The following is a 127008-nucleotide window of genomic DNA, read 5'->3' on the forward strand; positions in this document are numbered from 1 at the left end:
GTCACTGAGGGAAGGATGGCAACACCCAAGAATCTGAAGGCAAAGCAGCATAACATAAGGCATAACAGACAAGAGTACAAAGTGACAGGACATATAGTAAGGTTCTGTTTTCCTCCATCTTTCATCCTGAATAATTGAAGTTGGTGATTCACAGCTCATGCAAGTACTGAGCAACCATTCTCATTCCTCAGGGCAAAGAGCCTAGAAGGGCCTGGGACACCACTACTGGGAAGTAGGGGGTGAGCCTTAGGGTCTTAGTTTGTTTGGGGTTTTTTTTGGGGGGGAAAGGACAATCAAGGTTAAGTGACTCTCCCAAGATCACTGGGCTAGTAGGTATCTGAGGCTGGATTTGAACTCAGGTCTCCCTGATTTCAGGGTTGGTGCTCCATCTACTGTACCACCTAGCTGCCTTTTAAAATTTTTAATTGTTTTTTTTTTGCAGGGCAAGGAGGGTTAAGTGACTTGCCCAGGGTCACACAGCTAGTAAGTGTTAAGCGTCTGAGGCCGGATTTGAACTCACATCCTCCTGAATTGAGGGCCGGTGCTTTATCCATTGTGCCACCTAGCTGCCCCCCCTTTTTAACCATCAATATAAAAACAAAGCTTTTTCATAGCCTTCTTAAGGGATGTATATGTTTTAAATATTGACAAATTGTTTTAAATTAACAAAAAATAATATCTTGGGCAGCTAGGTGGCGCAGTGGATAGAGCACTGGTCCTGGAGTCAGGAGTACCTGAGTTCAAATCTGGCCTCAGACACTTAACACTTACTAGCTGTGTGACCCTGGGCAAGTCACTTAACCCCAATTACCTCACTAATAATAATAATAATAATAATATCTTAACCTGACTTTACCTGAACAATTCACTTATATTAAAAATATATGACACAGATATTAAAAGTATATTGTAATTATCACTAAATAACCTCATCTTTATAGCAAATGTCTGTGTTTCTCTTAATTCTGAAGGATGGCATATTGTCTGTTAATTTATTCCATCCATTGGAAAGAATGTGTAGATAAGACATTTTCATCTATTTAAGGCTGCTTTTGCTACAGAAAGATCTATCATAACTCATGATGAGAAATCAGAAAATCATATACCAGCCAGAGAAGGCAGAATAAAGTGAGAATTATAGGTTTCTTGTAGAGATAGAAATTGGGTCACTGTCCAGTCAGGAGAGGGGAAGGGGTCCTTTCCTTGGCAGGAAGGTTGAGAGAGAAAGGTCCTTGTGGTACTTGCTCTGCTGTGCCCCACCCCAGCTCCCTGATGGAGTTGAGATGTCAGGTAAGGGCTGCTTCTGTTGGAAACTATTCCCTCCCATGGTTCCAAATGAGGTCTTGTTTGGAAAGGGGAAGGCTGGCAGGAGAGGGAAAAATTTTTAATGCTGAGTGAAGTGAGAAAAACCAGGAGAACATTGTACACAGTAACAGAAACATAGTACGATGATCAACTGTGATGGACTTAGCTTTTCTCAGCAATACAATGATCCAAGACAACTCCAAAGGACTCATGATGGAAAATGTTCTCCAGGAGCAGCTAGGTGGCACAGTAGATAGAGCACCGGCCCTGGATCCAGGAGGACCCGAGTTCAAATCTGGTTCAGACACTTAACATGTACTAGCTGTGTGACCCTGGGCAAGTCACTTAACCCCAATTGCCTCACCAAAAAAAAAAGAAAAGAAAAGAAAAGAAAAGAAAAGAAAAGAAAAGAAAAGAAAAGAAAAGAAAAGAAAAGAAAAGAAAAGAAAAGAAAAGAAAATGTTCTCCATATCCAGAAAAAAGAGCCATGGATTATGAATGCAGAGTGAACCATATTGCTTCTATTTTTTTTTTTTAGGTTTTTCCCTTTTGTTCTGATTCTTCTTTCACAACATGACTAATGCAAAAATATGTTTAATGTGATTGTACATATATAACCTATATCAGATTGCTTTCTCTCTTGGGGAGGGGGGAGAGAAGGGAGGGAGGGAGAAAAATTTGGAACTAAAAATCTTATTTAAAAAGTTGAAAACCATCTTTATATGTAACTGGAAAATACTAAAATAGTTTTATGATTTTTTTTAAAGCACAAGTGAAAGAAATGTTTTTGATGTGACAGACCACTCTTCACTGGAGACTAGAGCTAAAGAGGAGAGAATGAAGAAGGATATCAAAGAGTTTTGAGGTGTGGAGTAGGGGAGAAGAGGTAGCTTTCAAGGGATAATCTCTCTGTTTTCAATAAAGTACAAGGTGAGGTCCTCTCCTGAGACAGAAGCATAAGACATATGAATGGACAGCTAGGTGGCGCAGTGGATAGAGCACTGGCCCTGGAGTCAGGAGTACCTGAGTTCAAATCCAGCCTCCGACACATAACACTTACTAGCTGTGTGACCCTGAGCAAGTCACTTAACCCCAATTGCCTCACTTAAAAAAAAAAAAAAGACATATGAAAATAGGAGGAGTTTTGGAATAGTCACTCTGGAGAGTGTGATAGAGAATCACTCAGTATTACTAAGTTGAGTAACTAATTATGGCATCCCCCTAGGCTATGTCCAAAGACAGTGACTATTACTCATAAATTCTAAGCTGGCTCATGGATATAGATCCGTACTCCTAATGCTAGAGCTCATAAGCCCCCACCAGCGAACTTCACCTTAACAGTCAGCCAGTGACCAGTGACACAAATAGCTTAAAAGCAAAGATGGCAAAGTAAAAATGGTGGCCTTAAAACATTAACTCCCTAAACCTAGGGCATATTCTTCCACAGATAGGCCCAGTTTCCATGGGGAGAATGAATATAAACTTAGAAGACCGATATAGTGAGGCACATATAAAGGGAATACATATGGCCAAGGCAACTTGTGCTTCCAGTACACCAGGGCTGCAATATCCTTTCTCTCCTTATAGAATATGTACCACAGCTCACCTCTCAAATCTCTCTTGAATCAGAGCCCAGTTCTCTTCTCTTCTTTAAGTGGATATGCTCCTTGAAGCTACTTCCTCCCTTGAGTGACTGCCTCTCTGTCTATACAAGCACACCTCATTTTATTGTGTTTCACTTTATTGTACTTTATAGATACTGTGATTTTTTGTTTTTGGGTTTTTTTTTTTTTTTGGTTCTGGTCTGGCTTTATTAGAAGTAAGGAGAGCTTAAGAACTGGGTGAGGCTGAAATGCAATAGGATAAAATGGGGCCAACTCTAGGGCAGGGGGATTCTTCAGGGGAGGAGAGGAAGAGGGAAGAAAAATGGGATAGGAGGTAGGCTGGGGGTCTGGACTCCAAGGGGAGGGGTGTATGGCAGAAAGCTAGCAGGAGAGGGCTCAGAAAGGAGCTTCCCGGGAAGTGTGAGTGGCCATCAGGGCTTGTTTCAGTTGCTCCTAGGTGACACACTAGATACTGTGGTTTTTACAAATTGAAGGTCTGTGATAACCCTGTGTCAAGCAAGTCTCGTGGGGCCATTTTTCCAACAGCCTGTGTTCATATCACATCTCTGTGTCACATTTTGGTAATTCTTGCAATATTTCAAACTTTGTCATTATTCTATCATTATGGTGATATTTGATGTTATTAAAATTATTTTAGAGTACCACAAATCCCATCCATATAAGATGGTGAACTTAATAAAAAATGTTGTGTGTATTCTGACTATTCCATTGATGGCTATTCCCCCATCTCTCTCCCTCTCCTGAGGCTTCCCTATTCCCTGAAATATAAGAATATTGAAATTAGGCCAATTAATAACCCTACAATAGCCTCTAAGTGTTAAAGTGAAAGAGTCAATCGATGCAGGCAAACTTCATTGCTGTCTTATTTTAAGAAATTGCCATAGCCATCCCAACCTTCATCAATCACTGCTGTGATCAGTTATCAACACTGAGGCAAGAACCTCCACCAGTAAAAAAGATTAGGACTAGCTGAAGGATCAGATGGTGGTTAGCATTTGTGATAGTAAAGTATTTTTAATTAAGGTATATACATTGGGTTTTTTTAAGCTCTAATACTACTGCACACTTAATAGACTACAGTATAGTATAAAGATAATTTATATGCATTGAGAAACCAAAAAATTCACGATTCACTTTTTTGCAATATTTACTTCATCACGGTGGTCTAGAAATAAACCCAGAACATCTCCAAGGTTTGCCTGGATCTTCAAAAAAGTACATAAACACACCGCTCCTTTGAAATGCACATTGCAATGTATAAATTGAAAAGTCTGTACTGATGTAGTGGAACACCTTGCTGAATTCAAATTCCTCTACATTTCTTCATCTTATCAAGTTTGTGTTTTGCGTGAAATATACTTTCAAATAAAAAAGATTAAATTTTTTAAAAGTGTATGTCTCTGTTCTACTGCTGGCTTCTGCTTGAACTTTCCTGACCTGAAGGATAGGGTGTCATCTAGTGGGCAAATAGCTCTACTACTACATATCATGGCCAGTGAAAGGGGAGGAGAGAGAAAACCCTTCCTCAAACCCTTGGCTCTCTGGTATAGGTTCATGTGCCATAATCCTCAAAACTGCTTCTGACCTGGACTCACATGAACTGACCGACTTTGGAAGTGTTTGACTATCTCTTACTAGCCACCAAGGCTCTTAAGACAAGCTCAAAGGAATTGGAAGTTGAGGGGATGCCCATCAATCAGGGAATGGCTGGACAAGTTGTGGTATATTAATATAATGGAATACTATTGTGCTGTAAGAAACGATGAGCAGGAGGAGTTCAAAGAAACCTGGAGGGTCTTGCATGGGATGATGACAAGTGAGATGAGCAGAACCAGAAGAACATTGTACACAGTATCATCAACATTGTGTGTTGATCTACTGTGATGGACTAGATTCTTTTCACCAATGCAATGGTACAGAAGAGTTCCAGGGAACTCATGATAGAAGAGGATCTCCAAATCCAGGGAAAAAAAAAAGAACTGTGGAGTATAGATGCTGATTGAAACATACTATTTCTTTTGGTTTTGGTGCTGTTGTTTTTCTATTTTGAGGTTTTTCCTCATTGCTCTGATTTTTCTCTTATAACATGACTAATGCAGAAATATGCTTAATGTTTTATATATATATATAAAAACTATATGAGATTACCTGCTGTCTAAGGGAGGGGGGAGGGAGGGGAGGGAGGGGAGGGAGGGAGAAAAATCTGAAATTGGAAAGCTTGTATAAACAAATGTTGAGAACTATCTTTACATGTAACTGAAAAAAAATAAAATAGTTTTGTCAGAAAAAAAAAAAAAGACAAGCCCAGACATTGCTTGACCAGTGATGCTGCCCCTTTCAATTTAATCAAGGAAAATGTGTTCATATTTCATAAATGGATCACTACATTGGGTCACATCTTTAAGATTAGCTTAATACCTTGTTATTGGCCCCTAATTTTCTTTTGTTTGTTTGTTTGTTTGGGGGTTTTTTTTTTTGGTGGAGCAATGGGGGTTAACTGACTTGCCTAGGGTCACACATCTAGTAAGTGTCAAGTATCTGAGGCTGGATTTGAACTCAGGTTCTCCTGAATCCAGGACTGGTGCTTTATCCACTGTGCCACCTAGCTGCCCCCAGCCCCTAACTTTCTGTGGTCAGTTCTTAGACTGAAGGATTAGTTGAAGATCAACTCTTCTGCAGTAACTTTTCTGTAATGAACTTGGTTGGAATCATTGCAATATTTTCTTCAGCACCATTCAATTGGTTTGGTAGGGGTCTGACTTGAGCTGGTTTCCCGGAAGTTTAGATGCAATATTGGAATGAAATGAGGTACTTCTAGGTCATTTGATGGTTAGCAAGAGATTATTTACTTAGCTGTATTAGAGCAAGGATATTCAATAAGGATATGCATCAGGGTCAATATTAGTTGATTCAGAAAAGTGAAGCCAAGTTATTTGGTGGTCCTCTAGCCAAGCATCAGAGTGATGCTGGAGCTCCTTGTGGCTTTTTGTACTCAGGAGACCAGGAAGGGATGTTAATGGCCTGAATCTTTGGTCCCCTGAGCCAATTAAGTCCCCAGTTCAGTTTCAATCCCTTTAAAAGAAAAATTAGCCTAATTTGTATGAGGGCAACTATGGGTTAGGCTATTGCTCCTGCAACACTCCACCCATTGGTGGTAAAGTCCTTAAGGTCTTTTAGAGGACCTTTCACCTCTTCTACGACTTTAGGAATGTTTCTGGTTGGGGCAGCTAGGTGGTGCAGTGGATAGAGCACAGGCCCTGGAGTCAGGAGGACCTAAGTTCAAATCTGGCCTCAGACAGTTAACACTTACTAGCTGTGTGACCCTGGGCAAGTCACTTAACCCCAATTGCCTCACCAACAACCCCCCCCCCAAAAAAAAGGAATGTTGCTGGTCAACCCTTACCTTGAGTATGCAGGAAGCCTGACATCCACATCACTGAAGGAGAAAAAGAAAAACAAAAGCAGAAAGACAGCAAAAGCAAGGTAAAGCAAACACTGTAGCTGTCCCCTGAAGAGGTGATTGAAGAAAGGAGAGCAAAGGCCAGAAATCTTAGGCTTTGCTCTTTCCCCCAGCTCTAGAATTACCTAATCCAAGATTTAAACAATTTGGTGCAAGTTTCTGTTTGTATATATTTGTTTGCATGTTGTCTTACTGACTAGACTGTGAGCATCTCGAGGACAGGAACTGTCTTTTGCCTCTTTTTATATCCCTGGTGCTTAGTACAGTGCCTGGCACATAGTAGGCACTTATTAAATGTCTATTGATTGTTTGATGTGGAGGTGGGAGGGAGCAAGAGCAAGAACATCAGAGCTACAAGAAGAATGATGCCTCTTCCTGAATAATCACTGATCCAAATTATGGGTCAGATTGTTGTTTGTCCTTCGCTCTCAAGAGGACCATGACATTGGTAGATGATGTCATGACTTGCAGTGAATTGGATTTAAGTGAGGGAGGAATGTGCAATGTCACCAGACTCACTCTCTCCTCCAGACCATCTGGGTTCAATGGCAAGATATACATTAGGATGACTGGAGATGGCCCCTGTGATGAAATAATAGGATTTAGCAGATACTCAAAGACCCACCTGGAGATTAATCTATTACTGATTGAATCAAGTGAGAGTGATTGACTGCTAATTAAGCCTACTTCAAGTTAATTGGATTGTAATCACACCTGGCTATCCCTTAAGAAGGTATTGTTCTCAGAAACTAGACTGTGAACTCTCAACTTGAGAACACCTTCAAAGCCAATGGATTTGGATGACACCAACCAATCACCTTGAAGCAGTGTGTAAGGACCGCCTCTGTTCCAGAACTAGAAGAGTTCTTGATTAAAGCAGGCTCCCGGTGGAGGAGGACTTGAGGAAGAACCCAACCAGGCTGGAACTCTAGGCTAGGTAGGACTTCTTTTTCTTAAATCCTTTTGAATACCTCTATGCTTTAATAAATGTTTAATACCTAAAGACTGGTGCTGAAGGTTCTGATTTAAAGGCGACCACAATTTAGATTTTAAATATCACACCCCAGATATTTGAGCCAATGGTGGTTAAGTGATTTGTCCAGGGTCACACAGTTAGTAAGTGTCAAGTGTCTGAGGCTGAATTTGAACTCAGGTCCTCCTGACTCCAGGGCAGTGCTCTATCCACTGTGCCACCTAGCTGCCCCTTATGGATCAGGTAAGATTATTGTACCACCACTTACTCTGTATTTCTTGGTCCACTAGCTAAGACATCCTCCTGGGGGACCCCAAGGGAGGAGGAAATGACAAATCTTTGCTTCTGAATGGGCCTCTGAGGGGTTGCCTCCCTTCTTGTTTGGGGACCACTTCCCCTGGTGTCCAAAATGCAAGCCATATGCCAACAATCCTACCCTGTGATCCCCCGAGCCCTTCCTAGTGAGGAGGTATGTAGTACCACTAGGTAGTAACAGTGAGGAAGGGCCAATCAATTCTAGATTACAGAAAGCAAATGGCTATGACAGGCCTCCTTTTACCACTTCATATGCCAGTGCCTGCCCTGTTGGGGCCTCATGTCTCTACTCACTCTTCTGTCTACTCTGCCATGGTTAAATTTTATCACCTATTCAGGGGCAAAATAACTGCCACTACCTATGCCTGACTCTGTCCCTCTACACTGGGGAAAAGCATTGTTGAAGGCCTGTATGGCTACTGCCCCACTTTAGAGGGATAGGAGCACTCTGGGGTCTGCTGTTGCAGACCAGAGTGTCACTGTCCTTGGCTGGTTCATCATTGTCAATAAAGTCAACAACCACCACCTAGGTTGGTCCAGGTAATTCCAGGTGATTCTGGCCAATCATGGAAGGGCTTGGATCCTTCTTCCTGTTAGTGATTATCCTCTCCAATGCAGAAAATTCCTTCTGCCACTGCTAGTCAGCCCCTAGTGAGAAACACAGGAGATCCTGACATCTTGAAATTTCAAGGCTGCCACCAACTCAAGATTTATGCCTAGGAAAGAGACACAACACCAGAGACTCCTCTAGACATAAACTTTATTTGTGTTATGGAAGGAGTTGCCATTTTTACCAGAGTAGCTATGCAGGGGATTCTCTCTCTCTCTCTCTCTCTCTCTCTCTCTCTCTCTCTCTCTCTCTCTCTCTCTCTGTTTGTGTGTGTGTGTGTGTGTGTGTGTGTGTGTGTGTGAGTGAGTGAGTGAGTGAGTGAGAGAGAGGGAGGGAGGGAGGGAGGGAGGATTGGTTGTTTGGTGTAGGAGAGAGAGAGAGATTATAGTTTAAGACTGGAAACTCTCTTTTAAAAACTTTTTAAACTGGTGCTACCCAACCTGTCCTCAGAAAAACAACTGGGGTGAAATTGGCACATTTCTCCATAACCCCATTCCAGAAAGTTATCTGGGTTTCTTGGGAGAATGAATCATCTTTCTTTTGATGCAAAAATGTTCTAAAGATTATTGATAAATATTGCTGCCAACTAAAACCTATCCACCTGAAGAGATCTGGAAAGACCAGTTTATTATATGCTTAGCTCATAGAACCATAATATTTTTTTAAAAACCTGAGGATAAAAATAGGGAAACTATACCGTGTCACCAATATCATTCAATTTTGTCTTAGACAGTTCAAAATAACTAGACAGTACACAATACCTGAGAGTATACCTGCCAAAACAGACATGGGAACTACACGAACATAATGATAAAACACTTTTTATACAAGTAAAATCAGATTTATGTAATTGGAGTAATATATGCCATTCATGGGTAGGTAAAGTCAAGGTAATAAAAAGTGACAATTTTATCTAACCAATTATTTTTTCAATGCCATCACAATTAAATTACTAAAAAAATTATCTTACTGAGTTAGAAAAAATTATAACAAAGTTCATTTGGAAGAACAAAAGTTCAGGAATGTCAAAGAAACCAGGGAAACAATTTGTAAAGGAAGGAGATTCAGCAGTATCAGACTTTAAATTATAACCTTATATTAAAATGATTAATTATTACCTTATATTAAAATATAAGGTAAGAGCATAGTTGAAGTGTAAAATGGATAATTTTAATTATTATTTTAAATGAAAATTTTCTTTTATAAATAAAAGCAATGTAGCCAAGAATAGAAGAAATACAGGAAAGTGGGAAGAAACTTTCAAAGACAACCTCTCAGTTAGGATGTGATTGTGTTGGAATATGGTGACCTGGTCGATTTAGAAAAAATGGGAAGATTTGGACTAATGAAGGAACGTGCTATCCATCTCCACAGAAAGAGATAACAAGTAGAAATATGCATGGTACGGTTTTATATATATGTACACGAGTGTATATGTGTTTGTGTGTTTTTATAGATATCTGTGTGTGTGTGTGTGTGTGTGTGTGTGTGTGTGTGTATATATATATCTCCACTATTAATTATAGCCTTCTTTGCAGTGGGGAGGGGGAGAGGGAGGAAAAAATAAAGTAAAAAGTGCACAACAGAGAACAAAAGAAAACCTAGAAGGAAGCAAAGCTTTCAAAAAAAAGTGTTGTATTTATCACATAGGCTTTCTTGAACTGGAAATTTATTATTTTATATTGAATCCACTCCTATGTTCTGCAGCATTACAAAAACCCTAGCTGATCAGACCAATAACAAGCTCTAAATGCTCTATCACAAGTCAGGTACAAGTAATCCATGTGAACATTTGGGTTGGATTCTCTAAATTTGCACATTTCATGTTTCTTTTGAGTTACTTCAATTCTGCTTTGCTCATAGAGCATAGCACCTTCTTTGATGAGGGCATGCCATGCAGGGCAATCCTGTGCCAGTGTCAACCATGTCATGCAATTGATTCCAAAATTTTCTTTTCTTTTCTTTTTTTTTTTTTTTGTGGGGCAAGTGAATTGCCCAGAGTCACACAGCTAGTGTCAAGTGTCTGAGGCCAGATTTGAACTCAGGTCCTCCTGAATTCAGTGTTTTATCTGCTGTGCCACCTAGCTGCCACCTGATTCCAAAATTATTTTTTTGATAGAATTTTATTTTCCAAAATATATGTAAAAACAAAATTTTAGCATCAATTTTAAAAAAATTTGTGTTCCAACTTCTCTTCCTCCTCCATTCCCACCTCCCACCCACTAGAACTCAAGCATTTCAAAATTAGTTATACATGAGTAGTAATGTAAAACATTCCCACATTAGCTAGGCTGTGAGAGAAAACAGTCAAAAAAAAAAAAACCAAAACTTCAGATAGAGGAATTGTCAAAGAGGAAAAAAAAATTTTTTTAAATGTGTTTCCATCTGTTTTCAGATACTACCAGTTCTTTCTCTGTAGATGGGTTGCCATTTCCATAAGTCCTTCAGGGTTATATTGGATCATTGCCTTGATGAAAATAACCACATGCTTCCCAGCAGATCTGCTGGGAAGATCTTACACTATTGCTGTTATTTTGTATACAGTACATTTCACTCTGCTTCAGTTCATGTAGGTCTTTCCATGTTTTTTCTGATAGTATCCTGTTCATCATAACCTGAATAAAGTACCTTAAACTTGACAAAGAATTTTCTTCATATTAGCCCAGCAAAGTAGGTACCATAACTTTTGCCATTATAACCAATCATCATAACTATTTCCCTCCATCCTTTTCCCTTCCCATGATATTTACTCTATTTTCTATCTTCTTTTAACCTATTCCTCCTCAAAAGTGTTTTACTTCTGACTGTCCCCTCCCCTACTCTGCACTCCCTTTTATCCCTTCCTTCCTTATCCTCTTCCCCTCATACTTTCCTGTAGGGTTAAATAGATTACTCCTCCCAACTGGGTGTGAATGTTATTCCCTCCATGAGCCCACTCTGATGAGTTTAAGGTCTTTGAGCTAATTCTGTGTTCTAAATTTTCTTCCTCCCTCCCTCCTCAACCTTCCCTATGAAATCAAGCAATTCAATATGTCATATTTGTGCAATTATACAGAACATCTTTACCTTCCTCAAAAGTGTTTTGCTTTTTACTGCTCTCTCCCCCAATCTGCCCTTCCCTTCTTCCCCTCCCCGCCCCCTTATTTCATTCCCCTCCCTCAGGGCAAGAATATAATACTATACCTACTTGAGTATGTATGTTATTCCTTCTTTGAGCCAATTCTGATGATACTAAGGTTCACTCACTCCCCAATTCCTTCCCCCTCTTTCCCTCCCTTCCATAAGCTTTTTTCTTGTTTCCTTCATGTGAACTACCTCTCCCCAGACCATCTTTCCCCTTCCCCCTCCCCCAGTCTATTTCTCCTACACCTCAACCCTATTTTAAAGATGTCATCATGGGTTAGTTAGGTAGCACAGTGGACAATGCACCAGCCCTGGACCCAGGAGGCCCCAAGCCCAAATCTGGCTCCAGACATAAGACACCTCACCCTGTCTGCCCCACAAAGAACAAAACACAAATGCTTTACAGATATCATCCCTTTGTAATCAGTTCAGATATGTGTCCTCTGTGTCTGAGGCTGGATTTGAATCCATAGCCTTCACCAATATGGCTCCCCACTGATTTTTCTAGTGTTCCTTCATATTACACCACTCCTTGCAGTCACCATTCCATTGCTGGCTTTTTCCCTATACATATCACTTGGCTTCTGATGGTATGGCTCCAACTCACCTTTCCTTTTTAGCTAGACATTTCATATTACTTCCCTTCAAATACTCTGCATTCCAACCAAATGACTCAGCATTCCATCTTCCCCATCTGTGACATTACACAGGGGGTTCCTTGTCTCCTTCACCACCACCTTGCAGAATTCCTGGCTCCCTTAAAAGCACAGACTATAATCGACCTTTCTATAATCCTCACCCTCTCCTTGTTGCTCTCTCTCTCTCTCTCTCTCTCTCTCTCTCTCTCTCTCTCTCTCTCGCTCGCTCTCGCTCTCGCTCTCGCTCTCTCGCTCTCTCGCTCTCTCACTTTAAATCATTTTACATACACCTTGTATGTGTACATATTATATTTTTCTATTAGAATCTAAGCAAAGACTGCCATTTTTGCTTTTTGCAAAAATGCTTTGCACAGATTGAAGCATACCATTTTTACTTTTGTTGTTGCTTTTTTGTTATTCTTGTTTATTTTTTCTGGCTTTTTTTCCCCTTTTTTGTTTTGACCCTTCTCTTATAGCATGACTAATGTGGAAATATGTTTAACATGATTGTAATGTATAACCTATATCAGATTGCTTGCAGGCCTCAGGAGTGGGGAGGGAAAGGAGGGTGGGAGAAAAATTTGGAACTCAAAAAATATCTTTACATGTAATTGGGGGAAAATTTTAAAATAAAAAAATATATATATTTAAATGCTTTGTACATTGACTGTTGAAATGACGAAGTGAATGAGTTTCCTTTCTCCTAGAAGGAAATACCATATGTACCAATAAAATAGAAGATGATTTGAGAAGGGAGAGAGTAGGAACTATGGGAATCAGGGAAGGCTTCCCATCAAATGTGGCACCTGAGTCAAGCCTCGATGGAAGCTAAGGATTCAGAGAGGACAAAATGATGACAAAATGCATTCTAGGAATTTGAAGTAGCTTGTAAGTGATTAAATCCTGCATTTAGGAACTGGATTGGCTAGGCTCTGCAGATCCTGTGAAGAGGAATTCTAAAATAAATCTAAAAAGGTAGACTGAAGCCACCAGCAAGATCTTCAAATGGCAACCTTAGGAGATTTTTTTTTTTAAGTCCTGGAAGCAGCAACAAGTCACTGAAGGTAAGTGAACAGTTGAGGGACAAAGTCAGACCTGCCCTTCAACATTTTTTGAAGGATGATTATAAAGACTTGCCCTATCCCTCTTAATTTCAGCCTCTTCCCTCCCTTAATTGTCTCCTATTTATCCTGTATATAGCTTGCTTTGTATATATTTGTTTGCATGTTGTCTCCTCTCTTGAGGGCAGGGATTGTCTTTTGCCTTTTTTTTTTTTTTTGGTATTCCCAGCATTTCTTGACACACAATAGGTGCTTAATAAATGTATTTTGATTGATTGATTATTGCTTAAAATAGATTGGACATAGGGAGCTTAGTTGGGAAGCTGATGCAATAATAAAGATTAGAGGGGATCAGGAACCAGGTGTCATATGAATGGGAGGAGAGAGTAGAATGGAAAAAGTGTTGTAAAGGTGGCAATGACAAGACTTGTAATGGATAGGATATAGGGGATGAAGGTTAGGGAAGAATGGAAGAGGACTCCAATGTTGCAGAGATCTCATTGAAGTAATGGGGAAGACAACATGCTAACAAATATATACAAAGCAAGCTACATAAGGGATACATACATCTTATGTATAGGAGATAATTAACAAAGGTGTAACGATTAGAATGACACCACCTGCTGGAGAGCTACTGTAGGAAAGCTCAGCCATGAGGAGAAGGTGCCTGAGGGCGAGCCATGTGGCTTTGCTTTGGCATCCTCAGGAAATGACGTTTGCTTGTGGGAGAAGAAGGAGTGAGATACTAGACCAAAGAGCACTGGCTCTGAAGTTGGGAGGACCTGAGTTCAAATTGTTGTGGCAATATAGAGGGACCCCAAGAAATCCAAAAGATTCAAACCCCCTTGGGGCCGCTAGGTGGTGCAGTGGATAAAGCATCAGCCCTGGATTCAGGAGAACCTGAGTTCAAATCCAGCCTCAGACACTTGACACTTACTAGCTGTGTGGCCCTGGGCAAGTCATTTAACCCTCATTGCCCTGCAAAAATACAAAACAAAGATTCAAACCCCCTAGGCCAAGGGGAAAACAGCTCTCTCTCCCACCTCAGGTTTGAGGTGTAGTAGAACATGACCCCAGTACACTGATTAGGGATACTGAGGTCTGCAAGAGGATATGCAGGATATGAATGGATGCTGCATATCCTGACACCCCTGTTATCAAAGATCCCCCCTTAGTTATCTAGCTCCAGTTTTTTATTTCCCCTTTTTTTGTAACTCCCTTCCTTTCCTTTGTTTTGCAAAGGTACAAAAGACCAGTCTTCTCTTACACCAGTGGGACAGTCACCATGGTGATCTGTTCCTGGCCATTATTCCTCTCTCCTAATAAATCTCTTTTTATTTTACAAGATTTGTGACAAGCCTCTAATTCTTTGGGTTAGCTAGCCCACCCCCCCCCAACCAGGTAGCAAGTCCCCCCCAATAAAATATCACTTCAGACACTTATTAGCTGTGTGCCCTCGGAAAGTCACTATACTACCCTAGTAAAAGTTTAAAAGCCAATTAATAGGGGGCAGCTAGGTGGCACAGTGGATAGAGCACTGGCCTTGGATTCAGGAGGACCTGAGTTCAAATCCAGCCTCAAACACTTGACACTTAACTAGCTGTGTGACCCTGGGCAAGTCACTTAACCCTCATTGCCCTAAAAAAAAAGCCAATTAATTCTGATTGGCTATTTGACAGTCAATCAGGGGAGCACACTGGATGCAAATTATAAACAACAGTATTAGAAAAGATCCCCAGGGGTGGCTAGGTGGCGCAGTGGATAAAGCACCAGCCCTGAATTTAGGAGTACCTAAGTTCAAATCTGGCCTCAGACACTTAACACTTACTAGCTGTGTGACCCTGGGCAAGTCACTTAACCCCAATTGCCTCACCAAAAAAAAAAAAGAAAAAAAAAAAAAGAAAAGATCCCCAGATCCTTTTCTGGAATTAGAAGGACTGACTCCAGTTAACTTCAAGTGCTTAATCCCTTTTTGAAAGTCCACCATATTTGGAGCTAATCTGAATTTATCTCTTTCTTTTAAGTTAGGCCTGCTTGTCCTAGAATCAGTAAAGAAGAGGTATGGTGTAATTTTTAGGGGTGTCAAGTAGAAAGGGAAGGCAATGAGTACATAACAGATACATAACTATCCCTTTGGGCTACATATCAACAGTTTTAAAATGTAATGTAGTCTGTGCGTTATTATATTTTTATTTTTTATGTTAAATATTTCCCAACTGTATTTCAATCTGGTTCTGCCTGCAGTGGGGATTGCTGCTCCTTTGTTGTACTGGATAGAATGCTGGATTTGGACTGGGGAAGTTGCTTGCTATCTGTCCTCAGTTTCCTCATCTGTAAAATGAAGGGGTCTGTCTTTTTGTTTTCCAACTTCTCTTCCCCTTCTAATGAATTCAGTATGCTGTTTGTGCTTCCAGGACACCTGGCGAGATATTGTCCAAATTCCCATTTCGATTGTCCCCTGTAAAGGGGAGAGGAAATATAAATCTCTGTAAACTGGAAGGGAAACAATGGACAGACCCTTTGTGCAGTAGGCACCTATGGGGGTATTTTCACTGGGACAATTTGGTTTCTCCTTTGAAGATGAAGGGATTATGGAAAGTTATGCTAATTTAGTGACCCAATTGTTCTCCGTCCTGCTTATCAGAGTTGGGGGAGGTTCTGTTGTCACCCAGTCTGCAGCTTTTGTATTACTTGTTATCCAACATGTAGCAGGTCATCTCCTACCTGTTAGGTAGCATATATCCTCTTATCTATAATCTCATTTCCTTATGATGCAGCAATTGGGGAGGAGCTCAAATGAAATGGTCATCCCCTTTTGCTGACATGGACCTAGCCAAATTGTCTTTCTCATTGCTGAAGGTTATCAATAAAAGCTAGCTCCATCCTGAATCCCTTGCTGATCTTGAGCCATCCGCCCAGCAATGTGTTGCTACTTTGATGTATTTTTTCAGTAAACTCCTTTTAATTCTCTTTTTCTTAAGTTTGGCCTCTCACTTAACTCTCATTGCCTGCCCCAACCCCACCCCCCCAAAAAAGAGTTTTGCCTCATTACTCAGGGCAAAAGCCAGAACAAAGATTTTTCCTTTTAACAGGATGACCTCCAGTTAAATCCAGTCACCAATCCCCAGGGAAGAACCTAAGTATGACATGTACCTAATTTTCAATGATTTTCCCTAGGAGTCCAGGGTGACAAGAGAGAAAGTGAAAGAAGGTATTAGAAAAGAGTCTGACTAGAGTAATCAAAGCTATCTATAGTCATATGAAAAAATACTCTAGATCATGGGATGAGTAAAATTATATGTGTGGTCGCCTTATTTATTGTCCCAAGTTTGGGGAAAATTAGCTGGGGTTTCTAATATATTTGTTACTTATAAATTAGAAGTTTTAGCACCAGTTTTGAGGCATTAAGCATTTATTAAAGTATACCAAGTATTAGTAAGAAGAGAACACCTGGGTAAGAAAGTTAAGAAAAGGCCTATCTAGCCTAGAGATCAGCCTGGCCTGCTTCTTCTCCAAGTCCTCCTCCATGAGCATGTCCCAAAGAGCAACTGAGAGTGGAAGCTTTCTCTGCCTCTGGAGGAGAGGCGGTCCTTACACACTGCTTTAGGCTAATTGGCTCGCATCACCCAAATCCATTGGTTCACTGGACTTGAGGGTGGTCCCATGTTGAGGTCAGAGTTTATATCCTCTGAGAACACACCCTCTTAAGGGCCAGGCAGGTGTGGTTTTAATTGAATTAACTTTAAGTGAGTTAATCAGCTAATTCAGTCAGTCCAATCAATCCTTTTTTTTTAGTTACCACCCAACTTTTATTTCCAAACTGGCTCCCAAACCCATCACAAGTTTGGGAGTGTAAGGTGAAAGAAGGGGAGGGAAAAAAAAAAAGACCTGAATGTTATTTTTCAGATGCCCCAAAACCTAGATATGGGCAAGGGGGCAGGGGGCACACCAGAAACATGATCAAAGGTTGGGAAAAGGTCTGACCATTATATCTCAAATGGTGGACAATGGCCAGTCACCAGGATGGGACAAGGGCAGGAAGGGGAAAGCAAGAGGCAATCTGAGACCCCAGTGAGTTCCTCTAATGCGGATCCTGGCTCATATGCCCCCATTAGGCACGGGCATGCCTGGGATGCAGGGCTCGCCCTTAGGAAAAATGGACATATAGAGGGCGGTGGGGGGGGCACAGGTGGCAGGGGTGCTGCATAGTTCTGGAGCACAGCAGCAGTCGGCAGGAGAAGGGCAGTGCCTGGGGCCAGCTCATAAGGCAATGCTTTGCCGTCTTCCCCATAGGGCAGAAGAAACCGCTTACCCTTCCGCCTTCTTCCAAGTCACAGATTTGCTGTTATCCAATCAATCTTAATATAATCCCCTTGTGGTAAAAATTATTCGTGGTAAAGATTAATATCAAAAGTTTTAGCTGAATCATTTGAGAGGGGCCACACCTGGCCCACCCTGAGATTGTGCATGCTACTGAGCTGCTTTTGAAGGACCTCCCCTTTTGGAGAGGAAAACCTGAGGAAATTCCAGAATGCCAACTCTAAAGTGATGGCAGAATGGAAGTTTGCTCTCTCTGGTGGTTGACTTAGTTGTGGTGGCGCGCAAGGGGAGTTCAGGTTGGTGGTGTCCAGGGACCTGGTGGAGCACGTGTTTCGTACTCTGTTTCGGGCAACTGCTGAGTTACTACAGTCTGACTTGGTTGGTGAGTTAATGATGGAAAACCCTAAGCTTAGTGTTAAGACTATCTATCTGCATTTCTACTTCCTTATTTCATTAATTGGTTTCACCTTTGTGGTCTAATTAATTCCCAAGCAATAAAACCTGATCCTTTATGAACTAAAGCTCAGAGGCTCCTTTTCTTATTGGTCTGGGAGGGATATATATATATATATACATATATGGGAAAGTATAAAAGGGGGAGATTAATGCTCCATATATCTAATTTTGACTCTCATATCCTCAAACTGGGGCCTTTGGACATTCCAAAACCCATTATTTTCTCACAATCACTATTGATCAGAGAAATGCAAATCAAAACAACTGTGAGGTAATACCTCACACCTATCAGAGTGGCAAATATTACAAAAAAGGAAAATATTGGATGTTGGAAGGGATATGGGAAAACTGGGACACCAATCCACTGTTGGTGAAGTTGTGAATGGATCCAACCATTCTGGAGAGCAATTTGGAACTATGTCCAAAGGACTATCAAACTGTGCATACCCAGTTTCTTTTGACTTCTTACAAGGATGAAGCAATGCACTTGGCGCACTGTTGACAACCTGAGTCCCCTGTGGTTTCTTCTTGCTCTTTTGGCAATGTTCCCTCTGTTTAGGAGAGCCTTGAGCCGCTTTTCAGTTTGCAGCTTTCAGCAAACCACTGAAAGGCAGAACCACCAGGACAGGCTGCCCAATTTTCATGATAAGTATAGCAACCCAATATTGCTAAGTGGAACCACTTTCTGTTTTGCCATTTGGGCATATGCAGCCACCCAGATTGGAATCAAATGGAACCTGTCCCCTGTTGGCAGAGTTGTCCCAAAAAATTGGAGGAGCCAGTAAAGGAGAAATTCCTTTCATCAAAGCTGGCGTCTATTCTGGATTGTTCCAAAATTAACATACGAAGTAAAGGTAGTCTGTTAATCAACTGTAACATGGCATTATTAATGTAATAAAGTGCATTTGAAATTAAAACAAAACAAAACAAAAAAACAAACTGTTCATACCCTTTGATCCACCAATACCATTGCTAGGTTTATATCCCAAAGACATCCCCAAAATGAGAAAAAGACATTTTTCTATTTGTACAAAAATATTTATAGTAGCTCTCTTTGTGGTGGCTAAGAATTAGAAATCAAAGGAATGCCCATCAATTAGGGAATGGCTAAATAAACTGTGGTATATGATGGTGATGGAATATTATTGTGCTATAAGAAATGACAAACAGGATGATGTTAGGCCTGGAAAGTCTTGTATGAACTGATGTATAGTGAAGTTAGCAGAACCAGGAGAATGTTGTTCACAGTGACAGCAATATTGTTTGATGAAGAATTGTGAATGACTTAACTATTCTCAACAATACAATGATCCAAAACAATCCCAAAGGACTAATGTGAAGCATACTAACTACCTCCAAAGAAAGAACTGATATTGATTGAACACAGATTGAAGCATGATGTTTTTTCACTTTTTAAAAATTTTATTCAAGTTTTCTTACATAAAATTACTAACATGGTAATGTTTTACATAATCGAACATGTATAACCTATATCTGATTGCTTACTGCTTTGGGCAGAGGAGGTGGGGAGGGAAGGAGGAATAAAATTTGGAACTCAAAACTGTAAATAAAAATCTTTATATTTTTTTAAGAGTCTGATGATTTAGACATAAAGGGTGATAACCATAGGTAAATTAGGAGAGTAAGGAATAGTTTACCTCTCAGATCTATAGAGAGGAGAAGAATTTATGACCAAACAAAACTTAGAAAATATTATGAAATGCAAAATGGATGATTCTGATTACATTAAATTAAAAAGTTTTGTACAAACAGAAGCAATGCAGCCAAAATTAGAAGGGAAGCAGAAATCTGGGAACAATTTTTATAGCCAGTGTTTCTGATAAAGGCTTCATTCCTAAAATATATAGGGAACTAAATCAAATTTATAGGAATTCAAGTCATTCCCCAATTGAGAAATGATCAAAGGATATGAACAGGCAGTTTTCAGATGAAAAAATCAAAGCTATCTATTGCCATATGAAAAAATGCTCTAAATAACTATTGATTAGAGAAATGCAAATTAAAACAACTCTGTGGTACCACCTTACAGCTATCAGATTGGCTAATGTGACAAAAAAGGAAAATAATAAGTGTTGGAGAAGCTGTGGAAAAATTGGAACACTAAGACACAGTATAATGCATTGTTGGTGGAGTTGTGAACTGATCCATTCTGGAGAGCAATTTGGAACTATTCCCAAAGGGCTATGGTACTGTGCATACCCTTTTTTCATGGGGAAAATGGGGTAGGGGGTTTGGGAAGGGGATAGGGGTTTGGGGTCCTTAGGAATTCCTCTTTTTTTTTTTTAACAGCAATTTTTTTTTTTTTGGTGAGGCAATTGGGGTTAAGTGACTTGCCCAGAGTCACACAGCTAGTAAGTGTCTGAGGCTGGATTTGAACTCAGGTACTCCTGAATCCAGGGCCGGTGCTTATCCACTGTGCCATCTAGCTGCCCCAGAATTCCTCTTTAAAGAATTACACCCTCTTGTACACAAAAGCAATTAAAGATCATAGTTTATTTAAAGGAAGGGGAAGGGAAGGGAAACAATGAAAGAAGTCCTTGGACTTCTCATGGGGAGAAGTCATGGCACAGAGCATGGCTCTGAGATACCAATCTCCTTGAGCAGGAGACAGGCAGGTACTTTTACAGAGGACTGATGGGGGTGACCATGACTGTGAAAAGTTCCCTTAGTGAGAGAGGACCATCCCCCACTGCTGGTGGCTGAAAGAGTTGGGTGAGGGGTGGCTGCAGATCTCTCAAGCAGTCTCTCTCCTCAGGACACAAAGGAAGCAGCCACACCTAATCTTATTGCCCCAGGGTTGAGGGAGACTAGAATGAAGGATGGGGGTCACTCAAGGAGCTAGTTCAGTCTGATCTGGTTCCACTTATCTCCCTAGGCTTGTTTGTCCTCTGGTTTAGTTTCTCAAGGAGAAGGTTCTTTGATGTGCCCCAGAGAACTTCTGGGGTGCTATGGGCCCATAACACTTTGATCCAGTAATACCACTACTAGGTCTGTATTCCAAAGAGATCATAAAAGAGGGAAAAGGATCCACATGTACAAAAATATTTATAGCAGCTCTCTTTGCGGTGGCAAAGAATTGGAAATTGACAGAATGGCTGAACAAGTTGTGGTATATGAATGTAATGGAATAGTATTGTGCTATAAGAAATGATGAGCCTTCAGATTTCAGAAAAAACTGGACTTACATGAACTGATGCTGAGTGAAGTGAGCAGAACCAGGAGAACACTGTACACAGTAACAGCAACATGGTATGATGATAGACTGTGATGGACTTAGCTCTTCTCAGTAGTACAATGACTCAAGACAACTCCAAAACACTCATAATGGAAAATGCTCTCCACATCCAGAAAAAAGAACTGTGGAATCTGGATGCAGGTTGAACCATACTGTTTCTACTTTTTTTTTGTTTTTGAGGTTTTCCCCTTTTGTTCTGATTCTTCTTTCACAACATGACTATTGCAGAAATGTGTTTAATGTGATTGTATGTACCTTATATCAGATTGCTTTCTGTCTTATCTCCCTTGGGAAGGGAGAGAGGGAAAAAAATTTGGAACTCAAAATCTTATAAAAACAAATGTTAAAAACTATCTCTACATGTAACTGGAAAATAATAAAATACAAAAGCTTAGAATCGAAAACTCTGGGAGCTGTTTGAAGAAAGTAAGGGGTGGAGGTGGGAAGTTAGTGCCCCAGGTTCTCAGACTAGAAGCAAGATCTGGTTTTTACATCTTTAAATATGTTGAGGGTGCAGAGCACCCCAGAAGCTCTCTGGGGCACACCAAGGAATCTTGCCCTTGAGAAACTAAACCAGAAGACAGATATGCCTAGAGAGATAAGGGGAAACAGATTGGACTGAGCTAGCTTTGGAACCTCCACCCTTCATTCTGATCTCCCTTACCCCTGGGGAGATAACTTTGGGTGTGGCTGTAGCCTCTGTGTCCTGAAGAGAGAGATGGCTTGAGAGATCCGTAGCTACCCCTCACCCAATTCCTCTAGCCACCACCAGTGGGGGGATGGTCCTCCCTCACTAAAGGAACTTTCCACAGGCAGATGGTCACACCCCCATCAGTCCCATATAAAAGTACCTGCTGGGCTACTACTCAAGGAGATTGGTACCTCAGAGCCACATGCTTTGTTCCATACCTATCTCCCCATGAGAGGTCCAAGGATTTCTTTCATGGTTTCCCTCCACCCCCCTTCCCTTGCCCCTAAATAAACTACGGTGGTAAAAAATGTTACAGATTGCATAACTACCTCAACCCTCTATTAGAAGTCTAAGGATATAAATGCTATGCTAAGGTTTAGTAAAAATACAGCAATTCAAACAGTTAAAGAAGAGAATCCAGCTTTCCAGACCAGAGTCCAGAATCCAGTTTTTCCAGACCAGAATCCAGACCAGAGTCCAGAATCCAGTTTTCCAGACCAGAATCCAGTTTCCTCCTGATGACATCTTACCACTTCAAGAAGACAAGAGAACTCAGAGACTTTATATGTTTTGTTAGTTTTTACTATCTCCTTTCTGTTATAATATACACTATCTGTAACATGTACTCTCTGCAGAGGCTCTCCCTTTGCAAGACTGATGTCAAAGCGTCGGTTCATGAGGAAAAAAAAAATCGCCCCTCTGGACAAAACTTTCCTCTCTTCCTTTTCTATATTGTTGTTCACATATTATTAGTTAGCAATAGTTATTATAATATTTTTACTGTTCTGTCAAGGAAATATTTTGTTTCTTGAGGAACAAAAGGGGGGAATGTGGTAAAAAGTTTTAACAGTCGGTTAGATAATGGAGAGACGCCAGTTTTTTTTTTTAGGACCACCCTTTTGGGGAGGAGACCAACAGCATGAGCTATGCACACCAGTCTGCCTGTGACGCACGCGAGATTGCCTGCTGAGCACTCGACTTCCGGGGTGTGAGCTTAAAAGGCAAGGAGAGAACGGAAGTGGGGACTTTTTCCTGCTCCACTGGTCTCCTAGCTGTGCTGCACAGACGCGGACTGGAGTTTGACTCGGCCCGGCTCTCGGTTAACAGCACCCCAAAGGTGGCCTTGGGTTTTGGTGAGTTTTATATGGAATATAGACTAAGCCTAGACTTAAGACGATTTGTATTGTATTTCTACTTTCCTATCCTTCTAATCAACATCACCTTGTGACTACCATACAATAAAAGCTCTAACTAGAAAACCAGAAGCTTCTTCCATTTACTAGTCTGGGAAATAAATTAAGGGAAAGGTTGAGTAGGGGAGATTTATGATCTAATATCCAATTTTAATCTCACACTACCATCTTATTCTAACTGTTTTTGTGTGTAAGAGGGTGTAATTCTTTTTTGTGTGTTTTTTTGTTGTTGTTGGTTTTTTTGGTGAAGCAATTGGGGTTAAGTGACTTGCCCAGGGTCACACAGCTAATAAGTGTTAAGTGTCTGAGGACGGATTTGAACTCAGGTACTCCTGACTCCAGGGCTGGTACTCTATCCACTGTGCCACCTAGCTGCCCCCCCCCACCCCGTATAATTCTTTAAAGAGGAATTCCTAAGAACCCAAACTCATACTCCATCATCTCCCCCATAACAAATACAATACAACTTTATATTTTTAAATGTAAAAACATTCTTAGTTTGCAGTCATACAAAAACTTGAAGTCAATAGATTTAGCCCACAAGTAGTAGTAAGAAGTGAAAAAGAGATCATGTAAGTAAATAACTAATATTCATTTAGTAATCTAAAGTTTGCAAAAGTAATTATTGTTATCCTGTTTTATTAATTTTTAGAGTGGATCAGGGATGTGACACACCCAGGGTCATACAATTAGTAAGTATCTGAGGTCACATTTGAACTCAGGTCCTCCTGATTCCAGGGCCACTGCTCTATGTTGTTGTTTGTCCTTTGTTCTTGAAGGAAACCAATGACATCACACATAGGTGTGTGTCTTGACTAGCTTTTGAATTGGAGTTAAGTGAGGCAGAGCTGTTATCAGCCTCACTCTCTCCTCTGGAGTCATCAGAATCCACAGGCAAGATGGTCTAGAAGACTGAAGATGGCTCGGATAAAGTGGGAGACCTTGACCTTTTAAAACCAAGGTCTTTCCCAGGTCTTGTTTTGACTGAGGCAACACCCATTCAGTGATTAAGGGCTGGGGAGGGATTGAGACAAAAGATTGGCCTAGTTTGCCATCACAAAAGAATCAATCTAGGGGGGGAAGACTCTCAGAATTTCTGGCCAGAAAAGAAAATAATTGCTGTTTACACCCACTCTGAGCTATCAAAACCCAAACTGTGAGCAAGAAAGACTTGGGCTGGGGACTATTATTGGGCATTCAGTGAGAGTCCCAATGAATTAGTTGGGTTATAGTCAAGTAACTCCATTTGAATCACAACAGGTGGAGGCTGCTAGGTGGCAGTGGGGATAGAGCACTGGCCCTGGATTCAGGACTACCTGAGTTCAAATCCGACCTCAGATACTTGACACTTACCAGCTGTGTGACCCTGGGCAAGTCACTTAACCCCCATTGCCCTGCAAAAAAAAAAAAAGAGGCAGAATGAATCACAATGGGCTTTTTCAAAGCCTGTTTTTTCAGAGCTGTATTTCAAGAAATGACAAATGAAAACTACAAAACAAAGAATTAATCATCCCATCTTTTTGGGGGGAAAAAAACCAAATAGGATTTTTTTAAATCTAGGCCAAACCCCAAGATATTTGACAAAATAGAAACAACCTGCTCCTCACTACCCATCCATGCAACTCAGAAACACCATTAAAATAGAGAGTTTCTGCATTGGAGAGGTCCAGGGATGTCCTTAAACTGATGAAATCACAGATCCAGCCCCTCCCTCTCCCAATTTTAATAATTATATCCTTTCTCAAGCCATTAAAACTTGCTAATTTTCACTTTTCTTCCCAATTTTTCCCAATATTTCAAACATAAAAGAATTCGATCTTCAAGTCAAGTCCTTGGTGTTCTTTCATTTTGCAAAATCAAAAACATAGGGGCAGCTAGGTGGCACAGTGGATAGAGCACTGGCCCTGGAGTCAGGAGGACCTGAGCTCAAATCTGGCCTCAGACACTTAACACTTACTAGCTGTGTGACCCTGGGCAAGTCACTTAACCCCAATTGCCTCACTAAAAAAAAAAAAATCAAAACCATATTTACTTCGGAAAACCTCAGTCAGCCAACAAGTATGTTTGAAGCACTTTTTATATGTTAGACACCAAATTAAGTGCTAGGGATACCAAGAAAGGCCAAAACATAAGCTCTGCCTTCAAAGAGGGCAATGAGGGAAACAATGTGCAAAAAATTATATATACTTTATATATTCAGAGTAAATGGGAGGAAATCCCAGAGGGAAGGTACTAGCAATTATGGTGGGAAGGAGAGGAGAGAGTTCTGGGAAAGACCTCCTACAGAAGATGAGATTTAAGCTGAGTCTTGAAGATAGCAAAGAAGTCCAGGCTGAAGAGGGAAAGAATTCTAGGCATGGGGACAGTCAGTGAAGAAGTATGAAATCAGAACTTCCACAGTCCAGTTCCCACTAGGCAGCAAGATGGAACTGTCATAGGGTGCAGAGCACCCCAGAAGTTCTCTAGGCGTTATCTGTCCTCTGGTTTAGTTTCTCAAGGAGAAGTTTCCTTGATGTGCTCCAGAGAACTTCTGGGGTGCTCTGCACCCCATGACAGAACAAAGAGATCTAGCTGACCCCAGATATCTCATCCACAAATGCCTATTGCTTCTTCCCATCAACTCTGGGAAATCTCTGGCTTGCATCTGGTCAGCCCCAACTCTCCAAAGCCACTCATGTCACTTTACAATCCTGACAGTGCTAACCAGCTCTCAGATAGACCTTAAGTATGCCCTGGCATGTTCTAGATCAGCATGGAAGTGACCCTGATATAGGAGGCAAAAAGGGGTTAATAGAAAAACCTAAGGTCCAAACTCTAATTCAGATATCAGCTCTAAAAAGGAGTCAGTCCCCAGTTAATGGATAACTTACAAGTCAGGATGCTAGGTTCTCTTACCCACAGTAATCAGTACCCATAACAGGAACAGAGGGAGCTAGGCTATGATGGCCTAAGAATATAACCATAAAGGAATTGGCAGGCTACAGAAACTTAGACCAGAAATAAAAGAAAAATTAATTTGTTTTGAAACTAGTCATGGGAACCAGAAAGAGACATGTGCAGAAAAGGCCAAATTTGTCCCCAGATTCACTTTATGACGTGTAAATCCCCAAAACACACCTCCACTGAAAAAGGTACCCGCCTCAGGGGCTGGCTTAGGACCCCAGGAACTCCAAATTAGGATAAGCCCTCCCCTGTAACACTCCAAGGTGGAGAATATTATAATAAGTAGGACAGTCCCTTCCTTGTACCTCCCCAAGGTGGAGATTATTATAATGAGACTGATAAATCAATTTATCTATACTATAAATGTAACTCTTTTCTTTCACTATTTGAGAGAGATACCTTTCCAATATTCTGGTTCTCTCCCTGTGGTCACTCACAGTATTGCAGTAAAACTTGGGAAACTGAGTCACTGAGTCTTGTAATTCTTTTGGGATGACTCATGATCAATTTGACCCCAAATTCTGCCCACATAAACCCTGGTTAGCTATGTCATAAACTGGCTGGCATCACCACTGTATCATTTACTTGAACATCAAGAAATCATGTCTAGGGGCAGCTAGGTGGCACAGTGGATAGAGCACCGGCCCTGGAGTCAGGAGTACCTGAGTTCAAATCTGGCCTCAGACATTTGACACGTACTAGCTGTGTGACCCTGGGCAAGTCACTTAACCCCAATTGCCTCACTTAAAAAAAATTTTTTTTTTAAATCATGTCTAGGCAAGTTCACTGTGAGTGTGAACCCTATCTTTAGTGTAAACTGAGTCTCACCTTAGATTTGAATGAACTTTGACCACTGACGTGTACAAAATATTAGAAAAGGCAAACTTTAAGGTCTCACCTCATAGCCATCAAACTGGCATGTATGACAAAAGAGGGGTAGCTATATGGCACAGTGGATAGAGCACTAGCCCTGGAGTCAAGAGGACCTGAATTCAAATCTCATCTCAGACACTTACTAGCTATGTGACCCCTGGGCAAGTCACTTAATTGCAATTGCCTTAAACATCAGGGGCCATCTCCAGTGGTCCTGATCTATATCCTGCCACTAGACCCAGATGGCTCTGGAGGAGAGAGTGAGGTTGGTGACCTTGCCCAGCCCTCCCTCACTTAAATGCAATTCAGTGCAAGTCATGAGATTACCTCCTGATGTCATGATCCTCTTCAAAAATGAAGGACAAACAACAACAATGACAAAAGGGGAAAATAACAAATGTTGGGTGTGAGGGAGGCTGTCAGAAAATGTTATGAGTTGGCCCAATGATTCTGGAAAGCAATTTGGGACAATGCTAAAAAGTTACTAAATTATTCATACCTTTTGACCCATTGATACAATTACTAGGCATAAGCCCCAAAAAGATTTTTTTTAAAGGATCTAGATGTGGATTCAGGAGGACCTGAGTTCAAATCCGGCCTCAGACATTTGACACTAGCTTTGTGACCCTGAGCAAGTCACTTAACCCTCATTGCCCCACCCCAAAAAAAAATTTTTTAAAAAAAGGATCTAGATGTACAAAAATATTTATAGCAGCTATTTTCACAATGGCTAAAAAATAAGAAATTAAGATGTCCTAATGGGAAATGGTTAAACAAATTGCAGCATATGAACCTAATGGAATTATTTTGTACCATTAAAAAAAAATAACAAGATGGACAGTAGGAAAATGAGAAGACCTCTGTGAACCGAGGGAGATCAAAGGGAGCAGAACTAAGAGAACAATTTAATAATGATATAGAAAAAAAACAACTCTGAAAGACTTTAGAACCCTCATCACTGCTATGATAAGTTAGTAGTCCAGAAGACTGAAGAGGGAATAGTACTACTCACCTTCTGCTAGATAGATGATAAATGCAGAGAGACATATATTTTGGGGTCTGCCAATGTAGGATTAGTTTAGTCGAGTTATGTATATTTATGATGAGGGTTTTCTTTTTCTTTTTTGATTGTTGTTCAAAAAGGGGTAAGGGAATGGAAAGGACAGAACATAAATGCATGTGAAAATAACTAAAACTATTTAAAAAAAAAGAAGCAGAGGAAAATCAGAAGCAAGTTGGGTAGATGAAAAATGGACAGATTATGTATTTATAGGAAGATAGAAATAAGAAATACACAGGATAAGAAGGCAATCTACATAGGTAGGAGGGAAGATCTACATCAATGTGATCAAAGACCTGGGATTACGAAGACTTTTCACTCGTATGTAAGGAGATAGTGATCATCCCTGAATATGAACTATAAGGTATGTGTATTATAGACATACATATTGGCTTTTCTTAGTAAGTGTGAAAATGATGCCAAAATTCTGCAATATGAATATGCATATCAGTACTGATTGCACATGATGCATATTTATTGAATATTCTGGTCTTTAGAGCTTCCCACATGTTCTCTCAAAAGGTTTTTCTTTCTTTTTTTTTTTTTTGAGGCAATTGGGGTTAAGTGACTTGCCCAGGGTCACACAGGTAGTGCTAAGTGTGCGTCTGAGTCTGGATTTGAACTCAGGTCCTCCTGAATCCAGGGCTGGTGCTCTATCCACTGTGCCAGCTAGCTGGCCCTATCAAAAGGTTTTTCCATCCTTCTCATTCCCTGCGTCTTTTCAGTTTTTTCCATTCAAAATGTCATTTAGTAATTTAAAGTTTGTAGGTGACTCTCTAACTTTGTGTGCAAAACATCAGTGTCTCCTTTACTATACTTGGGGTTCTAAAACTTTTTGATCTCAGAATCTCTTTACCCTCTTTTTTTTTGGGGGGGGAGGGCAATGAGGTTTAAGTGACTTGCCCAGGGTCACACAGCTAATAAATATCTGAGGCTAGATTTGAACTGAAGTCCTCCTAAATTCAGGGCAGGTACTATCCACTGCACCACTTAGCTGCCCCTCTCTTTACTCTCTCTCTCTTTTTTTTAATTTTAGCAGGGCAATGGGGGTTAAGTGACTTGCCCAGGGTCACACAGCTAGTAAGTGTCTGAGGCCAGATTTGAACTCAGGTACTCCTGAATCCAGGGCCGGTGCTTTATCCACTGCGCCACCTAGCTGCCCCCTCTTAACTCTCTTAAAAACTATTTGAGGATGTTCTCTCACAAAGAATTTTTGTTTCTATGGGAATAGGGGGTGTGTGTGTGTGTGTGTGTGTGTGTGTGTGTGTGTGTAGATTGATATTTACTGAATTAGAATATAAATGTCTTAGTATTCTCACAAAAATGGTTTTGACCTCAGAGACCCTCTGAAAGATGCTCACAGTTCCCCTGAGACTACATTTCTAGAAATACTGCCCTAAAGAGACAGGGTCCATGCAGGCTAGATGATACCCAGGGGTCTATGGACAATACTCTTGAGAACCACTGCTGTAAACAACTCCAACTTCATTTTTCTCACTTCACAGAAAATTTGTCCCTTTTCCCTGAATTTTTGATATTCAGGAGACTATTTTCTTGTTCATTGGACACTCTTTGGATAACATAAACTTTAAAAATTATCTAACCTACAGGGCAGGTAGGTGGTGCAGTGGATAGATCACCGGCCCTTCATTCAGAAGGATCTGAGTTCAAATCTAACCTCAGACACTTGACAATTACAAGCTGTGTGACCCTGGGTAAGTCACTTAACCCTCATTGCCCTGCCACCCCCTATATATATATATATATATATATATATATATGTATATATATAATCTAACCTTTGAAAAGGGCAGCTGGGTGGCACACTGGATAAAGCTCCAAACCTGGAGTCAAGAAAACCCGAGTTCAATTCCAGTTTCAGACACTTAGCTGTGTGACCCTGGGTAAGTTACTTAACCCTGTCTGCCTCAATTTCTTCATCTGTGAAATAAGCCAGAGAAGGAAACGACCAACATTCCAGTATCTTTGCCAAGAAAATCCCAAAATGTGTCATGAAGAGTGGTACATGACTGAAACTGGTAAAAAAAATAACAAAACCTTTGAAAAACATAGAAGAATCATGAGTAAAAATGTAATGTAGAATGATCCAAGACAATTCCAAAGGATTCATGCTGAAAGATGCTCTCCATATCCAGAAAAAAGAACTATGGAATCTGAATATAGATCGTTGAACCATACGATTTTTACTTTTCTGTTGTTGTTTTTTTTCTTTTTTGAGGTTTTCCCCTTTTGTTCTGATTCTTCTTTCACAACATGACTGATGTGTTTAATATGACTGTACATATATAACCTATATCAGATCACTTGTTGTCTTGGGGAGGGGGGAGGAAAGGGAGGGAGGGAGAAAAGTTTGGAACTAAAAATCTTATGAAAACAAATGTCTAAATCTATCTTTACATGTAACTGGAAACAATAAAATGCTTTTATGATTAAAAAAATAAACAAACAAAAATATAATGTAGAGAGTCTGTTGTATTCCTACAGTTTAGCACATGTTTTCTCATTATATCATATGCTAGGGATGTCTCTCCAAGAAAGCTGTAAATTTAATAAGGGCAGAGAGCATGTATAATAGATCTTTGAATCCCTCATAGGTAGGACAATGCTTCAATAGAGTCAGTGTTTAATGAAAACAGCAGTACCTCTATTCACAAAGAAGATGCATTTCAAACTCACCTTTTGTTATCTGAAACTTCATTACTAGAGGCAGAAGTAGCATTGGTTGTACATGGAATCATTCCAGGATCTGTATTCCCTTCCTTCTTTCTCCCCCATTCTACCATAGCAGGGTCTCTCTCACTCTCTCTGTATCCAGGTCCCTTTCCTTGAAAGGATCTTTGTTTCCAGAACTGGACAGCCACCTTATTATACTTGTTAACTGATTTATCCTAGTTACAAAGTGTTTTTGCCTCAATTGCTGACCTCTTTTCTCACCAAGTTTATCTAAAAATGGTCACTTTTAAAATTGTATTTTGATTAATATCTTTTTTTTTGTCTTTAATTTTATTTCTGAAACTATACCTCTCCACCTTTCCTACCCAATAAGCAATCCCTTTATACCAAAAATTTTAAAAAGAAGGAGGAAAAAACCACTTCAGCAAAACCAATCAATATATCAATCATGGAGGGCAGCTAGGTGGCACAGTGGATAAAGCACTGGCCCTGGATTCAGGAGGACCTGAGTTCAGATCCGGCCTCAGACACTTGACACTTAACTAGCTGTGTGACCCTGGGCAAGTCATTTAACCCTCATTGCCCCACAGAAAAAAAAATATATCAATCATGTATTCCATACCTATGGTCCCCAAACTCTGTCTCAACCTGGTGAAAATGGGCTCTAATCTGTGGATGGCTGGGGCCAAACAGAGCAGGCTAGAGACAGGAGAGTCAGGAATTAAATAGAAGTTTTATTTTCAGACTGAGGGAAACAGCTTGCAAGCAAGGAGAAACTATCCACACATGTGCCAGGGCCCCGCCTGTAGTAGGGGTACCTGAGGCAGTGTGCGGAGATCTCAGTACTTAGACTAGTGGCTACTCAGTGAGCTGTAGCCCTGACAATGAGGGGTAACAGCAACAATAAGAAAAGTTTGATTTATAGCAGGGCTTCATGACTGGAACATGGGTACTTTCCAAGCTTGTCTGGTGCTTGTCAAAGCTCGGAGAACAACACCTGGTACTGGTCAAAGCAAGACAATAATTATGTGATTTTGCCAGAGAGTGAGATCATCTAGAGGTTGGGCACAAAGGATTGTTGTTATTCCATGCTCAGAGATGGGTGGGCCTTAGCTCTGAAAAACAGGGGGTCTGCAATATTTTGTCATGTGCAAAGAGGAAAGAGAGGTGCATTTTCTCAGCTCTCTTCTGGGATCAGCCTTGATCATTATGATTAACACAACATGGATTTTTATTTCATTCCCTTTTTTAAAAAAAATTGTGTTTCCTTTTGTTTACATTCTTAAAATGAGCGAGAATATTAGTTTCCTGGTTCCACTTCACTCTGCATCAGCTCATATAAGTAAAAAAAAAAAATCCAGGTTCTGGCCAAAATGGCTGCCTAAACAGGTAGGAGACCACCTAACTCCAGTGGTGTGCTACAGCCAGCTCTAATTGGCTTGCTAGAATCAGTTGTTGAATTTTTAGTTACACCTCAGAAATCCACAAATGCTACAAAATGGCTTGGGTTTTTTTTTTGTTTTGTTGATTATCTAGACTTAAGAAAATGTTACTAATGCAGAATAAACTTTAAAAGTGTTTCTTGTGGGCAGCTAGGTGGCACAGTAGATAAAGTACAGGCCCTGGATTCAGGAGGACCTGAGTTCAAATCCAGACTCAGACACTTGACAATTACTAGCTATGTGACCCTGGGCAAGTAACTCTCATTGCCCCACAAAAAAAAAAGAAAGAAAGAAAAAAGTGTATCTTATGTACAATTTTTTTTTGGGGGGGGAGTGAGGCAATTGGGGTTAAGTGACTTGCCCAGGGTCACACAGCTAGTAAATGTTAAATGTCTGAGGCTGGATTTTAACTCAGGTCATTCTGAATCCAGGGCCAGTGCTCTATCCACTGAGCCATCTAGCTGCCCCCAATTATTATTATTATTTTTGCAGAGTCAGTTAAACTTTTATTAAGCACCTACAAGGACCTGTGATTTCATTGGCATAGGAAACTTAAAGGTGAGGAAACTCCCTTTCCTAATGCATAAAGGCAGCTTTCCCACAATTTATAGTCTTAGAAAGTTGTCTAGGCAGCTGAGAAGTTAAGGATTTCCCCTGAGTCACAATATAAGTATCAGAGACAGGATTTAAACCCAAGTCTTGGGTTTAAGGGTCAGCTAGGTGGTGCAGTGAATAGACAGAGCACCATGTCTAGAGTTAGGAAGATCCGAGTTCAGATTTGGCTCCAGACACTTAGTAGCTGTGTGACCCTGGGGAAGTCACTTAACCCTCTTTGTTTCACTTTCCTCATCTGCCAAATGAGCTGGAGAAGAAAATGGCAAAGCACTCCAGTATCTTTGCCAAGGAAACCACAAATGGGGTCATGAAGAGTCATACACAACTGAAAATGACTGACTCAGAGGTCTTCTCTCTATTTACTATTCTACCCAGAACTTGAGATAAAAAATCAAATCCCATTTGTTAAAGGAAAAATCCTGGTTTAGGCCTCACCATAGGCAATTAAAGGCAAAAGGAAATAAGACCAAAAGGAATTGGAGTGGGGTTCTGCCACCAAAATTGTCACTTCCTTAACTTTATTTTCCTTTTCTTTCTTAAGTTCCCTCTCCTTTCACCCATCACATTTGAAACAATTCCCCTAAATTCACTAATAGTTTTCCCACTATAGCCAGGGCAGGATTTATGAAAGTCATCACAAATGTCTGCTGCCAGTTGATTAACATAGGCTGAAACAATGACTTTTAAATCACAATCATTTTCTGGATCCACCTGAACAACTTTCTGGCTGGCAGCGCACAAAGCAATAGAGAAAACATCAGGGTGTGTACCTGAATTCTGTCTAGTGTCATGGAATTTTCTTCAGTCTATCAGTTGCTGTCCTGCCTGCTCTAGATTGTCACAGAGGGTCAACTTTGCATTATTCAATGTCCTCCAGTCCCTCTCACTGTTATAATTCCAATCCTGGCCATTCTGGGCCACATGGCTCTGTTCTGTTCATCCTCTAACTTTACAGCACAGGACAGACCTTGTGCCTTCTCATTCTTTGTGAGAAAAACATCTAATAAGCTCATAAATCAATCTCTTCTCAAGTGGGTAGTGTTACACAGAAATCTGTCCCCCACAAAAACAAGCAGAGTGAATCACAGTTATTTATAAAGACAAGCACCTATTTTTATTCTTCTCAGCAAGTGGGTTATATGCAATTAAATGGGAAATCTTTCAAGAGAATCCAATGAGATGTGGAAGAGATTCCAGTGAGATGTGTGTCATGGGGAAAATGGGGTAAGGGGTAAGGGGTAGTGATGTGGGCTGGAATTTGGGGGTCCAATTGATTGTGAGTCATCCCAAGAGAATTACAAGACTCAGTGACTCAGTTTCCCAAGTTTTATTGCAATACTGTGGGTGACCACAGGGAGAGAACCAGAATATTGGAAAGGTATCTCTCGAATAAGGAAAGGAAAGACAGTCATATTTATAGTATGGATAAATTGATCATCAGTCTCATTATAATAATCTCCACCTTGGGGAGGTACAGGGGAGGGCCTGTCCTACTCATTATAATATTCTCCACCTAGGGGTATTTCAGGGGAGGGCTTATCCTAATTTGGAATTCCTGGGGTCCTAAGCCAACCCCCAAGGCGGGTATCTTTTTCAGTGGAGGTGTGTTTTGGGGGTTTACACGTCATAAGGTGAATCTGGGGACAAATTTGGCTTTTTCTGCACATGTCTCTTTCTGATTCCCATGGCTAGTTTCAAAATAGAATCATTTTTCATTAGAATTTCTACAGGCTGTCTTTTTCCTTTATTGTTATTTTGACCTGACCCACTCTGGTCCATTATGGATGTTGATCACTATGGGTATGAGAACCTAACATAAGTTATCCATTAACTGGGATCTAACTCCCTTTTGGAGCTAATATCTGAATTAGAGCTTGGGTCTTGGGTTTTTCTATTAACCCTTTTTTGCCTCCTACATCATTCCCCCCCTTTTCATATACCCCAGGAAAAAGGACAAAGATCATCTCTTCTGTTACTGCTTCCTGCTGAGTGGGGGTGAAGTAGGGGCCCATAGGGTTTGGGAAGGAGATAGGGGTTTGGGGTCCTTAGGAATTCCTCTTTAAAGAATTACACCCTCTTGCACATAAAAGCAGTTAGAATAGTTTATTTGGGGCTGAGGAAGGGAAGGGGAAGGGAAGGGAAACCATGAAAGAAGTCCTTGGACTTCTCATGGGGAGAAAAGCATGGCACAGAGCATGGCTCTAAGATACCAATCTCCTCGAGCAGGAGACAGGCAGGTACTTTTATAGAGGACTGATGGGGGTGACCATCTGACTGTGGAAAGTTCCTTTAGTGTGGGAGGACCATCCCCCACTGGTGGTGGCTGGAGGAATTGGGTGAGGGGTGGCTGCAGATCTCTCAAGCCATCTCCTCAGGAGACAAAGGAAGCAGCCACACCTAATCTTATCGCCCCAGGGTTGATGGAGACTAGAATGAAGGGTGGGGGTCACTCAAGGAGCTAGCTCAGTCCAATCTGGCTCCACTTGTCTCTCTAGGCATGTCTGTCCTCTGGTTTAGTTTCTCAAGGAGAAGGTTCTTTGATGTGCCCCAGAGAACTTCTGGGGTGCTATGGGCCCATAACATGTGGAAGAATATTTAAGCAGTTGGAAGGGGAGGTTGTGCAGTCCTTGGATCAGCCAGGTCCAGATTAATTAACTCCTAGCTTCCTGAGTTTACAACACAATGCTTTTTTTTTTTAGTGAGGCAATTGGGGTTAAGTGACTTGCCCAGGGTCACACAGCTAGTAAGTGTTAAGTGTCTGAGGCTGGATTTGAACTCAGGTACTCCTGACTCCAGGGCCAGTGCCTTATCCACTGCACCACCTAGCTGCCCCAACACAATGCTCTTAATTCCATTTGCACAATACATATTAGTCTGATAATTCACTCCTAGAAAGCAAATGATGTGGATATTGTATGATATGATTATGGATTTGAGTCAGATTAAACTCTGAGGATGGGGTCTGGAAGGTACCCAGCCCTGCCCCAGTATAGTTCGTTTAGAAGTTTATTGCTTGTCAAATTCTCACTGTCTCCTTTAAGTTTTATCGCCAATTAACAGTATTTTTACTTCTGCTCAGTCTCCCCACTTGTCAGCTACATATTAGTTTTGTCTGCAATCCATAATGTGTCAGAACCCCAGTCCCTGTTGAGTGGGTCAGGGAGTTTGCCCACCAATTCAATACTCGGGACTCAAGAAGAAAGGACAGGGCTCGGCACAGGATGCAGCAATTAAGTTGAGACCAGATGTTAAGTGACATGTCTCTTTTTCTCAGAGCAGAATCCCCTTGGCCCTGGGGTCCCAACAATGGATTATTCTTTTCTTCCCAACATATCCGAAGATAAATTTTAACTCTGTCATCCTTCTAGAATTAACACGACTACAGAACAATGCTGAAGCACCTGAGTGACTCTTCCTGTTATTCAGGTTGAATATCTTTAGAGACAGGGGCCATGAGAGGGGAGTCAGTGGGAACTGTGAGATCTGAAACATCTGTCACTCCCCTGTTTCCTCTTCCTTTGGTTTGACCTTGTTCCCCCTCCCCTTTTCCCCCTTGTTCCTGGAACACATATACATGTCTCCAATACATTGATCACGAGCTAAACACGCACCCTGGGTGAGACAGGATTGGATGTTAGATTGTGAGCTTGCCCTAGTGTGCTTGGGGACTTCCCCTATAAAAGCTCAAGGCATGTATTAGCTAGCACGACTCAGGTATTGAGTTTGCCCATTCCTATGGGAATGTAATAAATCTGTCTCTGCTTGACTTGGTGGTCTCGAGTTATTTGGGTAAACTGAGGCAGTTTGCTCCATACAATAGCAAGCTGGAAGCCTCTGGAAATTTTTGTAGATAAGATCTATGTAACTCCCACTCCGCATTGGCTCTGGGATGTTGGGGAGCCAACACAGCTGAAGATTGTTTCCAGAAGACTCAGGAGAAGACTATTTGATTTGTGCTTCTATTGTCCTCAGGAATGTCTGATTATTTGCATATCAGCCAGTTCAGTCTGGTTATCTTGTGTGACCTTTAATTTGTTTGGCTAGGTTTTCATACAGTATCTCTGGAAAAATAAGGGAATTTTACCAAATAATTATCAGTAGCTACATGGTACAGACATTTAGTAGCTGTATGACCCTGGGCAAATCATTTAACGCTGTTTTTTACCTCAGTTTCCTCATCTGTAAAATGAGCTGGAGAAAGAAATGGCAAAACACTTTGCCAAGAAAACTGAAGCACAACACTACCATCTTTCCAAGTGGGATTATGGTTTTGACAGGGCAGCTAGGTGGTGCAGTGGATAGAGCACTGGCTCTGAAGTTGGGAGGACCTGAGTTCAAATGTCACCTCAGACACTTACTAGCTGTGTGACTATAGGAAAGTCACTTAACCCCAATTGCCTTAAACATCCAGGGCCATCTCCAATCATCCGAATATATATCTTGCCACTGGACCCAGATGGCTCTGGAGGAGAGAGTGAGGCTAGTGACTTTGCACAGCCCTCCCTCACTTAAATCCAATTCAAGACATCACCTCCTGATGTCATGGTCCTCTACAAAGGAAGGACAAACAACAACAATGGCTTCCTATAAGGTCTTAATTATCTTAATAAAGGTGACTACAGCTGGGCTAAAGGCCATATCACAATGTCTCCTGGTTTAAAGGACATGTATAGGTACTCTCCATTAATTATTCCCTGTAAAGGTGGTTCTCAAAGTTACCACATCCTTCAGCCTAATCTTCGCACCTGAGGACTATTCCCATTGCCTGTAGTCTGGCTGAGCACAGTACTCAAAAGTTGAGCAAGGTTAAAATATGGGGTTCACCATACTTTTTCTACTTTGGGGCTGTTTTTCCCTTCTTTTTTGAGGTTTTTTCCCTTATGCTCTGATTCTTCTTTCACAGCATGACTAATGCAAAAATGTGTTTAATGTGATTGTACATATACAACCTATGTCAGATTGCTCTCTGTCTTCAGGAGGGGGGAGGGAATGGAGGGAGGGAGGGAAGGAGAAAAATTTGGAACTATAAATCTTATGAAAACAAATGTTGAAAATTATCCTTACATGTAACTGGAAAATAATAAAACACTTTTACAAAATTAAAATATATATATATATATGGGTTCACTCAGACTATATTGTGTCCAGTGGCCTGACTTTGAACATGGTCTTCACAAACACACCCAACCGTTCACCCTCCAATGTACCCGTCAGTGTACCAAGAGAATTTCTAATCTATCAATCATCAAACTTTTTTAAAGTGTCTAATAGGTGCTAGAGATGCAAAGACAAAAAAAAGAGAAAGAAACAGCTGCTTTCAAGGTTTTCATGTTCAAAAGGGGTCTAAGTTTTATTGCCACTGGAATTTTTTGCATGTGTTTCTTCCTTCTCCTTACTCTTCCACCCTACCCCTTTCTTTACAAGTAAATCCAGCAGTAGAACCAACAACAGATTCCAAATTGAAATGGACCAACTCTAAAGATCACCTGGCAAACACAGCACACCTCCCCCCACCCTTTTTTTTAGTGAGGCAATTGGGGTTAAGTGACTTGCCTAGGGTCACACAGCTAGTAAGTGTCAAGTGTCTGAGGTTGGATTTGAACTCAGGTCCTCCTGAATCCAGGGTGGGTGCTTTATCCACTGCACCACCTAGCTGCCCCTCCCCCACACCCTTTTAAAGATTTTTACCCTAACTTCTTCTGCTGCCTCTCCATCTAAACATTGCTTTTAAGATTATTCACTGGGTATTATCAAGTATACAAATGTCATTTCAATCAATAAATATTTATTAAGCATCTACCACGTGCCAGGCACTGTATATTAAACACTAGGGATACATAAGGAACCAAAAGACAATTCCTATCCTCAAAATACTCACAACCTAGTGGGGAAGACAACATGCAAACAAATATATACAAAGCAAGCTATATATAGGATAAATCAGAGATTATAGAGGGAAGGCACTGGAATTAAAAGGAGTTGCAGAAAGCTTCCTGTAGGAGGTAGGGTTTTACTTGTGATTTAAAAAGGAAGCCAAGGAGGTCAGTAGGCAATATTCAGGAGGGAAAGCATCCCAGGCATGGAGAGCCAGACAAAATGCATGGAGCCTAGAGATGGAGTGTCTTGTTTGTTCAAAGTCAGGAGGCTAGTGTCAATGGATGGAAGAGTAACTCTGGGAAATAAGGAAGAATGGGACTAAGAATGGCTTTGAACATGAAAAAGAACATTTTTTATTTGATCCTGAGGCACTAGGGAGCCACAGGAGTTTTTTGGGAGGGGGTGACATAATCCAATCTTCAATTTAGGAAAATCACTTTAGTGGATGATTGGAAAATGGATTAGATTAGGGAGAGATTTGAGGTAGGCAGACTGTGAGGAAAATGACTCCTGCTCAATAATTCTCTGGAACTCAGTGGTAGTGCTGTGTCAAAGGCTCATTTATTGTCATTCTTGAGAGAATGAGCAACCCAATGTGCAGTTGGTTGGTGCAAAGAACGGGGCCCTTTTTAAATCCTAGTCCCTAAAGGCAAATGGACCCTCCCCTTTTTCTTCACTGGTCTGACTACTCAAGGGTTACAATCTATGAGCAAAAACTAGCTAACCAGAACGCAGTATTCCTAACCCTAATTTCCATAATTATTCTTTGGGTTCTTAGCTTATGTGGAGGTGATACAGGGACAATTCTTCAATCCTCCCTTATAGGAACATAGCTCAGGAGTGGACCTAATTGAGACCAGCTCAGGGTTCCCTGAACTGTGTAGTTTTGTTTGCTCCAGGGGGAGGAGGGGGAGTGGGAGGGGGAGGAAAGAAAGGAGACCTCTTTCCTCAAACAGGTCCAGAGGAGTCTAATTTGAATGGTGACTTCTATCCTTATTGAGAGGAGACCATTCCTGATTTCTTCACACAGACCTAACAGCAGGCTCCATAAAGCTTCCCCAACACAAAATGCTACATTTTTACTTGTGAAAGTAACATTTATGATTAACTGCTCTCTTTTCCATTTTTTTTTCCTCCTCACTCTGAGATAAATTCAGGGAAATGAGTTCCAATTTACCGGACAGCTAAATGTGTATAACATTTACCTGGGCTCAACAATTTAAAACCAATAAGCAGCTCCTAGGTGCCAGGCACTGGGGATTCAAAGAAAGGCAGAAATCCAGTCCCTGCTCTCAAGAAGCCCACAATTCACTGGGAGAAACATGCAAACCACTATGTACAAACAAGATCCAGACAGGATAAATTGTAAATAATCAGAAAGAAGGCACGACCATTAAGGAAGATTCCTTAAAGGCTCTTCTCTACTTCTGCTTTTTTTTTTTGGCGGGGGCAATGAGGGTTAAGTGACTTGCCCAGGGTCACACAGCTAGTGCAAAGTGTCTGAGGTTGGATTTGAACTCAGGTCCTTCTGAATCGAGGGTCCATGCTTTATCCATTGCGCCACCTAGCTGCCCCCTACTTTTGCTCTTTTAGTTGAATACAAGAACAGGGAAAATAAACACGCAATCAAAACAATGTAGCCATTATAAAGTTTTTCTCTGAAGTGCCTCCATGCATCTTACAAAATATTCTGGTGGAAATGATGCTTATTTTACAGCTGGAGATAGGGGTGCATGCAGGAAGGGTCATTCGGTCTGGGCCTCAAATATTGAAGTCAAATGTTCAGAACTAGTTGACTCATTATCCTGTCATTCTCTTTCTTTAAAAAATGATAAATATTAAATTGTGAGGTCCCAAAATTTCTACTGATTAAAGTTTATTAGTGGGTAATGTCTTGAAGAAAAGTTTAAAATGGCAGATTCGGACAATCCGTTTCTCAAAGTCGGACAGTATGTGTGTGCACAGAAATATGTTACAAAATACAAAACTCAGAAAGAGTTGAATGAATATTAATCATTCAACAAATATTTGTTGAATATATAACATATTGTTTGATTCACTGAAAAAATTCAAAGTTAAGATTTTAACCTTTGAAATATAGAGTCCTAAATGCTTTCCAGGTCAGAACAGAATTCATTTCCAAACTGACTGAAAACTTGGGAGGTTGTTAGGCTCTTCGATGCCTGTGTCAACCTGATTTGAGAGAAAAGAGCAGATATAACAAAACTCAGGTCTTTAATCAGAGTGAGTGCATCTAGAGGGGCAACATGGCAAGTGCAGGGGTACACAAGTAGAGTATGAAATTAGAGAGTAGGACTAGGCTGTAGGTGGGAGGGGTTAGGTAGAGGGAAAGGGGTTGCCAGTGGCTAGGGGGTTGAACATTCTTAGGTTTCACAAGGTTAGAAGTTTTGCATAATTACTGACAATCCAAGGAGAAATCTTGGGAATCCCTCTGGGAGTTTAGAACTTTTACAAAATAGAGACTGGAACTGATAAAGAGGAGTCAGCCGGCTGACTATGGGTCTGGGATTGGGGACAAGGTCAGATTCACTCATACAAATACATTTTTAAAAATAAAGTTTAAATATGACATTGTACACATTTCTTTTTTTTTTTCAATAAAACCTATGTCATCTGAAGAATCATGGTTACTATTATCATCATCATCATTACCTAAAGAACATTTCTTAAAATTTCTTTTTCACAAGAGTAAAATTTAGAAGCCAATGGCCTGCTGTCTTAGAAGAGATGTAGAGGCCTCTTCAGAGGAAAGACCAATTTGAAAGTCACCAGAATTTGAAAGAATGGAGTAAAGGGCAGGAGGGATTTCCTTGAAATTGAAAATGAGGGTTTTCAGCCTTCTCAAACACAAATGTAGCCCAAGATTTCTCTTCCTCTTTGCAGCCAAGATGAAAGTTGGATTTACTCCTCTCATTCTGTTTAAAGTTGTGGGTGTCTTCCAGTTCATTTAAGGTATCGCCCCTAATCCCATTGGAGAAGATAAAACGGACTCTTCCCCCACCGTAGATTGAGGCTGGGGACAGCGCAGCAGACTAAGCTGGGGAAACCTAAAGTAGAATTCATGAGTAGACATTTTCCTGGTAGAGGAGGGTTATGACACAGCAGTTAGGATATGGGAGATCCCGGAGGGAGGTGTGGGGCGAAACATCAGGAGCAGGAAGGGATAGATATCCTAGACATTTTGACCTTAAAGGAAGAATATGCAAATTAGGCATTATATCTAATGCAATATGTTCATATCTATTTTTGCGCAGGAGTAAGAAGAGATGGTCATCCTAGCTATTTTAACCTTAAACGAAGAAGACGCACATTATGCATATTTAATGCAATATATTCGTATTTATTTTTGCGCAGCTGGAGCAAGAAGGGATGGACGGCATCCTCGACATGTCGACATTAAAACGAAGAATATGTAAATCAGATTTAACATCCAATGTAATATATTCGTTTCTATTTTTGCGTCGACGCCTTGGTCATTCCCCGTCCCCCTCCCCCAAGCTGCAGCTCAGAGCTAGGGGTGAAGAGGGGTTGGGGAGTGGGTGTTACACAGTTTCCTTGTTTCCTTGTATAGACAACCACTACCGGAGGCGAAGGGACAGTAGTGATGGAGAAGTCTCTCCCATACCAGTTTTTCCTTCCTTTCAGTCAGTGGCTTCCACTGGAGGGTTCATGCGTGGGGGTTGGGAGTGTGTCTGTGCCTGCCGTCCCCTCGTGACCATGACCGTGACCGGGGTGGGGGGGGATTAGGGGATTAAAGCGATGGGAGGCTGTGGTGGGGTTGGTGATGGTAGTGGTGGGGTGGGGTGGGGGGGAGAGATACGGCTTTAAAGGCTGGGGGCGTTGCAAAGTGTGCGTCAGCGACTGGTGGAGGGGGTGAGCGGTGGGCACGGACTGCCTGACAGACAGACGGACCGACCGTGGAACTGAGCCAGCTGGGGAGTTGGGGGCGGGCGCAGTTGTGGGCGCAGCCGGGGAGTAGGACGAGGGGCTGGCGCAGTCCGGGGCCCCGGGCGCAGTGAAGCTTCGGAGCCTCGGCGTCCCAGCCGCCGCCTCCCCCGCGGCGGAGGAGGAGGAGGAAGGGGACAGCCGGGCGAGGAGCGATCGCCTCTGGCCTGGGGCGCGCCTGCCCTCAGCCACAGCCGCCACCGCCGCAGCAGCGCAGCCGCCTCCAGCTCCATTCATTCTCCGAGGCTCCGCCTCCTCCTCCCTGGATCCTCTCCTGTGAGTCCGGAGGGCGCGCCCAGCCGAGGTGAGTGAGATTCGGGGTGGCTTTCTTTCCTGGGCCCGCACCCCACCCCCTCTCCGGTCCCTTCCCTTGGCCTGGTCCTTAGTCTTGGCACTCTGAACTCCGGGAAACGTTCTCCATGTCCCGGGTGCGGCTGGCGGACAGTCAAGGCCGAGCTCCGGGAGACAGCCCCGGCGTGGGAGGTGAGGGGCAGCTGTGCGTCCGGCCCCAGGTGCGCCCAGCTCCGTGGAAGCTCCACCATTTTGTATGAGGGAATTTCTCCTTCTCCATCCCACTCCTAGTTACCTTTCTCTTGAATCTCTTCCATCTCCCCCCTCACTTCCATCGCACCCCACCCCAACCCTCCCCTAGGCTCGGTGAAGGGGTGAACATACCTGTACCCTTCGATTCTCAGTCCTTTGGGGCTGTGGGACTGGCCATGTGGTCCCTTAGGCTGCTACTCCATCAGTCACCTTTAAATGCTCTTGACTAGTCGCCCAGAGGTTCGTGAACTTCTTGGTGTTTTTTTCTTTGGGGCTCATGAACTTGTTTTTAAAAACATATTAATAAGTGTCTTGATATAATTGGCTTCCTTTGTAATCCTATGCATTTTATTTTATGTATTTAAAACCATTTTGAGGAGTCCATTACCTTCAATATACTTCGGAAAGGGACCAAGAACTCCTGGTTCAGTGGAAGGGAACTTGGGGTTCAGTGCATTTGATTGTCCCCCCCCCCATCACACCCCACACCCAAGTTGTGACTCCTTGACCATGCTTGTTTTTGTTTGTTTTTTCCTATTTGTGTGTGTGTGTGTCTCCTGCAGTGAGCACAGTGCTTGGCACGTAGTAAACGCTTCGTACGTGCTTGTTGACTGACTGGCTGGCTGCTTATTTACTGTCTAAACATGATTTATCAGGATCATCCTGTCTCTCAGGAAAGCAGTATATGGAGCTTTGAGGTCTCTAGATGGCTCTATGGACGAACTTATGAGTTAGTGTCATAGTTCTTTCTATTTTTGCCTGTGGAAAAAAAAAAAAGATAAAGTAGTCCCTCCTCAGCTGAAACAGTTAGAATACAGGAAACGGATGTAAATTGTCTTTTCTTCTTCCATTCTCCCCTTCTCCCTGTCTATCGTCCCCTTCCCCTATTCTCCCATTCTTCCCCAGACTTTTGGTCTTCTTAAAAAGAGAATCAAATGAATGTATATCTGGGTTGGTGGGGTTTGGAGGTTTGGTTTTTACCTCCAGGAGATGAGCGAGGGATTAAAATTTAACTGCTCCAAATTTAGGGACCATCACAAGGAAAAGTTTACGTATATGTCCTAGTACCTTAACACACCAAGTGCCATTTGCTTGGGTCCAGAAAATTTTGCGATTCATGTTTAGATGTAGTATTGTTTATTTACATGCTCATCCTAAATTTATTGGGCTACCACGGAGATAATAAATTATCGTTTATTTGGGCCATAATTTGGATTATATTTGATGGTGTAGGATTGGAATCGTGTGCAAGACTTTAAATTCTAGAATGTAGATTAGTGGCTGTTGCATAATGCCTGCATATCGTGTAGGTTAGTTTTATGGAAGATTCAGCAAAATGAATGTTTCAGGCCCTGGCTGTTAGCTTCTGCTATTCTACATTATTATGATTCACGGTTGACCTTTGTAAGGGATATGTATCTTGGTTTTCTGCTGGAGTATTTACATGGGGAGGATTCTTTATTGATGGGGTAGGATTTAGTGAGATATGTTTTGGTTTGGTTTTAGTGGTTGGGGGAAGTGAAAGGAGTTGGGGAAAATTCCATTGTGATGACTTCCAAATACAAAGTTAACATGCTACAATTTTCTGGTGAAAATTTGTAGCTTTATTATTAGAAGTTGCCATCTTATAAGCAACTCAGGAAATAATAAATAAACTATGAGTGGCCATATTGACCTTTCACAGGGACAGTTCTATTAGCTCTTGGGTTGTGGGTTCCTAACAGGTTTTTCTGTTGTCCAGGTTCTTACAAAATGGTATCATTTCCCAAATAAAAACTGAATAAATACTATAAATTTGAAGTAGGAATTTAGAATATTATACTCATCGTGTCTAAAAAGGGAGAACTTATTACCTTTCCCCCTAAGCCTTGCCCCTCTTGCAAATTTTACTATTATTTCCTCATGAAAGCACCATCATCCCAGGTCATAACCACAGAGTCAATCATCCTTGACTTCTTCCTCTACTTCATTCTCCCTTTCCCCCCATTTTCAAGTTGCCAAGTCTTGTTGGTTAGTATTAGCTCTTAAACATCTATCCAAAACCATACCAAATCAGGCCCTCATTCCCTCTCTAGCATGGATTGTTGGAATAGTGCCCTCATTTGTCACCTACTCCCAATCTTCCATTTGTCTTATATGAAGATGTCAAATAAGTTCTCCAAGTTAACAGGTCTGTTCTCCTACCTGATCAAAAATCCTTTCAAGGCTCTATCTAGTTAAAGCCCAGACTCTTTATGCTGGGCTGATGCCCACCACAATCTGGTTTCAGCCTTTCTTTCAAGACAAATTTCTCCATAGTCTCTCTATATCCAGTGTGTTGTAGACAGACTGGACTAATAGCTGTCAGTTCCCTCCTTCACAGCATTTGTCTCTTATACATTTCCTCCTCCCCTCAGTTTCTCCGAATTTTTATCTTTCAGGTTATCTCTGTCACAGCCTCCTTGGAGTTAACTACTCCTAGAGCAATTGTTAATGTTTTCCTCAAATTATCTTGTATTTCCCTCATGTTAAATACCTCCATAGAATACGAACTACTGGAAGGCAAAAATACCTCTGACCTGCTACCTTGTAGGTTGTAGGTGTTTAATAAATGCTTGTTGCTTGTTGAAATTAGTCTGTACAATCATAAAATGCATTTGCTGGGTGTTTTATGCTAGGAATAAAAACAAACAAAAAAAAGAAACAATCCCTGTAATTTATTAAATAAATTAACATTTTACTGGGAGAAAACACAACTTACAAATAGATGTGATAAAGTAATTTGGGGGTAGGGGGTCATCAGGAATGGCTTCCTGTGAGAGAAGATACTTGAGCTGAGCCATGAAGGAGCTAGAGAGTATTCCATGCATTGTCAAGGACAGTCTGTACAGAGGCTGGGGCAGTTTGGCTAGATCCGTTGAGTTATGTGAGTGTGGGAGTAATGTGGATTCAGTCTTAAAGATAAGTTGGGGCCAAATTGTGAGGAGCTTCAAATGCCAGATGCAGAACTTTGTATTTTTTTTTTTTTTGTAAAGGTAACAAGGAGATACTGGAGTTTCTTGAGCAAGGAAGTGACATGGTCAGACCTGTGCTTTAAGAATATTAATTTGGCAGCTGTGTGGAGAATGGATTATAGAGAGAAGAGACTGAAAGCAAACCATTTAGCTGGCTATTGAAATAGCTATAATCCGGAGAAGAGGTTCTGAGAGGTTCTTAAGTAAGGTGGTATCGAAGACAGACGGAGATGAAGTCTAGGGATCTGGAGGTAGAATGAACACTTGGCAACAGATTGGATATGGGGAACAAAGGAGAGGAAAGAGTTGAGGATGCCTCCAAATCTTTCTCTTGTAGAGGAGTTGGAAAGATGTTGGTATTTTTGAAAGAAATATGGGAATTCAGAAGGAGGGGTAGGCTTTAGAGGAGGATAACTTTTTGTTTTGAGGTTTTTTTGTTTGTTTTTTGGTGAGGCAATTGAGGTTAAGTGACTTGCCCAGGGTCACACAGCTAGTGTTAAGTGTCTGAGGCTGGATTGCCAGATTTGAACTCAGGTCCTCCTGAATCCTGGGCTGGTGCTCTATCCACTGCACCACCTAACTCTATCCACCTAGCTGCCCCCAGGACAACTTTTTGTTTTGGAGATGTCAATGGGACATCCAGTTGGAGATTTTCAGAATTCAGTTGATGATGCGGAACTGGAGTTATAGGTAGACAAAAGATATGTAGTTTAAGAATCATTTACATAGAGATAGCTTTCACAGAAACTGCTAGGTGGTGAAGTAGATAGCACTGTGCTTGGAGTCCGGAAGTTCAAATCTAGCCTCAGATATTACTACAGATACTATTCACACACACACTAGCTGTGTGACTATGGGCAAGTCACTTAACCTCTGTTCGCTCACCTGTAAAATGGGGATAATAATAATACCTACATCCCAGGGTTATTGTGAAGATAAAGTAATATTTGTAAAGCACTTAGTACAGTACCTCACATATAATCAGGTCTTTATAATCAAAGAATAGTGTCATTAAAAAAACAAACACATACCCAGGGAGTATCCTAGAGGAAGGAGTGGTCTTCAGCGTCTCACAGTGCAGAGAATTCAAGAACAGTGAGTACTAGGAAAAGATCATTGGTTTAGAGTAAAACATTGGGATTCAAAGCCAGAATGTTTAGGGGTTGAGAAGTATGGATTGAGAGAAAGTGGAACCAATGAGGGTAGATGGGTTTGTTTGGTGTTTTTTTTCCACTGGGGTACAGCTTTGGAAGGGAGAAGAGATAGGCAGAATACAGTGTAGGAATTTTAAGGTCAAGTGAAGGATTTTTTTTTTTTGAGGGGGGGACACATTGATATTTGGGCATGTTTATAAACAATTGGTAGTTAGTGGATTAAAAGAGATTGAAGGGGCAGCTAGGTGGCACAGTAGATAAAGCACTGGCCCTGGATTCAGGAATACCTGAGTTCAAATTTGGCCTCAGACACTTGACACTTAACTAGCTGTGTGACCCTGGGCAAGTCACTTAACCCCCATTGCCCCGAAAAAAAAAAAAGAGAGAGATTGAAGATTAGAGAGAGGGGATGATGGAGGGGGGATAAACTCCCAGAGGAGACAGAAAGGAATGGAACCAAAGGCACAAGTAGACATGTTGGCTTTGGCAAAGAGAAGGACCACCTCTTTGTTAGAAGCCAAAACAAAGGAGCAGGAAATTGGGAAGAAGAGGGAACTCATTATTGATACCTCAATTTTCTCTGTGCACATGAGGTGTGATATTTTGTGCTGGGAGGAAGAAGGGAAGTGATGAGGTATAGGTAGGTGTTTTGAGGAGAGGAGATTGGAACGTCTGTGGAGAATACATACAATAGGGAAGAGTAAAAAGAATTGCTCTATAGCAGTGAGGACCCAACAGTTGTTACTTCCTTCAGCAGTGGTCAGCAGCTCATATGTAGGAGCAGGGAAATAGTTCTCAATTGGGATGTGGAAAGGGATGAGTAGTGATAGGACAAGGAGGCAAAAGATGCAAGAAGACAGCATAAAGTTGATTTGATTACCTGTAGCCCTAAGATTTCTTTAAATCATTACATCATAGTCCCATCCCACACCTGTGTGGTCGGTCTGTCGGTGTTGGTTGGTTTTTGTCCTTCGTTCCTGAAGGGGACCAAAATAATATCACTCTATCAGGGTCAAGGTACAGTGTGTCCAAGTGTGACTGATCAGACCAATACAAGCTCAGAAGGCTTTACCACAGGTCGGGCACAAATAGTCCATATGCACATTTGGAGTGGGGATGTCTCTAAATTTGTACATTTCACGGTTTTTTTGAGCTACTACAATTCTGTTTTGTTCATATAGCCCAGCACCTTCTTTGATGTGGGCATGCCATGCTGGGGGGGGAAGGGGTCCTGTGCCAGTGTCTCCCATGTCTCACAATCAGTTCGAGTTCTTCAGAAAGACCTTGATATAGTGTTCATGTATTGTTTCTTCTGACCTCTTTGTGTGTTCTCTATAAAATAGTCTTAGACAAATGTAGGTTGGCATTCGAACAATGTGACCACTTCATCAGAGTTTTGCTCTCTTTAGAGTTTGAATACTTGGAAATTAGCCTGAGAAAGGACCTCAGTGTCTGGTATCTTTTTTTTTTTTTTTGGGTGAGGCAATTGGGGTTAAGTGACTTGCCCAGGGTCACACAGCTAGTAAGTGTCAAGTGTCTGAGGCCAGATTTGAACTCAGATCCTCCTGAATCTAGGGCCGGTGCTTTATCCACTGCACCACCTAGCTGCCCTTGTCTGGTGTCTTATGCTGTCAGGTAAATCTTCAGGTTCTTCCTAAAATAGTTCAAATGGAAGTGATTCTGTCTATGTATATTCTTCTTAACTGCCCATATAATGTTAAAGTTCTTAGAGTCACAAGTATCATCTTCTTTTATAGGAATGTTTTAATTGAATCCTCTGATTATTTCTTTCATGTTTACCTTTTTTTTTTTTGGGGGGGTGAGGCATTTGGGGTTAAGTGACTTGCCCAAGATCACACAGCCAGTTAAGTGTCCAGTGTCTGAGGCTGGATTTGAATTCAGGTGCTCCTGAATCCAGGGCCAGTGCTCTATCTACTGCGCCACCTAGCTGTCCCTCATGTTTACCTTTTTATGCTTCTCTTGAGTCTTCTATTTGGAATTCATATTTTCTATTTAGCTTTGGGTTTTTTCATCAAGAATACTTGAAAGTGGGGCTTCTAGGTGGCGCAGTGGATAAAGCACCGGCCCTGGAGTCAGGAGGACCAGAGTTCAAATCCGGCCTCAGACACTTGACACTTACTAGCTGTGTGACCCTGGGCAAGTCACTTACCCCCAATTGCCTCACCAAAAAAAAAAAGAAAAAGAAAAAAGAATACTTGAAAGTCCTCTATTTAACTAAATATCCATTTTTCCCCCTGAAAGATTATATTCAGTATTTCTGGGTAGGTGACTTTTGGTTCTAAGCTTAGCTCCCTTGCCCTCTCGAATATTATATTCCAAGCTCTTTGATTCTTTAATATGGCAGCTGTTAAATCTTATGTAATCCTGACTGGCTCCATAATATTTGAATTGTTTCTTTCTGGCCATTTGCAAAATTTTCTCCCTGATCTCTGGGAGCTCAGGAACTTGGCTATAATCCTGGGAGTTTTCATTTGGGGATCTCTTTCAGGAAGTGGTTGGTGGAATCTTTCTATTTCTAGTTTGCCTTCTGGTTCTAGGATATCAGAGTAGTTTTCCTTGATATTTCTTTTTTTTTCCCCAAGGGGCAATGAGGGTTAAGGGATTTGCCTAGGGTCACACAGCTAATAAGTGTCAAGTGTCTGAGGCATGATGATATTTCTTTTTTTTTTGTTTTGTTTTGTTTAGGTTTTTTTTTTTTTGTTTTAGTGAGGCAATTGGGGTTAAGTGACTTGCCCAGGGTCACACAACTAGTAAGTGTTAAGTGTCTGAGGCCGGATTTGAGCTCAGGTACTCCTGACTCCAGGGCCGGTGCTCTATCCACTGCATCACCTAGCTGCCCCACATGATGATATTTCTTGAAAGATGATGTGAAGGTTCTTTGTGTTTTTTTTAAATTATGGCTTTTAGGTAGTTCCATATTCTTAAATTTTCTCTCCTTTATTTTCCAGGTTAGTTGTTTTTTTTCCAGTGACATATTTCACATTTTCCCCTATTCGTTCTTTTCAAAGTTTCTTAATGTCTCATGGAATATTAGCTTCCCACTTGCCCAATTCTAATTTTTTTTTTTTGGGTGAAGCAATTGGGGTTAAGTGACTTGCCCAGGGTCACACAGCTAGTAAGTGTCAAGTGTCTGAGGCCGGATTTGAACTCAGGTACTCCTGAAACCAAGGCTGGTTCTTTATCTACTGCGCTATCTAGCTGCCTCTCCAATTCTAATTTTTAAGGAATTCTTTTCTTTTTTTTTTTTTTTTAAATTTTATTCCTTTTTTTTTTTTTTTTTGAGGCAATTGGGGTTAAGTGACTTGCCAAGGATCACACAGCTAGTAAGTGTCAAATGTCTGAGGCTGGATTTGAACTCAGGTACTCCTGACTCCAGGGCTGGTGCTCTATCCACTGCACCACTGAGCTGCCCCAGGGGATCTCTATCTGAATGCTGTGGACCTTGGAAGAGGAAAGGTTGCTCAAAGAAGCAGCAGAGGGAGGGGAGGGTCTGGCAGTAGAAACCAGGAGAGTTTAGTCAGATGCCTACTTCTCATCTATTGGGTTAGAGGTATGAGAGAAGGTGAAGGTACATCCAGTACTGGAGAGGGTGGTGATTAATGCAGTGTGTTTGGGGGTAAGGGAGTGGAAAAATAGGTCTGTTATTGCAGGATGATAGTTCATATGCATCCTATTCGTACAGTAGAATATAATAATGATGATGGTGCTGGTGATTATGGCATTCATATATTACTTTAAGGTTTACAAATTGCTTTACAAATATGATCACATTTCATTTTCTCCCAGGGTGCTGCAAAGAGAAAACTGAATCAGACATTAAGGGTCATGTAGTAGGTGTCTGAGACTGGATTTGGAATCAGGTCTTACAGACTTCAGATCTAGAGTTCTATCTACTCCACCTTTGAGGAATAAGAACCTCATTATTTTTGCTTTTTTTTTTTTTTTTTTAGTAAGGCAATTGGGGTTAAGTGACTTGCCCAGGGTCACACAGCTAGTAAGTGTTAAGTGTCTGAGGCTGGATTTGAACTCAGGTACTCTTGACTCCAGAGCCAGTGCTCTATTCACTGCGCCACCTAGCTGCCCCGATTTTTGCTTTTTTAATCCCCTAACTCTTAGGGTAGTTAAAAAAGCAGTCTCTCTCTCTCTCTCTCTCTCTCTCTCTCTCTCTCTCTCTCTCTCTCTCTCTCTCTCTCTCTCTTTTCAGGGCTATTCAATTAACTTTTTTGTTTGTTTTTTGCAGGGCACTGAGGGTTAAGTGACTTGGCCAGGGTCACACAGGTAGTAAGTGTTAAGTGTCTGAGGCTGGATTTGAACCCAGGTTCTCCTGAATCCAGGGCTGATGCTTTATCCACTGCACCACTTAGCTGCCCCCAAAAAGCAGTCTTTTGTACATTTGGGAAAGGGGATTTCTTTTAGATATTTCAATGTCATCAACTTCCTTTGCAATCCTATGTATTTGGCTATATGAATTTTAACATTCAGGTTTTTTTTGTTGTTTTTTTTGCAGGGCAATGGGGGTTAAGTGACTTGCCTAGGGTCACACAGCTAGTAAGTGTCAAGTGTCTGAGGCCGAATTTCAACTCAGGTCCTCCTGAATCCAGGGCTGGTGCTTTAATCCACTAAGCTACCTAGCTGCCTCCAGGGGATTTCTTTTTTTAAAAAATTATTGATTTTTTTTTTCATCACCTGCATTTTAATCCCTCCCAGACAGCCATCCCATATAGCAATGACTATTAAAAGAAAGAAAAAGAGGAAGAGCAAAAAAGCCCTAAAAAACTAGCAAAGGCCTGTCCTTAAACATAAATAACTGATATCTAGCATTTATATAATGCTTTGAGGTTTGTTTGGGCAGGAGCTCACATATGTTATCTCATGTGATTTTTAAACAGTAACAAGGGCAGCCTTAAAACTGCCCTGGCCTCCCAGGTATTCCCTGGATAAAGGCTGGCCCTGGGTTGGACCTTCTGCCTCTGTAAGCTCTTTGTTCCCACTAAATTCCATGCTTTGTTAGCTGCACCATTTCATCGTATGCCTTGTGATAGAATGGCTAACATAATGAAGTCTGTGCTACTGCATTGTCTTATGGGATCTGGAAATGGTTTTCTTCTGTCTTAGAGATTTGAGCATCATAGTAAGATACATGTATATAGCATTTCCCTCATAGAACTCTATGGGAAAGGTGAATTTAGGGCCAGAAGACACATGGAGGCCATTTGGTCAGTCAACACACCTTTATTACACATTTACTATATCCCAAGTACTGCATTTATGATACAAAGAAATGCAAAAAAAGCATGAAATTGGTGAGTTTTAGTATAATTGCTGCCTATATTAATGTAGGAAGACATGGGATGGCTAATAGGAAACAACCACAGGTCCAGCCCTTTAATATAATGTGAAATGACACTCATTAGTATTACTCTGCTATGTCCAGCTCCAGGCTGGTTTGGGCAGCTGATGGTTGGTGGGACTCTTGGAGAGTGAAGACACTTGCATTTGGGGGAATATTTGGAAGGTGACTGTTTGAGAAAGTCCTGAATCCCATCTTGGAAGCTTTAGATATAGGGGCCCTGACGTTGACATCTTTCTTTGAGGGTGCACCTCAATCTACCTTGTCACTAAAGAAACTTTCTATGGCCCTCACCTTTCTCTGTCTGCTCATCTTGCCTTTCTTTTACTTGGCTTTTAGCTCCTTAAAGTGGGGCACTATTTTCAGGCTGCAGTATCCCAAGCTTCAGAAGTCCCAGGTGGTATGATTTAAGGAGGATGGTTCTTCACTCCCCTGGCCTGTTCCCTGGTCCTAAATGACCCCAGACCAACTTGCTAATCAACCAGCTTTGTGTGTTGTGGTTGTCAGCTCTGACAAGCCTGTGCCCCTCCCCCACCTGGGCCACTGCTACTCAAGCCTACCTCCTGGTTCTCAGCAGGGGTGTAAAATCCAAGTTCTGCCTCAGAACCAGCATAGACCCCTGTAGTCTTCCCCCTGCCCAGGGCTCAGCCCTCTCACCAGACTGTGAGCTTAGTTCCAGATGATACTGGTGCTTCAGCTGATTCAGAGGCTCTGGGGGTCTCCTTCTCTGGTGAGGCCTTCCTGGGACTGGATCTGTGTCAGGGTGACTGTGGGGTTGGGCTCAACTCCTGTATCAGCACAGCAGCTCCCTCCTTCTGACCTTTGAAGCTGTTCTTGGTTAGAAGATGATTTCAGCACATTTTTCTGTGGGTTTTGCTGCTCCAGGCATTGTCCTACGGCATTATTTGGATGTTTTTTGGAGTGATTATGTCATGAGTTTGAGAGCTCACTGCCTTTCCTCCACCATCTTGCCTGAATCCCATCTTTAAGGAAACTTAGAAAGTGTACTCTATTGGGCAGCTAGGTGACACAGTGGATAAAATATCGGCCCTGGATTCAGAAGGACCTGAGTTCAAATCTGGCCTTAGACTCTTGACACTTACTAGCTGTGTGACCCTGGGCAAGTCACTTTACCCTCATTGCTCTGCAAAAACAAAGAAACAAAGAAACAAAAACAAAAAAAGAAGAGAATAAAGTGTATTCTATTAAATCTTAAAACTATTAACTATTTCCAAGTTTGGGAAGTAAGTAGGCCATACTTCAGTTATGATCCAGCTGGTGCTATGGATAAATTGTTGGATTTGGAGTCAGACAATCTGGAGTTCAAATCTTGCCTCAAGAGACTCACTATGTAGTTGTATGATTCTGGGCAAATCACTTTTTCTCTCCAGCTTAAGGTCTTCATCTGTAAAATAATTGGACCTTTCCTAATAGGATTATTGTGGGGATCAAAGGAAGCACTTTACAAACCTTAAAAGTTCTGTATAAATGCTAGTTGTGTTCTCCCCATCCCCTCCCCACCCCAAGTTAAAGAACTCAAAATTAGAGGTGAATAGCCAATCTTAGCAAACAAACTCTTTCAGCAATGGTCTCTGGAGTCATTTGGACTCGTAAAAATTATTGAGGACTCCCCAAAGGGTTTTTGTTCATATGAATTACATTCATTGATATCTACCACATTACAAATGAAAAATCTTAGTAACATCTTTTTTTTTTTTTTTTTAGTGAGGCAATTGGGGTTAAGTGACTTGCCCAGGGTCACACAGCTAGTAAGTGTGTGTTAAGTGTCTGAGGCTGGATTTGAACTCAGGTACTCCTGACTCCAGGGCCGGTGCTCTATCCACTGCACCACCTAGCTGCCCCAGTAACATCTTTTTGATACTGTGGATTCCCTATGCATCACTGGACCACACTTTGAGAACCACTGTAATACAGTATTGGTATATTTATATTTGTAAGTTTTTCAAAATGTAGGCTGATTGGCTTTTAGAATTGTTACTCTAGAATGAAACATCTGACATCTGGTGAAGTTTATTTTTGGATATTTTGATTGAGTAGCTTGCCTATAGCAGAATTCCTAAAGAAAAAAATCCCGTAGTGTTTTGTTGCACCAATGTCTTTTTTTTTTTTTTTGCGGGGCAATGGGGGTTAAGTGACTTGCCCAGGGTCACACAGCTAGTAAGTGTCAAGTGTCTGAGGCCGGCTTTGAACTCAGGTACTCCTGAATCCAGGGCCAGTGCTTTAACCACTGCGCCATCTAGCTGCCCTGCACCAATGTCTTTTAACTGGCAAGTTCACAGAATTTGGTCAGGTTTGTTTTGCTTCCCTTGAGTGTGTTTGACATAGTAGGATAATGATGGCTTCTTAAAAGATAGTGAAAACTTTTATATCGAAGCAGGGCCCCCAAACTGTGTAACCTTCAAATTTTCATTTTATCGTTTTTGGAAATAGCACTTTCTTGAATATCATTTGAAATTTTACATTATACAAATTTTGTGGGAATTATGACTATTTTTGGATATTGAACTCAAGACAACACTGTATTTTCAAAATCATGAAAAAAATGTGTAAATTAAATTAACTGATCATTCTGTTCCAACTAAGAACTGAGATTTTATTTCAAGTGATTTTTATTCTATATTTGCTGTTTTAAGAAGACATTGCTAATTTGGAATGATGTCTTTTTTTATATTTGGGTAATTATCATGAATTGTAAAGCATTTAGAGACTTTGGGGGGGGCAGGGCAATGAGTGTTAAGTGACTTGCCCAAGGTCACACAGCTAGTAAGTGTCAAGTGTCTGAGGCTGGATTTGAACTCAGGTCTTCTTGAATCTAGGGCCAGTGCTTTATCCACTGTGCCACCTAGCTGCCCCCAGACACTCTCTTTGTTAAAATAATTTGGCAGACGCCCAGGGGCCCCACCTGATTGATTTAGTATTGTTTGAATTGGGTGAGAGAGAATGAGAAACTAATACCTACATAAGGATGATTGGATGGAGGCCACACCTGGTTGGCCCTGAGTGACATATTGGTGTACTACTGATGTCAGCAAGAGACCACTCTCAACCAACCAGCTTGAAGGACCTCCCCTTTGGGGGAGGGAGAGAGGAACTAGGAAGTAGATGCTCGTTCATAGAAGGACTCTTTCTTTGGTGAGGACGAAGGAGCGAGACGGCAGATGGAGAACGGGGCCCCTCTTAGTTGTTAGGACACCAGCTTGGTGGTGAGAGATTTCATGTGGGCTGCTAGGAAAGGAAATTGATTTCTTTCCGGCTATACCGAATTAGATCTGAGCTAGGATTTCCATGCTATAAGGAATCTGTTCTCAATCTCTCTCTCTTCACTAACTTGTAAGATATAGATATATCTATATCTATATGATATATTTTAATAAGTCTTTAAAAGCCTCAACTCCTGCTGAATTTATCAGTGATCTTAGCCAGCTTCCCCCCCCTCCCCAAGACTCGGGGTGGGGCAGATTAGAACTCACAATTTAGATTTTAAACAACACAACACTTAGGTTTAGAAATCATCTCAACCATTGCCCAACCTCTATTTAAAGCTGTCAGTTCCCTACCCCTTTATCAACTCTATGTGCTTGAGTAAGTAACATGTATATTATTTTTATTTTTTTAATTATTTTTTTGGTGGGGCAATGGGGGTTAAGTGACTTGCCCAGGATCACAGAGTTAGCAAGTGTCAAGTGTTTGAGGCCAGATTTGAACTCAGGTCCTCCTGAATCTAAGGCCAGTGCTATATCCACTGTGCCACCTAGCTGCCCCTGTAATATGTATATTATTATTATTATCTACAAATTTTATTTTAGCTGTAGTAATATGATATCCAAAATTTAATGGCTTGCCTACCAAACCAAATGGGCATGCCCTTTAAGAAACCCCTGATCTATAAAATGCAAACTCCCTTAACAGGAGGGACCTTGACTTCAGTTTTGTTTTCTCATCTATCACATAGTGCATTGTTCTGTACATAGTAGGCATTTGATAAATGTTTAACCCGGAAGTAGTTAAACTCCGACTGTGAACCAGTCTGCCACCCCCAACTATATTACAGTGTTTGGAACTCAGAATGCTTTTGCTATTGAAAAAGGTTTTCAAATAGAATTCTGATTTTTTTGTTTTTACTATAATTAATACATATCAGTGACATAGATGGCTTCATTATACAAAGGAAAATGTGGTGTAGTGAATGGCTTAATGGATCTAAGAGTTAAGGACAACCGGGTTTTAGCCCTGCCTTAGATAATTATAAGCTGGGTGACTCTGGGCCAAGTCACTCAGCGTTATCTTGGCCTCCATTTCCTCATGTATAAAATGAGAGAATTGGATTCAATGACATCTAATGTACCTTTCAGCCCTAAATCTATGGTTCTAGTTTAAAACATTACTGAAATCAGGACTTGTTCCATGTCCTAAATGGAGTTGTGTTCTCAAAAATGTGCCACTAGATTGGTTTCTTCCGCTTCTTCTAGTACATGCCAAGGTCACTGTTTAAGAGAGGGAGCAAGTAGGCAGTGAGAAAGGGGGCTGATTAGTTTTGGGGCAAGTCTTACTAAATCTCAGCTGTTTTCCAGGATTGAGTAGAGGAGAACCCAGCCCAGTGAAGAGACATAGATATGTTCTTTGCTGGAGTGGAGACCACCTGTTTTACTCATGAAGATGGAGGAAGTAGGGAAATCTGATTTGTAATATGGACTTTTTGTTTACAACCAACTTGTCTAGACTGTACATTGAGAAAATTAAGTTTTTCCTTTAATTGCTCAGCCTTGGGAAAGGATTTCTTTAATTTTCTTTTCTTTCTTTCTTTCTTTCTTCTTTTTTTTTTTTTGGTGGGGCAATGAGGGTTAAGTAACTTGCCCAGGGTCACACAGCAAGTGTCAAGTGTCTGAGGTCAAATTTGAACTCAGGTCCTCCTGAATCCAGGACCAGTGCTTTATCCACTGTGCCACTTAGCTGCCCCCAGGGAAAGGATTTCTTTTCCTTCTAATTACTTTGAAAAGGTTTTGAATGAATAAGATACAGAGGTCATGATTTCATAAAACATTGCTTGAATTTTCATGATTTAAACATCATGAGTGAGATGAGCAGAACCAGAAGAACATTATACACAATATCATCAACACTGTGTGTTGATCAACTGTGATGGACTGGATTCTTCTCACCAATACAATGATACAAGAGAGTTCTAGGGGACTCATGATGGAAAAGGCTTTCCAAATCCAGAAAAAAAAAAGAACTGTGGAATATGGATGCTGATTGAACCATACTATTTCTTTTGTTTTTGGTTGTGTGTGTGTGTGTGTGTATATATATATATATATATATATATATATATATATATATAAAACCTATATCGTATTGCTTGCTGTCTGGGGAAGGGGGTAGGGAGGGAGAAAAATTTGAAATTGGAAATCGTATGTAAACAAATGCTGAGTGCTATCTCTACATGTAACTGGAAAATAACAAAATACTTATTTTTTTTAAAAATTACACTTCTGAAAAACAAATAAATAAACATCATCATGCTATAGCTCACCCTTGCAAACTGAAAGAAAAAATCCATTTGAGTTAAAATTCCTTCTTTTCCATTCTTTCCCCCCAAATATTTAGGAAGTGAAATAATCTAACATGATTTATTTTACTTGCCCAAGGCAAGCTCTTATTTGAGTGTTTTGTGAGAGTTAAGATTCATTTTTCAAGTAAAACGAAAAGTCACCAACAGTTTTGATTAAGTGTTAACGTATCTAGCCAGCACTAATAATCCAATCCAATAAACATTTATTTAATGTCTATTAGGAGCAACCAGGTGGGTAGCCCCAGAGTCAGGTACACCAGAGTTCAAATTTGGCCCCAGACACTTCCTAGCACTGTGACCCAGGGCAAGTCACTTAACCCTATGAGCCTCAGTTTCCTCATCTGGTAAATGAGCTAGAGAAGGAAATGGTAAACCACTCCAGTGTCTTTGCCAAGAAAACCCCAAATGGAGTCTAGTTGGACTGAAACAGCAACAAACTCCTAATTGGGAAGCACTCTGCTAAGCTCTGAAGATATATTTAATAAAAAGACATATAGTTGCTGCCCTCAAGGAGTTTAACAGTCTTTAGTGGGGAGAAAACATACAAAAGGAGGCAGAGGGGGCGGCTAGGTGGCGCAGTGGATAGAGCACTGGCCCTGGATTCAGGAGGACCTGAGTTCAAATGCGGCCTCAGACACTTGACACTTACTAGCTGTGTGACCCTGGGCAAGTCACCCCCACTGCCCCGCAAAAAAAAAAAACCCAAAAACAAAAGAAGGCAGATTAGGAGTTGGGGGGTAAGGGTGGAACAGTTGAATGCTTGGCATTAGGTTCATAGATTATAACTGGAAAAGATCTTAAACTCATCTAGTTAAGTCCTCATTTTACAGATGAGGAAAGCGAAGCCCAGAGAAGTATAAGTGATTTTTGATAGTGGTCATAGGGAAAATGGAGGCAGAGCTGGGATTAGAAGCCTAGTCCTCTTTCTAACTCCATTTTACACATGAAAGCAGTTAGGAAGTAGTACAGTATGGGGCAAAGAACACTGGGTCTGGAGTCAGTCCTGGGTTCAAATCCCACTTCTGACCTTGTACTAATCACTTAATTGCTTGGGTCTCAATTTTCTCTGTAACATGAAGGTGTTGGACTAGGTGGCTACTAAAGTGGAGTCCAGCTCTAGGCCTGCCCTTCTGAATTACAGAATCCAAGATAATATTATAATTAAGTGTTAAATCCTGTGGTTCAGACTTCACAGTGTGGTTCCAACCTGTCTTTTCAGATTAATTTCACATTATTCCCCCATGAGCACTCTACTGCCTGGCCAAATTGGCCTGCTTGGTGTGGCATATATGACATTCCTGCTTCTCTCTGATATTTTTTTAATGCCTTAATCCAGGCTACATTTCTTTGGGCTTTTGTCTTTTAAAACTTATAGTACATTTGTGTATTTTTACATGCATTTATAATTTTCCCATCTGACTACGCTCCCCCGCCCCAAGAACTCAAAGAATCCCCTCAAACAACTCATGAATAGTCCAGCAATTCCCACATTGCCCTTGCCTGAAAATAATGTCTCCATTTTAAGTCTGTCTGCCCCTCTGATGGGAGGTGAGCAGCATGTGTTTGATTTTCAATTCTCTAGACTCCTTGATTTGTCATTGTATTGATGAGAATTCTAGAGTCTTTAAAAGTTATTTTTCTCTGCAATGTTGTCATTATGGAAATTATTTTCCTAGTTCTGATCACTTTGCATGAGTTCATTTTACCCTATACATTTAAAAAAATTTATTAAGTATTTACATTCATTAAAATTTTGAGTTCCAAATTTTCTCCCTCCCCTATCCAGTAAGAAGGCAAATAATATCACTTATATACATGAAGTCGTGCAAAACATTTCCATATTAGCCACATTGCAAAAAACCCAAGACAAAACAAATGGAAAAAAGCAAAAAAAAAAATAAGTGGGGAAAAAAGTATGCTTCAGTCTACATTCAGTTCATTAGTTCTCTGTCTGGAGGTAGATAGTATTTTTTGGGTCCTTTGGAATCATCTTAGATCATTGTCTTGATCAGAGTAGCTAAGTCACAGTTGATCATTGTTTACAATGTTGCTGTTATGGTGTATTATGTTCTCCTGGTTCTGCTCATTTCACTTTGCATCAGTTCATACATATTTTCCCAGGCTTTATTTATTTATTTTTAGTGAGGCATTGGGGGTTAAGAGACTTGCCCAAGGTCACACACAGCTAGTAAGTGTTAAGTGTCTGAGGCCCTGGATTCAGGAGGACCTGAGTTCAAATGCGGCCTCAGGCACTTAACACTTACTAGCTGTGTGTGTCCTTGGGCAAGTCACTTAACCCTCAGTGCCCCACCAAAAAAAAAATTAAATTATGTATTTTTAAAAATTACTAAAACTCCCCCAGAAGTATTCTTCTTCTTCCTCCTCCCAGAGAGCCATACCATATAACATTTTTTAAAATAAAAAAAGGAAAAGAAGAGGAAAAGAAACTGGACAAAACTGGCTTAGTACATCAAAAAAAGTCTGAAAATATGTGCAATACATCACCCACAGACCTCTTACCTCTTAAAGGGGTGGGTACAGGATGTCTTCTGTTTCTTCTTTGGAGATATATGTGTTCTTTGAAATTTTGCAACATTTGCTTTTGATTTTTTTGGTAGTGCTTCCATATACATTGTTTTATTTGTGTATATTGTTTCTTGTTTCAATTCACTCTCCACTGGTTCTTATAGATCTGTCCATGCTTCTCTTGTTTCTTTGTTGTTCAGTAGTATCTGATTGTGACCTCATTTGGGATTTTCTTCACAAAGATACTTGAATGGTTTGCCATTCCTTCTCTCACTCATTTTACAAATGAGGAAACTGAAGCAAATAGGGTTAAGTGACTTGTCTAGGGTCACACAGCTAGGAAGTATCTGAGGCCAGATTTGACCTTAGGGAGATTGGTCTTCCTTACTCCAGTCCTGACACTATCCACTGCTCCATATGCTTCTCTGTATTGTAATTATCCTGTTTTATGACACATTAATATATACAATTACATTCATACATCATAATTTATTTGGCTAGTCCCCAATTGATGGATATCTACTTTGTTTTCAGTTCTTTGCTATTATAAAAAATGCTGTAATAAATATTTTGGTGTTTATGGTGGATATATTTATTTTTATCAGTGGTCTCCTAGGCGTATAAGACATTACAGAAAAACAACCCTAACCATGTCTACTTCTGGCAATGTATGTCCTTTGTACTTTTCCCCCCATAGTAATAATATTTTTTTCAACTATATATAAATATAGTTTTCAACATTTTGTGTTGCTTTGCCATGCCCCCATAGTCTGCTGCTGCTTTGATGAGAAAAGGGGCTGTTTTATTATTGCATTTATTTTACACCAGTTTACAACAATTCTTGTTCTTCAGACCCATTATAGGTTTTTCAGTTCTTTGGAATTTAGCTTCCTTTTGTTTTGGGGGGGGTTGTCTTTTTTTTCTTTTTCTTTTTTTCTTTCAGGGCAATGAGGGTTAAGTGACTTGCCCAGTGTCACACAGCTAGTTAGTATCAAGTGTCTGAGGCCAGATTTGAACTCAGGTCCTCCTGACTCCAGGGCTGGTGCTTTATCCACTACACCACCTAGCTACTCCTGAATTTGGCTTCCTTTTACTCACTGATCTTTTCATTTTCATAGTTGGGAATCATACTGGATATTATTGTTTCTGGTTCTGCTTATTTTACTCTACATCATTCATGTTTCTCTGAATTCATTTGTCATTCCTGCATATATCTCATTGCATATATATACTATGTCATATTCAACCATTCTCTAATTGATGGGTACTTTGTTTCCAGAGTTGCTACCACTCAAAAAAAAGTGCTGCTATGAATGTTTTGGTATATATTGGAACATTCTGTCTTTTACCTCCTATGGCTATATACCCATTAGTGAAATCATTGGGTCAAAGGTTATACTTTGCCCTTTTTGAGAGCTGTTGGTTCAAAACCTTTGACCATCTGTTGTGGATTGGCTATTATTAGACATATTTATTAAATGTTTATATATCTCCTATATCAAATCCTTATCAGAAAAATTTAATGCAAAGATTTTTTTCCTATTTGACCTCTTTGTTTCTTCCTTGAAGCATTAATGTTGTCTGTGTAGAAACTTTTCAGTTTTAGGTTCAGTATTATATTCTTTTAGTCACTTTATTAAGTAAATTAGTGGATGGCAGCCAGGTGGGGCAGTGGCTAGAGCCTTGGATCTGGAGTAAGGAAGACTTGTCTTTGTGAATTCAAATCCAGCCGCAGACACTCACTACTAGCTGTGTGACCCTGGGCAAGTCACTTCAGCCTGTTGCTTCAGTTTCCTCATTTGATAAAATGGAGAAAGAAATGACAAACCACTCCACTGTCTTTGCCAAAAAAAAAAAACCACCAAACCCAGATGGGGTCACAGTGAGTCAGACCCTGAGAAACAGTTGAATAACAAAAGTTACTTTAATCTTTTTTTTCTTTTTCTTTTCTTTTTTTAAGGTTTTTTTTTTTTTTTTTAGTGAGGCAATTGGGGTTAAGTGACTTGCCCAGGGTCACACAGCTAGTAAGTGTTAAGTGTCTGAGGCTGAATTTGAACTCAGGTCCTCCTGACTCCAGGGCCGGTGCTCTATCCACTGCGCCACCTAGCTGCCCTTTTTTTTTTCTTTTTAAAGGTGGTGCTCTCTTCCCCTCACCCCATCCCCTCTTCTCATTTGATATTTCCCCTTTCTTTTTTTTAAATTGAGGCAATTGGGGTTAAATGACTTGCCCAGGGTCACACAGCTAGTAAGTATTAAGTGTCTGAGGCCGGATTTGACCTCAGGTCCTCCTGAATCCAGGGCCGGTGCTCTATCCGCTGCACTACCTAGCTGCCCCTAAAGCGAAGGTTATTTCTTTTCTTTCTTCTTTCTTTTTTGTGGGCGATGAGGATTAAGTGACTTACCCAGGGTCACACAGTTAATAAGTGTCAAGTTTCTGAGGCCAGATTTGAACTCAGGTCCTCCTGAATCCAGGGCCAGTGCTTTATCCACTGTGCCACCTAGCTGCCCCTCCCCTTTCTTTTAGCCAATCTGGTTCCTTAGTTTTACAATTTCATTTCTTTGTGCCTCTTGTCAAAAAGGATTTCTTTTCCTCTTAATTATCTACCTCCTTATTATTCATTCTCTGATCTGTCACCCCTAAAATGATCTCTGTATTCTTCATGCAATCAGAGTTTCCAAGGTATTCATTATAGAATTTCCCCTCTTTCTGCCACTGTCCAGTGGGGTTTACTCCAAGTATTCCCCTTTTCCATTGGGCCCCACTCATAGAATAATGCACATTGTAAATGTCATAGAAGACCCTGTTCCTGATAGGGCCCCTCCCCCACCACATCCCTTATTACTCAGTCCACCTGTGATCCATATCTGTTCTTGTTGACCTTTTTTTTCTACATTTGTCTGAAAATCTCCTGGTGTCTGTGTTCTCCCACTTCTCCAGCTGCTTGTGTTGCAAGGAGTTTCAACTTTCTATTCCCCCTCCACCCCTCCCCAGAACCAGTAGACTTTTCAAGCACCTCATCCCCCAGGCCTCATCAGGTGTAAGGGCCTCATCCCTCTTCACCTGTAGGACCATTCATCAATGGAATCACCTCTCACCTCCAAAGTAAGGCCTACTTCCTTTCCTCCCCTTTTCAACCCCCCCCCCCCATCTCTTAGACCACAGAGGTCACTTTCCCTTCATTTTAAGCCCTGATTTGACCCCCACAAATTACTCATCTTCCTGCTAACCCTACCTTCCTGTATATACCTTTCTCATGTTGTAATGTAGTCCCACAAAGGAAGCTTTCACTTCTAGACAAGATGTCTCTGTGTTCTGTCCATAATGCCCCCTCTCTGCCTCTTCACTGTCATCTCTACCAGATTTCCACTTTCACCCCTGTCTCATATAGAAACAGGTCTCTCACTGGTCTTTCTTTTCTCACTGTTGCTGTCATTGCCTGCTGAATTCATTATTCACTGCTGTTATTTCTGTTCTTTGGGGTGTTTGAAAGGTAAATCATCTCTTCAGTTCTGGTTTTCTTTCTAAAAAGGTTCCAGATTCTTCCTTATTATTTAACGTCCATCTTTTGTCCTGTGTGGTTAAGCCGAGATTTTCAGAATAGGTCACCCTGGGCTGTATCCTGAGTGAGCTCTGTTGCTTTTTGTAACACATTATTAAATTAACCTTCCTTTTTCTAGTGGGTACAGAATGGTTTTACATTATTTGAAGTACTATGTATTGTTGTTTTTTTAAGTGAGGCAATTGGGGTTAAGTGACTTGCCCAGGGTCACACAGCTAGTAAGTGTTAAGTGTCTGAGGCTGGATTTGAACTCAGGTCCTCCTGACTCCAGGGCCAGTGCTCTATCCACTGTGCCACCTAGCTTCCCCTATGTGTTTTTTAATTTGTAGTCTTGTTGTTGTTGTAGGTTTTCTGGAGATTTGTGAATTCTTTTAATTAGAATTTCACTTTATATGTTTAGAAGATCTAGGCAGTTCCTTTCTTTTACTTCCTTCATAATGGTGTTAAACTTTTTTGTCCTGTCCTTTTAGGAGATGTATAATCTTTAAGTCATCTCTGCACATCCTGTCTTTGAGTTTACTATGTTTTGCATAAATGAGCATATTATCTTTTAATGTTACTGTTTTTTGCTTCTCTTCTGGGTTGCCCATCACATCTGTGTTTGCCTTCTCACTCTATTATTCTCTCATTCATTTCTTTGCTGAAGCTTTTCATTGCAGATTCAAGTTTTTCTAGTTCATTATTTTTGCTGGGTAGGACATGAATTCCGCTCTCATAATTCTCATTTCTCTTTTAAACCATTCAGGAATAGCATGTTATGTTTCCCTGGTCTTCTCAAATTCCACAGTGTCCTGTTTCATGGAGTGTTGGATCATTTTCCTCTATTATGCATTATTTATTAATAGGTGCCTGAACTCATTTACTAGATCTGGAGGCCATATTTCCTTCTCTTGTTGCTGTTTTTCCCAATGATTTATCTGTTTATGTTCAAGGTCTTTGAATTTTCTTGACTTTTGAGTGGTCAGAACTGCCCCCATCTGGGTGCTGCATTCTTTCTCTTAGCCTTGATGGAGTGCTGCATAGTTCCCTAGATGCATGGCAATCTGTCATAGTGACCTATCCCATTCTTTCTGTTTCTCAGTTCTCTGGCTGATCAGAGTCTTACAGCACTGGTGCTTCTGGGTTGTGGCCCCAGGCAGGTGCTTGATCCTGAATGACTTTGGCCAAGCAGGCTTTTTAAGGCCAGAGCAAACTTCTGGGGCCTGAAGCCAGTGTCTCCATGGCATTGGAGACCAGGAAGGGGGACTGGGTTGAAGGGGTGGGTTTTGACCTAAGCCTGTGGCTTGTCTTTGGATATGCTACTGCAGTCTCACTAATGTGGGGGAGGGGTGCTGAGTGAGCTCAGGGTCAATGAACATCAGTTCCTGGATTTCGGGTTTGTTTTTTAACTCTTTTGGATTATGGGTGTTCTAGACCAGGGAGACACGACACCTGAAGTTAATTTAACTTTTCGGATATAATTTCAATTTTTGAGAGGTTGTAGCGATCTGGGGAAAATGTCTAGTCCTCTGTTTTGATGTTCATATGATCTGGTGGGTCAAAGGTCACAAATAGTTTAGTCACTTGTCTTGTACAACTGCAATTTTTTTTTAATGAGGCAATTGGGGGTTAAGTGACTTGCCCAGGGTCACACAGCTAGTAAATGTTAAGTGTCTAAGATCAGTTTTGAACTCAGGTCCTCCTGAATCCAGGGCTGGTGCTCTATCCACTGCGCCACCTAGCTGCCCACAACTGCAAATTTTTATCCAGAGTTGTTAGGCAAATTCATAGCCTTACCACCTGTATTAGTGTGCCTGCCTTACCATAATCCATCCACTGAGTGTTGTTCTCCCCACCCTTTTTTGTTTATCTTTGTTAATTTCTGTGATAGGAGGTGGTAGCTTTGCTACTTTGCACAATAGTGCAAATGTATGTCAAATACTGTTTTGCTTGACTTATTTGCTAACTTCTATTGCACTGTTTTTTTTGTTTTTTGTTTGTTTTTTGTTTTTGTTTTTTTAGTGAGGCAATTGGGGTTAAGCGACTTGCCCAGGGTCACACAGCTAGTAAGTGTTAAATGTCTGAGGCCAGATTTGAACTCAGGTCCTCCTGCCTCCAAGGCTGGTACTCTATCCACTGTGCCACCTAGCTGCCCCCCACTGTTTTTGATACATTAAAAAATTAGCCTTATTTTCCACTTTTAAAAAAGCATTTTAGGCTGAAGAAAAATATTTTTTGTGCTTTTCTAGCTAGGGTTATGTTTTGCAGTTAGGTGGTACAGTAGGTAGAACACTGGCCTTGAAGTTGGAAGGACCTGAGTTCAATTGTGACCTCAGATACTTTACTAGCTGTACCTGTGTGACCCTGGGCAAGTCACTTAACTGCAATTGCCTTAAACATCTGGGACCATCTCTAGTTGCCCTGATCTGTATATTGCCACTGGACTCAGATGGCTCTGGAGGAGAGAGTGAGGTTGGTGACCTTGCACAGCCCACCCTCACATCCAATTCAGTGCAAATCATAGCATCAGCTCTCGATATCATGGTCCTTTTTGAGAATGAAGGAAAAACAACAACAACAATGTTTTGTTCCTGCGTCTCTTTATCATTTGATGTCATAGGCACATGTCCAGGTTTTATCCTCCTATGAGGGACACTTGGTGTAATTTGGTATGCATAATTGGCTGGAGTTACAGGTGGGCAGGTCTCATTATATTCCTTATCATTTTTCTCCTGGTGTCCAGAAGAAGCCCCTCCTTAGTGAGAGAAGTTGGAAAGGAAGCTGGGATTAGCTGGGGAAGTACAGGCAAGTTCACATGATGGTGATGAGTGAGAATCACTATGAAAGCTGATGGGGGTGGTGGGGCTGGAAGGAGGAGGTAAGCACAGCTGAAGCAGGAGGAAGGAAAACTAGATGGCCTTACAAAAGGCAGCCTCAGACACTTCCTAACTGTGTGACCTTGGGCAAGTCACTTCACCCTGTTTTCCTCAGTTTCCTCATCTGTTAAATGAGCTGGAGAAGGAAATGGCAAACCACTCCAGTGTCTTGACCAAGAAAACCCCTAACAGGGTCATGAAGTGTGAGACACAACTGAAACTACTGATCATGGATGGGCCAAAAGATGGCAGTGGGTAGATAGACATCTGAATAATGACTTTAATCTTAGAGTACTTTGTGAAACCTGATGTAGGAGGTAAAAAAAAAAAGGGTTAACAGAAAAACCTAAGACCCAAGCTTTAACTCAGATATTAGCTCAAAAAGGGAGTCAGATCCCAGTTAATGGATAACTTATAAGTCAGGATGCTGGGTTCTCTTGCCCACATCAGTACCTATAACAGGAACAGAGGTACTTGGGCCAAGGAAACCCGAAGACTACAACAGTAAAGGAATTGACAGCCTATAGAAATTCAGACCAGAAATAAAAGAAAAATGATTATGTTTTGAAACTAGTCATGGGAACCAGAAAGAGACATGTGCAGAAAAGGCTAAATTTGTCCCCAGATTCACTTTATGACATATAAACCCCCAAAACACACCTCCACTGATAAAGGTACCCGCTTCGGGGGCTGGCTTAGGACCCCAGGAGCTCCAAATTAGGATAGGCCCTCCCCTGTAACACCCCAAGGTGGAGAATATTATAATGAGACTGATAATCAGTTTATCCATACTATAAATATAACTGTCTCTCCTTTTCCTTATTTGAAAGATACCTTTCCACTTTTCTGGTTCTCTCCCTGTGATTACTCACAGCATTGCAATAAAACTTGGTAAACTGAGTCACTGAGTCTTGTAATTCTTTCGGGATGACTCATGATCAATTTGACCCCAAATTTCTTGCCCACATCAAAACCCAGTACAGAATATTCAGGGGGTGAAATTCCTCTTTATCTTGGCTCGAGCTAGGCTTTCTGTTGTAAAATAGTTCAGCACTGATTTTCTTTGCATTTCAGTTAAGGATTTGATTTTCTTGAATCCCTGTGATCTTGTGTTGAAAATGTTTATAAACAATGCATTTACTGTTTAAACTCTTTAATTTTTAAAATGACCCTAAAATTATCCAAGGTTGCTAAACATGCACAACTCCTCCTTACTTTGAGAGAGAAAGCACTGTAGAATCAGAAACACTGTATATATCTTAAAAGTCTGGGTGTCCTTGGAACTAGGAGAAGGAGATAATTTTAGATTAATTATATAATGTTGAACAGCCCTGGGTAAAAGGGAAGGATGGGGTTGCAGGGGCTGTTGGGTTTAGTTGTTTTGATTTGGCTTTTCTGAGCTGTTGTAAGCTGCTTCCAAGTGATTACATAAATAATATGCAGCAATCTAGGTCATGCAGTAGTTGCTGACAATGAAGGGTGTTATTTTCATTTCCATAATATCACGCGTACAAGGGTATAAATGCATGGCTGTCCAGGTATAAAGTGAATTTCTCTTATTGTTATGCATATTATCTCATCAATATTATGCATATTCACCATATCTAATATCTACCGGTATTCATTGCTATAACCATGTTGGTTTGACTACAATAGTGTTGGTTTGATTCTGTATATCCTGCTAATTGTTTATATTCAGTAAGATAAGAATCTAGCCAGGCATCCATGCCTGAGTATGGCAGGCTGTGGAATTGTCATAGTTATGAAACTAATCAATCAGGGAATCATGTCTTGGAATGAAATCTTTAGATAATCCAAATCAGATTCTGTTAGTTTGTTCACCCCAGTAAAATAGAAGCTCCCTGTGGGCAGAACTTGGGCTTTATTTTGCCTTTTTGTATCCTCCGTGCCTTGTGCCCAGAAGCCACTTGTCTTCATAGTGTAGTCAACAGTGAAGAGTGCACAGAGCCCTCCCTTGGAGTCAGTCAGGAGAAATACAGGTTGGAATTCCACCTCTGAGAGTTACTAGTTGGGCCTCAGTTTTTTCATCTATGTATGGGGATAATATCTGTAATACTTAGGGTGGCTGTAAGGAACAAATGAGATCATATAGTTAAAAGGCTTTGTAAATCTTAAAAGGCACAATTCTATAAATCCCAGTTATCAAAGCAGCTAGGTAGTGGCGTGTGGATGCACCACTGGGCTTGGAGATACAAAGACATAAGTTCAAATGTGACCTCAGATACTTACTTACTAGCTGTATGATCCTGGTCAAGCCTCTCTGTCTGCTTCAGTTTTGTCATCTGTGAAATGGGGATAGTTAGAGCACCTACCTCTCATGGGTGTTGTGAGGATCAAATGAAATAATATTAATAAAGTGCTTGGCACAGTGCCAAGCACCATAATAGGTGCTTATTTAAAACTTATTCACTTCTCTTTATCTCCGCCCCCCCCCCCCCCATTACTTTTAAAATGATTTAATAGTCCTGTGATGGCCAAAATCTAACTTCTACTGACTTGTAAGAGAAGATAAACCTGGTGGGAAGGGGAGTAGTTTTTTGTTTGATTTGTGTTTGATTTTTTTGGGGGGGGGTGCCACTGTATCCTGTCTTAGCAGCGCTGACAGGATATGAACCCTGATCTCGGGGACAGCATATCTGATATTGGGGGCTGTGGAGCAAGGGTATCTTACAGACTTCATCTTCCCAGCCCTTCTCAAGAAGCCAACGGCATTCATTGGCCGATTCTCAAGTGGCTCAGAATGATATGACATCAGTACCGAGTTTCAATCCCAGGCACTGCTTTTTAGGAAAGACTGTCTATAGCTGTGTGACCCTGGGCAAGTCTCTTAACCCCAATTGCCTCACTTTAAAAAAAAAAAAAAGGAAAGACTGTCTAAAAGATAGGGATCGGAAGGATGAGAGGACTAGAGAATATTCTGACACAATTGGTTGAAAGAACTGGGGGAAAGGGGGTGGAGAAGCAGCTTCATGAGGTATTCAGCTAGGAGAAAAGATTTTGTGTACACAGGCACAACAACTGTCTTTTGAAGGTCTTATCTTTTCCTTAGGGGCCTAGGGTCTGATATCTATATTGGATCCTTTAAAACCTTGAAAGCTGGTTGTTAAATTTTCATTGTGAGTATTTACACCTTAAAAAAAATCTATATCAAGTGTTAAAAATCAGGGCTGGATTTATTGTTTTGCTGATTGTCTAGACTTAAACTGGTAGGAAAAAAAATGTTAATACTGCAGATTAAATTTAAAAGTGTGCCACAGGCATATTATTTCCCTCTGGAGAGCCAGTTGTTAAACATTTGCTAGCATACCCCTGCTTATGCTAATACTTTCCATGTTGTAAATGACATTTATTTGTAAAATGTCATTTGATGTACATTTTTTTTTGGCTAACTTTGATAGAATGTCATTTGTCTATGTCAATGACTTGAGTATCCTTAAGGTTTATGTTACATACCCTTTTTTTTTTTTTTTTTTTTTTTAGGCAATTGGGGTTAAGTGACTTACCCAGGGTCACACAGCTAGTAAGTAATCAGTGTCAGAGGCTGGATTTGAACTACATGCCTTCTTGATAAATGAGACTTTACTGTGCTAATAAGATATGTAGGATTAACAAAAAACAAACAACCCAACAAAACCTTATTGTCCAGTTGTAACCTGGTGGAATTGAGCACTAGACTTGGTGATAGAAGATCCTGCTTTAATGCCTGTCTCTCTAGTCCTTTTCAGTTGTGCAAGTGACTTAACCTTCCCCACTTTTTGCTCATCTTTAGAATAGTTATTATCCTCCCTCATAGGTCTCTTGCAAAGCAAGGTTCTATGATTATAAACTCTTATTATCTAAAGATTTTGGCATTCTTTGTTTTAGTCCACTTGTGTCATTTTGCATTCTCTCATACAAGAATTTAAAAGTTGGAAAGGACCTCAGAGGTGGTCCTCTGTTACGTTCCCCAGTTGTCTCCGCCTTGGTCTCCTGAAGCCCTCCAGAGATGGGGAACTCACTCCCTTCTCCCTTTTCTAGGTAGTCCCTTCTACTTTCAAACAGTTTCTATTTTGTAGGAATTTTTTCTTTATATTGTACCTAAATCTGCATCCCTGCACCAGTCACCTAGGATTCCTTTTTCTTTCTTTTCTTTTCTTTTTTCTTTTTTCTTTTTTTTTTTTGGTGGGGCAATGAGGGTTAAGTGACTTGCCTAGAGTCACACAGCTAGTAAGTGTCAAGTGTCTGAGGTTGGATTTGAACTCAGGTCCCCCTGAATCCAGGGCCAGTGCTTTATCCACTGTGCCTCCTAGCTGCCCCCTCACCTAGGATTCCTAGTTCTGCCTGTAAACCAAGCAGAACAAATCTTAGTCTCCCTGTACCAGGGCTCTTCAACTGCCTGAGAGCATCCATCATGCCCTTGTTAAAGTTTTCTCTTCTCCAGCTTGAACATTCCCAGCTCTTTCAACTAATCTTTCTTCATGTAGTGTTCTCTAGTCCTTCTGTCATTCTGATCATCGCCCTCTTTTTTTTTTTTTTTTGTGGGGCATTGAGGGTTGTGACTTGCCTAGGGGCACACAGCTAGTAAGTGTCAAATGTCTGAGGCCGAATTTGAACTCAGGTCCTCCTGAATCCAGGGCTGATACTTTATCCACTGCACCACCTAGATGCCCCTGATCATCCTTTTTTTTTTTTTTTTTGATCATTCTTTTTAAGAATGCATTTTAGCTTGTCTTTCCTAAAATTCGATGCACCCTACAGAATGTAGTGCTCTAGAAGTGATTAGGGCAGAATAGAGGGGGAATTTATGGTTATAATGCAGTCCAGCCCAAGCTTTTGTCTGTTCTGTCACTACCGACTCTTTGAGCTTGTAGTTCAATGAAACCCTGAGGCCTTTTTCATGGGAATTATCATCTTGTTGTTTGGTTGAGTCCCACTTTTGGTGACCCCATGGACCATAGCACTCTAGTACAATACATGGAATTTTCTTGATAAAGATACTACAGAGGCCTGCCATTTCTTTCTCCAGTAAGTGCCTGAAGGTGGATTTGAACTCGGGTCTTCCTGACTCGAGGTCCAGTGCTCTATCCACTGAGTCCTTCTAGCTCCCTTCATCAATATCATCAGGAAAAACATTTTATAAGGTTTTTTTTTATAATTATGAATATGCTAGCTGGATCCAAGATCAGGTTTTTAGTAACACCTAATTTTTGTAACAAAACTGTTTCATAATTATTGTTAAGCATCTACATCCAAACATTTTCCAGGTGAATATCATTATATAATACAGGGAGTCCCAAAAGTCTTAATGCAGTTTTAAGCTTATTAAGTTTAGGACTTTGGGGATACCCTCTGTATTTGACTTAACTAAACTTATAGTAGCACTTTCATAACTGTTAGCTCTCTATCAGGTCATATATACTGCTTTCTCTTCAGGCTTGCTTCAATCTGTTTCTTTTGGTTAAGGAATGAGAATTTACTTTTGGGGCCTGCTGAATAGAAAAAATGAAATGAATTTTTTTTTTTTTTAGTGAGGCAATTGGGGTTAAGTGACTTGCCCAGGGTCACACAGCTAGTTAAGTATTAAGTGTCTGAGGCCGGATTTGAACTCAGGTACTCCTGACTCCAGGGCCGGTGCTCTATCCACTGTGCCATCTAGCTGCCCCTAAATGAATTATTAAACAGGTGATGTCTATAAATTTCTAGATACTGCCTTTTTTTTTTTTTTTTTTAGGCACTTGTGGTCACAAGTAAGTGGCAAGTGTCTAAAGCCTCATTTGAACTCAGGTCCTCCTGACTCCAGTGCCAGTGCTCTAACCAGTACCAGCTAGCTTCCCCAATTTCCATATATTGCTAAAAAGCATTTCAGGATTTGGGAAAAGTAGAATGCCTGTAAAAATAATAAACCTTGCAACTTTTCAAATCACTCTAACATGGTACAGGACAGTTCAGTAGAGGATCTTACTTTACTGCTAAAATAGAGGCTACCTGTCCAGAGCAAGAGAGGCAGCTAGGTGGATAGAATGTAGGGCCTGGTGTCAGAAGGACCAATCTTCCTGAATTCAAATCTGGCCTCAAACACTTCCTAGCTTTGTGACCCTGGGCAAGTGACTTAACCCTGTTTGCCTCAATTTTCCTCATTTGTTAAATAAACTGGAGAAGGAAATGGCAAACCACTCCAGGATCTTTGCCAAGAAAACCCCAAATAGGGTTGCAAAGAGGTGGACAGAGTGAAATGACTGGGGGCAGGTGCTCTTGGAGCTTGCTTGACCATGAAATCACATGAACATGAGTTGTAGTCCAAGATAGGCTGGAAGAAAATAATATCTGGAAAGGAAAGGCCCACAGGACTTCCTCAAAGCTGGTCCTGTAACTTGTGTAACCTGCTAAGTTCACATATACTTACCCCACCCCCATGAGGGTTAAAAGTAACATTGTCCTTGCTGCCTTTTCAAGCTCTAGGACAATGTGATGAGTAATTTGGGGGCTATTCCTTTTTTTGTATTTATTTATTTTGTTTTCCATTTACATGTAAGGGTAGTTTTCAACACTCATTTTCATAAGATTTAGAGTTCCAAATTTTTCTCCCTCCCTCCCTCCCTCCCTCCTCCACAAGATCACAATCAGGTTATATATGTACAATCCACAAGTGTTCTTTTTATCAGTTCTTTCTATAGGGGTGCATAGTAAGCTTCCTCATTAGTTCCTTTGGATTGTCTTGGATCATTGCACTGCTGAGAGTAGTTAAGTCATTCACAATTGCTCCTTGAACAATACTGCTGTCACTACACACAGTGTCCTCTCAGCTCTGCTCACTTCACTATACATCAGTGTTCATTGGTCTTTCAAGGTTTTTCGGGAATCATCCTGTTTGTCATTTCCTGTAGCACAAGTCCATTCCACTACAATCATAACACAGCTTTTTCCATCATTCCTCAATTGATGGACATTCCTCCAATTCTCAATTCTTAGCTTCCACCAAGGGTTGCTATAAATATTTTTTTGTACATTTTCCCCCCTTTTCTCTTTTTCATGATTACTAATTAACTGTTTCCCTTCCATCCTATTCCCTTTCCCATCATATTTATTCTATTATCCATCTTCTTTCATCCTATCACTCTTCAAAAGGGATTTGTATTTGGGGGCTATTCCTGCCTTTTTTTTTTTTAAAGGGATTTGGTTTTAAATTGATAGGGTCCTACCCTGATAGCAACAGAAAACTACTCTCCAAATTCTGGTTCCTGGGTGGAGCTGAGGTGGGATGGCATTTTCCAGGGTATTAGATATGATGCCCCTCATCAGTGAGGTCAGTGGGGTGGCATTCAGTGGTTCCAGTATAAGGGGCCTCTTAGCATATCAGGTTTCCTGATTTCAGGTCAGTTATTAGTTCTATTATTTATTTATTTATTTTTTACTGAGGCAATTGGGGTTAAGTGACTTGCCCAGGGTCACACAGCTAGTAAGTGTTAAGTGTCTGAGGCCAGCTTTGAACTCAGGTCCTCCTGACTCCAGGGCCAGTGCTCTATCCACTGCGCCACCTAGCTGCCCCTAAATATAAGATAATTTTTTGTTTTGTTTTTTTGCAGGGCAATTGGGGTTAAGTGACTTTCCCAGGGTCACACAACTAAGTAAGTGTCAAATGTCTGAGGCTGGATTTGAACTGAGGTACTCCTGAATCCAGGGCCAGTGCTTTATCCACTGCGCCACCTAGCTGCCCCCAGTTATTAGTTCTAAATCCTGCTGCCTTTCTTGTTTCTCAATTTCATGACTGACCACTAAGTGTAAAGTTCAACAGAGAAACAGTAAAACTAAATGAAACTTGGGACAATTTTATAAAGTCGATGTGCAAAACAAGTCTCTTTCCTAATGTGTAATCCACTCCTGCCTTTTAATACAATTTAAATCTAAAAAATAAATATATTTAAAAACCCTTTCTATCTTTATTTCCAAATGTGTTCCCACTAGTCTTTACAGCAAAGAACAAAGAGGAGGGAAAAGCAGCCCTGCAAAACTAACTCATCCACAATTTTCTCCAACTGTTGTTTTGTTTTTTGGGTTTTTTTGTGAGGCAATGAGGGTTAAGTGATTTGCCCAGGGTCACATAGCTAGTAAGCGTCAAGTGTCTGAGGCCGTATTTCAGCTCAGGTCCTTCTGAATCCAGGGCTGGTGCTTTATCCACTGAGCCACCTAGCTGCCCTTGTATTCTTTCATGATAGCTTCAGACCATCTTGTTGTTTAGTCATTTTTAGTCATGTCCAACTTCTTCGTGGCCCCATTTGGGGTTTTCTTTGCAAAGACACTGGAGTAGTTTGCTGTTTCCTTCTCCAGCTCATTTTTGGCAGATGAGGAAACTGAGGCAAACAGGGTTAAGTGACATGTCCAGGGTCACACAGCCAGTGTCTGAGGTCAGATTGTCAGGGAGAAGAGACCTACTCTCATCCTTATCTGCCCCCACCCTTTGGCTCTACCCTTGGGATGTTGGACTTTGAAAGTATGTTTCTGCTTTATTTTGCTTGCAAACAGCTCTCCACACCACTTTCCTACCTATCCCTACACCAAGGCTTCTCCCCAACTCCCTTTTCTTAGCTGCTAAGTCTCTTGTCTCTGTCTTCCCCCATTAGAATGCAGTCTTCTTTAGGGCTAGGAGTGGTTTACTTGCTTTAAAGCAAATATATAATAAAGATTTTATTTGTCTATCTGGCTGGGCTTTCAAATTATCATTTAAGTTCTTTTCCTTTTTTTTTGTTCTTTCCATTTATATTGTTGTAGTTACTTTCATGTATTATGTTTTTTCCTGCATCTGCTTACTTCACCCTGCATTGATTAATGTTTTTACAGGCATTTCTGTGTTTTTATTCATTGTTTGCAGCAAATACTCTTACATTCATAACTCGCTAGTTGCTTAGCCTTTCCCCAATCAATGGAGCATCTACTTTGTTTCCTGTTTGCATTGCTAAAAATATTTGGGTGTATGTGGGACCTTTCTGTCTTTGACATCTCTGGGAGTTTTAATTTCCATCTCCCTGTGTACCTTCTGTGGTGCAAGTACCCAAGAAGGGAATTAATTTTTTTCTTACTGTGTTTTCTAGGGAAATGGATGAAAGGCAAAGGCTGATTTGTATGTATATACTAAAGCTAGTAAGCATCTTAATGCTCTTATGTAAGAGGTCTTGCATTGCATTTTTAGCAGATTCAGATTTGTTCTAATGAGTTTTCCACTTGCTTAAAAATTAATTTGGACATTCTTTTACACTTCACTGGTCATTCCATATAAATACTTTGGATGAGTTAATTTGCCTAAGGCTACAGTGAGCTTTTGTCATTCAATATGAATTTAGTTGGGTCAGTTGGTTTTATCTCTTGAACAGTACAAAAAAACAATACATGACAAGCATTTGACCTGACAGATTTGCAGTCATGCAACACAGAAGCTTAAATATATAAAAGAAAGCAGAATGAGCAGTGAGTTTTATTATGGTAACATATATTTGCTCTGCAGATCAACTCCCTTACCCTCTCCCCTATTTTCCCCCCTACTCCAAATGAGGTGTGAGGAGTGTGCCTGCTTTAGCCATCATCTTTAACCGATACCTCATTGCCTTATGGTATTGGGTGCATAATATTTCACACTTCTTCTCCCCCCACCCCAGTGTTTCTGCCTGAATTAGGGGCAGCTGTAGATCAAGGTGGCTGCTTTCGTTTGTTAACAAGGCCAGGTGATTTTCATTTGATCAGTACTTTAAAAGAGGATAACCATTTCACTGGTCCCTTATATCTTAGCTTAGAATGCAGACTCCAAGGTATGACCTGAGACCCGGGTATAGAGCTTCAATAAGTTCTTAATATAATTATAAAGTAATTAAAATACATGTGACTTAATGATCAGAGAGAGTACTTAGTACTTAAGGAAACTCAGATCTTTTGCCTAATTCTCACACCTTGAGCTCTGTCCCTTATCTTTTGGCTTTGGGGGAAAGGTGAGCAGGAGACTGCCCCCCCCCTTTCCATGATGATGATGATAAAGCCATAATAATAAACAACTAGCACTTATTTATCCATCTTGTCTATCTTGTTAGTAGTATTTAACACCTTAAGGTTTGCAACGTGCATATGCTATCTTATTTGTATTCTTTCTGCATGTTTTAGGGCTGGCAGGCCTTTGTGACTTCATATCAATAGTCTAGGTAGGCTTATTAAGTTAAGAGTAAATTTTATCTTATTTGTAGGAATGCTTACATATGTCCATCTTTAGGGTTGCTGTTAAGAATTCTATGCTTGATTTGTAGGGTGTCCCAATTTATGGACTGCACTAAGACTTTTGGGACACCCTGTAGAGAGTGTTTTTTTGCTTTTTTGGATGGATTCGCTTGTTTTTAGTGGACTAGAAGTTCCCTGAAAGTCCATCCTTTATTTTCCCCCCCTTTTTTGTGTGTTTTTGTTTTTTTGCGGGGCATGAGGGTTAAGTGACTTGCCCAGGGTCACACAGCTAGTACTTAAGTGTCAAGTGTCTGAGGTCGGATTTGAACTCAGGTCCTCCAGAATCCAGGGCCAGTGCTCTATCCACTGCGCCACCTAGCTGCCCAAAGTCCATCCTTTAAATATTTCTTTCCTTTACTTGAACCACATAGCCTGTTTTCTTCAGTGGTAATATATCTAGCCTAGATTTCTATTTTAGGATCCTAGAATTGAGCTCTTGAGGTTACAGAGACAAGAACAAAATGGCTCCGCCTTCAAAGAGCTTACTTTCTTTCTTTTTTTTTTTTTTTTTTATGGGGCAATGGGGGTTAAGTAACTTGCCCAGGGTCACACAGCTAGTAAGTGTCAAATGTCTGAGGCCAGATTTGAACTCAGGTACTCCTGAATCCAGGGTCAGTGCTTTATCCACTGCGCCACCTAGCTGCCCCCAGAGCTTACTTTCTAAAGTGATACAACCTTTACATAAGTCTAAGCCCAAATCACTTTGGCCTTCATTAAGGGGCCAAAAATAGACCACCCCCTTCCATCTCCCCCCCAAAAAAAACCCCCAACTTTCTGTGGCTTTGTTGACATCTTAGAATGAATATAAATTGAAATTGAGAATCTTCCTTTGATTCATGTTTTTGTGATGGTAAATGGCTTGTCTTCTCTCATTTCTCAGCTAGCCCTTAGTCATTGAATGGGGTTGTCTCCAACTGAGACCTGGGAAAGACCTTAATTTAGAAAGGCCAAGGTCACCCACTACCTCCGTGGCCATCTCCAGTGGTCTTGACTTTCCCTAGAGGGGAGAGATGATAAATCTCGAATTGGTCATGTTGAGTTTGAGGGTACCAGAAAATATCCAGTGAAGAGTTGGCAGTGTGGAATTGGCATTCAGGAGTTGGCTTTGGATCCAGGTTTATTATAGGTATAGAAATCCTGTGTTTTAAAAAATAACTATTGCTAAATCAGTCTTGGGTAAGCATATATTAATTTTATTAATATTATACCAGTAAAGGAATGATCACGTCTCCCTAACTTCTCATGGTCTCAGGCCTTGAGGCAAAGAAAGCAGGGAGAGAACTTCAGCATGGTTATTAGCCCAAGCAGGAGAAAAGCTCTCAAAGACCCTGAAGACCTAGAAGCCAGAGAGCTAAGAGAGTCTCTAAAACCCAAAGGGCTCTAAAGGCCTCTTTTGATAGAAGAGGGTCATTAACATTGATCAAAGCTAATTGGGTAGCATCATTCAAGCATTCATCATTGGATGACTTGATTTGAAGGTAGTCCACGTTAAAATGAACTCTACCTCCAGACATCTGGGGAAAATATGAAAAAGATGCTCACTGAAGTTGCTCAAGGCAAAGTCTGTTATGTATGGTTTGATCCCATTAGTCTTTCACTGAGCTAGACAAAAGTATGTCTCCATTTCTTTTGTTCCCTTGGGTTTGTCTCAGATGAGATCTGAACTTTCTTTCTCTCTCTCTCTTTTTTTTTAGTGAGGCAGTTGGGGTTGAGTGACTTGCCCAGGGTCACACAGCTAGTAAGTGTCAAGTGTCTGAGGCAGTATTTGAACTCAGGTCCTCCTGACTCCAGGGCCGGTGCTCTATCCATTGCGCCACCTAGCTGCCCCTGAGATCTGAGCTTTCTCAAGTGGTGGGAGAAAGGACTGAGAAACTGCTCTCTGGGTCCCCCCAAGAAATCCATTATTAATAATTATTTTCTCACACCTGGGAGATGGTTATCATCAAGGGAGAGAAGAGAGTGTAGAGGTTCAAGAACCCCATCCTAAGGGGACAGAAGAAGATGGATGATTCCAAGAAAAGATTACTGAGAGCCAAGAGAAAGTAGTGTCTTGGATGCCATGGGGAGAAATGGCATCTGAGAAGAACGGGATGGTTGGCAGCATCAAAAGCTACAGAGAATTTAAGGAAGATGAGGACTGTGATGGGATCATTGAATCTAGCAGTGAGATTGTTGATAATTTGGAAAAAGAGCTGTGGAATGCTGGGACTGGACTAGATTAGATTACCATGGGTAGGAGATGGGGGTGGGAGAAGAAATGGAAGCAGTGAATATAGGAGTGTCATAAAATGTGAAGAGAGGACAGGCTTCTAGCTTGAGCGGATGACTAGGTGATGTGAAGTCCTTCTTTAAAAGACATCAGGGAGGGAACCCACAAATAGGGAAAGGTTGAGGATGGAGAGAGGTGGGGAGGAAGAGGATGGAAATATTGGTCCAAAGTTCCCAGAGGAGATGAGAAGTGACAGAATTGAGGGGAAGATCAATTATAGCCTTCATAGTTCTGTCACCTTAGGCAAGGATTTTTGTTGAGTAGGGAAGAGAGTGACATTGGGGCACTGAAGAGGGCAGAAGTTTGGGGCAGAATAAAAACCACTGTGCAGCCTTGAGAACCCAGATAATGTGCATTTGTAGTGTATAGACAGCAGTATTGCATGACTTCAGCAGCAACACATGATGGGAGCAAAGAACACATGCATAAAGGTGATAGAGGAGTGAGAATTGACAGGCCAAGAGAGAAAAGGAAGCAGGGTAAGGAACAGTTCAGTTGAATGTTTTAGTGTCAAAACTGTAAAGGAGGAAAGTGAAGTCATAATAGGGATAATGAAAGAAGGAATGAAGATACTGGAGGTCACTGTGAGGCCTAAGGGATGGAAAGCAAAGGAGATTATGATTAGAGGAAGGAATATGAAAGTCATTGTTTCTGGAAATACAGAACCATAAGTCTCTACCCATAAAAAATTTACCTTCTATGGAAGAAAATAACATGCACAGATAAATCAGTAGAAAATATATGCAAATGAATACTATCGATCCTTTTGAAATATTATTGATCATAATAACTTGCAGGTGGCACAGTGGATAAAGCACTGGCCCTGAATTCAGGAGGACCTGAGTTCAAATGTGACCTCAGACACTTGACACTTTATTAGCTGCGTGACCCTGGCCAAGTCACTTAACCCTCATTGCCCCACCTAAAATAATAATAATAATAACTTGCATTTACATATCACCTTAAGGTTTGCAAAACACAAACATAATATATTTTTCTTCACAACAGTTTACAACAATTACATTTTAGAGATGAGGATACTGAGGCTGAGGGGTTTAGTGACTTGCCCCAGGTTTACATAACCAGTCAACACCTGGTTCAGCTCTAATCCGTTGATCCACCTTGAGGGAAGCTAGGGATTTTAAAATGTTGAAGTTGAGAGGGCATTCCAAACTGAGGGGGACATAGCATGGGCAACAAATAAAAGAGGAGATGGAATGTCATGCGGGGAACAATAGCCTGTAGATCAGTTTGGTTAGAATGTGGAAAGCCTGCCTGAGGGGAAAGCATTGTGAAATTATTCTGGAAAAATTGGTTTCCAAAGGTTGTAAAGGATCGGAAATGCTGATTTCAAGAGGAATTTATAATCTAGCCTAGAGGAAATCAGGAGGCACTGAAGCGCCTTCTTTATTCTTCCAGAGGCATGAAGGCACAGGTGTATCCTCTTTATTTCTTTGGAGGGTCCAGCTCCATCTTGTAAGAGCAGAGCCTCACCTTAGTTACCTAGCTCCATTGGTTCATTGCTTCTAGTCTGCCCAGGCTTCTCTGTGTCATTAGCTATAGTATAAATTAAATTTACAAAAATTAGTTCCCAAGTAGCTCTCCTAGATCTTAGCACCACGGCTGGCAACAGAGTAAGCACTTAATACAGGTTTATTGATTGATTAAACTGCATGACTTACTTTAAAGAGGTCCTCTGACTCGGTAGCCCAAGTTTTCAGCATAGATCTTCTCGTTTGTCATTGATTTTGTCTATTTTTAGAATTGGATCTTATTTTTATTTATACCGTCTGTTTTTCTGTCACATTTGTCTTGAGTAGATCATCCCCCACTTCCCTAACCAGTGAACCATCTTTTGCTATAAACTCCTTATTGATTTTAAAAAAATTAGAGCAAAAATGTGCTAACTCCTTTTCTTCCTACTTTTTAAGGACACCCCACAATTTATAATTAAGTTTGGTGCTTTTATAAATTTTAATCTGTTATTTTTCTTTTTAAGGGGATGGCATTTCCTGTGGACATGCTGAATAACTGTAGTCATGAAGAATTAGAAAGTTCTGCTGAAGATTACTTGTTAGATCTCAGGTGTGGGGACCCAGAGAACCCAGAACATTTTCCTTTTCTCAATAATCTGGTATGGTGTTCTAGTCATAATTTTTATTTAATAATGAATGATTTTAGAAGTGAAACCCTGTTTTCAATAAGTGTCCCCTAGGAGGTGTTGGATTGGTTAGTTTACTGTTTTAAAATGCTGATTGTAAAGTCTTTGATACTTTAACCAGAAGTTTAATTCTTTTTATTTATTTAATTCCTTAGATATTTGTGAGTTCTGAGGTTGATGGGGGTTTTTTTTGGGGGGGGGGAGGCGGAATGAGGGTTAAATGACTTGCCCAGGCTCACATAGCTAGTAAGTATCAAGTGTCTGAGGCTGTATTTGAACTCAGGTCCTCCTGAATCCAAGACTGGTGCTTTATCCACTTCACCACCTAGCTGCCCCTGAGGTTGATGGTTTTTAAAAGAAAACAAACTCAGCTTTTGAATTTTGGGTGTTTAATAAAATACACATGTTCATAATTTTTTTTTTTTGGTGAGGCAATTGGGGTTAAGTGACTTGCCCAGGGTCACACAGCTAGTAAGTGTTAAGTGTCTGAAGCCAGATTTGAACTCAGGTCCTCCTGAATCCAGGGCTGCTACCTAGCTGCCCCTCGATGTTTATAATTTTTACAAAGTGTTTACCTCATTAGAGAAACAAAGCAAAGAAGTAATTAGCACATGGCTGTGTGTTATAAAAGCTGCTAGGTGGCACAGTGGATAGAGTGCTGGGTCTGGAGTTAGACTCATCTTCCTGAATTCAAATCTGACATCAGACACTCACTAGCTGTGTAACCCTGCACAAGTCCCTTAACCCTGCTTACCTCAGTTTCCTCACCTGTTAAATGAGCTGGAGAATGAAATGGCAAACCACTCTATAGTATCTTTGCCAAGAAAACCCCAAATGGGGTCATGGAGAGTGAGACACGACTGAAAAAAATGACTGAACTAAATGTACCAGGCACAACAACAATGTGACGAAGTAGAAAAAGACAACAAAACAAAGCACTAAAAATTGGTACAGCAGGAATGGTGGCTAGGGGAGCTAAAATTTATTTAGTATCATGTAGTGGAGATGGTTATAACTAATGATTTTCTATTTTCAAGACCCTAGACTCTGAAGGTTGAGTTAACCTTCTCTATCTGACCTGCCCCAGCCTGATAAGGAATCTGGAGTCTAAGGTGAATTCCATTTAATAGAACTTGGTGGAGATGGACACTTTACATACTTTAGATCATTTGATCTATAAGGTTCTTCCAAGTAGGCAAGACAAGTATTTTGAAATAGTTTCAGACAAGTTAAGTAAGTGACTTGGTCTGGGTCACACTGGATGTGGCAAAGCTGGGACTTGCTCAGGCTTAACATCTAGCCATGTGCTTTTTCCATAAACTAAAAGTAGATTCAGGGGCAGCTAGGTGGCGCAGTAGATAGAGCACTGGCCTTGGATTTAGGAGGACCTGAGTTCAAATGCAGCCTCACTTAACCCCAACTGTCTCACCAAAAAAAAGAGTAGATTTAGTGGGGACATCAATCAAATTGATCAACTTTTATTAAGCACCTACTGTGTGTCAAGCAGTGTACAAAGAGAATGGGAATACAAAAGGAAGCTGAAAAGGATTGGAGGAGGGAGGGAAGGAGAGAGAGAGAGAGAGAGTGTGTGTGTGTGTGTGTGTGTGTGTGTGTGTGTTTTGGGGGGAAGAGATGTTCTTGGAGAGTTCCAGTGAAGTCCAAAAGTATTCCAGTGGGAAATGAATAGAAAAACTATGTTGAGCCCTTCTTTAAGGACTCGTTCTTAGTCTTCACATAATTGAAGGGTTGACTCATAAAGAAAGCTTGTTTTGCTTGAGACTCAAAATTCTCAAGACAGATTTTGGTCAAGGTATAGAAAAACTTCCTGACAATTTAGAATCGCTGAAGTGGATTGGCCACCTTAGGAGATGGAGTCCCTTGTCACTGGAAGTTCAAGGTAGAGGTTGTCAGGGATGCTTCAGAGGGACCTGGGATCTAAGCTGCAGCTAGTGATGTATTCAGTGACCCCCTAAGGGTGTGCTTCAGTGATTTGAATCCTCTGGCAATATTTTCTGTGACTAGAGAATTTTTCTTTGGATAAAGGAAGAGATGCCAAGCTGATAAACAATACTCATTATACTGAAAAAGGAATAGTCATTGATTTAATCATGCTGTTGATTTAAAAAAAATCCTTTCCATCCCTAAATTGTTGACAAACTATAATTATTTATGAACTGGTGTATTTCTTATACATCTTTCTCCCCAATTTTGCACTTTTTCAAAGATCTGTGACAATTAAAATAATGAGACAAATTATCTGAGCAATTTAATCATTTTATTAATATTGATGGAGGAGGCTAAAAAGGGTTAACAAGACAACTTAAGGCCTGAGCTCTGAGACTGGAACTATAATTATCTGTAGCTAAAATGGGCTAACAGATAACCTAAAACCTAAGCTCTAACTTAAGGCCTGAGCTCTAATCAATAGTAGCTAAAAGGGTTAACTGAGAAACTAAGGTTTGAGATCTTATCAACAGTACTGTACCCAGAGGGTTCAAGTCCCTATCAACCCACACTATCAGCAGAAGCCTAAGGAGACAGTAACCTGGGACCTTTAACCATTAATAGCCATTAATATTCCCAGATGACAGGAAACAAACTGCACTTAGAAACCAGATCTTAAAGTAAAGAGATATCCTAAACAGAGAGACCCTTGGGGTCTGACAACTTTAAACATGTCTTTAGGAACGTGCACAGAAAGACAAAATGTGTCCTTAGGTTCACCTTGTGACGATTAAACCCCAAAACACACCCCTAAGGAAAAAGGTACCCACCTTGGAGGACATCTTAGGACCCCAAGAAGTCCAAAATAGGATATGAACTTCCCACAAGAAGGAGATTAGGATAATGAGGAGATAACCTATTTTGTTCATTATAAATATAGCCATTTTCCCTCTCCCTATTTGAGACATCTATCTCCTTTGGGTGATTCTCCCTTTGGCCTCACAGTATTTTAATAAAACTTGGGAAACTAAGTCACTGAGTCTTGTAATTCTTTGGGACACCTCATGATCAATTTGATCAATTAAATCCATTCCCACTTCAATATGACCCATGGGTTATTGATAAAATGCACTCTATGGCATGAGTTCTCTCTCGGACCAAAGACCCCTGGTATCTTAGTTTATATACCCTTCTAACTGTTGGAGCTCCATCACATGACAATCAAATCCAGTTAATTAGTATCATTTGGAGGTGGGTTATATTAAAATGAAATTGGGGGATATTAGACTCAAAGGGAGAAATGTAGAGGGAACCCCCCCCCCCCCCCAGCTGACTCAATGGTTCCCACCCAGAACTGGTTCATACTGGCCAAATCTCTAAAGTCCTTCAGCTTATCTAGACAAAAGTATCTCCACCTAAGGCTCCTTTTGTTTTGGGTTGGGTTGGGTTGGGTTTGAACTAGATGAGATTCGATGAAATCTCTCCAGGAGGCTTTGTCTTTGGGTGTCTGGAAGAGAGGGCTAAAAAGGGGAGATCTCTGGGTGCTCCTAGATATTAGTAATTATTTCTCACAGATTTTGTATAATTGGAATGAATGTGAGAAAAATGTTTATTAACATTGAGTAGATAGCTTCTTTGTAATAATTGTATTTTGTAGAGTATTTTAAAGTTTACAAAGCACTTTACCAATGTTAAGTGATTTGATCCTCACATTTACCCTGTGAGGAGGGGCAGCTAGGTGGCGCAGTGGATAGAGAGCACCGGCCCTGGAGTCAGGAGGACCTGAGTTCAAATTTGGCCTCAAGACACTTAACACTTACCAGCTGTGTGAACCTGGGCAAGTCACTTAACCCCAATTGCCTCACTAAAAAAACAAGAAAATAAAAAAAACAAAACAAAACAAAACATTTACCCAGTGAGGTAGGTGCTATTATTAATCCCCATTTTACAGATAAGGAAACCGAGGCAGGTAGTGGTCGGAGTGATTTGTCCATGATTAACTCAATCTGAAACAGAATTTGAACTCAGGTCTCCAAGTTCTTTGCTCCATCCACACAGCGCCTCCTATCTGCCTCATCGTAAACAAATGTTCACAGATATAGTAAATATAGCTAGCTACTGTGGCTTCAGGATTCTTCTGGTTTTATTGCATTTTCACCATAGTTCCTCATGATAAAACATTGTTATTCCTTTCAGGTTCCAATCAGCCTGTCAACTGTTGGCTTCATCCCTCTTTATGGTGGTGATCAGACACACAAAATTCTTGCTCTTTTTGCACCAGAAGACTCACTCACAGGTACATTTCTTGCTTTATTTATTTATTTTTAAATAAAACTAATGGATTTTCCTCCATACTTTAAAACTAGTTACATATATATTAGTAACAGTATATTTCTTTTTTTAAGTAAAAAATTTATTTATTTTAGTTTTCAACATTTGTTTACATAAGATTTCCAATTTCAAATTTTTCTCCTTCCCTCTATAATTTAGAGAAATCTTCACTTGCCTTCTATTCCTTTTCTGGTTACTACTTTATCCATTACTCCAGGGTATGGAATTATTTTCCTAACTGATTAGATCTGGGCAGGAAGGCTTTGTTTTTACCTAATGTGAGAATAAGCCAATTTGAGGATATTGACTTCCAAAGACAATATTCACAGAACTAATTTCTTTAATACCACTAAATAGTGACAGTAAATTCAATAAATAGCACCCAGGATTTAATGATTAATTATACTCTTTTTCTTCATTCCTTTATGTTTCCTCTGAAGCTGTGGCTCTGTACCTTGCTGATCAGTGGTGGGCTGTTGATGATATTGTGAAAACATCAATCCCTTCTAGAGAAGGGCTTCAGCAGGTAACAAGACTTTTAGGTTTTCTAGTTACCGTTGCTTTATTAATACAGTGTTTTGATGTAGACTAATTACCTTCTGTGGTCTTTATCTGCTCTGCCCAGCTCAATCAGAATAGACTCTTGGGAGATCTTTACAAAGAATTGAAGACTGCCTCTAGGCAACTTAAACCCATTGAGCCTCATTTTGCCTTCTGGACCCAAGCAGTGCATGTCTACCTGTTATTTGTGACTGCTATTCCCCATTTTGTTTCCCATCCCCATCTCCCACACCAAGGGCATAATATTGAGGACCTTCACTTTCTTGCCTTCTTCCCTCACTTTTGTTTTTTTTTCGCAGGGCAATGAGGGTTAAGTGACTTGCTCAGGGTCACACAGGGTCACACATAAGTGTCAAGTGTCTGAGGCCAGGCTTGAACTCAGCTCCTCCTGAATCCAGGGCTGGTGCTTTATCCACTGTACCACCTAGCTGCCCCCTTTCCTTTATTTTTTAAAAATTAAATTTATTTTCTTCCCCATATTCCCTATTATGAATCAAAGGAAAAGGGAAAAAATATTCATTACAAATTTTCCTAGTCAAACAAAGCAGATTCCAACGATTTTGTTGTTATGTTAAGGGACAGCTGTTTGCCCTTTGTTCTCTAAAAGGACTAGGTCACGACTAGGGCTGTGCAAAGTCACCAGGCTCACTCTCTCCTCCAGAGTCATCTGGGTCCAGTGTGTGTGAGGCAATCTGGGCTAAGTGAGTTGCCATGGGTGACACAGCTGGTAAGTGTCAAGTGCCTGAGGCGAATTTGAACTCACATCCTCCTGACTCTAGGGCTAGTACTCTATCCATTGTGCCACCTAGTAAGGGCAGCTATGGTTAGAGTGCTGGGCCTGGAGTCAGGAAGACTCATTTTCCTGAGTTGGCATCTGGCCTCAGACACTTACTAGCTATGTGACCCTGGGCAACTCACTTAACCCAATTTGCCTCAGTTTCCTTATCTGTAAAATAAGCCAGAGAAGGAACTGGCAAAACACTCTAGTGTCTCTGCCAAGAAAACTTCAAATGGGGTCACTTAGAGTCTGATATGACTGAACAATAATAAAAACTCAAGCAAAGTAGATTCTAAACATAGCTATGTAGCTATGTCTAAAAATGTGTATCTCATTCTTTTTCCCTTTTTTTTTTATTTGAGGCAATTGGGGTTTAAGTGACTTGTACAGGCATTACATCAATCAAAATTCTTAAATCTTTCAAAGTCATTTTTGAATGATAGTATTGTATAAATTTTTCTGCTTTTGCTCACTTCACTCTTGCAAATCTTCTTAGCTTTCCCTACAACCATCTATTTCATTGCTTATTATGGTGCAATGATGTTGCATTACATTAGTATATCATAATTTGTTTAGCTATTTCCCAGGGAGCTCACTTAGTCTCTGCCCAGCCCCCCCCCCCTTTTTTTTTTGCTACTACAGAAAGACATTTTTGTCCGTATAAGTCTATTTCTTTTTGTCTCTTTGTAGTATAGACCTAGTGGCCATATTACTGTCAAAGGAAATGTATAGTTTAATGACTTTCGGGGCATAGTTTCAAATTGCTTTCAGGAAGGGCTAAATCAATTCATAGCTCTAGCAATAGTGCATTAATGTGTCTGTTTTCCTTCAGAGCCTCTAACAATTTGTCATTTTCATTTTATTGTTAATCTGATGGATATGAAGCTGAACCTCAGGGTTTGCTATAATTTGCATTTTTCTAATTATTAGTAATTTGGTGCATTTTTTCATATGGTTTTGATAGCTTGAATTTCTCAGAAAACTTCTTGTTCATACCTTTCTTATCATGCCTTTGTCTAAGTGGTTCTCACATAGAAGAAAACATTCTACTTAGATCTGTCAAAAGACTTTAGAAAAAAGGTCTGACCAGCAGAGTTGTTTTGACTAAATCAGAAGAAAAAACCACAAACTTTCTTCCCCCATCCTCACAAAGTTGTTAGTTCTCAAATCACATTTTGTGGCAATTGAGAAACAAAAGATGAAACTTTACCGGAACTGTAAAGCAAAAGTACAGTTTTCTTTAGAGTTTTGAGAATGACTAAACAAAGAGACTAAACATCTATCTGTACACCGCTTTGGAGAAGGTCTCATGCCAAAATTGATTCATTTAATTTGTGTATATGTTATATATATTTACATATGTTATATGTAAAACCTTTCAGAACACAGTAAAAAAATTTTTTAAAAATTCATTTACTGGGCTGCTAGGTGGCACAGTGGATAAAGCACTGGGCCTGGATTCAGGAGGACCTGAGTTCAAATCCAGTCTCAGGCACTTGACACTTACCAGCTGTGTGACCCTGGGCAAGTCACTTAACCCTCATTGCTTTGCCCCCCCCCCCAAAAAAAAAAAGAAATGAAAGAAAGAAAAACTAGCCACTAATTTTTTTAAAATGAGGACAGCATTTTCCTCTCCCATTCTCCAGGATCTTTGAAAGGTCATACAGTATCTCAGCCAATCACACCTGCCAGATCTTTTAGTACTCTGGTAGGTAGTATGTCTGGAACTGGTAAGCAGATCTCAAGGGCAGCAAGTTGGACTCTTAAGTGTATTATTTTATTTTTTTTTTTTTTGGTGGGGCAATGGGGGTTAAGTGACAGCTAAGTAAGTGTCAAGTGTCTGAGGTTGGATTTGAACTCAGGTACTCCTGAATCCAGGGCCAGTGCTTTAACCACTGCGCCACCTAGCTGCCCCCTCTTAACTGTATTCTTACTTGTCTTGGCTTTCAAATCAAGCCTAGAGAGCAGCTCCTTGCTAAGCTTGGGATGCTGTCAGGAAGAGTAGTCAACAAATGAAAGAGGGATTCCCTCCAAATGGTGAGGTTCTCCATATATTTCTTTTTGTATATACACATTGTGTTGACTTCATTGTGACCCTAGAACATTATAGGTCTTTTTCAATGAGATCCATGATAAGTACTATTGAGTAACCTAACAATCTAGAGAAGAAAGGATGGTAAAAAAAAATGCATCTTGTCCTAGGACGAGACACAATTGAATGGTAGGTTGATCGAGTCAGCATCTGTGCCTGGGACACATATTACAAATAGTCAGTGAGCTGGGCCCAGAATTGAATAGGGAGAAGAAATCAAACTTTTTTAATTTTTTAAATTTTTTTTTAATTTTTAGTGAGGCAGTTGGGTTTAAGTGACTTGCCCAGAGTCACATAGCTAGTAAGTGTTAAGTGTCTGAGGCCGGATTTGAACTCAGGTACTCCTGAATCCAGGGCTGGTGCTCTATCCACTGTGCCACCTAGCTGCCCCAGAAATCAAACTTTTATACTTGAGAAGTGCTGCAAGCTACTCCCCATGTAATCCCCCCATATCTATAAAACCCAATGTTCTCCCAGTAATGTCTGTGTTTATGAATCTTGTAAGAAAGCTTGAGAAAGTATCAAAGCTCTGGATGCTCCAGAGGTCAGTGGTGGTAGTGTATAAGATGACTAAATTATCCATGGCCTCCTAATTAATAGGGGCTGCTACTACAATTGCATATAACATTGATCCAGGGATACCCTAAACTGCCTCCCTTCCATACTGGACCACTCCAAACCCCTTCCCATCATTATTAGACTTTAACTTCCTGAGATTATGTGTATAAGCTAAAAGATAGAATGGGAAGACTGGGCACCTTTTGTGGAAATAAAGGAAAGTGAGAGGCAGGTAAATAGGACAGACCCAGAGAAAATGTCTAAGAACACATCTACACTATCAGGTGATGTGTCTTTGTGACAAGTACTTCCTCTGTAAAACGACTCAGTATAATAGCTTAAAAACCAAATGAAAAGAGGGCAAAGCAGTTTTGAGGATCATTATGACTCCACGCTATCAGGGAGAATGACAATTTCCTAAAAATGATGTAAAGAAACAGAATTTAGGGGGCAGCTAGATAGTGCAGTGGATAAAGCATCAGCCCTGGATTCAGGAGGATCTGAGTTTAAATCTGGCCTCAGACACTTGACGTGTACTAGCTGTGTGACCCTAGTCAAGTCACTTAACCTTCATTGCCCCCCCTCCCCCCCAAAAAAAAGGAAAGAAAAGAAAGAAAAAGTGTTTAAAAGTAGAAATAAGGAAGAAAAAGGATCTAAATCAGCAGAAGGGAATCCTACCTGTGGCAAGAAGTTGGAGGTTTGAAGAACTTGACATGATAGAGAGAACAACCAAAAGAACCTGGAGCTAAGTAGTAGAAAGGGTCTACTTAAACACCACCAGCATTGATCTCTTGGGGATCCACAACTTTGATCCTTTCTCAGGCTTTCTTACAAAATTCATAACTACAACCATGGTGCCAAGAATGGTAGGAGGAGTATAGGGTGAAATGGAGACATTGCTTGTAGGACAGGAGTGTCACTCTCTGAGTTGGGAAGTCTTGTAGTTTTTTTCAACAAGTATTTATTAAGCACCTACTATATGCCATGCACTGTGGATAGAAGTACAAAGAATAAAAGAATCCTAATCGGCAAAGCACTTATCTTTTAGTAGGGGAGAGGCTTTTTAAGTGTTACTTTGTTAGGGTAGGTGACAGTGACTACTTTATTCATCTGCACTTCAGCCAGGATTTCTTTTTATTTATTTCTTTTTTTTTTTTAGTGAGGCAATTGGGGTTAAGTGACTTGCCCAGGGTCACACAGCTAGTAAGTGTTAAGTATCTGAGGCCAGATTTGAACTCAGGTACTCCTGACTCCAGGGCCAGTGCTCTATCCACTTTGCCACCTAGCTGCCCTTCTCAGCCAGGATTTCTAATGAAATCTCTCGTCCTCTGCAGAAAGTTGAGCTGGACTGTTTGGATATAGCCATTTGGCATGTCTGTAGGAAATGTTATGTGTGGAGCAAAAGCACGTTTGCTTTCTGCACTACATAGACATGGATTAGATGTTTGTTACGTGGTATGCATTGACAAGTAGTACGAGGTCTGCTTTTTGCAAAAGTGCACATTACCAGGCTGCCCTCCATGGTGCCACCTTCATGTGAACTGAATTTACTACTTTTAGAAACATTTCTTTGGATTAGATGTTAAGGGTGGTAGTAATTGCCTTTTACAACCCCTGTGATGTAAATGGGGAAAGCAAGCAGCTTCACCTGTTCACAGTAGGACATTATGCTGACCTGAATTAATTTGTAATAAGTTCTTACTTTGGTAAGACAGCAGAGATCCATGCCTTCATGGAATGGCACACAAAATTTTTGTTTGAATGGGGAACTTGGAGCAGTGGTGGAAGATATTTGAGAGCAATCAAGGACAGCTAGTCTACACAGCCAGGGAGGTAGGTAGATGAAGACCTTTGACTACTAAAGAGGAAGGTGGGCATACTTACGACAAATTATTTTCTTGGAACTTGTCTCTAAATGTGACTGGTACCTGGTATCAGCCTGTCAATATAGGTGGTATTTAGAATGGATGGATATTATGTATTTATTATAGTCTAGTGAAATGTAATGAGTATTTAAAAAGCAAGTTGTTAATATCTTTTGAAATGTATCATAATCATTTTTGGATACGTCCTCAACATCATTCCTTGGAATTTAACCCTTCCTTATAACAGTTAACAATTGACATAGTGACTACCCCTGACAATGTAACATTCATTTGTGGACCCTTACTTAATTTATTAGAACTGAATGTGAATTCCAGGGAGTGGGAGCCAGGAGTGGGGTGAGTAGCAGCACTCTTGATCTAACTATTAGAATTGGTGCTTGACTCTTCTTTTTAGGTGAGTACTCTTGGGGAGAGAGTGGTGTTGTATGTCTTGAATCGAATTATTTATAGAAAACGGGAAATGGAAAGAAATGAGGTCCCATTCCTATGCCATAGCAGTACGGATTATGCTAAGATTTTGTGGAAGAAAGGTGAAGCCATTGGATTTTATTCAGTTAAACCTACAGGTGAGTGTTTTAAAGTATTGTTTATGTCTACCAAAACAGGTTATTCTATTAATACAAATGTGATTTTTATTAAATTATTCACTTGGATTCTGAATGAAGTTATTTAATACTTGCTAAGGGCATATTGGTTGGGGTTTTTTGTTTGTTGGTTTGTTTTTGGTTTTTTTGGTTTTTTTTTTTTTTTGGTGGGGCAGTGAGGGTTAAGTGACTTGCTCAGGATCACACAGCTAGTGTCAAGTGTCTGAGGCTGGATTTGAACTCAGGTTCTCCTGAATCCAGGGCCGGTGCTTTACCCACTGCGCCACCTAGCTGCCCTGGGGTTTTTGTTGTTGTTTTTTTTTTTTTAAAGAATCCACAGAATTAAGAATAAGGAATCCTAATTTCACCAGCAAGTTTTTAAAAACCATCCTATTCATCTCATTTAGTTTATTTTTTAGTGAGGCAATTGGGGTTAAGTGACTTGCCCAGAGTCACACAGCCAGTTTTAAGTGTCTGAGGCTGGATTTGAACTCAGGTACTCCTGACTCCAGGGCCAGTGCTCTATCCACTGTGCCATCTAGCTGCCCCGTCTCATTTAGTTTGTTGTTCACTTTCTGAATTTCAATTAGGAACAATAACATCAACAGTATTTGGTTAGAATTCCATACTCTGTTAACTAGAAACTTTTCCCAACACTCTATTATGCCCTTTAAAAAAAATTGTGATGTTTAAAATCTAATGTGTGTGTCCTTACCTGCCCCGCAGTGTGGGAGGAAACTAGTTAGGATTTACTTACAAATTCAGCAACAGTTTAGGCTTTTAAGCATTTATTAAAGTATATTAGAAGTTGGGGCAGCTAGGTGGCACAGTGGATAGAGCACTGGCCCTGGAGTCAGGAGTACCTCCGGCCTCAGACACTTAACACTTACAAGCTGTGTGACCCTGGGCAAGTCACTTAACCCCAATTGCCTCACTAAAAAAAAAAAAAGTATATTAGAAGTTAGGAGAGAGAGAGAGAGCGAGCGAGGGCTTGTGAGTGAGCGCATATGCCTCTGAAAGAATGGAGAAAACCCTATCTCATATCTATGCCTGGAGAGAAAGAAAGAAACAGCTCCTTCACCTAGCTGCCCCTGCTTCCAAAGAGAGTCTCAGTCAGTTCAACCTGAAGCCCCCTGTGGAACTGGAAGAGGGGAAATCCCCACACACACAGCTCCAAGCTAATTGGCTGGTCGAATTCAAATCCATTGATTGACATGACTTAAAGGCAGTCTATGAATAGAGGCAACTTCCAAGTGAATCTGCCCTTAGAAACCTCAGAAAGGTCACCTCATGTCTTTCTCAGCAGGGGGCGGGGCCCCTGGTTCTCCCAATTGTAAGCTGTATTTACCAAATATTTGCTTCCTTTTGAAACAAAAGCAAATGGGGTGAGTGAGGAAATATGAAAAAATTCATTTGTGGCTGGGAAGGTAAATATTTTCTATACTTGTAACCATTTTGAAGCCATAAAAGATACTCTAAATAATTTATCATGTCTTTCAAAATATCTTGATTTTAGGTGGTAAGTTTAGACAAATGTTTGTGTTACATTACTGTAGAGCAATTACTGTAGAAATTGAAAGGTTGGTTGTGTTATAAGGAGCTAGCACAACAAACTTACAAAAGATGAGTACAAGGCTCTACCCAGGGTTCAAGTCTCTCCTCTTTCTTTTCCTTCTCTCAAGAAAAAACAAAACAAAACATTTTTCTAGTTAATTATGGGAATGATTTTCTCCTTACAATGTCTTTAGTCATTGGCCGCATGGATCAGGAGAATTCCTATCTCCATTTTTCTTTGGACTCCATCAATTTCTTGGTCCTACAGCCTCAGAAACCCTCTTCCATGACCTTCTCATTGCCTCTGTTCCTACCCTCTTATGAAAACAGCTCTTTCCATACCTATCTATTACAACTCATGAGCTTTGGATATTGTCTCCTATTTCATGTTGGATACAACTAGGTTCAGGGTTGAAAACTACTTTGTAGCCATCATGTACCTAAATAGTTCCTTAATTCTGGCAGATTATGCCCTTTAGTAAAGAAAGTCCAGTGTAATAATCATTATATAGCAAAAGTGCCAAATAGCCTTGCTCAGTTTTCTGATTCTTTGGGGTTAAATTAAAAACCTCTTTGTTGTGATTGCATTCCATAAATATATATTGTGTTTGTGTGGAGTGTGTGTGTGTGTGTGTGTGTGTGGAGTGTATGTGTATGTGTGTATATACGTATATTTTTTACTTTTAATAAACATTTTTATTTAACGTTTTGAGTTCCAAATGCCATCCCTTCTTCTCTTCCTCCCCTCCTCCCTCCCTTAGGCAGTAAACAATCAGATATAGGTTATACATGTGCAGTTATGTAAATAATATTACCACATTAGTCTAAATGTGTGTGTGTGTATATATATATATGTATATGTATGTGTATATATATATATATATTACACTGGTAAAAAATATAGTGATAAATTGGTTTCCATTCTCATGATTGCAGGAAGCTTGTGTACTTCCTATCTTACTCAAAGTTACCAGCTTCCTGTGCTTGACACAATGTTTGTAAGAAAGAAATATCGTGGAAAAGATTTGGGGCTACTGATGCTGGAAGACTTTGTTGATTCCTTTACAGAAGACAAACTTGGTCTACGGTTTCCACTCTCTTCTTTTATGCATACAGGTAAATGAAAAAAAAAAATTGGGGGGGCAGGGCAATGAGGGTTAAGTGACTTGCCCAGGGTCACACAGCTAGTATGTGTCAAGTGTCTGAGGCTGGACTTGAACTCAGGTCCTCCTGAATCCAGGCCCAGTGCTTTATCCACTGTGCCACCTAGCTGCCCAGTAAATGAATTTTTAAAAAAAATTTTTACTGTGTTCTGAAAGGTTTTATACACTAAGAAGCTTCTTTTAATCTCATTTTAACATTTAACATTCCTTGGAGAGTCAGAAAGCTTAATTTATTTCCCATATCATTTTCATTTTTTAAAGCAGTCTTTTAGGGTTCACTAGCATTCTAGTAAGATTATTTGTAAAGCAGAGTCTATATAGATGAGACATTTTTTCATTGACTTCCCACTATAATGTCAGAAATGTACTCCCACTGAAAATATTTTTATCCTAAGGCAGTTCATCTGTTTGCTGTTAAGAAGGACCAGGCACTACTTTGGCTGGCAGCTGAGGGATCAAGTTTGGAATGTCCATCCCAAACTCTGTTGACCTTTGGGATGGCATCTGGAGCTCTGGAGAGCAACAGGTTCTCTAAACTTCTTCCTACAGTGATTCACGACCCTTCCCTACCCCCAGTCCCCCAAACCCTGGCCAAATACTGACCATTTGGGAGAGAATTTTGTGTCCCCTCACCTTCCCTCACCCCCTGCCTTCTTGCTCAGCTCCTAACCATCCTAATCTTGACTCCTTGAGGAGTGTAATAATTCATAAATTGAGGGATCCTAATAGATAATGAATCATAAGTTGAATAAAGTTGGTTTGTAAGTTGCTGTCTTTTACTTTTTAAATATTTTCAATTGCATGTAAAAACAATTTTAACATTTGTTTTTAAAGATTTTGAATTCCAAATTCTCTTTGATATATTTGCAGTCATGCAGAACACATCTCCGTACTAGTCATGCTATGAAAGAAAACACGGGCCAAAAAACCCCCCATGAAAAAATAAAGTGAAAAATAGTATGCATCAATCTGCATTCAGATTCTATCAGTTCTCTGGGGGTAGATAGCATTTTTCATCATGAGTCATGAGTCCTTTGGAATTGTCCTAGATCATTGTTTTTGTTTAATTGTTTTTCCTTGTTAGAAGAGAATTCTCATGGGATGGTGGATAATCTGGTAATGTTGGTAATCTTTTTTTTTTGGTGGGCAATGAGGGTTATGTGACTTGCCCAGCGTTACACAGTTGATTATCAAATGATACTGCCAGTACAGTATTCAGTGTTCTGGTTCTGCTCACTTCATTTTACACCAGTTCTCATAAGTCTTGCCAGATTTTTCTGAAACTATTCTGTTAGTCATTTCTTAGAGTACAATAGTATTCCATCAGTCTCATATAGCACAGCTTGTTCAGTCATTCCCCAATTGATAGATATTCCTTCAATTTCCAATTATTTGCCACCGCAAAAAGAGGTGATACAAATATTTTTGTACAAATAGGTCCTTTCCCCCCTTTTGTGGGGGTTGGATCAGTTCATAACTCCACCAGCAGTGCATTAAGGTCACAGTTTTCCCACATCTCCCCAATATTTGTCATTTTCCTTTTTTGTCATCTGATAGGTGTGAGGTAATACCTCAAGAGTTTTTAAAAATTGCATTCCCTCAGGCTAGCAGATTTCCCTGAGGCAAGAATAGAATAGGGAATAGCAAGAGAAGTGGTTTAGTTTAGAAATTCAGCTGGTCTGTAATGAGCTGAATTTTTGAACTAAGTTCTGAGACAAAGAACTATTGACTTGGCAGTTACAGGACAGAATAAATTAACTGTAAGTAGGAACAATAAAAATGATGTTTAATCTGGTTATGTAATTTTATATAATCTGGTTTAATAATGGCTTTAATTAAACCAATTTAATCTCAGTATATATTAAAAGTAAAAATTGAAACAATAGCATAACCACTTGCAATTCTAGTTCCTTTGCTCTTTCTACTCTGGCATATTTTCACTTGCATTTGACTACCTTTTGTTGAAACCATTAATCATTCAAGGGTAATCATTCACCTTTTTAACTTAAATTGAATTGATTTTTCTTATTTTCATCAGCACATACTCTCACAGATGATGCTTTTAAATGTACGGATTTTAACAAAAGAAAAGAAAAACCATTATACATGTGTTTTGTAGCTTGTAGACAGTATTTTGAGAAGTACCCAGGGGATCATGATCTTCTTTGGGAGGTTGAAGGAACTGGACAGTGGCATCAGAGAATACCCATCACCAGTGCATTACAGAGAGAAGCATTCAGACGTCCAGGTAAGAATTGTTATAAGTTGATTACAATCCCACTCAAATTAGAAAAGCAAATGTCCACTGGTAATAATACAGTGTGTTCAACAGCAGATAGATACTACAAAGGTATTCTAAAGTTTGACTGTTCTTGTATATTAACTTTTAGGCTGCTAATGATCATCTGAGTGGTTCCAAGGGCTCTGCTCATCTTTTTAAGGAACTACTCAATATGCTAATTAAGGATTGGTTAGAAAAAGGAGATAGGGTGCTGAACAAAAGACAAGCATGAAGCACAGCCTCAGTGGAATTCACAAATTCACGAATTCTGCTGGAATTCTCAAAGGGCAAAATAGTTACTTAAGAATACTTGTGGACATTCTTTCTTTTACTTTGAATAAAAGGATTCTTGAGGATTGGGTGGTTGTTATAACCAAATATTTTTTGTAACATTAAAACTGTTATAATGGTGATATGATAACCAAATATGTTAAGTGGGCTTGCTTTTCTTTTTAAAAATTCTTCTAAGCACAGAGGTTTCTCAAAATGAAGTGAGAAAACTTACCTTTGAAGAATGTGACTCTAGACCTAGTCCCGAATATGAAATAGGACGTGGAGAAAACCAGCCTAATGAAATGCAGGTAATTGTAGGTGCACACATATTTTTTCTGAGAGTAACATTTTGTGTGTGTGTGTGTGTGTGTGTGTGTAAGAAAAAAATTCAGTCCAGTTTATGGTTGTGAATATTGTAGTATATTCAGCGAATACTTCTTGTACCTTCTGTGAAAATGGTTATTTGGAGGAAAACAATTATCAGTGATCATTGCTAAGTTGTTTAGAAATGATAGTGAGCTTACATCTTATTCTGATAAACATTCTTTGCTTTAAGAAAAGTGATTATGGGTAAACCTGAATTGACATACTATACAAAATAAGAGGGATTAATTTGCATTTTGCATTTGGAATGGGTGCCCCTGAGTGGGTATAGTCACCTCCTTTTCTTTAAAGGTTTTGAAAGCCAAGACTTAGCAGAAAAGTTGAAGGGTTGATTTTTGTTTTGATATGCGTTGGACTTGATAGCCTTTGGAAAAGGTTCCTTCTGTCTTCTGAGATTCTCTGAATTTATCCATTTTTCTTATTTGACCCTTGTAAGAAACGTTAAATTCCTTGATTTACATCACTTGTAGATTATTTTTTTTTCGGTCTGTGCTCTGAATTGCTCCATAACCAAAATACAAGCTTAAAGTAATTATTTTTTAAAAATATCATATGAGACTATTAGGTACTTAGAGTTACCATGGCTTTGACACCAAGTTAAACATGCTGTTTTAGCTTATGAATATAGAAGCTCCTTTGGAAACATTACTTAAATTTTTATATTAAATTTTTGAGTAGGGTAGACTTAGTTTTCCTAGTCATTTTGTGCTTAATTTGAAAGAAAGAAAATAGAGTCCCTTGTAGCTTTTTGAAATCTTATACCAATCCAATTCTGGATTCTTGGAAGTGAGGGGGTGTACATACATACATGTGTATGTTGTAAGGAGAAAAAGACTTGCAGAGCACAATGACTTGATAAAGTGTTTATTAAAAGTCAATACACCATATGAAAAAATGCTCTAAATCTCTAATGATTAGAGAGATGCAAATTAAAACAACTCTGAGGTACCACCTGACACCTATCAGATTGGCTAAAATGACAAAAAAAGGAAGATAATAAATGTTGGAGAGGCTGTGGGAAAATTGGAACACTAATGCATTGTTGGTGGAGCTGTGAGCTGATCCAACCATTCTGGAGAGCAATTTGGAATTATGCCCAAAGGGCGATAAAGCTGTGCATACCCTTTGACCCAGCAATCCCACTTTTAGGTCTTTTGCCCAAAGAAATCATGGAAGGGGGAAAGGGACCCACATGTACAAAAATATTTATAGCTGCTCTTTACGTGGTAGCAAGGAATTGGAAGTTGAGGGGGTGCCCATCAATTGGGGAATGGCTGGACAAGATGTGGTATATGAATACAATGGAATACTATTGTGCTGTAAGAAATGATGAGCAAGAAGAGTTCAGAGAAACCTGGAGAGTCTTACATGAGCTGATGATGAGTGAGATGAGCAGAACCAGAAGAACATTGTACACAGTATCATCAACATTGAGTGTTGACCTACTGTGATGGACTATATTCTTCTCACCAATGCAATGGTACAGAAGAGTTCCAGGGAACTCATGATGGAAGAGGATCTCCAAATCCAAGAAAAAAAAAGAAAGAAAGAACTGTAGAGTATAGATGCTGATTGAACCACATTATTTCTTTTGTTTTGGGTGCTGTTTTTTTTTTTCTATTTTGAGGTTTTGCATCACTGCTCTGATTCTTTCTCTTGTAACAGGATTAATGCAGAAATAGGATTAATGTTATTATGTGTATATATATGTGTATATCTATATCTATATCTATATCTATATCTATATCTATATCTATATCTATATGTATAGAGATATATAGATATAACCTATATCAGATTACCTGCTGTCTAGGGGAGGGGGGAGGGAGGGGAGGGAGGGAGAAAAATCTGAAATTGTATAGCATGTATAAACAAAAGTTGAGAACATGTAACGGAAAAAATAAAATACCTCATACATTAAAAAAAAAAAAGTGAGGGCTAGAATAAAAAAAAAAAGTAAAAGCCAAGCCCTACTGTCCATACAAAAAAAAAAGTCAATACAATATCACAAGCATTTAAATTTATATATGTCTCAGAACAACCCAAACAGCTGTGCAATTGTACTGAATCATAAAGGTACAGATAATTCTGGTTGTCAATTGTTTTCTAATATTAACTTTCAAGTTGAAGCTCACATTCCTCAAAGAAGGAAAATCTAGGTAAAAGACTGAAATCTAATCTATAACTCTGCTTTAGGTTGATCCTGTAAAAGGAAAAGGTACCTCAGATAACAATGCAAGTACATCTGAAGGTAAGTGATGTGACTGGTCGATCAGTTGCCAAGTGTTTGAGAACCTCCTTTGTTCTTAGCATCTCTTCATCTCTCCTAGAACATGGAAGTTCTTTCATTCTGTCTCTACCACTAAGCTAGTAAATGTGAATTTGGGTCATTCAGCTAATGCTCCTGAATGTCTGCTTCCTTCTTTGTAAAACAGATGCTCAAGTCTGCCCTATTCTTCTCCCTGACTTGGGGATACCAGCTAATGAAATGAGCTTTAAAAATATATTAGTTGTTTTGCAACCTCCACGTTCAAGTTACATAAATCCATATGGGGTCATGACCCACAGTTTAAGAAGCTTTGGTTTAGACTTTAGAGGTTCTTGGGGACAGGGATTGTTTGTCTTTGTAATCTCAGCACCTTCCACAAAGCTTAGCACATGGCAAGCATTTAATAAAGACTTGTTGAATTGAACTTTATAAAAAATCTCCAACATATTGGTTATCAACCAGTTGTTGCTAATCTTTCTTTCTTAAAAAAAAAATATAACTTGTCCCATGGAATGCCTCTCTGAGAGGAGGAGAAAGGATATTTGGGATACTTAGGGTTATGTAAGAAACAAAAAAACCTAAACCATTAAAATCTGATTTTTAAAAAAATCATGAAAAGCATTAAAGTTACTGATATAATTGTCTTTGTTACTTTTGAATAACTAACTGGGCATAAATGAGTAAGGAATATGAGAAATGTAGAGTCAGTATATTGACAAAATTTACTTCCTGTGTTTCAGTGTATGCTGGGGGTGCATAATCCTAGATATCTACTTTAGGAAAGGCTTGTTGTCTTTTAGGACTTGATAAAACACCTATTAACACTCAAACAAGAAGTGTTCATTTGAAGCGGCCAAAGATTGGAAAGAGGTTTCATGATTCAGAAATTAACCCTCTTCAAGATGTGGATGAAAACATTCCCCAGGCTTCATCTGTGGCTCCTGTAAACAGGTAAAGGACTGACCACATACTTTTTTATAGTATGGAGCAGAGTAGATGGCCTCATGAAGTCTTGGATGTGACTCCTACCTCTTGACAGATTCTAGCTGAGTAACTTCATCTCTCAAGTGTCTAGGTTTTCTAAGACATTAACTTTCCAAGCAGATGCTGTTCAGCCGCGGCAAGGGGAATTCCTCACTAGTAACTCTGTTTGATAAAGAATTTGCAGGTTTAAAAATATTTTCTTAAATGCTGCTCTTCAGTCAATAAACATTTAAGATCCTATTGTGTGCCAAGCACTATGCAATACAAAAAGAAACAAAATGCAATCCCTGTCCTCAGCAAGCTCACAATCTAATGGGGGAAATACTAAAAGAAATATCCTATGTAAGACCCAAATCCACCTCTCAATAAATTGTCAAAGGATATGGTTCTCACAAGGATTATAAACTATTAGTTTTGATTTGTGTTTCTCTTGGTGGTAGTATATTTGGTGCATCAAACACACTACTACTAAGAGAAATGCAAATCCAAATTGGAAAGTTGTATCCAGGAAATTGGCATAGATGGCAAAAATGGCAACAGTGGTTGATCACGTGTGGAACAATGGGCAAATTGTGAAATCACAGCTAAGAGTCGTAAATTGGTCCAACCATCCTGGAAAGTAGTTCAGAATTTGGTGAAGAAAGTCTCTTAAATGTCCACCCAGCAGTTGTATTTGTGTATATATGCCCAAGGAAGTCAATAAATGAGAAGAAAGGCTCCATATATATAAAAATACTTATAGCAGCACTTGTGGTAGTAACAAAGTAAAAACAATGTAGGTTGAAAAATGCTTCAACAAGTTAAGGGACATGAATATAACGGACTGTTACTGTGCTTGAAGAAATGATGAGGGGACAGCTAGGTGGCACAGTGGATAGAGTACGGTCCTTGGATTCAGGAGGACCTAAGTTCAAATCCGAACTCAGACACTTAACACTTATTAGCTGTGTGACCTTGGGCAAATCACTTAACCCCAATTGCCTCACAAAAAAAAAAGAAAGAAAGAAAGAAAGAAAGAAATGATGAACATGTTGAATATGGAGAAGGTTGATATGAACTGATATACAAGTGAAGTTACCAGAATCAGGAAAACACCATACAAAGAATTACTACAACAATATAAATGTAAAGAACAATAATGAACAAAGCATTGCGATTTAAAGCTTCAAAATTATAATGGCCAAGGGGCAGGTAGGTGGCAGAGTGAATTGAGTACCAGTCCTGAACTCAGGAGGACTTGAGTTAAAATTTGTCTTCATACACTTGACTGTGTGACCCTGGGCAAGTCACTTAACTACAATTGCTTCTCTTCCTCCTCTTCCCCCCTCCCCCCCTGCCAATTATGATTGCCAGGCTTTTATAAAGAGATATGAGAACACATTTCTTTCATTTGAATCTATATCTCTCCTTATTCTCTACCCAGTAAACCATCCCTTGTAATTTAAGAAGCAACAGAAAAACAGGAGTTCGACAAAATTAATATTACCCAAATCTGATAGTCTATGTATTTAGTGTTCTACTCCCATAGTCAGTCCTGTTTCTCCCACTTCACCCTAGCCTCTACAAAGAAGAAGATGAAATAATATTTTCTCATTTCTTCTTTTGGGAGTAAACTTCTCGGTCATTATAATTTCATAGAATTCATTTTGAGTTTGTTTTTGTTTTGTTCTTTCAGTTTACACTTTTGTCATTTTAATTGGTTTCCTGATTTTCTACTTAACTTTGCATCACTTCATATGGTGTTCTTTCTTTTTTTTTTTTTTGTCAGGGCAATACGGGTTAAGTGACTTGCCCAGGGTCACACAGCTAGTAAGTGTCCAGTGCCCTATTTGAACTCAGGTCCTCCTGAATCCAGGGCTGGTGCTTTATCCACTGCGCCACCTAGCTGCCTTCCATATGGTGTTCTTATAAGTCTTTCATGCTTCTGAATTTTTTCATTCTTTCTTTCTTTCTTTCTTTTTTTTTTTTTGCGGGGCAATGGAGGTTAAGTGACTTGCCCAGGGTCACACAGCTAGTAAGTGTCAAGTGTCTGAGGCCGGATTTGAACTCAGGTACTCCTGAATCCAGGGCCAGTGCTTTATCCACTGAGCCACCTAGCCGCCCCCCATTATTTCTTACTGCACAATAATATTATATTAAGCTCATCCACCACAATTTATCTACTCCTTAATATGTTAACTACCTTGTTCTTGTTTCTTTGCTCCCATAAAAGTGTTACTTTGACTGATGGAAAAGAAAACTGGCTATTTTTATGTTGATTTCCGTTTTATCCTCTGGCTCTTGATTATGGGCCTGTTTTTCTACTTCAGTGAATCACTACTGTAGGAGCCCTTTTAATTCTTGAGATCCTCTAGTTTATTTATGATACCATTCAGATTTTTAAAAGATATTTCTGTACTTTATTTTACTTTTGGTGGAGCAATGAGGGTTAAGTGACTTGCCCTGGGTCACACAGCTAGTAAGTATCAAGTGTCTGAGGCCTATTTGAACTCAGGTCCTCCTGAATCCAGGGCCGGTGCTTCATCCATTGCATCCCCTGGCTGCCCCCATTTCTGTACTTTATTATGAAAACAGTCAATAGTGGTGTGTGTATATGTGTAAAAGTATAAGTTACATCATTGAACTTTGTAGTTCATTGGGTCACCAATGTTGTATCCAGTCTTAAGAAACTTATGAGATTTTGGGCTGAGCTGTTGATGTGTGTGTGTGTGTGTGTGTGTGTGTGTGTCCAGAATGAGGACAGGCACAGCTCCAGAGAACTATGCCCTGACCTCATCTAGAGTATTGTATCCAGTATTGGTCATCATGTTTTAGTAAGTCATTGGCATAATATAGCAGGTCAGAAAGCAGAAAAGCAAACTATTAAGAGGATTTATTCTCTTAGGCCGATTCATCATATTTATTTTGTCTTTTATGAAGAACCTCGGATTTATTGGTTAAGAGCACCATATACCAACACATGTTGCTATGTATGTTGGGGAGTTATGGCAACAACCCATGTTCTTCAGAATGAGTGGGTGGGCCAATAGTGGTCAAGATTATTAACAAATGACTAAGAATTCTTGCTTTTTATGGCATTTCCCCCTCTGAATCTACTAGGTCCTATTCCTTCCATCAAAATTGGCACACAATTGAAGACAGACAGTGCCTGCTGGGCAGTATATGTATTCCAAGAATTTTTTTATTAAGCAGTAGGGATTACTGAAGGATGTCTCTTGAATGAATTGTGACTTGAAATCAAGCCATCTCAAAGATCAGTTGAGGGAAATTGGGGAATTTTTGCCTGGAGGGAAGGGAGAACACTGTAAAAACATAACTGTTATCCTCTAATATTTGAGGGATTATCATGTCAAGGGGGAAGCACTTGTGGGGGGTGGGGATGGTGTGTTTATTGATAGCTTTTGTTTTCATAATAATTTGCTGATTTGGGGATCCCCCACTACACATAACTTCCACGCACATTGAACCCTCCCTTTTAACACAGAAAAGCCATTTAAGCAAAATCTATCAGTACAGCCCAAGTCTGGCACATGTATAAAATTCTGCATCCATAATATTTTTCCTCCTCTTCCTCTCCCTTGTATCTGTCAGAACAAAGGGAGTATGTTTTGCCATCTCATTTGAGGGATGTAGGTAAATTGGTCATTAGTTACTTACAATACTCTATTGTTTTCATTTTTGTTATCTTAGACATAGCACATGCTATTCTGCTTTTACTTCATTTAGCACCAGTTCCAATAGGGTATCCCCATGTTTCTTATAGTAATATTCCAATATACTCAGATTATTTTTGTCCAGTTATTTCCCCGTTGGTGAATATCTACTTCGTTTTCCTGTTTTGTTACCTGTTGCTATGAGTAATTTGGCATATAAGAAGCAGCCTTTCTAAGGAATTAGTTGTTTTGCTGTAGGTGGTGAGTCCCCTATTGCTAGAAGTTTATAAGCAGCAATTGAATGATTGCTTTATGGGAAGAGGATGCATCCATACCTGGGGAGGGTGGAGGTAGAACTACTTGACTTCTCACCCATTTCCAGATCTTAAGATCTCTCTATTCTATCACCCTTTCTAAGAAAACAAAACAAAAAACAACTTTCTTTCCCAGACTGGAATCTACTGCATATACATCTGAGAGCTCAGAAGAGTTAGTTGAAGATGAACCAGATGAGAGTGTGGTTGATTCTGAGCAGGAAAAAAAAGATAAAGAACAACACATCCTAGAAACAGAAGGGTTGAGTAAATCAGTCCTGGAGAAGAAAGATAACGAAGAGGTATGAGACCACAACATAAAAGTCAAAATTATTTTGCGTCCTCTTAATAAAAGACAGTGAAGAAATAAACTTAAGGTTTACTGTTTGGAATTATTTATCGATATACTAAAATTATATATCCATATGATGTTATAGATAAATAATTATGATTATATACACAAAATATTAATACACCTTAAGGGGGAATAGAGGTTCCTTCATTTGGAGCAAAAAAAGAAAATACAGCACCTTACCATGTGAAAATTTGAATGAAATCAAAAGATAAAATGGGGGGGAGGATTAACACAACTTATAATAAGATTTGCCATAGGATTTATTTGGATAGTGAGATTCCCCAAATGCATTTAAAGTCTAAGTTAGTTTATAAAATTTGATCTATATCAGAATAATGTAGAGGTATATGTGTATGCACATATTCATGTCAAATAACAGTGGATATTGTTGCAAATGGAAGCCCTTTCTCCAGAAGAAGTTTTCATGTTTTAGGCTGATAACCAAATAGATCTTCATGGGGCCTTAAATCAGACCAATATACAGGAAAATTAACTTTGAGATATGACTCAGAAGTAATTTCTCCCATTCTTATCATTGCCTAAGAGTTCTTTTGAACTCCACTATTATGTGACCATGAAATATTGTTTTATCATTCACTAGTTATCAAAATATATTGGTATTTAGCAAATAGACAAGACCCTGTTTCTAAACTGCTTTTAAAAGTCATGCATTTTCATGCAAATAACTTTTATGTGGAATACAGATACTAGCCATCAGACACTTTGAGCCCGCATTGTGTTCTTATTTTGGTGGAAGGAATAGGACATAATTAAACGAGGGGTAAAGTAATATAAAAAGGAAAAATCATTGACCACTTTTCTAGCATGACCTCCCTTCATTACCCTCATCTTTGCTTGTTATCATCTACATCTTTTCATTGTCTCTTCACTCTTACTTTCCATACCCCATCTGCCCTCACTTCTGGCAGGCTTAGAGGAAGGAGGTGTTAATCAGTCAATCTTAATTGCTTACTCTTCTACTCTATTCCTTGGACACTGGGTGTGAGGGAATGTTTCAGTCTTTCTTTTCCCCTATACCAGCCCTTTCTTCTTTAACATCTTTCTCTTCCTCTTCACCACATGCTCAAGGCTCCATTATCTTGGAAGAGTTTTTTTTTTTTTTAACCTGATTAAGTTGTCTTTTTTCTTTGATATCCTGTTTCTCCATGTGTTCATTACCAGGCTTCTAGACAAGTGGTTTATGGTTTCCGTCTTTCACTTTTCCCCATCTTTTTCCTCCTTGAAATCCTGCTTCCATTCCTACTACTCCACAGGAATTATATCAGACTTCCATCTTGCTAAAGTTAGACTCTAGTCAGTTTTAAGTTTTCAAATGTGGGCCATCCACTTCTTTACCTTGGCTACCTCATTCTTTTAGGTGTCACCTCTTTACTGTTCTATAACTATGGACATTTTCCAAGGTACAGTATCTTTTTTTTTTTTCTTTGTGAAAATGTCTCTTCTTCTCGCTTCACCTCAGCTCTATGTAAATAGCTTCCAAATCTTTGTCTCCAATCCTGACCTCTGTTCCAATCCCAAACCATAGGATGATAGGATTTAGATCTGGAAAGGGACTTGCTTCATTTTGCAAATAAGTGAGGTCTAAGAAAGTTAAATGAGCAGAAGTTAGGCCCCTTGATTCTGAATCAGGCACTCCTCCCACTTTCCTGTTGGCTACCTCATGGACATTCTATGTCCTGAAGTTAAACTTCTCGTTTCTGCCTAGGTGTCTTCAGCTTCCACAATTCCTTAACCAGGCTCAAAACTGGGCTATAAGGTTTCGATTCATGTTCTCCCCCTTTTCATCATTTGCTGAATCCTGTTATGACTTTTACTTTCAAAAATAGAATTCATTTCTGTTCCTACTGCTGCTTTGTTCTAGGATCTTATCACTTGACAGTTGGTTTACTATAATATCCTACCTGATCTTTTAATCTGAAAGCAATGTGCAGAATGGATTACTTTTTCTAAAACTCAAATTTTATCATTACTATTACCCTCAAAGACATTGTCACCATAAAGACAAGGTTACATTTGCACTGAATCATTTTTGAGGCCCCATTTTGGAGTCTTCAGATTTTCAAAGTGCCTTCTCATTTTAAAAATGGGTATAAAATTTCCCCCAGTTGCCTTATAAGAACATCTTGTGGATTAGTAACAGTAGATGTAACAAGAACAGTTTATTTTAAACTGAATTACTAGGATGGTCCTTCCATGTGTTTAGGAAGATAGACTGTAATTGTGTATACTTTCACTTAAAAAAAAATTAATAATGCCACAGGAATCTGAATTAGAACCCCTGAATGGTGAGGTAATGGAAGATGCCATAAAGACCTCACTAAAACCTGATGAGGACACTGCTCAGGATGCTTTGGATGGAAAGTCAAAATGGCCATCCGGTCATTCCAGTGAAGAATGTGGAACTCCCTTTGTTCCCCCCACGGTTGAATCTACAAAGACTCCTGAGGATGCTGCACGAGATAAGGTAGGGGAAACACCTAACTTTACTTTCCTAACAAAGAAGTGAGGGTATAACCATCATGTGATTTTAGGGAGGGGTGTGGCAATGAGAATTAAGTGACTTGCCCAGGGTCACGCAGCTAGTAAATATCAAGTGTCTAAGGCTGGATTTCAACTCAGGTCTTCCTGCATCCAGGGCCAGTGTTTTATCCACTGCACCACCTAGCTGCCACAACCATCATGTGTTTCTGAGGCTGTTGATTCAGTTGATTCAGAATTTGTGTTAACTTTTTTAAAGCATCACTTGGCCAAGAAAAATAGATTGGCAGGTGTTTTGACATTTCCAGAACCCACAGAGAATAATGGATATCCCCTTTCAGTGACAAGCCTTCTCAATTCTTTCTCCACAACATCTCTTCCTTCTTCAACATCTTCCCACTTCCTTTGGAACTGCGGAGTTAAGACCGTATCACCTCTTACCTGGGCTACTATAATAGCCCATAGTCAGTCTCCCTACTTTTAGTCTCTCCCCTTTAATCAGTCCTTCGTGCAGCTTTCAGAATAATATTTCTAAGAAATGGAGCCAATGATGTCATTGTCCTAATCAGAAACCCTGAAAGGCTCTTAATTTGCTTTAATTAGCCTGGTGCTTATTGTGGTGATTTTTGTTGTTTTTGTTGTTGTTGTTTTTTGTTTGGCTAGCCTGGTGCTTAAAGCTCTCCACAATCTAGCTCCCACTTGCCCTTTTCTCATTCCTTCTTTTTGGTGAGTTCTATGAATTCTTTTCAGTTCAATTGGCTCTTAAAAGACACCTATTATTTGTACTAGGTTCTAGGAGATACAAAGTTTAAAAGTCTTTACATAGCCTACAAATTCTGCTGGCATTTGAGCAGCTTTTTTTGTTTTGTATTGTTTTTGTGGGGCAATGAGGGTTAAGTGACTTGTCCAGGGTCACACAGCTACTAATCAATATAAGTTTACACATGTGTAGTCATGCAAAACATTTCCACATTAGGTTGTGAAAGAAAGCAGACTTCAGAAAAAGGAACTAACAAAAAAATTATGCTTCAATCTGTATTCAGATACCATCAGTTCTTTCTCTGTAAATGGACTGCATTTTTCCTAAGTCCTTCAGAGTTGTCTTGGATCACTGAAGTTGTTCACAGCAGACCATCTTACAATATTGCTGTTATTTTGTATATAGTACATTTCACTTTGCATCAGCTCATGTAAGTTTTTCCAGATTTTTCTGATAGCATCCTGCTTATCATTTTTTTTATAGTAAACTACATTTATGTAGTACTTTAAAGAGAGATTTCCTTACAATAAACCCATGAGGTGTTGATTAACTGTTTTTTAACAGCTAGAATCCACATAGTACTTTGGGGGGGGGGGAGTGTAATGAGGATTCAGTGACTTGCCCAGGGTCACACAGCTGGTGTCAAGTGTCTGAGGCCCGATTTGAACTCAGGTCCTCCTGAATCCAGGGCCAGTGCTTTTCTACTCTGCCACTTAGCTGCCCCCGACATAGTACTTTACCTACAGGGGGGTCCCAAAAGTCTCAGTGCTATTTTGTGCTTTAATAGCTCATAAAAATGAAGGTTTAATAGCTTAATGTCACTCAAACTTCTGGGATGCCCTCTATATTATTTCATCTATCCTCATAACAACACTATAAATGTGCTAGAGATACAGTTATTATCCTCATTTGTGTAGAGGAGGAAACTAAGGGGGTGAAATGAACTGCCAGGATTTTTAGGATTTTTTCATACTACTACCCTTTATGGACTCTGCTTTCTGGCCAAACTGTACCACTAGCCATTCCCCAGACTAAACACTCTATTTTCCACCTCCAAGCATCCTCACAACCATTCACCTTGTCTAAAGTGTACTCTCTTCTCAACTCTTGTCTCCAAGAAACCTGTTCTTTCCTTATAACTCAATTTGGTTCAGCCCCACTTTGAGTGCTCATTCCAATTCTCCACTTATTCGCATTCTCTCCCACTTTAGTTTTCCTCATGCTTATTTTTGTACATGTTGAATCCTCCCAATAGAATGTAAGCTCCTTGAGGGCAAAGATTGTTAGTTTTTACGTTTGCACCCCCAGCACTATAATACCTAGACTTGATCAATTTGGATTAGTAATAATAATAATAACTAACATTTATATAGTGCTTCCTATGTTCTAGGAAGTGTGCTAAGTGCTTTATAATTATTAGCTCATTTGATCTTCACAACAATCCTGGGAGGTAGGTGTTATTATTTCCATTTTACAGATGAAGAAACTGAGGCAAACAGGAGTTAAGTGACTTGCTCACTATCACACAGTAAGTGTCTGAGGCTGGATTTGAACTTAGGTCTTCCTAGGTCCAGGACCAGCATTATATCTATTGTGGCACCTAGCTCCCCCTGTAAAAGGTCCTTACAGAAAACTGAATCAAGTTGAAATAGTACTTGGGAATACTTATGACAGGTCTCAGGAGAAACCCTCGAGACGAGATTTTCAAAGATTAGGGAGGAAAAATTATTTTTTAAATGGTATTCCTCCTCTGAATATAAATAGATGCTTAAAAATTTTGTCAATTTTTTACAAAATTTATTTTATTCTCAATTTAAGAAACAAAACAAGCATTTCAGAATAGGGAAAAAATGATTGCCCTTGAAACTGCAAATCTGATATGTACAACTTGCTATACCTTTTAGATATATAATAAAATTAACATGTAACTTTTTTCCTTTTTTTCTTCCCATATCCCTTCCCAGACTTCTTCCCTCCTCCCCCCATGGATTCCATTAGACTCTGTGTGTGTGTGTGTGTGTGTGTGTGTGTGTGTGTGTGTGTGTGTGAGAGAGAGAGAGAGAGAGAGAGAGAGAGAGAGAGAGATCATTTTATATATACTTCTGTTAATCATTTTTTTCTCTGGATGCAGATGTTCTCCCTGCCATCTGGTTAACAAATCCTTACTTTGTAGGTAGGGCAAAGATAAACTTGAGCTTGAGCTTACCTACAAATTTCTTTGAATTATGGTCCACATTGTTGAAATTTTTACCCTGTCTTAAAGAATCAGATTTTGACTTGTTTTTGTGATTATGACATGATGGCTCTTCATGAAACTTACATTTCCAGATACTTTTTTATTTCTTCAAGGTGCTTCCCTTATATTTCTATTATCCTCTGAGCCAGCAGTTTTTGAGAAAATTAGTACGGTGGTCAGTTTGAAGCTTCCGGCTCTACAAATGTGGGAGGAGGGGGGAAGTGCTGTTGTGTAGCTCTCTCTCTCTCTTTTTTTTTTTTTTTGAGTGGGTCAATGAGGATTAAGTGACTTGCCCAGGGTCACACAGCTAGTAAGTGTCAAGTGTCTAAGGCCGGATTTGAACTCAGGTCCTCCTGAATCCAGGGTCGGTGCTTTATCCACTGCGCCATCCAGCTGCCCCATGTATAGCTCTCTTTAAGAGTCACCAGCATCTGAGAATCAGTTCTTAGACCTGAATCGATTTATCTGTTTATTTAGTGACGAATTTTGTTGCCTTTTTTTTTTTTAAGGTCACAGATGAGATTGATTCCAAAATGACAAAGGACAAAAGCCCACCTGATGAAAAAGAGAGTCCTGAAGAAAAATCTCTCCCAGCTCCACGAAAAAAACCTCCTTTGGAAGGCTCTGAGAGTGTTTCTGCGATTCAGAAGGAAGAACCATCCGATAATGGTCTTTCAAACTCTGTAGCTGGTGAAGCATCAGAAGAATCTGTTCCCGAAAATGTGTCGCCCAACACAACAACCTCCTCACTGGAAGATCAGGGGGAGGAAATGGCTCCTGATTCCCAGGAAAACACAACCACCACCACAATGGCAACAACAACAGCAACAACCACCACCACAACAACAAGCCTTTCTCAGAGTTCCCCATTAGTGGTTGAACTTGAAGATATTCAAAATACAGGACAAAAGAATCAGTCAGAAGAACAGTCTGAAGCATCTTCGGAGCCTCTGGATCATTTCACTCAGTCTACTGAGAAGGCTGCGGACAGCAGTTCTGAGGAGGTAGAAATTGAAGTACCAGTAATAGACAGGCGGAATTTAAGAAGAAAGGCCAAAGGGTACAAAGGACCCACGAAGAAGAAAGCCAAGCTAGCTTGAATGGTGGAAGAAAGAGCAGTCCTGAAAATCCTCTTTGTAACAAAGTTGGTGTAGTTTTTTATAATGTCACTTAACAAAACCACATGGGATAGAGGATAAACATTTCTTGTTCCAAAATTTCAGGTTGGAATTATTTATGATGCTTTCTTCCCCTGCCCCCAACCTTGTAGGAATCAAGATTTACCATTCTTAATTTTTTTTCAAGACATTTTCTGCACTATATATAACCCCAACCCTCATTTTTTTTTTAACCCACCACATTGCTATTTTGGATTACTAAATCAGAGTCTGATTTCATCTTTAAAAAAAAAAGATGATTTCATCTTTAGCAGGTGGAGATAAACGGCCATTACTTTTTTTTTTTAACTATATGATAAATACAAAGGCTGCTGTGAAAGTAGCAGAATTTCCACTGCTTATCACAGAAATCATCTTTTGTACAAGTTATACTTTTATACTAAGATGTTTTCATACAAAATAAAGTGTTTCACAATCTTACTCTTAAATAGCAAAATTCATTTCCAATCAGTTTTTAAAAGATAGGAACGCTTAAAATGGCAACCACTAATCTAAAAATATCACTAAAATAGAATTTAAAAGGTCTTCACATGGCTGACAGCATGATCATAAAACTATATTAAGTCAAAGGTATGTAAATAGTATTACTTTGGCTTCTGAATCTAATCATGGAAGCTTATTCTTCATCCAGTTGGATATGTGTTGGTGTATAGACACACACATTAATTGCTGAGTCGTTCTTCTATGTTGTGACCTGATACTCCCTGTGATAGGAGCATTAATCCTTTGGTGTTGGGTAAGCAAATTATATTTAAATTATATTAAATTCATTATTTTGCTATAAATTTTTTTTTGTGGTCCCTAACACTTGATTTTATCAAATGCTAAGAGCCTTAAAGGGAGTTTCAGTTTTTAGCCCAATCATGTACTATGTTAAAAATTTCTCACTTATTGTGTACCTCATTTCAAGACCTTAGCTTTCATTTCACTGGAGTTATCATACCTTTGGTTTTGTCAGGTGGAGATTTGTCCCATTTGTCAGGACAAAAACATTAGAGATTAAGCACCACCTTTGAGTCCATTTTACTGAGTTCAGTTAACCGCCCCGATCCCTGCTCCACCATTAAATCACATGAATTCAGGAGCAATGAAATCCTTTGACTGTCCTGAGGTTCCCTGACTTGGTTATGGAAACCTATTTATAGACATTTTTTTCTAACCTAGTCTCCCCATGATTCTCAGCCATATTTCTTAATGCTTTAGGATGAGTTCCCTCTATCAGATAATTTTCTTCCTATTGCCTTCTTCTGGCCTACAGCCCTTGGTAGCTATTTTGGGGTCTTATCTTTGTTTTTTACTCACCTGGCCCATGTTTTTTAATTAAAGAATAGGGCCAACCTTGGTATGAGGGAGGCTACAGCATGTATTGTAGATGCCAGATTTATGAACTTTTCTGGAACCTTCAGCCTTCACTCTGGCCCTACTTTATGGCCCATTGTCCTGGTTAAAGGCTTGCAAGGCAGATGGTGGCATGACTCATGCTATCACTAGTGACCTACTAGTCTGGAATTCAGGGAGTTAAGAATGTTTCCCGTTGTGACTTAGTTATCATAACCTTTTCTAGTGGATATGAAAAAAATCTTAAAATATCAAACCTCACATTAATTACTCTTTGACAGTTACAGTGATGTCTTGAATATGCACATGTAGTTTAGAAAGTAGTAGACACATTAGGACAGGAACCTTTCATATGGTGAATGTGAAAAGCCATTTGGCCATCTGGGGATAGGTTATGCTTTCATTTCATATCATTACAAGAGGTACTGAAGATCGGTTGGGAAGCTTTCTTCAACCTATATTTGGTTAATGTTGATTAAACTCAAGGACATTTTACTCTTTGAGGGTTCATATTTTGGAAAAAGAATCCAAAATTGCAGAGATCAGAGATATTCAAGACAAGCAAACTATTGCACTGTTGAACCTTTTTGGATTTTGAACACTCTTCTCTTTTCCACGTTCAGTGTTTATTGAACAGGGGTAAGCCAGATTTTTGGCCATTTATCTGTTTTCTCAACAAATGGTTATTAAATAAATCTTGAATGATTAAGACTATTAATGGTGTATCAATCAAAGATAAGCAGCACCCATCCCATAGTTATTTGGTGATTAAAATGGTTAGAGACATAGTTTCTGAGTAATTTAATCTTTTTATTAATAAGGCCATTATATTTAATAATAAAAGGATGGTCATTTGACTGTCTTTCTTAGACCAAAGATCATCATGGTGGTGGGTTTAGAGTTTATATACCCTTGGAAGAGTAGGTGTGGGGCATCAACCCTAGGGTAGGAATCAACCCTGATTAGTTAATAAGTAATAAGAAATGAGAATTACAATGAGGGGCTAGACCTGAACTTTGATTTACTTCTTACATTTACTTACATTTGCTTCTTAAGTTAACCCCAGTCTTGGGTAATCTATTCAAAGAATTTTTGCCTCACCCAAGCCTGAGCCCTTTCCTGGAAGAGACTGAACTTTTAACATCAGGACTTTAGAAAATCGCGGGAAACTCTGTATCTCCCCAAATTATTGGTTATTAATAATAATTTCTTTCATTTCACCATTTGATCCTTTTGAGGATCAAATCAGTAACTGATATGACAAACACTTCATCAAGGGTTTCCAAGTATAGGACTTATGAGGGGAGACAATCTAAGATGGACTGGCACTTTGACAAGTAGGTCTTGCAGATAAAAGGTGCAAAGCGGGGAAGTACAACAATAAAATGAAAGTATCATTCCTCTTAGTCTTTGGAAACATCTGATACAGCTTTCTGGTTTAGGTGTGGTCTCAGCAGTTCTTCTCTGGTTCAGCTCACTTTTAGAGATCCTCTTCTCTGCCTAAAAAATTTACCACAAAATTGGTCTTACCATGATTTAAAATTTACTTTGCCAGTAACCAGGTCAAATAATGAAAGGTAGCTCAAATCGTAATAGTTCTATTAGAAAATCAAATTTGGAACTCTTAGTCCAAGGGATTTACAGTTTTAGGTTGGCCAGTTGTCATATTGATTATATATAAGGGGTCAGCTAGGTGGTGCAGTGGATAGAGCACCAGCCCTGGAGTCAGGAGGACCCTGAGTTCAAATCTGACCTCAGACACTTGACACTTACTAGCTGTGTGACCCTGGGCAAGTCAACCCCAATTTTCTCACCAAAAAAATATAAAAAAAGATTATATATAGGAAACTCAGATACTAACAGAAAATTAGAACCCAATTTTTATACTTGACATTATTCATTTGCCCATTAGGTAGATAAGATTCCATTAAGGAATTTATAAGAGAACACTTTTTATAAGAAGATGGACTCTAATGCAAAAATGAATTCATTTAAAATTTGCCAGATTAACTTCAATTGTAACAAAAAGCTCCAGGATGGCATATATAAATACATTGAGTGATCAGTTTTAAACAGTGCATATCAAATAAGTTGCCATAAATTACTCTCCTAAGGAAATTGATTGCAGCAAAATTCTTTCCTTCAAACAAAACTGATGATGTTTCTGATCTAATCATACTAATTAATAGAATATAGCTTGGTCCCATAAACTGTTGAATCAATACTAACCATCCTTATAGTTTTTGAAACATTTAAGGACCTTATTTTATACACAAATATATATAACTAGTAACAAATGACAAAACCAAATATTTCATCTACTTTAGTTGCTTAGACTAAAATTCCAGGCTCAGATCTTATACCTGCACTCAGATTGTGTTCCAGTGAATAGCCTATAAAATAAAGACTTAATATTGTGTTCATATTGATCATCTGACATGATTGCAGAAATTTGCCATAAAAGAAGGACATAAGGGAAAAATGCTTCCCTAACTTCAAGTCAACTCTAGGCAAAAGTGATGGCATTGATCCCAGGTTTAAAGTCACTGACTTGGGATATTTTCCATTCAGAAGGAAATGTCATAGTTGAAAAATTGAGTCAGGAAAATCCTACCTCAGCCCATGCCAAGAGTTGTTATCCCAGCCTTTTTCATAAGAACTCCACCTGTAGTTCATAGATATAAACCCCATAGGATTGCAGGCATCATAAATTCAGTGGCTCAATAGCATTTCTTGATGGTCATACCTGGAGTTAGACTCAGAATATCATTTACAGTCCCATAAGGTCTTTTTTTTTTGGTTGTATTTGGGTTTTTTTTTTTGGTTTTGTTTTTTTTTTTTGCAGGGCAATGAGGGTCAAGTGATTTGCCCAGGGTCACACAGCTAGTGTCAAGTATCTGAGGTCAGATTTGAACCCAGGTCCTCCTGAATCCAGGGCCAGTGCCTTATCCACTGTGCCACCTAGCTGCCCCTCCCATAAGGTCTGAAATAGCAAGTTCCAGTAATTAGAATTTCAAGGGGATTCAGTGCTTAAGAGTAACATCCTAGGGGCACCGGCCCTGGAGTCAGGAGTACCTGAGTTCAAATCTGGCTTCAGACACTTAACACTTACTAGCTGTGTGACCCTTGGCAAGTTACTTAACCCCAATTGCCTCAGTAAAAAAAAAAAAATTTAAAAAGAGTAACATCCTAGATAACATGTATTGACTATAATCTCATATTGGTAACAGTAAGAGATTCATTGGGAAAACTCACAACTTAATTTGATAGAACTAGTATTCATGGTAAGTAGATGTTTTTTCATCCCTAAGTTTAATATTACACAAATGATTTTGCTTTAAGATGCTTAGTAATAATGACTTGGGATAGGGTGTATAAATATAATAATCCTAAATTATATACAGAGAACAGTTTTTATGTTGTCTATAGTAAAACATTCAGTAATTAACCACATTCAAATGGAAATAAATGTTGAGTACTGCTCTCAGAATCCCTTTAAACAATGGGGACATCTTTAAGGTGACTCTTAAGTAGTTTGCATATATTTCAACATGTTCTAATCCCAGATTAAATAATACACATAAGTAAAATCAGATTTCTCCTTAAGGTGATAGAAATTAGATTGTATTCCTTAAAACAAACAAAAGAGGTCCCTGACTTTAACCTTACAACTTAATAACTTTATATCTTTGTTTTACAAGCTTCCTGACTTTTTGTCTAATTATATCGCATTCTGAGAATGAGATAGTTCAAGAACTGTATCTTATACATATGACAAGTTCAAACTCGAATTTAACTCTTGCTTAGTCTGTGGAACGACAAATTCAGATCAAAATAGCAAGATCTTTCCCACTTGCATCTTATTACAGTAATTCAGATGCTTCAGTATTAGTATTTAGTATTGCAATAGTAAACTTCCACTTTTTCTACTCTGATAATAGAAATTTGCTATCAGAGAAGCAGCAATATGGTTATAACAGCATCGCAATTCACCCTCAATGCCTATACCACTTTTAAGTAGCCTGGCATATGGAACCACGTGGACAGACAGCTTTTCTAAAGTATTCTCCCAACCTTATTCCCAGGGACAGATATGGATAGATATTCACTAGATGTTGGATAGATATTCAGATGTTGGGGCAGATAGTTGGTGCAATGGATAGAGGACTGACCCTGAAATTGGGAGGACTTGAGTTCAAACTCACCTCAAATACCTACCAGCTGTGTGACCCTGGGCAAGTCACTTAACCCCAATTGCCTTAAACATCAAGGGCCATCTCCAGTCATACTTATACTATCATGCCACTGGACCCAGATGGCTCTGGAGGAGAGAGTGAAGTTGGTGACCTTGCATAGCCTCCCTCGCTTAAAAAAATGTAGTTCACTGTAAGTCATGACATCAAGCACTGTCCCTGGATTCAGGAGGACCTGAGTTCAAATCTGGCCTCAGATACTTGACACTAGCTGTATGACTCTGGGCAAGTCACTTAACTCTCATTGCCCTGCAAAAAAACCCAAACAAACAAAAACTCAGAAAACAAAATTTAGTAGGCCTTCTAAAATCACACAAGAGTTTTTTACAAAACATTTTCCTTTCTTAAAAACAGTGTAAAATTGATCCTGATAATAAAAAAAGGTAATCACTAGACTTTCAGGAAGTAATTTAGTTGGAAATCTCTAAACTGACAGATATCTCTTATTCAACCTTAAAAGCAAAAATAGGGGCAGCTAGGTGGCGCAGTGGATAAAGCACCAGCCCTGGATTCAGGAGGACCTGAGTTCAAATCCGGCCTTAGACACTTGACACTTACTAGCTGTGTGACCTTGGGCAAGTCACTTAACCCCCATTGCCCCACAAAACAAAAAAATAAATAAAAAATAAAAAATAAAGCAAAAATAAATCTTTTAAGATTGGAATTTATCAAAACTGAGTTGGTATAAATTGTCTTTAAGTAACAAATCCCAAAAGGCTTAAAAACAAAATGAGTTTCTAATAGCAAATTCCTAAGAGCTACCCCCTTCTAGTCAAAACGTGTTTGCAATATATATCAGGCCTTTAAAATTTTACTCAATATCCTTTTGTCTTCTAGAGTATAAATTCAACCTGGTATAAAATATATCACTAGAATTTAAGAAAATAATTATATTCTGAAGTCCCACAGTTAACGAATATGTGAGTTTACTTAGACACTTAGAAAAACACTGGCCAATTGCTATAAACCTCTAAATCAACTTATATTTACCACACACGCATGCTGATAGAGCCCAGTCACATCCCATCCTTATTTTGGTTTAAATATAGATCAATAATCACTAATGGTAATATTTTAGTTTCCAACGCTCAGCACTCTTAGCACTTCAAAAGAAAAAAAAAATTAATATGTTTCCTTCCCCCTGCCCCCAAAAGACATCATGTGATAATTACCAGGTCTGTATAACTTTTTTCTCTTCTTTAAGAGCTGGATCAGGTACACCTGCTATCATCAGGTTAGCTTAAAGTATGCTGCACTAAAATATCCTAAGAGAAGTTGAATTGCTTTTTACCCAGGAAAAGAGACCTAAAGATTTTATTTAATGCTAGCAGGGAATATGGCCAGTTTCCCCAGGCAGAAACCTTCAAAGAGCTTTCACAGAGGGGAGTTAATTAAATAGTTGGATTACATAATAAATAAATAATTGAACAGTACCAGGAATCATTTAAGATATTTATAAAATGATCATAGATCACAACAATCATTTTTTTAAACCATATCTAATATTTAACTACATTAGTGTTAGATTTAATAAGGGGTTCCTACAAATTTATTCTGAAAGGTGGGTGGCCATGATTAACCAGATGATTATCTATCCTCCTTAGGAATACTGATTACTGATTGATTTCTAGAAATCTTTTCCTCTGCAATTTCTAGTTCTTAACTGAAGTCAAATCACTGCACTGGGGCTAGATGTGATACTTTTTTTTTTTTTTTGGTGGGGTAATGGGGATTAAGTGACTTGCCCAGGGTCACACAGCTAGTAAGTGCCAAGTGTCTGAGGCTGGATTTGAACTCAGGTACTCCTGAATCCAGGGCCAGCGCTTTAACCACTGCGCCATCTAGCTGCCCGCTACTTATTTTTTAAAAAACATTTACATTGGTCTTAACAATTAAACCCATAACCCAAAAGAATTAGAGTTCACATTTCTAACAATATTTTAAATACAATAAATAATCAAATTATTGTTAGGAACTTTTCAGCACATTACAAATCACATTAGCTGGGGTAACTCAGCTTAGTAACACACTTTCTGACCCATATAGTATTACAATAATGATAACAATAATGATGCATATCTGGATCCATTTTCCAAACGGCATCATAAATAACCTTAATTTATAATTTCAATGATTTACTATTATATTTTACACAAGGGATATTTATTCAAAGCATTTCATATTATGGGACTCACTATTTCCAGCTAATCCACTGATTTTAAAGCTACAGTATATGAGATTTTAATTATAACAAATTCTATCACACTTAGGAACAATTGCTCATCGATTACCCTTAAGCCCCTACATTAGACCTTCTGAAACGGTGGTATGGAACAAGAGGGGTGTGTAATATGTTGTGTCCTCTATTTTGAGTCCCAGGCTCCTTAACAGGCTTGACTGCTTACAGAAACACATATCCAAATTAAAAATCATACTCACCAAATGAAAAATCACCTTACCCTCCTTTCCTGCTGCTCTTTACTTTTTAGAGTCTGGAGAGAGTTGACACTTAATAATTTATAAAGCAAGAGAACAGTATTTCTCTCATACTCTTTACCAACATTACTTATAAAACAACTTTTACAATGTTACATTTTTAACAATCATTAAAATCCTAAAATGACTGTATTTAAGGGTATGATAGAAAAGCCCTGATCAAAGTATCTTAAAAAACAAAACCCCACCTCTTATTTTTGCAGTTTTAAACACATTTCCCTGATTGAGATATATTGAGGGAGCAAAAACTATCCCCTAAGATTTAATCTAAACATAATGTACAAATTTTAGCATTGGGATTATACCTGAATTCATCTAATTTTGGAGTAACAAAAATAAATAAATAAATCCCTTTTCCCAAGGTGGCTTCTTAACTTAGTTTTCCCTCATCAGCTCTTGTGCTATCTTCAGACTGCTTGGTTTAGATCTTTATCAGTTGATAAATCTAAGGGGGGAAAAAAATTCTTGGCATTTTTACTGAAAGAGCAATCCCTTCTCTCATTCCATGTCCAAAACTGTAAACTCCTGAGTCTCACCCTCCTTTTTCAGTTTCCCCCACCTAGCAAATACAGGTCATAGCCTAAATCAAAGATAAAACACAGGCAAAAACAAATCAAAGTTGAGATAAAAACTACTTGGTTTGGGAGAGCTTTCTACTCCACTTTTTTTTTTGGCTTATCTTTCTTCCTTCTGCTTCTATTTAGAGCAGATTTCCCCCCCAATGCTACACCCTATTCTACATTTAACAATTCCTTTGACATACATCTGCCTGAAAACCCTAAGATGGCTTCTCTCAAGGCCTTCATGAGCACAATTTTAATTTGCTCCCCAAGATTTGCAGTTTTTACAAGAATTAGTACTCTCACAGCTTGCCTGTTTCCTTAAGCCTTCTTTGGGCTTTCAATGAAACTTTTACCTGCAAGAAATTTTAGGCCATGACTGCTTATTGTTTAATAAGAGGACTGGGAAAGGCCAGGCTTCCTATCCCAAAGTGGACCCCCAAATTTCTCAGGTGGCTCCCCAGCTCTGCCTGATCACCTCTAAGCATCCCCAAAACTCAATTTAAAAATAGGACTTCTTTTTAAAGCCCTCTTTGGCAGGGGCTTTCATATATTGGCAAACTTTCCATAAGCAATGGAGAGGACTCCATCCCAGTGAAAGTGAAAATTAGAGAGCTGTAGTGTTCAACACAGATAGACACAAAACAACTCACCCTGTGTGACCCTGGGCAAGTCACTTAACCCCAATTGCCTCACCAAAAAAACCCCACCAGAAACAAAAACCTCACCCAGGTAAAATTTAATGACTGATAAAAGGGAGAGTCAGATCATAAAGTCCTAATAAAGAACTCCCCTTTCAGAGAACTCTCCATGTGGGCCCTAGATAGGGAAGTTTTTTGTTAAGAATCTCTAGTGCAAGGCTCTTGATTCCTTCATAGTTGCCATAACTGGTGATTAAAAAGGTTTGAGAGACAGTTTCTGGGTAATTTAATCATTTTATTAATAAGGCCAGGACATTTATTAATAAAAGGATGGTCATTTGGCCATCTCTCTTAGACCAAAGATTATCATGGTGGTGGGCTCACAATTTATATACCCTTGGAAGAGTAGGTGTTCCCCAGGGTGGAAATCAACCCTGATTGTTTTAACAATTAATGAGAGAATGGTTATTACAATGAGGGGCTAGACCTGAACTTTGTTTAAGTCATTTACTTAAGTTATTAACATCAGTGTTGGGCAATCCATTCAAAGAATTTATGCCCCACCCAAGCCTGAGAAGAACCTAATAGCTGTCCTCCCTGGTCTGGGTCTGAACAAGAAAGTCCAATCTCATTATGAGCAAAATTCTTTAAGAGACTGAACTTTTAAAATCAGGACTTTAGAAAAAAAAAGGGAATCTTTGGTCTCCCCAAATCATTGGTTATTAATAATCATTTCTCTCAATTATATATTCTATAATAGTCTGATGAGAAATATTTTGTTGTGACTTTCACAATGGATAACACTTTAAGATCTGTTCATAGGTTAGGTTAAATTTTTAATCCATAATTTTTTTTATTTTGAAGTAGATTTAAGAAGCTGCTTTTGATCTTATAGTAAAATAGTTTCAGTTTTTAGATATTTCCTTCCTTTATTCTTAATTTTCTTAGTGAATCACACATTGTTCTTAAAGTATTTTGATTTGCTTACAAAGTGTGTAGGTAGTCCTTTGGGATTCTGCCTACTTTGTCAATTCTGTGTTCATTGTGCACAGTCATTAAGTTTACAAACCTGGAAACTGGAAAGCTGCATTAATTTTAATTGTTTTTTCCATATATAGGGTGTATATGATCACTGGGGATTAGAAACGTAAGCATATTCCTCATTGTTTTTAACTCTTCTATACTCAAGTGAATTGTAAGCATTTCTTTAGGGAAAGGAAAGTAAAACCTTTTTATTCAGTGATCAGAGAAGCTTTTGTTATATCTGCCATGGTTTACATACTACTTCCATTGAAAATGCTACTTTCTATGTGTGTGGGTATTTTGTCTTGCCCTTCAAAAGTGAGGAAAGTTAGATTAACTTTAACCAATAATTTTTATGTATAATGACTTAAAATGGGTACAAAATTTGACTGCTTTTTACACTCTTTCTGGCAGAGCTTACCTTTATTAGAGAATTTTGGGAACTTAATTGAATAAGGTTTCTTATAAGGGAGTACATAAAATTTTGTAGTTATGGAGAACTGAATGGTAATGTAAATCTCAATCCAAATAATGTCTTTTGTTGTGTTTTCTGTTGAATGTCTCTTTATGCTCTAATAATCCTCTCTGAGTTGGTTTTCTTCTCTAAAATATTCTAATTTTTCTTTTGTGTTGAGAAGGGACTTCAGGTCTATATTTGTGTATATGCATACATACTTGAAAATTCTATATTATAAATCCAAATGCTATTAGTAAAAACTCTACTTCCATCAAAAATTTAAAATGTTGATGAAAATGCTAGTTATTTCAGAATATGAATATATATATATGTATATGTATATATATGTATATGTATATATATATATACACACACACACACACACACATGGGGGGGGAGGGGGAGAGAGTGCGTGTGTTTGATATTTATAACCTCTCTGCCATCATTACAGTGGGGATAGGGATTATTTTGATTTTTAAAAAATATATATCTTGACGTAAACTATATAATTTTAACTTCTAAGACACTTCACTATTAACATTCCTAATGTTTCATGAAATGCAAAGAATTTTATTGTGGTAGAGATCAAATGTCCTGGTGCTTAATGCGGTTGTATTCAACATAGAACCAATCCTGCAGGGGCACAACCTGAAATGTTTCTTACATAAGTTTGGAAGAAAATATGTGTGAAAATTGTCTATTTACACAGATTGGGAACTTTTTAGATTTGGAACTTTGTTTAGGTATCACATGACATTTATTTTGTCTCCTTTCTGTGTTTTGCTTTACTAATCGGAGTTTAGAAATCTTGAGGTTTGGTCCTATCAGCAGTCAAATTGGAATAGTACTCAATGTAAATAATTTCATCAGCATGATTCAACTGTGGAATAGTATTTTAGCAATTTAAAAGTAAAACTATTTTTTGTTTTCCTTTTTGGTTAGGAGCAAAACAGTGTTTAATAAGTGCTGTTGCCTCAGTTATGGATGAGATTACAATTAAACATTTTGTACTTTGTTCTAATATTGGGGGGGGGGTGGAACCATTTGCTGCTGTACTTACTGCCTTCTTAAAGGCTTTCTTTGCACCTTAGAAGATATTAATTAAAGGGGAGAAATGTTACACACATTAATTTGCTTTCTTTGACATCTATGGTCCTTAATGGTCAACCTCAGTTCTCTAGAAGCCAATCCTGAAATATTCTTTACCTTCAAACACAAAAGGATCATGACTGAACACAGCCTCTAGGCAGCAGCAACATGTGTTTCATACAGTAGTTCATTTAATTAGATCTGCACATTACTTATCATGACAAAAGTACCTGTTACGATCCCCTTGTAAGCAATAAAGATTAGTCCAAGTTTCAGCTTCTGTGCTTTATTCTAAAATAAGTGATTTTATCATGTTGAATCTTCATTTACAGAAAATAACTTAAATAAGCTTCTTTAGGTGTTTTGTAAATTTGTTGGTACCATGTTTATAAAATTTTATTGAAGATATGTTACTATTCTCGATTAAGTTTTGTTAGAATATTTAAGTTGCTTTACTTTTGAAGTACTTGGGTTTTTTGCTTTTGTTTTAGTGTTTGAAAGTATTAATTAAACTTATATTTTGTAATTGTTTTCTGGCTTGTTTTGAAATTCTCTTCACTTGGTAGTTTTCATGGCTGAGCTTATCATGAAAAATTATTCTATTTACTTTTTTCAGCTCTCTTAATAATAACATTCCTGTTTAATTGTGTTGTGGATATAAAAAATTAACAGTGAATGTAAATTTAGTTTGCAGCTTATCTCCCCATTAATTAAGGTAGTGTTTAGGAGAAAGTGTTTTTAATTTGATTACCTGATTACCAAAAAACAAAACAAAACAACAAAGAGACTCTTTACTGAATTATCTGAGAAAGTGAATTTCTTCTTAAGATTTTTCATGGGATTTATTAGATACTAACTTAGAGATAGTCTTTGAAGCTAATGAACATCTATCCCCTACAACACAAGTTAAACTTCATTAAAATGAACTTCATCTTGGCTCAGGATGGAATCCAAATGCTTATTTTTTACCAGGGTCTGACTGTATGATTGTATTCCTTGAAATTATTTCCTCTGTAAAATGGAATAATAGTAACACCTCCCATGGTTATTATGAGTACTAAATGAAATAATATCTGCTGAGTGCTATGCAAATCTTAAAATGCTATTTAAATATTATTTGATTGTTATCATTATTCCAGTAGATTTTTTTTCATTCATTTACAAGCATTTATTGAAGATGTATACATGCCTCCAGTAATACTAAAGTATCTGCCTTCAAGAATCAATGTAAGTAGGGTTGTACAAGGGCCTGCCCTTAAGGAATTTGGTGTAATAGAAAGGAATGTATGCATAAAAAAAGTAACTAAAAATAGAAGGCAGTATATCCCAAAGGCCAAATGAATTATGAGGAAAGTTAAATGCTATAGGAGTTTAGAGGAGGGAGACTAGACTGTTGATTTTCACGGAGGAGGTTTCATGGTGGAGCTGGGATTTGAGCCTGGCCTTGAAAGATGGGTAGGGCAAGAGGAGGAAGGGAAATTCTAGGGCAGCAGGGAGGTTGGTACAGGGCTAGGATGAGTAAAGTTGCTGAGATGGTAATAAACTTTTCAAAAATAATATAACCAGTTTGCTTCAAATGGAAAGTTTTTATGTTGAGGGAGCAGTGAAAGATGAGCCTAATAAAATTCAGATAGTGCTGTGCTCTCAGTCCCAGCCTGAGCAGCTCTGGCTTTCTGTGGGTAAGAAAGAGCCACAGGAAGATTTATTTTGTTAAATGTTTGCCAATTGCATTTTTTTTTTTTGCAGGTCAATGGGGGTTAAGTGACTTGCCCAGGGTCACACAGCTAGTAAGTGTCAAGTGTCTGAGGTCAAACTTGAACTCAGGTCCTCCTGAATCCAGGGCTGGTGCTTTATCCACTATACCACCTAGCTGCCCCGACCAATTGCATTTTAATCTGGTTCAGGTGTTTTACTGGAGCTTTCTCACATTGGCTGAAAGTTTGTCACCTTTGCACTGTTTTCTGACAGCTTCCTCCCCCCTCAACATTTGTCATTTTTCTTCTTGTTATCTTTGGCAGTCTCAGACATATGGGGTAGAACTTCAAAGTTGATTTAATTTGCATTCCTCTTATTATTAGTGATTTAGAGCATTTTTATGATTTTCATATGGTTTGAAAATATATTTTAAGCATACTCTTTTTTTGGGGGGTGGGGGTGGGCAATGAGTGTTAAGTGACTTGCCCAGGGTCCCACAGCTGGTAAGTGTCAAGTGTCTGAGGCTGGATTTGAACTCAGGTCCTCCTGAATCCAGGGCCGGTGCTTTATCCACTGTGCCACCTAGCTGCCCCAGCATACTCTTAATATACAATACAATGCTAATTTCAATGACTTTTTCATTTTTTTCCCCCTGATCTCTATGGTTTCCATAGATGGATTGTTATTTTAGATAACTCCCCATTTATATATCTAGGCTTACTTCTCTTCTGAACTGGTTTGGAAATGTCCACTTGCATGGCCCATAAGCAATTCAAACCAAACTTATCTAAAACAAGAACAGTTCCATCTTTTCTCCTCAATCTACCCCTCCTCCAAATTTGCAAGTTGTTTTAAAGGGCCTACCATCTTCCCAGTTACTGAAGTTCACAACTTCACAGTAACCTGTATAACTTCTCTCTAACAAACCCACCCTGAAATCAGTTGCTAAACTTTGTAGATTCTTCCTCAAAGACATTTTCCAGGGCAGCTAGGTGGCGCAGTGGATAGAGCACTGGCCTTGGATTCAGGAGGACCTGAATTTAA

The 127008-nt window shown here is 39.6% G+C and overlaps 2 protein-coding genes across 3 annotated transcripts; both read left to right on the forward strand.

The window, feature by feature from the left end:
* Positions 1-18419: 18419 nt before the first annotated feature.
* Positions 18420-18762, forward strand: LOC122737094 (cytochrome c oxidase subunit 7B, mitochondrial-like). The gene has a single exon (XM_043979530.1). The coding sequence runs from the start codon at positions 18429-18431 to the stop codon at positions 18669-18671; it is 243 nt and encodes an 80-aa protein (XP_043835465.1). The 5' UTR covers positions 18420-18428; the 3' UTR covers positions 18672-18762.
* Positions 18763-42398: 23636 nt separating this feature from the next.
* Positions 42399-112451, forward strand: FAM169A (family with sequence similarity 169 member A). 2 transcript variants are annotated; one of them, XM_043977828.1, is made up of 13 exons: positions 42399-42800; positions 81614-81748; positions 85916-86015; positions 86491-86576; positions 92320-92491; positions 95000-95179; positions 97346-97474; positions 97982-98088; positions 100361-100415; positions 101234-101384; positions 105521-105686; positions 108021-108224; positions 111744-112451. In XM_043977828.1, exons 2-13 carry the CDS (start codon positions 81617-81619, stop codon positions 112332-112334), a joined length of 2073 nt encoding a protein of 690 aa, XP_043833763.1. In that variant the 5' UTR covers positions 42399-42800; positions 81614-81616; the 3' UTR covers positions 112335-112451. The 2 variants fall into 2 exon arrangements, with proteins under 2 accessions (XP_043833763.1, XP_043833764.1); XM_043977829.1 differs by lacking the exon at positions 108021-108224.
* Positions 112452-127008: the final 14557 nt, after the last annotated feature.

The sequence above is a fragment of the Dromiciops gliroides genome, chromosome 1 (genome assembly GCF_019393635.1).
Source record: "Dromiciops gliroides isolate mDroGli1 chromosome 1, mDroGli1.pri, whole genome shotgun sequence".
Classification (NCBI taxonomy): Eukaryota; Metazoa; Chordata; class Mammalia; order Microbiotheria; family Microbiotheriidae; genus Dromiciops; species Dromiciops gliroides.

Coding starts and splice junctions, on each gene's coding strand:
- LOC122737094 (XM_043979530.1), top strand. CDS start 18,429: ATGTTCCCTCTGTTTAGGAGAGCCTTGAGCCGCTTTTCAGTTTGCAGC.
- FAM169A (XM_043977828.1), top strand. CDS start 81,617: ATGGCATTTCCTGTGGACATGCTGAATAACTGTAGTCATGAAGAATTA. Junction 92,492..94,999: donor TTATTCAGTTAAACCTACAG/GTGAGTGTTTTA, acceptor TCATGATTGCAG/GAAGCTTGTGTACTTCCTAT. Junction 97,475..97,981: donor AGAAGCATTCAGACGTCCAG/GTAAGAATTGTT, acceptor TTCTAAGCACAG/AGGTTTCTCAAAATGAAGTG.